The sequence below is a fragment of the Colossoma macropomum genome, unplaced genomic scaffold, assembly GCF_904425465.1.
Source record: "Colossoma macropomum unplaced genomic scaffold, Colossoma_macropomum, whole genome shotgun sequence".
NCBI classification, from domain to species: domain Eukaryota; kingdom Metazoa; phylum Chordata; class Actinopteri; order Characiformes; family Serrasalmidae; genus Colossoma; species Colossoma macropomum.
The window spans coordinates 24,832,030-24,938,724 of record NW_023494786.1 but is presented as its reverse complement, the minus strand read 5'-3'; the positions used below and the strand labels follow the sequence as shown (position 1 = coordinate 24,938,724).

The 106,695-nt window shown below is 38.3% G+C and overlaps 4 protein-coding genes across 7 annotated transcripts; 3 read left to right on the top strand and 1 right to left on the bottom strand.

The window, feature by feature from the left end:
• The first annotated feature begins 8,181 nt into the window (after positions 1-8,181).
• Positions 8,182-15,854, top strand: samsn1a (SAM domain, SH3 domain and nuclear localisation signals 1a). The gene is made up of 8 exons (XM_036564739.1): positions 8,182-8,391; positions 8,922-9,002; positions 9,223-9,351; positions 11,751-11,868; positions 11,960-12,111; positions 13,646-13,855; positions 13,969-14,119; positions 15,430-15,854. The coding sequence occupies exons 1-8, from the start codon at positions 8,335-8,337 to the stop codon at positions 15,567-15,569; spliced, it is 1,038 nt and encodes a 345-aa protein (XP_036420632.1). The 5' UTR covers positions 8,182-8,334; the 3' UTR covers positions 15,570-15,854.
• Positions 15,855-17,698: 1,844 nt separating this feature from the next.
• On the top strand, positions 17,699-23,872 carry hspa13 (heat shock protein 70 family, member 13). The gene is made up of 5 exons (XM_036564726.1): positions 17,699-17,830; positions 19,064-19,404; positions 19,542-19,755; positions 20,181-20,348; positions 21,176-23,872. Exons 1-5 carry the CDS (start codon positions 17,806-17,808, stop codon positions 21,742-21,744), a joined length of 1,317 nt encoding a protein of 438 aa, XP_036420619.1. The 5' UTR covers positions 17,699-17,805; the 3' UTR covers positions 21,745-23,872.
• gdpd5b (glycerophosphodiester phosphodiesterase domain containing 5b) lies at positions 23,805-92,050 on the bottom strand. 3 transcript variants are annotated; one of them, XM_036564701.1, is made up of 17 exons: positions 91,717-92,050; positions 65,793-65,967; positions 51,113-51,216; positions 49,326-49,419; positions 48,487-48,546; positions 48,130-48,228; positions 45,987-46,080; positions 43,371-43,516; positions 38,666-38,748; positions 36,604-36,754; positions 35,667-35,888; positions 34,771-34,928; positions 32,844-32,991; positions 32,213-32,295; positions 30,180-30,194; positions 27,746-27,858; positions 23,805-25,057 (listed from the first exon to the last, which is right to left on the bottom strand). In XM_036564701.1, the coding sequence occupies exons 2-17, from the start codon at positions 65,907-65,909 to the stop codon at positions 24,993-24,995; spliced, it is 1,752 nt and encodes a 583-aa protein (XP_036420594.1). In that variant the 5' UTR covers positions 65,910-65,967; positions 91,717-92,050; the 3' UTR covers positions 23,805-24,992. The 3 variants fall into 3 exon arrangements, with proteins under 3 accessions (XP_036420594.1, XP_036420610.1, XP_036420604.1); XM_036564717.1 differs by lacking the exon at positions 30,180-30,194 and adding an exon at positions 26,075-26,125 and having other exon boundaries at positions 91,717-92,049; XM_036564711.1 differs by lacking the exon at positions 30,180-30,194 and having other exon boundaries at positions 24,893-25,057; positions 91,717-92,049.
• Positions 92,051-102,189: 10,139 nt separating this feature from the next.
• On the top strand, positions 102,190-106,173 carry serpinh1b (serpin peptidase inhibitor, clade H (heat shock protein 47), member 1b). 2 transcript variants are annotated; one of them, XM_036564681.1, is made up of 6 exons: positions 102,205-102,296; positions 103,050-103,093; positions 103,844-104,466; positions 104,561-104,659; positions 104,870-105,102; positions 105,195-106,173. In XM_036564681.1, exons 3-6 carry the CDS (start codon positions 103,875-103,877, stop codon positions 105,495-105,497), a joined length of 1,227 nt encoding a protein of 408 aa, XP_036420574.1. In that variant the 5' UTR covers positions 102,205-102,296; positions 103,050-103,093; positions 103,844-103,874; the 3' UTR covers positions 105,498-106,173. The 2 variants fall into 2 exon arrangements, with proteins under 2 accessions (XP_036420584.1, XP_036420574.1); XM_036564691.1 differs by lacking the exon at positions 103,050-103,093 and having other exon boundaries at positions 102,190-102,296.
• The last annotated feature ends 522 nt before the right edge of the window (positions 106,174-106,695 follow it).

Sequence of the window (106,695 nt, the reverse complement as noted above, 5' to 3'; positions counted from 1 at the left end):
TCAGCTTGCAGATAACACTGAATATGCAAATAACACTTTCAGTTTGCAGCTTAACCTTGTTTCAGTGTCAGTAGAAAACAGTTATTGCTTTTTTAATATCTGAATATGATTCACCTCTGTGAAAAGAGACAAATTTGATTTTCTGATTTATTACCAGTATCTATGGATGCTTTGTAATAAGCCTCATATTTTCATTTCCCAGAGCAAATCAGATCTGTAAAACAAGCTGAAATCCACAGCAAGGACAACAGACACCACCCAATCAACTCTACGCAGACAGACAAAGAGCTTCCTGTGCAGGTCAGGTGCCATCTTGTACTCATATCACAGATATTTATAACATGACAGTGACTTTAAATTATGGTAACTTATCATGTCAGTTTAATGTTATTTTACGTGGCTCTCTGTACAATGTCAGAAAGCAGGGTCACAAAGAGTTGTGTCCTGACTGCTAATGAGCAAACTGCCAGACAACCTAAAGAACACGAACATACTGTCCATCAAAGATTTGGGGACGTCTAGCTTTTCAAAAGTTTTAATACAAATGACCACATTTTCTTTGTTGATCTTCAGTAATGTATCATATTGTAGTGTACGTCAAAGCAGAGGCCTGATGAGGAAACATTGTGAACCAATGGAAATGCTTTTTTTGGCAACTACATGCTTACAGCACAGAACTGGATGCTCGGTGGTTAGCCACAGGACTGAATGCTAGTGGAAGCCAGCAGTGGGTTTACTAAACCCGGCCGAATCCTGCTGATGGTAAACACTAAATAGCATGACAACACTTTCCTTTATACACAGCCAACATCTATGCTAATAAAATAAAGCAATAAATAATGTACTGAATACAGGCAGCTGTGGGGGCTCACAGTTAGGTATAATGCCAAAGTCAGAGGATTTTATCCCTTTATTGTGATATAGCTACAGATCAGCAATTCATTCTTGTAGGTATTTGAAAAAATCAATATGTGCTTTAAACAATTGTTTTGAAAATCACTATTAAGGCTAAACCTGCTTTTTATACCAATATATCTTTATGAATAGCTGTATTAGTAGGGTAATTTTTATTGCTGTATTAAAAAAGTAACAGTGAAAATCAAACATTCTCAAACTTTTGATGAGCTATGCTCTGTAAATAACTCCAGGAGAAATGATCTGCCCTGAATTACTTTCCCAATGCTTTTGTTACTCAATAGATTCTGTACTATGATGGCTGGAACCCACAACAGGACCAGCCTGACAGCAGGCAGCGTGACATGGTGAGTTCTGGACCTCCATTCAGCTTCCTGACTCATGCCAACATCACAACAGCAGGCAGCTTCCAGACTGTTGTCTTGCATTTCATTTACCCAGAATGCCAAGCGGTGGCAGTTGTCAGTAAATGGGGGCAATCACTTAGCATAAATGCTGATTACATTGGGAACGATGTACAGATGGTGAGAGAGGAAGGGGCGTCATTATGTCCATGTAATCCCTCTGCCCCCACAGACGGGGGGGAGGTCCGAGCGAGTGGCCATTGCCAGGTCTGCACGCCCACTCTAATGCCAGCAGCAGCCATGGTCCACAAAGATGATCCTCTAAGCCAAGGCCACACTGCAAAATATTATATCATGGAAAGTGAAATCATCTTAAATGTCAGCAGTATCTAATATTTCTCATTATGAGATTATGGTAAGAACATTATGAGATTATTCAACTTATTTCTAGACATTTTACTCATATAAAGTGATCTTATCAATTGAAATTTATCCCACTGCACTAGCTTACTTGCACTAATTTACTTCAAGAATTGTATCTTGAAAAAAGGAAAATAATCTGTCAGTACAGTACAGTATAGTATAGTATAGTATAGTATAGTACACTCAGTAACAGCATTACACTAAACTGAGGTTCGAGAGCTATTTGTTGTTTATGGCCATGGAGGATAAAAATGAAAAATTTTCTCTGTTCCTCTACATATCCACATACTGACCAGTATGACTTCAGTATGGTCACTTAAATGCCCATTTCTTACATCTGTCTTTTTATTTGTCTATTTTATTTTTCCCACTTTGGTTTTATGCACCAAAAATGGTCCGAATTCATTAATGCAAGGTCATTTTCCTCTCTTTATTTCCTAGTATTACACAGGCTGTTTTTCTTACAATGCCTTTAAGACTGATATATGTAAATTATCTCTGTTCTGATTGGCTGATCTGTATTGTGCCTCATTCAGAAAGCAATCTGAGCTGAAACACTCCTTATAACTTCAGCATGAATGACTAGGGCTAAACTGCTGTAGGCTAAACATGTGGATTTAGATTAGTTAGCTTTTCATGGTGGCGCAGTGGGTAGCGCTGTCACCTCACAGCGAGAATGGCCTGGGTTCGATTCCCGGCCGGGCGACCAGGGTCATTTCTGTGTGGAGTTTGCATGTTCTCCCCGTGTCTGCGTGGGTTTCCTCCGGGTACTCTGGTTTCCTCTCACAGTCCAAAAACATGCAGTCAGGCCAATTGGACATGCTAAAATTGCCCCTAGGTGTGAGTGTGTATGTCTGTCTGCCCTGTGATGGATTGGCGACGTGTCCAGGGTGTATCCTGCCTTCCGCCCAATGACAGCTGGGATAGGCTCCAGCACCCCACCGCGACCCAGAAGGATAAGCGGTTTAGATGATGTATGTATGTATGTATGTATGTTTTGCAGCTTAGATTGCATTCAATGGTACATTTTAAAACTTTTAAAACAATAAACTCTTTTATTTGAAAAAGGCAGGGGAAAAAAGTAAATGTTCTGAAAAAGGGTTCTTTAGGGCAATATCACCAAAGAACCACTTTTGGCTCACTAGGGCCTTTCATTGAAAGTAAGTCTTGTACCAGTTCAAGGTTTTTCCTACAGCCATACCTTTAAACCAAGAACAATTTATGAACCTTTATGTTTTGCGAATTCACAGATTATTTTCCTTGACAAAATTGCATGAATAAGTAAAACTGAAATAGTTAAATAATTTCATAATAATCATACCACAGTCTTATCTTGAAAAATGTTTGATATATTGAATGCATTTAAGATGCTTTCACTTGCCAAGATATCTTTTTTTCAGTGTTACACTGAAAACAGTTATTCTGTGAGCCGCAGTGTGATTACAGAAACAGAGTTGAAGGCTCTGACTGGCACCTCTGCAAGACTCTTTAACAACTGCACTATCAGCATTAATAAAGATGTGCAAGCTGGTTTAAAACGTAGCTGTAAATTTCTCCTCACTGTCCTGTAACAGATGGTAAGGTCTCATTCAGAGGTAGCAGATGTGAGAGGAACCATCAAGAAAGGGCAGAAATCAGGGAAGCAGGGGAGTCAAAAGAGGACTGCTGGGACTCGAACTCAAGCCAAGACAAAAGGTAAATCATAGTGCATTCACGACCAAACACTGAGAGGTAAACAAGACCTTTTCATTTCAAATGTGTATTTTTTGCAAACATATAAAATTTGTATGTTGACAAAACTATCATTATTTTAGCTGTCTACCACAGCATACTGGAGTTGATATTAAATAATGGCATTAATAACGACTTAATGATTTGCAGGCTTTAAGGCTTTCTGAGCAGTTACTTCCAAATCGGATGAACTCTGTAGGAATTAAAACCATTTCCATACAAAGGCTTCCATTTTTAGGGGCTCAAAAGTAATTGGACAATTGTTTCTTTGTCAGGTGTATGTTATTCCTTCATTATTTCACTTACAAGTAGGCATAAGAAATGCATTTCCATTGCATTTGCATTCGTAATCTCTTGTGGTTTACTCTCTATATTAAGTCCAAAGAGCTGTGACTGCCAGAGAAGAAAGCCATCATTAGGATGAAAAATCAAAACAAACTCATCAGCGCGATAGCAAAAACTTCAGATGTGGCCAAATCTTAATGTTGGACATTATTAAAAAGAACGAACGCACTGGTGAGGTCAGCAACATTAAAAGACCTGAAAGACCACAGAAAACAACTGTGGCGGATGACTGAAGAATTTGTTCCATGGTGAAGAAAAACCCCTTCAGACTAGCTAGACTGATCTACAACACCCTCTATAAGGTAGGCGTTTCTGTGTCAAAGTCAACCATCAAAAGAAGACTTCACCCGAGTAAATACCATAAGTTTACCACAAGCTTCAAACCACTGGTAAGCCTCAAAAACAGGAAGACTAAATAAGAGTTTGTCATGTTGTAGAAAGATCAACTTGTACCAGAACGATGATTAGAGTATGAGGAAGGGAAGTAACCGCTTAGGATCCAAAGCATACCACCTCATCTGCAAAGCATGGTGGAGGTAGTGTATAGCTTGTATAGCTGTCAGTGGAACTGGTTCCCTTGAATTTATTAATTATGTGACAGCTGACAAAAGCAGCATGATAAATTCTGAAGTGTGTACGGCTATATTATCTGATCAGTTTCAGCCAAATTCTTCTACACTAGTTAGAAGCAACTACTTCTAAAGCCAAACTTGTTGGCATTTTACAGTGCAGATGGACAATGACTTGATGCATACTGTGAAAACAAAAATGTTCTGCAATGGCCACATTAATCACCTGACCTCAATCTAATAGAGCATGTTTTTTGCTTACTGAAGGCAAAACTGAAATTAAGAATGCCCCAAGAACAAGCAGGAACTGAAGACAGCTGTTGCAGCATTACCAAAATAGAAACCCAGCATTTAGTGATGTCTAAGGGCTCCAGACTTCAGGCAGCCATTTGCAAAGGATTTGCAAACAAATGTTAAAAATAATAATTTAATTCATGCTTTTGTTAATTTGTCCAATTACTTTTGAATCCCTGAAAATGAGGGGACTAGGTATGAACAAAACTTTTTAATTTTTACACTTTTCATATAATTTGGATGTAAAAACCCTCAAATTAAAGCTGAAAGTCAGCACTTTCAGCTCATATTCTTTATTTAATTTCAACTGTAATACACTTTGGTAGACAGCTAAAACAACAATAACTTTGTCAATGTCTGAATATTTAGGAACCTGACTACATCTGCTGATACCAATGTTGTTACATAACACACAATGTAGAAAATGGGACTAGATCCACCTGGATTAGCATTATGGAGAAATCTAATAATTTGTAGAGGGCTACAAATACAGTACAATAAATAAAATTCAGTAACCCAGCATCATATAAATGCTTCTGGAGTACTATAAATATGCCATCAAATATCAGTTTGAAACTGTAGCCAAGTGTAATCATCTGTCTGATGCATATTTACCCATACCTTTTAACAATATGCATTTGCAGAAAACTGTCAAACCTTTATTCAGGCAAAATCTGCTCTTCATACCAAGCAGGACAATTTGATGAACATGAAGCTGAGTGTTACAAAATATACTCAAAGCATTAGCAAATACCTGTTTGTTGTTACTAAATGAACATTACCACTTGGAAAATCCCAAAAGAATGCAGTGTCCCCATACTTTTGATTTGTCAGTGTCTGCAGCAGGACAGTCTGATATGATTGTCCATTTCCCTAAAGCTAACTCCAGAAGCCCAGCGCCAGCGGCGGCTGTTGGAGATGCGGGCCCAAAGTACCACTTCCAGAACTCCACCTGTCCTGTGAGGACGAGAGGAGGAGAGACAGCTCCCTCTAGCCACCAACGCTGGAGTAACCCTGCAGATCCTGTCCAGGCCTGGCCTCCAGCCTACCACACCTGCCGCCGACCGCTCACAGAATACCACGCCCATTCCCATGACCTTGGCATGCACAGCATGCCAGGAAAAGATATGATCAACAGCCAGACCCTCAGTAGAGTCTCCTCTCCACAACGAATGGTCCACTCCATGACCAATGTGGATCTGTGTGGCACCAAGGCAGGTGGAAGCTTGAGTAGAAATCAGATTAGTTCCAGTGTAAGTAAAAACTTCTTCAGCTTCTATAGCAGATATCTGAATAATACCCTCCCTGAGAGCCAACAGAAAGTGTTTTTACTGATTAAAAAAGCTTTTATTTTATAATGGCTATGCACAAAAGCTAACCAAAACACTTCATGGTGTTACTGTACCTAATGAAGGCCTATTCCAGAACATACTGTCCATTGCTATGATGCAATAAAAGTTTTGTATTTTTGAGCCCCTTATTTGATAGCACAACATACAGTTCTGTGCAAAAGTAAGAGACTATTCTTCATGTATTTAATTTCCAGTCAAAATGGACATCAAGTTCATTTTTAGCATGATATAAAAGCAGAAAACAAATATTTAACAGAAAAGTAAACTAAAAATAATTTTTAACTTTTCAGCATAGTGTGTCCATCTTTTAACTTTATTACATCTTCCTTTCTTTTCAGTAGACTTGCTTTCAGTGTTTCAAAGAAATTGGCAAGGATATTTTTCCACTCCTCCAAAGTTCAGTCTGAGAAGCTGGTTGAATTTTATGCTTCTCACGATCCGAGTCACCCCAAACACATTAAGTGATGCTGAGGTCTGGACTCTGGGGTGGTCATTCAATTATTTTGAAAATACCAGCAGCTTCTTTGTTTCTTTTTCTGAAAACATCTTCTTGACAGCTATACATCCTTTCAGACTCACAGTGTTGAGTTGTCCTTCAAAGTGAAAGGCTGGATTGAAACCCCTGTGAATTTTTTCAGATATGAAGCAAGATGGAGCTTGATTTTCTCCTCTCTCAAAGACGAAAGCTTTAAGTACTGTTTATCTGATGGTGACAGATTTGGTGGTTTACCAGGTCTTGCATATAAACACCTCCTTAAAATGTATTTAATGGCCATTTTAACTGGGAAGTAAATAAATGAAAGGTGGTCTTTGACATATGCGCAGTACTGTACATAGTATGTGATAACCACTACAGCTTTATTAAGCTGATATTTTAAAATGCCACTTAGAGACTACAGTAGGCAGTGTAAATCACTCCAGCCATAGTGGTGGTCTGTTCATTCTTAGCGGTTTTAGAGTAAAGACCCACATATTCCACAGTGGTTATTCCACAGAGGAGGAGAAATCAAGGGTTACCCACATATAAAATACCACACAGAAGAACTATTTGACTGCATATTGATCTGATTCAAGTAAAAGACCAAGCATGTCTCTTAACTTTCAAACCATTATCTGCCTCAAACTATTATGGTGTTGTTATCAGACTGCTTGTCTATTATAATAAAGGCAGTAGGCTGCATGCTTTTCACAAAGAGCTCCAAAGAAAAGGGGGGCATGTGGTGTTTGTTTTTGTGGGCTTGCGTGAGCCTGAAGAAATAGATTATAGCTTCGTAATCCTGGATTGAGACTTTGGCATGACTGATTGCACACAGCTGGATTAGGCCATGTTATTGTCCAAAGGTTTTTCTTAAATACCATCGGTCAATTCTTTCTTGGCCTTGCAACACTGCCCCACAATTTAAAGCAGTCAATGTCATTTAAATGATGGCTCCAGTATGTACCAACCATCTGAAGAGAGGAAAAATATCAGCAAAGGTGCTGATAATCAGTAATCACAGTGTACACTAGATTTTAGCAAAGAATTAGTGGCATAAAACATGACAAAAAATGTGCAATTAACATCTTTTATATGTTCAAATAATTTTTAAAAAGCTGAGAGGATAGAAAATGTTGTAGTTATGTCTTCAGCTGGTGACTTATTGCAGATTAAGTCATGTTAGTACTATGATTCATTCAAAATGAAATGTTAAACTCATCATAACCACAGATTTCACTTCATGATACAGGTAGAGATAATAACACATACATATTCATCACTAAATAAAACAGGAATTCTGAAATAAAAGGTGAAATTCCTGAAATTCGCCTCAGTTGAGAAATTTGAGAGGAACTTTTTCAATAACGTGACTTCTCTGCTTTCACGTTTGAGTCAGCTAATACTTCCTCTATGCAGAAAGCAGATTTTGTAATTTGGGCAAAAGTCAGAAGTCAGACTCTGACATTTAACTTTTCAATTCTTTTTCAATTATTAACAATCAACCTTTGCCTGACATAGTATTCAGCTGCGATGTAGTAGGCTATTTTTATAATAACAAAAATACAAGTTTGTTAGGAAAATATTGTGCCATCCAACTGTACCCATTTGCTTTATGTAAGTTACTCGAAATGACTGGGAAGTGGTTATCAAGAAGACCACAAAATGCAAACACAAGCATTTAGTGTTTTTCCCCTCCGAAACTGCTTCGGTAATAGACAGAACACATATTGGGTCACATCCTGTCGATCTGAGGAAGTCACAAAGGCAGACTCATCAGTTGAAACACTGCAGTTAAGTCTTTAGAGTTGGACGTTAAACACATTAGCTGGGATTAAAAAAAGGAGAAAAAAAAATTAAACAAGATCTAAACAGAAAGTAAGGCAATGCTTCAAAGGGCAGCTTCAAATGTCTCAGACAAACCTAAAAACCTCAAGCCAAAGGTAAGTGTGAGCATTTTTACTAGAAATAAAGTTGTATATTATGATAATAATAATGGGGATGCTGGTGTTTAAATGGGATTCAGCTTCAAATGGACGTAAACCTTTCAGATCGGCACAAAAAAAAGGAAGAAAGCTCTTCTAAAATACAAACTGAGTGAAGTATCCTATTAAAAACTTTTAGAAAACTGAAATGCACCAGGCAATCTGAATTGCTTTATTTGGGTCAGAATCACTGATAAATGCTACACTCCCATTGTCATGAGCCATAATTTTTACGGATTACCTTTCGTTTAGTAATTCTAATAATCTAATAATGCTTTTGCAATGTAGAGGTGACAGATGAGCATTTTCTTGAGCATTATCTTTTGCTGAAGGTACTAAATTTTGCTAAATTGGAAACGTGACATTAAAATGATGAGCTGTAGGCCTGCAATGTCTTTTCAAAATGTCACAAATGCGAATACACTGGTGTTGTGGTATCTCTGGTTTCTGCTTTGCTCTATAATTGGACAAGTCTTTCTCTCATTCAGCGATCCACCAGTTTCGGAAAGTTTGACAGCTTCAGACATCACCACTCACCGACCAGGCTTGAGGAAAATGGAACAACTGTGGTAAGAAATATTAGATCTGAACTCTGATAAGTAACCCCACCTACACTTTGGGGAGAAAAAAATTCAGATACTAAATATAGGTCCAAACATACTGCGACATTCAGTTATGAATTATTAACTGAGAGCCTGCTAGCATAGCTATAAGCTTACTGAGCATTTGGCAGCAGAGCTGTTAGCCCACATAGATGTCAATACTCATTATGTTCTGTGCTTCCAATAGGCAGAGGGTGAGTCAGGGACAGAGAACAGTGACAAGCACAGTGGCTTGGGGAAGAAGATGAAGGCCATCTCCCTGACTATGCGCATAAGGATGGGCAAAAAACAGGGCAAATCCTTCTCCGAAGACATGGTGAGTCAGACGGAGAAACCAGCCTGATCTTGTCTAGAAGTACATCAGGATTACACCACCCTGACCACGCTGCACTGCCAAAACGCCATCATCCTTCCCCATTCAGTGAGAGCAGAGTTTTCAGTTCCAAGAACTTTTTTCTTAACAGTTTCACTGTCTAAATGCAAACCTTCACTCTTAATAATAAAAGAGGGTTCTTTGGAGTGATGCCAAAATCCACCACACCCTTTTCTTTACCTTTATTCGGCTAGTTCATGCTCCTTTATTGTCTGAGGTAAAACTGGTAACACAAGGGAGACAAGCTAGCAAGTGAAATGTCATCTGCTCATGTTCATTCTTCAAAATGAATGTTTCAGAAATGCCCTCCAATTTAGTTTTGTCAGAGATGTACTTGATGCACAAAAGTGATTCAGTGAAAACACTTGCTGACATTAACTCAGCAGAAAAAAAAAACAAAAAAAAACATAAGGATATGGTACAGTCTACCAAGTTTGTCCAAGCTACGGTCAAATTCATACCTTTTCAGTGGTCAGTTCATGTACTTTTGTATTTCTAATGCCATTGTTGCTTGCTGATGATAACAGGCGTCCTTTTTGCAGGCTTGTTGTCCATCAGACAATGCTGACAAGCACACCATTGACCTGTACTTTGAGCTCTGCCTTCACAAAGCGTTAGATTGCTTTAGACATTTCTCTTCCAGTTTTTAATTGACAGTTCTTTAAACCTGCATAGGGTGAAATTTTTTAATTAAAATTGAAAGTGGTATTACTGAGCCAGGAGTAAAAATAAATAAATAAACAGGCTAAAATATGGTGTCCATGTGCTGCTGCATGTTAACCCCTAAAACCTGAAATAGTAGTTTAAAAGTCAGACGAGCTGAGTCGGTTTTCTAAGGAGTTTCTCTAACTGCATCATACGCCTTCATGTGTTACCCTCATGCATGCAGCCATAGGAAGAAGATGTTTAGGCCTCAAATGCAAAATTAAAATTATACTTAAGATATAAAACAACAGCAGATAATTCACTTCCGTCTTCAGAAGACATGTCCTTTACCAAGTTTTGACTGAGTTCCCCTTAAATACTCTTTCACTGTCCTCGTAAACATCAGATTGGTCCGCTTGAGAAAGGGGTTCAAAGCACAAGTCACATCAGAAAATGTTCTTCTGCACATTGCATGCAATTACACATTTCCACCAGAGAGGTCTCCAAATCCCCAAGTCTTACATAGTGCAGCTTTAAAGAACAATTTTTGTAAATTAAATGTGCGTGTAAGAAGAACCTCTACATAACGTAAAGTATGGATGTGAATCTGAATATCAAATAATTTTTTTGAATAAAAAAACTCTCTAAATACAATCAGATAATAGAGAAGTAGCGCTACAGCAGATGGCACAAAACACAGCTTTATTACTTTGGAACAGTTGCAGTGCTGATAAAGCTCAAGATCACTTTACACTCTTCTAGTATATACTTAATGAGATTAAACTTTCAAAAACATTTAGTGAATTGTGTGTAATATCAGCTACTAACTCTTCAAACACAAACGTTTAAGGTGGAATACATTACAATGTGACTCGACTAGTAACATTAGCTGAGTGATGTAATAGATTATTATCATTTAGGTGTTTAGTTTAAAGACTTCAGCTTAAAGGCTTTTCTATGTGCAAATTTCAACCCACATACTGCCTACTCCAGCTTTTTGTGCTTTATATTTAAAAGGGAAGTTCCTATTTTTTTTTAAATGGTTAAGATGTCAGCAGAGTGGTCTGGTGAAATATTTTTAAAACTCTCTCACTGGCAGTTATAACACTAAAAGGTTATGACATGTTGCCTTATACCAAAAACTGTTTTACAATCGTTTTGAGAGAAAGTTTTATTGTAAACTAAAACTATTTTTAAATGCCATTCACGACAGAGAGCTACAGGCTGGGTGTTGTCGAGCAAAATAGTAACCAAAAAAAAACTTTTCTTTCAGAAGACGTGTAGGCTCACTGGTGGTTTTGGATAGAAAATGAAATGGATATATTTGTGCTGTAGTCTAAGTTAGACTAAGTAGTCTAAGTTTCTCTACAATTAACAATTTCACACTGAAGCACTCTAAATGATTAATGATTCATTACAATGATTGAATGATGAAGGAATTAAAAAAAATGGTGAAATTATTACTCAGAAGATCTATTATTCAGTAATTATAACTATATATTATCAAGAAATACTTGGTAACCACTAAGGAACTAATGCAGCTCTGAGCTTGAGGAGATGACGTGCGAGCCCTCATATGCAGTAACAGGAGATTTGGAAATGTCAGTTCAGTGAAAAACGGATAAACACAAACACGCACACAAATTTACACAAGCACTGTGGTTTGCGTTTCTCATTCTGTGCTCTTCTTGTTGCAGGGTGATGACACAGACAGAGAAGCAGAGGGGGAAGCAGACGGCAGCTCTCCGGCAGCCAAAGCCTCGCACAGAACCAGCAACTCATTAGAAAGCCTCCACAGTGGACAGAGCTCTTCCAGTAAGCACTCACACATCAGATCTCGTTACTGGAGACAGGAAGGCCAGACAACATGGTTGTATTCACAGTGTATTGTACCCTATTGGCTCAGGTGGAGTGACCAGCAGTTCAGACGTGTCCAGTAACAGAGACAGCCTGAGGCTGGAGGAGGAGGTGCCATTCACAGGCCAGTTCTGTGGGCGAGCCAGAGTGCATACAGACTTTGTGCCGAGTCCATATGACACAGACTCCCTCAAACTCAAGGTCAGCGTCCCATCTGCTTTTTTTAGATCAGCATTTGCCTCTGACTCGGTGAACTGTCGCAGTCTTCTCAGGAAGATGAAACAATTATATTAAAATGTACTTATATATAGAATTATTTATAAAATACATTTATTTAATAAAATAAAAAAAAATTTAATTAAAAAAAAAACTACTACAATAAAACACTGAATTTGTCAATGATGATCTAAAGCCAAGAGAATTTACCAACAAACACCAACATTATATTATTGACAGACCTAACGAGTGAATATGGAAGAACATTTTAGAACAGTGTGAAAGGGGGGGGGCATTCTAGAACAGTGTGAATGTGGGAGAACATTCAAGAACAGTGCCAATGGGGAAGAATGTTGCAGAGGACTGTGTGTAAGACGACTTTCTAGAACAGCATAAATTTTCTAGAACATTGCGAACATTCCAGAACAGTGTGAATGAGGGTATGTTCTAGAACAGTATGAATGGGAACAACAGTGAAGAACCGTGTGATTGGGGAGAACATTCTAGAATGGTATGAATGGGAAGCACTTTCTAGATCAGTGTAGACGGGTGAGAACCTTCAAGAACAGAGCCAGTGGGGAAGAAATTTGCAGAGCAGTGCGAAAAAGAGGATATTCTAGAACATTACACATGGAGGGGCATTCTAGAACAGTGTAAATGGGGGACACCATTCTAATCAGTATGAAATAGGATAACATTCAAGAACAGTGTGAATGAGGGGATGAACAGTATGAATGGGGATCAACACTGAAGAACAGTGTTCTAGAACAGTGTGCATGTTGGGGCCTTTTAGAGCAGTGTGAATGGGGGGCATTCTAAAACAATATGAATAAGGAGAACCTTCTAGAACCATGTGAACAGGGAGAATATTCTAGAACAGTATGGATGTGGAGAACATTCTAGAACAGTGCCAGTGGGGAAGAATGTTGCAGAGCAGTGCGAATGAGAGGATATTCTAGAACATTATAAAGGACAGGGGCTTTCTAGAGCAGTGTAAATGGGGGACACAATTCTAGAACAGTGTAAAATGGGATAACATTCTAGAATGAGGGGATGTTCTAGAACAGTATGAATGGACATCAACACTTAAAGAACAGTTTAAATGTGGAAAACATTCTAGAATAGTGCAACACTGAAGAACAGTGTTCTAGAACAGTGTGCATGTTGGGCCATTTTAGAGCAGTGTGAATGGGGGGGCATTCTAAAACACTATGAATGAGGAGAACATTCTAGAACCATATGAACAGGGAGAATATTCTAGAATGGTGTGAATGGGGCTTGTTCTTGAGGGGGAACAACACTATTCTAGAATGCATTTCAGAACATTATGAACATTATCTCACACTCTGCCACAGTGTGAGATGGAGAGAACATTTTAGAACAAGGTGAATGGGGGAGCGTTCTATTATTCAGTTATTAGTTATTAGCTGTGGCTGAGAATTTGTTGGATTTGTTGGTGTTTGTTAGAGAACGTTGAGTCAATGTTATGTTTCAGTGATTCTTTATGTCTTTCTTTCAGGTTGGGGACATTATCAACATCATTAGCAAACCCCCCATGGGAATATGGACCGGGATGCTGAACAATAAAGTTGGAAATTTCAAGTTTATCTATGTGGATGTACTAGCTGAGAAAGGCTCCGAGGAGGCTCCAAAGATTAGGCCTCAGAGACTGTCAAAGAGACCCCGACCCAAGACTCTGCTGGAGTTACTGGAGAGGCTGCATTTGGAGGTAAAACTACTAAACATGAACACCTTCAGAAATACAGTCCTACTCCAGAGTCTTTCTCAGTCACACAGATATGTGCTCTGCTGTTTTACAATTTTTCCAACCTGTTCCCTCAGGAATACGCTTCCACGCTGCTCCTGAATGGCTACCAGACGGTGGACGACCTAAAGCACTTGCAAGAGAAGCATTTGATTGAACTGAATGTGTCTGATCCGGAGCACAGGCGCAAGCTACTGGCTGCTTCAGAAGTCATCTACGACATGACCAGTGAGTATCAAAACTGTCATTTTCAAAATGATCCTGAACTATACGGTCTGGTTTCTAGTCTGACTGGTGTTGCATATTTGTAATGTTTTCAACATTCAAATATTTTCAATATGTATTTTCTTCACTTTTTAAAATAAATGTATATAAAGAATGAAGTGTGCAAACACTGTTAAAGTTTCAGAACTTACCATTCACTCTACAGTCTATACATACATGCATGAAAGCTAAGCTACAAAAAGTTTTTCAATTTGCTGGTTTTGTGATACAAACCAATGCATTTACATACAATCGTGTAAAATTTGGGCACCCCAATTGCATGTTTTGTTGATTTTCTAAGTTATTTCACACATCCTCTACGGAGAACACACGTCTGCACATTATTGTTTGATGGAAAAAATAAAATAATAAAATGTGGCATTAAAAGTTGTGGCAGTACATTTATATTTTATGTTTTTCCATGTTTATGTTCAATGGAGAAAATAAATAGAAATTGTGCAATTAAATTTGAATAAAATGCCAAATTTACATCTATTTCCTATGTTAAAAAAAACATGTTATTTTTACTTAGAAAATCAGCTAAGCATATAATATTACTTTCAACCCAGACTTCTTTTTGAATGAGGAACAAAACAGGGCAGCCAATCACAACAGAACTCATTTACATATACCAGTCTTGCAGGCACATAAACAGCCTGTTTAATTCTATGGGATGAAAAGAGATTGGAAAAAATATTTAGGAGTGTTTTTTGGTACATAAAACCACAAAAACATTATAAATGGACCTCAGGGAAAAACGTTAAATGTATGAATAATGTAGGAAGTGGTCCTTTTAGCTTCTGTTAGACCCACAACAAACTGCAAATCATAGAAAAGCACTAAAACTGTAACTACATCAAAAAAAAACTGATGTCTGAAAACAAAAACCTTAAAATTCTCGCTATATATTGAGTGATCTCTCAAATTCAGCATTCTTGGGCTACAATGATAACAGCAAAGCAAACAAATGTGGCAAACACATGTGTGTTAATCTCTACAGCACGAAAGTCAAACGCAGAGTGGTAGCGTGAATTCAGGTCAGGATTAATGGCTTCATGGATGTGGGTTCGTTGTGAACAGGTGGTGCATGGCTGGGCTGTTCTGGCTCTGACCTGCAACATGCAGTTAATAACCAGCAAGAGATGCAGTCATTTAATTAACATTAACTCATTAGGGCCGCACGCGTAACCCAAACCTGGTTTGCTTGCCTGAGATGTAATTAAGCAGCAGGAGGGGATATGAAAGCCCTAACCTCACTCTGCTGTGGCCCACAGGAGACGACCTGGTGGAGATGAAGGGCGAAGAGGAGGACGAGGAGGGTAACGACTGTCCTAGAGACTCAGGTTGCTTCATCCCAGCAGAGTGCGCAGACACTGGCAGAGAGGACACAGAAAATCACTCGCCCGCTGTCTAACATCTGCTTCCTGTGAAACATGTCGCAATGAGTATTGAGCAACACAGACCTACTTAGTCTGCAAAGCTCAATTAGCCAATATCAGCAAATGTTTATTATTATCAATAGCACCTAGTTGTATGCATAGAACTATAAATCTATAGTTCATAATTTCAGGATATCTGCTGTCTTACATATTTATACTTCTTTCTTCCATTCTGTGGAACGATGTGTTGTGTTTTACTACATTCCTACTGTGTGTATATAAATGCCTCCTTATCTAAGATTTAATAAATTATTTATGTATGACTGACCCCGTCATTTCTGGTTCTTTTACAGGACAGTTTTTCATTTTACACTTAAATTTTATCCTTAAAACACCTCTAGAGGAAGCAAGCATTGCCACTGAATCAAAGACAATGTATCATTATCTTAAAACGTGACAATATATTTCATAATATATAATATTTTATAACATTATGTAAGGTTTTGCTTTTATAATCTATATACTAGACTTTTAATGCTGCAGCAGTTTAAACGTGGACCAATACACACATACAAAACATCATTATGAATACAATTTTAAGAATTTAAACTTTCCTTCACTTGACTCAGTAATTAGCACTTACAGGCAACTGTGATTATTTGACATGTTATCATAACAGCAAAACCTGCCAGTAGCTACATTAACTGGAATTGTCCACACACTTCCAGTTAATATATTTTTTTATTTCTCTTTGCCAAAATATTTATAATGATTTCTCTTTATTTTACAAAGATTTATTATTTGTTTCTCACAATATCTGTAAAGTACGGGAAAATAAGTATATCTGATCAGCATCTTATACTTTTTTCAAAGTTCCCTATTCATTTTCAATTTATCAATAACTGCCTTTCTTTATTTTTTTTTTTAACCAAAAAATTAGGGCAATATCTACATAGTATTTCTGATTCAACAAACATTTAAGCAAGATTTTTCAAAGTATTTCCTTGATTGTAAATCATTTCAACCCTTAGCTCTCTTTTGGCTTAATATGTCTTTGTTGTACATTTATGTGCATCTCGGTGCACACATCAGCTCTGTATTGTTGTGTGCTACTTTGAAAAGAGGCTATTTTATAGAATAAATCTACAGAAAAACATGTAACTACATCACCACTGTTACGTGCTCTCATAGCAGTGTGTCGTTCATAAACGAGTCGACTCTTCGAGCCGGAGATGAACGCTGTGAGCCGACTCGCACCGAAGAGCTGATTTTCTTTTTTTGGAAGTTAAGACAAAACAAATGGGTAGATCTTATGACGCTGTAGCCGAGCCGCTCCTGGATCTCCTTGGAAAATATGCTCCACCGTTAAACCTGACGTTTAGCCTACGTTACTCGTTGTTGGTTTGCCTTCAGTTTTGTCTGCCTATCTTGTGATCCTCTTGAAATGTACCCAGTGAACATGTATGCATTTGACTTATTGGATTTAAAAACAAAACAAAAAAAAAACTAGTGTCAATACTATAGATTCAAATTACAAGATAGGAAATATCGCTATGCTGCCTAATTTTGGAAACGCACCAAAAACCAAACATGACAGCGCTACCGAGTTAAGAGCCGTTTGGGAGCCGAAAGAGTCGACTCTTACTGGGGGGCTGAGCCGATTGATGTGACTCACTCACTGACTCGCAGCTGTACATGTCAGTGAGGAGGGGAGTCAGCTGTCCTCTCTGATTAATGCCTGATTAACCGCCTTCTCTCTCTCTCTCTCTCTCTCTCTCCTCTCTCTCTCTCTCTCTCTCTCTCTCTCGCGCGATCTGTCAATGAGCGTCTTTCACCACAGTTACTGTCCTCACACTCCGCGGAAACGGACACACAGCTCTCAGCCACTCCTCCACCGCCGCTCCTGTTTAATGACTTTACACGTAGCGAAAGCCGTTAACGGTCCAGTCCTCGCGCACAGCGTGCAGTGACGTTGTCCAATGAAACCCATCTTCGTAGCTTCTGAAACAAACGTTATTTTCCCGGGGGCGTTGATTTGACGCAACAGCGCTGGGAAAGACCCGGCTGCACTGTTCGACGCAAAGCATTTTGGGAGATGTTGTTTAAAAAGACTAGCGCGCTGGACACTCGTATCAGCACTACTGTTGAAATGGACTACATTTCCCATACACGCAGTACACGTCTGCTAGTTGGACGTGTACATGTACACAGAAATGTCCGTCTGCCGGTTCAGTCGTAGTTGCTGAATAGTTATCACACCAAGGTGAAGAAATGGCTGGGGAAATGTCCGCAATCGGTGAGTACTTTAGTCGGCTACCGTCTGAGGTAACTCAGGTCAAACAGGTCACTTTAGTGGTGGTTGCGAATTTCCTGGTACGTTGTAGCTAACGCGGTTAGCCGGCTAGCCTGATAACAGCTGTTACTGAATATTGCAGCACAGCAGTGTTTATAAGGCACAAATACAGCTTCACGTGGTCTAAAGGTACAGTCTTTGAACAAGGATGGTTCTTCAAGGTTCTTTATTAAAGACAGTGGTTCAATATAGAGTCACGAACGCTCAAAGAACCATGGTTAAGTGGCTCTTTGCATGGTGAAACGGTTCTTCAGATTGATGGAGAAGGTCTTCTAACTTAGCTTATATAGAACCTTTTTTATTCTGTATAACGTTAGCACCAAAAAGGTTCTTCTGTTCTTACGATGTCAAGCGTGTAACAATAGAAGAACCTTTTTTGGTGGTATATAGAACGATTTTCAAAAAGGTTATAACCATATAGTTACAACACATTCTCCATCAGTCTAGAGAACCATTTGCCTATACAAAGAACCGTTTAACCATGGTCCTTTGAGTGATTGTCTTTAGTAAAGAACCCTTGAAGAACCATATTTTAGGAGTGTAGACTTCGTGAATACACAAGTGCAACAGTCACCTTTATGGTTAGGTAATAGTACAGTTCAGTCAACATCACATCTGCTACAGATGCACCAGACTTGGACTAAACCGCAGTGCCAATGCTGATTCATCATTGGAAATCCTTTTTAGTCTTTTGATCTGAATCTGGGAAGCTGGCCCTACTTTACTTGGTTCTAAGTATTTGTGAGACACCATCACATCTTCTGCATAATATGGTTTTAGTTTAGCTCCACTTCACATGTTCTACACTAATCTGTTTTAACTTTATCAGCTATGTGTTTGTTCGTCAACTGTCATCTGTCACTCTTCTTGGTTTTAGTCTAGCTCCACATTCCATCAGCATCATTACTTGGTTTTAACTTAGTTTAGCCAAGTCACCATCACGTCTTCAACTGTTTGTAATACATACATACATACATACATACATCCAAACCGCTTATCCTTCTGGGTCGCGGCGGGGTGCTGGAGCCTATCCCAGCTGTCATTGGGCAGAATGCAGGATACACCCTGGACAGGTCGCCAGTCCATCACAGGGCCTGTTTGTAATAGGTTGGAGCTAATTAAGGTACCATTTTTCAAGTCAAATTCTTCAAATTCATTGATTGGATTTCTGTGCAGGCTCCGTTATTCTGGCTTTATTCCTGGCTGGCTATCTCGGACAACAGTATCTGCCTCCTCCTAAACCCAGGGTGATTGGGCTAGATCTCGGGACCACATTTTGCTCAGTGGGAGCGTTCCAGCCGGGAACAGGAGAGGTGGAGGTCATCGCAGACGATAGGGGTCGAAAAAGCATCCCAAGCGTGGTGTCCTTCACTGCCACTGGCATTTATGCTGGACATGAAGGCCAGGAATTATCTGACATCAATCCACAAAACACGATTTACGATGCCAAGAGATTTATAGGAAAGACTTTTGACCAGGAGACTTTGGACCAAGAGAGTGCACGTTACCCATTCAAGGTAATGTTCTTTAATAACTGCATGTGTCTTAAACCTCACTCTCTACTTTCCTTGGCTTTCTGTTTTCTTTTTCAAGCACACATGAAGAGAACTCACGCAGGCCTTCTTTATTATACTTGTATTTTTTTTTTTTACAGGTAATGCTTAACAACGGAAGTGCAGAGTTTTTGGTGTCTACGAACGGTACTTTCACAGTGAGCCCAGAGTTCATCGGATCTCGCCTTCTGTTGAAATTGAAGAAGATGGCAGAGCAGCATCTGGGAGTTTCCATTGAGAAGGCGGTTATATCTGTGCCTGCAGAGTTTGATGAAATGCAGAGAAACTACACGATCAGAGCTGCCAACCTGGCTGGTCAGTCTGCCAATAAATCACTTGCTTCATTCATTTGCTATTTAAAACAATTGATTAGACCTTAATGCTTTCAATCAGGAATTGCTGTAGCTGGTAGGCTGTTTTTGTTTATGCAACATCAGGAATTTCCAGCAAAAAATAGTGCTGTAGAACCACTGGGTGCTGTGGGATCCACTAAAATCCCACACTTGCTATTTAGTGGGATCCACTAAAATCCCACACTTGCTATTATTAGGCACAAAGATTGCAGCGCTACTGTTCTGACAGATCCTGATTGTTTTTTTATGTATTTATTTTTTTCCAATTTCAACATGTAAAATCTAAATGATACATGCTGTAAGTAATGTAGAGTCATTACCAAAATGGAAGTTCAAATACCTGTGACTGTTTTTGTTTAATAGTAGTTAATCTCTGTCTTTAAACAGGGTTGGACATCTTAAGGGTTATCAATGAGCCCACAGCGGCAGCGATGGCCTATGGGCTGCATAAAGTGGATGTGTTTAATGTACTTGTGGTGGACCTGGGAGGAGGGACACTGGATGTATCTCTGCTTAACAAGCAGGGTGGCATGTTTCTTACCAGAGCCATGGCAGGTAAGAATATAGAAACAAAAATATGTATTCTGCTTATGAACCATTGTTTTTGGAGACAGATTCAGACTTTGTCGTTGTTCCCTTTAACGCGTTAAAATTTGCCCCAGAGTAGTTGGTGTGTGGGTGTGTCCATGTTGGTCATAGTAAAATGGATTAGTATGTGGAACTGGATATTTCTGTGTGCTACCATGTTTCCTATGACTACATAAAAGAAATATCATGCTGTCTTTGTTGTGGATGCTCTGTGGTGGTTTCTGAATAAGTGTGCACACACATTCAGAACAGAATTCATTTCGCCAAGAGCTTATGATTAATATCACAAACTACCAAATTAAATAAATTAAACGTCCCACATCAGGCAAAACTGAACTTTTTATGAAGATTTGAAATAAGAGCGTTTGATATAATATGCAAACTAGTTCTAAACTGTACAATTCACTCACCAGTCCATACGGTCCATATATGGAAAGTAATCTGCAAAACAGCCCTTTGAATTTTTTGTTTTAGTGATGTCAAGGTTTACATATCAAAATAAATGCAACAACAGCATGAAGAAATCAAGTTTTTTAAAGGAATAAAAGACAGAAATAGCCTTTTTTGCCTCTGAATTAAAGATAAGACAGCAGTGATTGATGCTTAGTAATGGCTCTTCTAACGCTGTCCTCTAACGCTTCTAACCCTCTTTATACAATTGACATTGATCATGAATGCAGCATATACAAATGACCACATCGTCTCTCATTGTCCTAACAGCTTCTAAAAACACTGCAACATCTTGTAAATGTTTTCTTCTACACAACTTGACCTCTCTGTCCTCGTATCTATAGGTAATAACAAGTTGGGAGGACAAGACTTCAGCCAGCGTTTGTTCCAGTACACCAGCGAGCGGGTGCGCCAGCAGTACGGAGTGGCCCCCACGCTGAAGGAGGATGTCCATCGGCTCCGACAGGCCGTGGAGACAGCCAAGCTCAGACTGACTGTGGAGCCCCACGTGTCCCTCAAAGTTCCTCTCCATCTGCAGATCACAGGAGCCGAGGGTCTGCAGGAGAAGCAGGTTATGTTCCAGGCCGAGCTGACCCGCGAACTCTTTGAAGACCTTAATGCAGACCTCTTCCAGAAGATTCTTGCTCCCATTGAGACTGTTCTGGTAGAGGGACGTCTAGATAAGGACGAGATTGATGAAATTGTTCTAGTAGGGGGCTCCACGAGGATCCCCCGCATTCGTCAGATTATCAGCCAGTACTTTGGCAAGGAGCCAAACACGTCTGTGGACCCTGACCTGGCTGTGGTGACTGGAGTGGCCCTCCAGGCGGGCATCATGGGAGGGGCCTGGCCGCTGCAGGTCAGCGCCATTGAGATTCCAAACAGGGATCTGCGTAAGACGAACTTCAGCTGAGAACAAAGTGAAGCTGTGGTTGTTACTGGATCATTGGTCAGATACCTGTGCCCACGCAACAAGCTTAGCAAATGGCTAAAATACGTTTCTTAGTTTTGCTTCCTCAAATGCATTTGTTTTGCGGTAAGTGCTCGAAAGCTGTGGCAGTATGCAGCTATAATTATAAATTATTGCGGATGTGGCAGTAGCATGTAGCAGTTTGGGCTCTTGAAACTACTACATTCTGAATTTGAGTCAAAAATACTTCCCCCATGTTTATGTGGACATTTATATTGCACTAGTCTTACAAAGTACATTGACAAAATGTTGTACTGGTTACTCAGCAAACAGTCCTCCTCTAGCAATTAAAGCATACTTAAAGTAGAACCTGGCAAGCTTTGAATCCCAGTTTATCAGATCTGTCAGATGGTCTGTTTACTTTTCGGTGCAGCTGAACATGCAAATCACATTGCAGTGACAGATTTCAGAAGTGGGGGGTGTAGTTTTGAGAGAACAAGAGCTGCACAATGTTGTTGGTAGGATTTGTACTTTTTAAAAATCTATGATTGGACCTTGACGACTCATGGAGGGCCCTGGAAGAGATGCCCAGCCTCTGGCTATAAGGACCAACTGCTTTGGTAAAAATGTGGCATTTCCTACAGGAAAAGGAGTCTGGAGACCCTCTGCAGATCACGCTTATATGCTGTGGCAAGTTGCGATGCATTTTGCTTTCAGAGCGCTGGAGCAAGGCGTAAAAGCGTCACCCGCGGTGTTGCCAAGGCTAATCTTTTTTTGTAAATTGGAAGGGGACCTGTTGATGTCCTTCTGCTAATATTAGCTGGACTGAAACTGTACAAATGAAATGTGACCAATTTGTTCTTCAGCTATTTATTTATTTATTTTTTCTGTGTTGTCTTTTTTTTTTTTATAATTTTGCTTGTGCCTTTTAGAAACTGTTGTCGTTTTATTTGTACAAAACTGACTAATAGTGATGGTACGGCTTTTTGCTAATTAGTTAAAAGGGAGTTATTGTATTTGTGGAATATTTCCACCTGCCAACTGTGCAGTGAGCGCTTGTATTCATAGAACAGACAAACTACTGATCCACTCAACTGTTGAAATACGATGAATTTTAAACCTGAAAAGAAAACTCAAACAAAAATGCGGGGAAAGTGAGTGCATTTTCAAACTATCAAAGGTTGAAACTGAACTATGTAAATTCTTGCATTCTTAAGTACTCCAGTCAGTGTAAACATACTGATACTGAGATGTAGGATAATATTTTTTATATAGATCATGTTTACTGTATTGCAATACATGCCATCCATTCCCACTTATTTGTAATGTATTTACCACTTTCAACTGAATTACACTTAGAATAATAAAGAAAATGCTCTACTTTGTTACACTGGTTAGAGGAACAGTGGGATATACGATGCTGCAAGTTTATTTAAGTTTTCAAAATCTACAGCAAATGAAAAAAAATATGGGAACATATATATATTTTTGTATAGAAACATATAAGAGCCCCATTATCCTTGATTTTGATTTGTCCCCCTGAGGCCGACTTATAGTGTTTGTTTGGGTTTTATGTACCAAAAACAGTCGGAAGTGTTGCATGACCGTTTCCTATCCTCTCTTTATCCCTAAGATTTAAACAGGCTGTTTTTGATACTGTGCCTTTAAGATATAATGTTTGTAAGTGATTCTGTTCTGATTGGATGTTCTATATTGTGCCTCATTCAAAAAGCAGTCCCTAAAACTTTAGCATTAATAGGCTTATATGTGAAAGGACTGCTGAGTGAACAGAAACTTTAACAGTATTGACATACTACAGCAATCCTTTATTTAAAAAAAAATGAAGAAAAGTTGTTTTTAAATGATATGTGCCCTTAAGAGCTTATGCATATTAATTACATGTGCCCAGGTTTGAAGGAGTATAAAATCTGTGAACCTACAATATATTCTTCTATTAAGAATACTTTCTGGGCCTAGGTCTCCTTAATGTACCATTTCCAAATAACTAAATGGGGCCTTTTCACCTTTTTCTGCAGCTTTGCACATGAAATTGTAACAACAAAAACAGTTGTCAAGATTTTTTATTGATTGACATCCGACATACAAAATAAAAACATGACGTAGCACTGTTTGTTCAGAGTCTCTTGTGTGTCATTGAAAGCATTTATATTATTAACGAACTGTTTCATATAACATTATGACCTTGGTCCTAGGGTTATGACCACTGCTCTACTGGTCAGTCCCACAGGACACCTTTCATAGTTCATAGACTCCTCAAAGCACATGAATTACAATGATCACATGACAATATTCCACACTATACAATATATAAATATCATTTTTGATTCTAGGCCAGTACATGAGTTCAAGTAGTATTGCACACAGCACTGAAACTCAACTCCAGTTTCACTGCATTCAGTGTCTAACTACTCATTAAAGCAAACACTCTTTTTACGGCAACCCTCCATTTACGATTTACAGTAAAGAGAAGATTGTATCATGCATGCTTCTCACATCCTCAGCTTTATTTTTCTTGTATATTAAAAAAAAAGCTGTTCTTTTATTTCTGAAAGGCATAAAACAGCACTATAAAAAGTCGGTTTATTCTTTAAAATGGAAAATGACAAGAGGGGCACATATGAAAACGTCCAACGAATAGTCACGTCATGTAAATAGTACACACAAAGGAGAAAGGCAGGCACTCTGTAAACACGCTTAGAGATTTGTTAGTTGCTTCAGCCCTAACAGAAGGCAGTATACTGTTAAAATCATGCCCAAGTAAAACCTACAGACACAGTTTTCTCTACAAATACTCCTCGGTTCCTGGCTATTGGACACTGTCTTTAAGGGAGAGTTCATTAAGATACCCCGTTTTATTACAGGCATGCGCTTGCGGTCAGAAGCAAACAATGGACGTTCCAGCCACCCTGAGCACTGAGGGGGGCAGAGGCCACAGATTTGGTAAAACATTTGAGGCTTACTCCTCATTTACCTAGCTACTTCATTACAAGCAATTTAACAGTTAAAAAAGAAACCTCTATACAGAATATACACAAATGTTCCTTCAGCAATACAGTAGAATCGCTAAAGCAATACATTACAATTCAGTAGCTCGCAGGATAACACCGAAAATGCAACTGGGTGCACGGAAGAGAAAGGAAAAAGCAGTAAAATCAAAAGTAAACAAGTCGGACATTTCATCCAAGTTGTGTATTGTTTTTTTAAGCAGACACTCTGGAGAGTCCATGGGGTCAGTTAATGCCTTGATTGTAGTAGTCAAACCCATTTTCCTCATTGCTGACCCCATTGCTTACCTCTGTAGATACAAATAATGAAATGGGTTGAAACATTAATATATAATTTCTGTTTTAAATATTTTTTAATGCCATATATCAGATCTGTGTGTAGTAAATCATTTTCATTTCACTATTTGCTATTTTATTTTAATGCATTTCATTAAATACACAAACCACCTATACATTTGTTGTCCATCATGGCGTGTACCTTGTATGAAGTATAAAAAAACAACACTTCTTATAAAAAAAATTCATATTAACAAACAAGATCAAACTCAGTTTAGTGATTTCAGTCTCTAATACTTAAACATTGATGACATTCTCAATATCTTAGAACTCCCCTCTGAGCTCCATATTGGAGGTTTTCAGCCCAGTCCTCAGGGACCACTGGTCAGTCCACATTTTCATTGCACTTCAGTTTTTAATCCCTTGAATCCTGGCCTTATGGTTCAGTTACAAAGTCTTATTATACAAATATAGGCCACAGTGGTACATGGGCTGTCTGATGCTAAAATGGCCAAAACTATGGAAGATACGGAATGGACGGAAAGATTTGGAGTGGATCTCGTAAAGGAGTGCTTTCGAAATTCCGTCAGTTACGTGTGTGTGTGCACATGCTTCTGTCCTCAGTTTTTAATCAGTCCGATGGGAAACTAAGTTTTTCAATTAGCTGTCTGCTCTAAGCCTTTAAGAACAAGATGCAGCCACTGAATTGTTCATGGCATTTTAAAGGTTTTTCAGTGAGATATTCTCGTGTTTACTGCTCATGATGTTTCACGTGGGTCTGTTTTTTTGACAATCGCCTGCCCCTGTGCATAATGCAAAAACTACAACCTGTGGTTGGTCATTGTGCAGGTCAGTCGAACGGCTCCTTCCTGTCAAAGTAGGCGGTTCTCGGCCACGTTGAGGGACAAAACCCACAAGACTCTCAGACTACTCATAAAAACATGATTGGCTGGAAGGTCCCTGAGAAATGGACTGAAAACCACTACCACTGTACTAAGGTACAGTATATTTACAATACTTCATATACTCACCATTAACAAGCCAGTGTTAGCATGTCTATCAAGACGAAAGCCATTTATGAGCTACGATTGAAGGTGGAGGATGCCAGCGGTGGATGGAGAGGAGGAGAGATGGAGGGCAGCAGGCAGTGAGAGGCAGGGAGAGGGAGGGATGGAATGGGATGAGATGACATGAGACAGTGGAAGGATCACACCCAGGGTTAAGCTGCTACTGCGGCTGACCTTTAGAACATGTCAGAACCACTCAGAGAATCATGCAAACATTATGAGACACACATACACACAATTCAGCCACTGAAATTGTGTGGGGGAGCAAAAATACACACGATAAATATGAATAAATAATAAAAAAATAAGACATTTTAAAGGCCAAAGCAAATCGATCCAACAAACACCAATAAACACCAACATTCTAATGTCAGAAGTTACTTCAGAATATTAAAAAGAACAGATAAACCAAATGAACCAGGGACATTGCCAACCAGTGGCCAGGGATGGTCAGTGCTACCCTCACATGAAGCCGCCATAAGTGGCCATAAGTCTGAACACCCCAGTTTAACAAGGTGAGACAGTCAGCCATCATAAAATAAAGCCGTCATGAGAGTAAAGTTCTCCTACCTACCGTGTGTGACTGGTTACACTTTACGGTGAAAATCTGCCATGAGGGCAGTCACCAACCAGCTGTAAGAGTCTGATCAAACTGCACCTGATAATTAGTGTTTCTTGGTGTGTTGGCTACTGTTTCCTGAGCAAACAGGCTAATCAACAATGGTCAAAATATTAAAAATAGTCTCGTGCTTCTTTGTTTATTGAGCTAGCTTTGGGTTCCTATGTTGGAAAATCACATAAATAAGTCTATCCATCATTTTACTTTTTTTTCTTTTGGTTCTGTTGGGGGTCACATTACTGTAACTGAAGATAAACAATGTTAATCAGGAAATAGATTTGGAATGTTATGGAATGTAATGGATCACTTTCAGTTGTTCTGGAGTAAAAACTATTTAAAATGTGGTTAACCAGTTACCCAAGTAATGGTATTATTTTTCATTACTATGCACATCAGTTCTATACAAATATCACATCAACAAAGTTTTATCTTTTTTCAGCAATAACTGGGTGCAATGGTTTATTCCTCTGCAAATTATGCACAAAATTATGTACAGTAAATTCAATTAACAACATAACAATACAATAATAACACAGGCCTAATATGCATACAGATGAACATTATTAACTGCTCTTTAAGCCCCCATAAAATCACCTGGCCACCCAAATGAAAATGTGCTGGCCACGTCCCTGGTGTGAACTGGGGAGAACATTCTAGAACCATATAAATGGCAGAGAACATTCTAGAACAAAGCAATTGAGAGAAGATTCAAGAGCTGTGTGAAGAGAATTTAGTAGACATTCTAGATGCTGTGAATGGGGCAGAACATTCTAGTACACTGGATGAAGAAGAATGCTCTAGAACAGTCTGAGTGGGGGGAGACTGTGCTAGAACAGCATGAATAGAGGATAACATTCTAAAGTCTCCCATCAATCACACACAGGCGCGGCACATCAACCAAACGTTTGGAACTGTTGGTGTTTAATTTTTTTATTTTTTTAATGCTTGTTGGTGTTCGCTGGCTCAGTGTGCTCTGGCTTTAAAATGTACTAAAAGCAGCACTGTCAGACTCTTACCGGAGAAGATGAGTTTCTCCTTCATGATGTTGACATCTCGGCTGGACCTCCTGACAGCAGCGCTTAGCATGATCTGTTCCGGGTTGTAGCTGCGCATACCACTCATCCTCCACCTACAGTGACACACACATACAAAACTGAGTAAGACTACAAAAGATAAAGTATTTTGCACAGTTAACATTATATATGCTATGTGGAGAGTTCACAGAATTAACTTCATTGTGTGCACACTTCAAAACAAATCTCTTAGAAAAAAAACATTTTTTTCAAAGCTTACAGTTCAGACTGAATGCAAAATAGCAAAGGATCTAAATGCACCTTTTCAAGCAGGTTTTGCAATGTAGATGTTCCATAGATTCTGATTAAGCTGAGTCTTGGATTAGATTGTTGCGTCGGTGGTGTTTCACCACTAAAAATCCTTTTTTTGTTAAGGTTTAGGACTAATCTTGGTCTGGCAAACCTACTGTTAGGGTTTAAACTGAGGCTAAAATTCATAATGTAGAGATCAACACAGACACTGCTCAGTAATTAGAGCTCACCTCTACATTTTGTTCACCACTGCATTTGTTCACATTAGTCCTGTTACTACAAGCAATTAACAGTTCATAATATTAAAACATCATAGCCTAATGGTTAATTAATGATCTTGCACCCATTTTGCTGTTCTGGTCAGGAAAGCACTCAGTTTAACTGAAACGTTCTGCTGATATTAACAGTAAATCATTGGTAGCATGCTGAGTCTCCATTCGTCCTTCACTGGAGAGTCAGGGCGGAGGCCAGGCAGGGCTGTGACTTGGTGCTATAAATAACTGTCTTCTACTGCAGGTTCCGCTGCTTATAATCCGCAGTCACCATTCATCTCAGACATGCCGTCTCTCTACCATGAGAAATTTACATCTCAACTGAAGCAAGAGCTACTAAAATAAAAAGCTCTCTGTATAGGAAGCTGTGAATAATCTTGTCAGTCACTATGTTAAAGGCTGTAAAGGCTCAATACCACCTTCTAGAGGACATAAGACAGGGCTGGGCAAGACTTGCTGCCAGTTCTCTTTAACAAAATTCTGCTCAAAGAATTTATTAAGCAAAGGTTTAGCGCATAGTTAATACGTCAGGTGTGATGTTGAGAGGTGATGTTAAGGCAGAGTAAATCTAAAACATAAGGGGGTCTGAATTTCCAATTACTGGTAGTGAAAGAGAGAGAGTTACAGGGTGTTACTAGAGAGTTTAGGTACTGTGCGAAAGTCAAAGACCACCATTCACTTATTTAATTTCCAGTAAGAACAGCCAGTAAGTACAAGTTATTCATTCTTCAGGAGATACTTCTGAGGAGATTAAACCTCAGATAGACCATGTGCATAATGAAGGACAAAGTCAAAGGAAAATAAATGGGGGAAAAAAAAACTGGAGTTCAAAAAATGATTGAAAGATGATGGGACTCCTTACAACTGTGCAAGACCTAGTAGACCACCAAAACAGTCCCAATCAGATAAACAGCACTCAAAGCTTTCATCTTTGAGAGAGAGGAGAAAATCACTCTTGATTCAGATCTGAAAAATCTGAAAAAGGTGTTTCTGTCCATCCTTCCACCGTGAGAAGACAACTCAACACTATGAGTCTGAAAGGATGTGTAGCTGTAAAGAAGCTCTTACTGAGAAAAGAAAACAGACAAAAAACATCTACAAATGAAACAAAGAACCTTCTGGTGTTCACTGCACAACAGAGTGACCACTCCAGAGTCCAGACCTGAACATCACTGAATGTGTTTGAGATTACTCGGATCGTGAAAAACACAAAATGCAGCCAACTACTAAGACTGAATTTGGTAGGATGGACAAACATCGCTGCAGATTTCTTTGAAAGAAGCTGTAATAAAAGAATACGGTGGACATTAAATATTGAAAAAAATGATATATTCAGTTGTTGAGGCTTCTGTGTTTTCTGTTAAATATATGTTTTCTCCTTTTTACATGACACTGAAAAATTAGTAGCTTGTACTGGAAATTAAATAAATGAAGTGGTCTTGTAGAGGAAATCAGACACAGAAAGATAGACAGATAGATAGACAGACAGACAGACGGACAGAAACAGACAATTATAAATAGACAGATAGATAGATAGATAGATAGATAGATAGACAGACAGACAGACAGACAGGCAGACAGATAGATAGACAGACAGACAGATAGACAATTATAGATAGATAGATTGACAGACAGACAGACAGACAGATAGATAGATAGATAGATAGATAGATAGATAGATAGAAAGATGGACAGATAGAAAGATGGACAGACAGACAGAGATAGACAATTATAGATAGACAGACAGACAGACAGACAGACAGATAGATAGATAGATAAACATAGGTAGGAGAACAGATGAAAAAGATGCGCACTAGCATAGCAGAATGGGTCTGTAGAAGTGACCCAGTTACCTGATCACGTGATAGCTGAGAGATGCCAGAATGCAGCAGAGAAGAGGAGCATGCACATCAGGCAGAAGGAGGAAGAAAGGTACAAAGGGTACAAAGATAACAGAGTAAAAGGGAGAGAATCAAGAGGTCAGTTCAGAAGCAGAAGCTGGTCACTATGGCAAGCGCAGCAAACTTAGCACTAACCAGAGAGCAGGTATTAAAAAAATCCCACAAGAGTACAGCCCCCACATGATGGTGGTGGTCTTCTTGAAACAGACACAGAGAAAACAATGCCACATTCCCTGCCCATTCTTTCATTTTTAAAATAAAAAAAAATGTTTGACTTCATTCCTCAGAGTGTCCCTTTCCCTTGCAAATCCTTATTGTGTTCCTTCTTCTCATTTACTTTTCTTCTTCTATGCTTTAGCAGCACTAAAAGTATTTAATTATACAGTGCACACAGAGTTAATACATTTCTGTACTGAAAATTATCAGTCAGGGCTGCAACTGTATATTACAGATCCCTTCCACAGTCCTTTTCTGGGAATTCCACAATAAAAGAGTCATCATGATTTAGCCCACAGGAAACCAGCAAAAGTATCCATCTCCACAGACAGGCATAATAACATTTTCAGTTGCTAAGGGACTACAATTCATTTGGAATGAACTCAATGTCGCCCTCAGTGGCCAAGAGGGTGTTATTTATAATATATTACTGTATCTCTAGAGTTTACATCTTAATATGTTGTAAGTTCAGTTCAGTTGTACAAGTAAATAGGACTGCTTTTCCTGTAGGTTACTAGATTTCAGTTTGTAGACAAACCTTAGTTTTCCATATAAATTATAAACAAAAAAACAACAAATTTTGCAATTTTGTAAACTTGCAATAACTGACTAGAGGGGGAATGACTGTGAATGAACTTTAATCTGGCTTGACAAAGCCTTTGGTATGAAATCCCAGGTGACTGCTAAGGTGTTATGTATATGCTATGTTATCTCAGGCAGTTGCTAAGGTGATGCTAGGTTGTTGCTACATTGTTGCTAGGTCAATGCTATCTTATCCCAGCTGGTCGCCAAGGTGTTTCTAGGGCATTGCTATGGCATCCCGGGTAGTTGCTAAGGTGTTGCTATCTTATCCTAGCTGGTCACCAAGGTGTTTCTAGGGCATTGCTATGGCATCCTGGGTAGTTGCTAAGGTGCTGCTAGGCTGTTGCTATGGTGTTGCTAGGTCAATGCTATCTTATCCTAGCTGGTCACCATGGTGTTTCTAGGGCATTGCTATGGTATCCCAGGTAGTTGCTAAGCTGATGCAATGGTGTCCCACGTGGTTTGCTAACGTGTATGTATTTATGAGCTAGTATGCATGTGAGTCTGTATGTAATGTCTATGAAGGGCAGTGTGAAAGATGTTCTATGTGACATCACTTATAGAAGTTAGACTGGAATTTTCTCAACTTTCTCATTCACTTCCTATAGAAAAAATGTGTTTGAGAGAACAATGTACAAAAACCATACATGTGATCAGTCCCAAAGGTACAAGTGCATTATTCTCGTATAGCTTCTAAGATGCCGCAAAGTTTTGTGGTTCTAGCTCAAAATTTGCATTGTACAAAAAAGCATAGAGTAATAAAATGAAAAACAGTAAGTTGGCTTTGCCAATTCAATTAGATCTAATAACTTCTCTATATATAAACATCACTCTCTGCAGCCAATCTGATTTAAATCTGTAATCTTACATTACTGTTGCTGTCACATCACTGCATCAGAGAAATTGTCTATGTGCATGTGCATACATGATGGACAAACAGACAGAGGAAGAGAGGGATACAGCAATACAACTGACTCACAACACCTAGTTCAGTAAAACTGCTGATGAGGCACACATAGGAGTTTTGGTGCAAAAGACAAGCAGATGCTCATAATTTATTTATTCTCATAGCTCAGCACAGTTCTTTGTCTCCAACCAGCGCAACCTGTATCTCTTCCTTATGGGACCATTACATAGTCCCCACAATAAAATTATAAGACAAACATTCGAGCTGAGGAAGCTCTTACTTCTGGAATATGAAAATCCCCAGCACTAAAGCGAAGGAGACAAGATCCGTGGCCACCCAAATCAGACAGTACTCATCTGGACTCTGCAACAACAAAAACAGCATTTTTAAAGACCAGACACTAGATGTCACTGTAACACAAAAGAACAATCGTGGCATGTAGATGATTTTAACATTGACAGTTAAGTACTTCTACAGTAAGAAGGAAATATTTCTCACTGGAAGATGGGACTGGTCCCGATAGTTGGATTCTTTAAAGTGATTTTTTGAGGAAGCGCACTGTTAATCATAGAGATATTTTACCAAAAGCCTGACTATAACTGTATTTTTTGTTGTCAAATTAAGCCCTTAAACCATAAGGGCACGTATGCTCCTTTGAAAACTATATAAATTTCATATTAGTATATAGAATTAACAAATAGTCATTTGTAGTTGTTACTAAATAATAAGTCTTAAGATCAATAACTAAACAATAAGCCTAGAGTTCAAGGGGTAAATAAAAAGTAATGTGTTTACTCATGTTGACAATAAAAGGCTACAAAATCTTCAGTGTGCACCTCTGAGCTTGTGCCTATTTGCTGACGCTAGCAGTGTGGAGACATGAGCTGTAGAGAGCAGATGCAGTGTCTCACCATTAGCCAAAGGGGAGACAGCACTTTTTTGAGGACCTGCGGGGCCTCAGAGGAGACGGACTGCACTCCGCTGCACCACAGCAGAGAGTACAGCCACGGCTCATTCACAGTGTACAGAGTCATGCTCACGTTACCAGCTGCGTACGTCCTGTGAAAAATACACACACACACATATGCACGCATAAACGTCTCGTTATACACAGAGAGCTCCAAGATAGTAATTCGATTTAATACGATGCTGTGGTGCCTCACTACAGTACATTTTCCATACAGAAAAAATAAGGAGTGCCTGACATTCTGCCTTATGTTATTACACTAACCTTTCCATTTTAAGTTTATTAGAGCATGTAACATTATACAAGTACAGTATTTGATAGTAATGCATCAGCAACAAGCTAATTTATTAGCCCCGAGATAATATATGCTTACAAGCAGCCTGCTTTCTCCTCAGACTCAATTATGAGGTATAGTCGAAGCCATATTTCTTAGAGAGGACATGGTCTACCCTCATTACGGGTTTGCTTGTTTAATGTCTATTATACTTCATGTCATATAAGCAGTATTAAAGTGAGAACATTGTTTGCTCTAGTCTGTTGAATGTATTGTTCAGAGCCCATGCAAACTGTGTTGAGAAGCTCATGTTGATACAATATGCTGTACTGTTACACTTCCTACAAGAATTCTACTGCATTAAAGAGGAATTACCTTGATTTTTCAACATTTCTGCCTAATTCAATTGTGGATACGTTAACAAAGGCAGAGCAGATTAATGTAAAATAGCTGATTGTAGAGAAATACAGATCCAGAAACTCAAATTCAGATTTCTCAGAGTGCTGGCGAGAGGAAGCAGGGCTCGCAATGCCTATGACACAAATGTAGTCATTTTTATTTGCTAGTCAGTGCATGTCTTCTGAGCTAAGAGTGAAATAGTGGTGAATTAGAAAACTAAGTTTTCTATTTTGCACGTACATCTCCACCATGAATTTTACATAAAATTTTGGTCAAACGCTTTTCAGAAAACAATGTCTTAAGCATCCAGCACCATATCTATGACCATTTCATGTAATAACTTTATGCATTGTAGCTTTTAGAGGCATTGAGCTCTTCAAATGTCTGGTTCCTATCACTAACTCCGTGAATAGTTTTGTCTAGGCAAGTATCTTTAAAATGGAGCACTTTACATTAAACTACTCTGAATGACTTTGCAAACATCTTATTGTTGGAATTATGCAGAGAATTTGAATCAAAAATCAATGGAAATCCCTTTTAACTTAATAAAAACATACAGGCTGTAACTAAGGCTGTCACTATTACTCAGGTAGAATCACGAGCAGCTCTCTGCTCCCTATTTGGTGCACTGCACGGGCCAGGAAACAACAGCTTCTACACTCAAATAGAGCACTAAATGTTATAAAGGGGGTTGCACAGCTTATGGCTGAATATAAATGGGTTTCTATTCTGTTCTACCATTTCCATTTAGAAAAATTACTAAAATATACCCCCTAAATGAACTGGCAATGATTGGTTTCAAACTTATACAATGACACTGCATGGTTTAGATTTTTCTATTGGTCTCCCTTACAGAAAGAAACCTTTTTTCTTGTTTATTTAAAGTTTTTTTTTGGTCTGTGAAGCTAGTCCTAGCTATAATGCATATTCATTATCAGGTTCCTACTTGGAGAGGCTTCAATATCTTCTTCCTAACAGTATGCTGCATGCAGGCAACTGTGCTGCCTAGTACAGATTCAAAATCTCTGTCATGAACCAGAAATGCGTCATTGAGTTACTCTTGTTCTGTCAGGCTGAGACAGGCATGCAGTGATATAATGTCAAAGATGTTGTGCAGTGGACAAAATATCTGATTAGCAGTGCCTAATATGGCTTCTATAACACGTTGCTATTATGTATGTAGAGGGCTGTGGCTCACTGCACATCTCGAACAGTCGCCTGGTTGTAGCGCAGCAGGAGTCTACTGATGCCTTTCTGACGGAGAGTCTCCAGTGGCTGCTTCTTTGTGGAGATTTGTTGGAAACCTGGTGCCTTCTGCCTGACCACCTCCCTATCCCAGTCCACACTCCACACCACCTGCAAATTTCTCATATTAACATGCTTTTCACCACAAGGGGGCACTGTTGTACAAAGCCAAGCTTATAAATCTGTTCCATGAACATCTCACAAACTTTTGAGAAAAAAAAAAAACACACCATTTTTTCCAAATTGCTGTGTAATTCAATTGCAGACACTTAAACAAATCAATTCAGAGTGGTTCGGTGTAAAATGGTTAATTGCAGAGAAATGTACTGACTTAGGTTTCTTTACATTGGTGGCGATGGTAACCAAGGTCACTGTCTACAGCGCAAATATAGGCATTTTTTACTATCCCAAACATCTAGCCAAACTGCGTATGTCTCCTAGTGGAAAAAAAAATCCTTGGGGACTATTTGGACTTAAAACGCCCTGCATGTATTACACTCTGTCTTGAATGTTTTGTAAACTAAGTTTTAGGTCAAAACCTTATTTTAAAAACTATTGCAAAACAATGTCTCATCATGAATCAGGCAGCATTTTCATAACCGTTTCATGCATTATCTTTCGGTGAGGGTTCATTTAGAGGCATTAAACTCTTTGCATGTCTGGTTCCCATCACCACCACTGTAAACATTTCTGACTCAGTAAGTTTCTCAAGAATGAAGCACTTCACATCAAACCAATCAGAATGACTTTCATCTTAACTATTCAATTACCAGACGTATTAAGATGGATGCCTGAAACGTCTAGCATCTAGTAACATCTAAAATGATGAGGTTTTCTATCCCCACTCACCAGGTGCTGAGGAATGCCTGAGCTCAGCACGGTGGCCAGTGTAAGGTTGACCCAGCTCAGGTGGTGGGGATGATCAGGTGGAGGTCTGCGTAAGGTGAACAGGGCTGAGAGGTTTGTGTGGGCGGCTAGCTGTAGCATCTGCTCCAGACTGCACACGGTCTGATTCCCCACCAGCCAGCGCTCCCGCTCTGACATGTACTGCACTGTCCAGTACGGGTCATCCTGCATTCAGCACAAACCAATGTCATCAAATCCAGCACCGTCAACAAGGTCAATGGACAGAGTGAAGGGACACAGCACCTCCACACTTTTTTCCCCTGGGTTCACCCCATCACCACATGTGTAATATAAATGTGTAGGGGTTGAACGGTGTGAAGTTATTGAAAATGTGTTATTTTATATGTTCTTCACAGAAAATGAGCAAAGGTCAAGGAATCTGAGGTTGAAATAATAATAAATCACATCATTTCTTATTTTGGTAAACACTGAAAATGAGTCCCACAGACCTGAACACCATAAAAGGGTTAAGTAACTTGTTTTAAGTTCAGAGAATTATTAATGCTCAATGATCAGAGTGGGGTATAAACTATGAACAGACGGTGTCTCTTCAGTGATGTACTCTGTAAAAACTATTATAAATTTTTATAAAATAATACAGAGTGTCTAAGATTTTTGGCTTTCAGCAATAAACTGTAAGCATATAGCAATATGTGTGATCATAAAACACATGTTCTGTTAATTTGAGGGAAGCTTTTACAAAAAATAAATGAAATAAAAATTTACATTTATTTCACACAGTTACTGAATAATTTGCCTTACGATTTGGTCATGTAAATTCAGATGGACATACCAAAATATACCCTGGAGAATTGTTTAAAGGCAATCAGCTTTCTTAAACTATTTGAGTTGATGTTACTCATCAGGTTTTATGCTGTACCTTCAGAAACCACAGGCCAGCATTGAGAGAACGCAGATCAGTCCAGTTGAAAAATGAGGCGTCCTCATACTGCCTCTCTGGAAAGGCTCTACTAACGTCCGTAGTCCTCCGCAGGGTGCGGTCCTTCATCAGGAAGGGCACTCCATCTAGGCTAGAGCCAATGCACAATTAAACTGACCTGCATGGTATTATGTATCTCATCCTGACATTAACATAGGAACATACACTATATTAAAAGGCCAGTGAAGAGACATTATGTGCGATATGAATGATTTCAATAAAATCAGTAATGCAGGGATTACTTTTAAAAGTTCATGTGTTAATAATGAGTTAACACAATGGCTTTTTTCTTTTTCTTCACAGTTTAACCCTTCAGCCTACTGCTAGTTCTACCATGGAGTCCAGCTGCTCTTTCCTAAAGTCCAGCTGCTCTTTTTTGTTTGGCACGCTGTTGCTGTGATTCTGTGTCTGTAATCCTCTTGTTCAAATACAGCTTTTGAATGCTAAGTTCCACTGACGGCTCTCTTGATGAAAAAAGTTATTTCCAGCTCCTGCCATGTAGTGAATTTGTTTATCAGCATCTTTGGCAGACTGCACTGCAAACTAACTAAAGCAACAGCAAAGCTGAAAGCTACAGCTTCCCTTAAAACAAGATATAGGTCACGGTTTGAGAGCAAGATGCTACAATCCCAGAGGAGTCTAGCCACTGTTCTTTTCACCGGAACGTTGATGAAAACTGAAAAATATGTTCACATGATTATCATGTTTAGCCTGTCATCAGGTTACTGAAAGTACTTTTGATAATTTAGTAACATTTTTTTTTTATCATATGAACATAATGTCACTGAGTTATTGACATTTTAATGAAGCTTATTCTGACTGTGACAAAACACTGTTTTAGGGTCACATTTGGGCAAATAAGACAAATATAATCACCCCTGATTATCTACAAAAAAGAATGTGATTAATTGCATTTAACTGTCAAACTCACTATCATTTTACAGCCCTAGAAATAACACATTGCATTATCTGAATTAACATATTATTAAAAATAGTGCAAATATGAATTAGTGTTCTCCAATATGTTCAGAAAAGCCAACCCACTGAATAACATTAATGCCTTTTGTTCACCCTTATACAGAGGCCTACAGGGTGCGTCCTGGGTCCGTACTTGCTGGCCAAAAGGGTCCTGTTTGTCATCATGCTTAATTATTCAGCCCAGAGGAGGGCATGGAGCAGTCAGGCCAACATGTCACCACCACTCTCATCTCCCCCACTCATTCATCATGGCTTAGGGCGTGTCTGCACATATGCACATAAAGGATGTGCATGATTTTGTGCATACCAGAGCTGCATAATACATTGTTTACTAATCATTACTGTGCTATACTGTGATATTGTGCCCTTGCAGTACTGCTATTGTTGAAGCTACAATAAAAGAGCAAAAAAAAACAATGAAAAAGCTTTTCAGTGCGTGCTTTGATCACCCTGACCAATCCCAGTTCTAAACGAGCATTTTTGGGATGTAACGTAATTCAACAAAAGTCAATTACAACATAAAATAATGCAGGTCTTTAACCATGTCGTGCTATTAATTCATCACTGCACATTCACTATATTTGCAAGTAGGCCTCTCATGATAAGTAACCGCTGTAAATAACTGTGATTAAAAATGTCCTTTTTTGTTGTTGTTAATTGTATGCAAACATTAAAGCATAAACCACAAGTGGCCAGATTGGCTTATTAGCTTGCAGTATGTAGCAATATAATCACAATGTTAGTTTTCTATCCATAGTCCATCGACATAAGAACAAGAACCCACACTCTCTTGGGTGCACTCATACTCTCTCTGTAGCTTCTTAAGATTCAGCTCCTCCCTCCTCATCCTCTGATCCATCATCTAGGCATGACTAACCCACCTCCCAGTGACGGACAATGAGCTCACAGACACAAACCTATGCACACCTACTCACCCCACCCCGGCGAGTCTGCATACTGTATTGATCTGTCCTTAAAGCCGGGAAGAGGGAGTGAATAAGTGAAAGAACAAATGAATAAATACCTGATGGCCACCTCAGCCTCCAGCCCGCTCACATTCATCTGCAATGCCTTCCGGAATGAGAGCAGCGTGTTCTCTGGAGCCAGCTGATGACAGGAAGCAAAAAAAGACACAGAGGAACATTAACCTTCAGTCATTCATCCAGATGAAGGAACATCACGCGCTGGGTGCACTTAGACAAAACAGAGAAAAAGAAGGAAATAAAAAGGTACAAAAAAAGTAAAAGAAAAAAGTTTCTTTTCTTGCAAGAGTGAATTTTCTGGGGTGCACAATATCAATTATATATATATATATATATATATATATGATATATTATTCGCCAATCAGTTGAAACGTAATTATTAACCCTACATTGGTCACTAGAGCTGGGTTTTCCATTGCTTTTAACTCAAATGGAGCACAAACCCACACACAAACATCAGATGTTTAATTCCCTTTCCCTAGCCCCCTACAACACACATACTGCCTGCTGCAGCCCACTTTAGCTTATGTTTTTTAGCATTAATGAAAAGTTTTTAATGAGAATCACATATTAACTAGAAAGGGGATGTGAACTTTAAGTTGGCTAATAACACTTCAAGTTAAAGCAGCTGCAGAACACTGTTGATTGTTTTTGATAACTTAATTGGGTTTATATTGTAATTCCCTCCAATTGCTGTGGTGTTGCTATGAGTTCCAGTGACAGCTTGTTGTTAGGGTGTTGCTTGGTAGTTGCTAAAGTGTTGCTAGGCTGTTGTTCTGCTATTCCAGGTGGCTACTATGGTGTTGCCAGATGACTGCTAAAATGCTGCTAGGCCATTGCTATGCTATCCCAGGTGGTTGCTAAGATATTAAATTAGTCCTCTCAAGTTCTCCATCAGTTCTTTCCTAAAACAGCCATTATCACCTTTGAAGAATCGGCATCAGGTGACTTGTCCGTCTTCTCGTTACATTGCTCTATCATACAGGCCTAGTGACACTGTGATATCACAATGCAAAAATGTGACAATGCATCATGGAGAATGTTCATTATAATAATAATGCCATCTAATGTTAATGCATTGTTTAAACACCAAAGTTTGCAAACATCACTAATCAACAACTCACTCCAGCACTCCTCCTGCCGCCCTAGCACTAAAGTCATTAGTGAGCTGAGCAACAAGAATAAAATCATATTTTTTTATTTCAAATCTCATCATGAGAACATCAAACTGTGACCCCACTATCATTAATCAAATTGAATCGTGGACTGTCTTACACTTACTTTTTAATTTTATTGTGTTTTAAAATCCATTAAAAATAAAATAATAACAATCAGTTACTTGTATCAGTATCAGCCACAGCAAAGTGTTAAGTACAGGTTATCATTATCAGCCCATATATTCTATCTTAGTGCATCCTTAGTGATATTAGGTAGAGAGAGAGGGTGAGCATGAGAGAGATCTATAGATGGATGGGGGAAGGGTTGGGCTTAGAGTTCAGTTCAGCCTTTAAGGCCTTTTCCTCCCCCGAGAGATTACCAGTGCCTAAACCTCTTTCAATTATTCTGCTTTAAATCAATAACTCAGAGCAAGGAGTTCTTTCAAAGCTGAGGCAACATAGCTATGCAACTTCATGTGCAAAACAGTTCAAGCTTATGCAACGCTATGCAAGCAACAACAGGATCAACAATAAGGCCCCTCAAGTGCTGGCGATAGAAATTATTGACTGAGCAGTAAACAACATCCTGTCTGTGACAGGTAAGAAAAGTAAGCAAGCGTGACGCAAGAGTATGGAGATTTTAAAAAGACAAAAACATATTTAGGTGCACACAGGCAGGGAGAGCCATATGATCTCAAATATTTCATACTTATCCATCTGATCTTTTCTTCAAAGTGCAAAAATTTCATAAAACATGCATTTTGTTTTTGTGCACATTTCTGAAAAGTAGGTTATAAAGTCTTGGTAGCTTGTGTAGACACAAACATCAGATCAGGACAAACACAAGTGCATGGAAAAAACAACTCCAGCACAGTCTGTAGCCTCTGCAATCTGCGGATGGGGGAAACCCATATCTGTAGTCTATTACCAGCACTTACTGGCATGGTGATCAATATAACAGAAACATGCCCTGACCTGCACCTGCATGTCAGCTTTGCCTGACTTACTGTTTCCAGCTGTAGGCAGCTAACGGACACCTACACTATATGCCTGTGCACACTGTTGTGTTATTCATAGCTATAGGAAGCTGGCATGTTAATATGTATGAAGGGGAATAAGCAGTAGAGTGGAGAGAGAAGAATGAATCTTGCGCTTCAGCTGTGTGTTACAGCAGTGTTCACTGCTTTAGTGTATTGGCTCCGATTGCTGGTTCTATGCACATTTTGTCCTTTTTCATTTACTAATAAATAATTATTAATAAATAATAATTGATTATATAATTTAAAAACATACTTAATCGAACGTAGTGACTTGAAAAAACTTTAAAAAGTGTCTCGCCAGTGACCCATTCAGAAACTCTGGGTTTGTCCCATTTAATTCATTAAAATCTGTTGGCAAAGAAGCTGAAATGAATGTTTGCTGATGCTGTGGCATAGTAAAATAGATAATTGTGGAATTGAAGCTTTTTGGATGCTACCATGTTTTCTTTCACCAGGAGCGTCATTTTGTTCTACTAAGTATGTTTTAAATCAAGGGCACCCTAACCTGCCTATTTACAATATACACTGTAGAGCCAAAAGTATTTAGATTTCGCTTCTAATTAGTGAATTCAGCTACTTTAAGTTGCACCCATTGCAAACACAAGCTGTAATTGTACACCCACAGCTTGTATAATTTCCATACAAAAGCACTGATTATAGAATGGGACACTCTGATGCATCAGCGATGCATGAGTCTAAGGTCATCAGTCCCAATGCCAAGTCACCCACAAGTGCATTTCCAAACTAGCCAAATTTGGCGGGAACATTGTGAACATTGTGGATTAGGGAATAGTCCACCATGAGAGAAAACAGAGGAGAGTGAAATTACACTGTAATATATAAACATAAAATGATAATCAGGGGATTTACACAGAATATCTATCATGTATAGGCAATGGTTATTATTATTACTGTTTATCTTTAATGTATTAATAATGTTATTTTTACTTTTTTTTCATTATAAGTTTTCTTGCCTTTTCTAGTGGGGTCCCATTATCAGTTTCATTATGTGGGTTGTAAAAACAGATTCTTCTATGGCAGTTTATGTGCTATCTCTATATTAAAAAGCACCATGCTGTCATTATTGGAATAGGTTGTTTGAGATTTTTTAATCAATTCCATTTACAGTGTATATACAGGGTTCATACAAACACAATACACAGTTCATTAGCAGCCAACTGGGATAGCATAGCAATGGCCTACCAACACCTTAGCAGCCTCCTGGACAGCATAGCTACAGCCTGGCAACACCTAAGCAACCACCTGGGATACTACAGCAATGGCCTGGCAACAACTTAGCAACCACTAGTGATAGCATAGCTAGAGCCAAGCAACACTTTAGCAACCACCTGGGATAGCCTAGCAACAACCTACAGCACCTTATCCCTATGTGGGATAGATTAGCAGCAACCCAACAATACCTTCATACCCACCTGAGACAGCATAGCAACAGCCTAGAAACACCTTAGCAACCACTTAACAACCACCAAGCAACACCCTAAAAATTAGCTGGAATACTTTCTGAACCAATGTGCCCACACTTGCAGAATGCAATTGACATTATGTAAATGCTTATTTTTAATTTTCTTCATCAGAGTAACAATAAAAGGTAAAATAAGAAATATATTCCTATTAATATATTTGCTTACTCATGAAGGTAGTTTGTGACACAAAATAGAAATCTGTGATCTGAAATCTGTGAATTTTTTCAGCTTTGATAGGCCACATTCTTTACACATCAAACTAAATAAAGAAAGATCTTTGTTGTGCACACATTAAAGGAGTAGTGTTGCAAGATGTATTGAAAGTGCAATGCTTTGTCACGTCTACAGTGTGGTGAACAACGCAAATCACCTAACTTTCAATATTTTTGATTCTTTATTTGAAGAGTCAAACGCATTGTCAGCATAGTGAAATAGACTTTCACTATGCTGACATTGCATACTGTTGCATTCTATGGATGAATCATACCGTGCATGCTAAACTGACTCAGGCAAGCAAGGGCTCATTCATCAGCATATCTAAGATATACAGCTTTTATGCATGGAGTCACTGTCAGACAAAAACCTCATCACTTTACAGGAGATGGAAAAAAACCTGTTAATTTTTAATGCAAGTTAATGTAGCATGATTTTATTGTAATATTTCAGAATTTTAGACCATTTCTATTGATTCATTCATTATTCAATTTTCACACCATGTAAAGGGCAGCTGCCATTTTTAAATTATGCAATAAATAAATAAATAAAACCACAAAAATGGAAATTTTTGTTCTGACAAGAAGGATTTGTGACTTTATGCTCCTAAAAACAATCAACATAAGGTATAGCTCACTTCCTATTTATGTGATGAATGTTAAGCTGTAGAAGCTGTATATCCCCATCACACTGTTAATCCTCCTTTTAGATGCTGAATGTTGAATGAGGCCATGTTTGAATTATTTAGTTACTTATTAAATTTAATATTTGATGAGTGTTATATGGAAAAAAAAACTGGCTTTGAAAATAAATTATGATGAAAATGTCAATCACGGGGTGCCCAAAACTTACCATAGGAGCTCCTTGGTGACCAATAACATCTGGACGTGCTTTTAGGCTGTCCCGTTCCATGATGCAGGGTGAGGAGATGGACAGAGGGGTCAGATAGAGGCTCAGGAGCACAGCAAGGTAGATCAGCAGAACTATTATCTGAAACCCTGCAGAACAGAGGACAGCCTTACACTCAGTACACCACTTACAGTAAAACAATATTAAAAACCTAAGCCACATGTACAGAGTTACATTTAAGAGCCCAACACAGGTTTAAACCTATAAACTGCTTTCAATAACATAAAAAATATAAAAACATGAAATAAAAATGCATGAATAAAATTTTTCTAACATGACGCAGGTACTCTACACTTTTTTTTTTTTTGAGCGATGCCATAGAACCTGAGAAAACATAAAAAAAAGGTTTGCAAGTGTGCAGAACCTTTTAAAGCTTTAAAGAACCTTCACACCATGTTCTGTACCAATTAAAGGTTTCTTCCTTGAACCTTTACAGTATGTGGAGGTCCATTAAACTAAACACATCGTTTACAAAAAGTGGTTCTCCAAAGAACCATCCATTTAAGGGTTCCTTAGGAAACCAAAAGTTGTGCCTCTATGGCAATGCCCAAAGAACCCTTTTGGTATCTTTATTTTTATTTATATTTTGTAAATGAGCTGTAAAAATAAGAAATTATATATTTTTATTTATTATTATTATTAAACTGACAAATTTGTATACAACTAGAAATTACTATAAGAAAGAATAATATAAAGAATTAATATAAGAAATGAACACCCAGAATGCCTTGCATTTGATAAGCAGCAATCAAATCTCAAAGCAAATAATATGACAAAAAAATGGCTACAAAAAGATAATTACAATGTACTTCTTGAAACTCTGAATAAAACACCTACCATCTGGTGTCTAGTTAAATATATTTAAATCTCCATTATTTAAGTAAATATTACATAAGACACAGACAATTACCAATATGACTCCAAACTTGTGATATCAAAGTTTGTGTATGGTATATTTCTTTAGAGGCTTCATGTCTTAAATTGGTTGAGCATCAAAAGCAGTATTTTGCAGTTTATACCAGGAATTCTACAGCTGAGACAGATGTGCTATAAATTGCCATAGAATGTCCCATTCCAGGTGCCAACAGAGATGCCTCTGAACCATAGCAGAGATGTTAGTTCTTGGTTAAAAATGAACAAGGACGACACTGGGAAAGTGTCACTGATGTAAAGAGAACATTCTAGAACATTTTACATTAACCACATCACTCATTTAGCAGGTGAAGCTACACAATGTCCCTCAGTGTGATAACAGAACACAAGAATGCCCTGGTTCAGAAAAAGGGGCTCCTCTTCTGCAAAGCCTCATTAATAATTAACACCTTGTCAGTGGAGGTTGATTAATGACAGGCAGTGCTGTACAGTAACATAGCAGAAACAATGTTACTCTTAGGGTGTTCATGGTTCTATATAGAACCATCATCTTTACTAAAGAACTCTTGTACATTTGAAAAGCAACTGACCATTTTTATTTCAATACAGTTCCTCAAACCCTTGCACTGATTTTGCAACAGCAGTAAACAAAAAAAATAAAAAATAAAATGGCAGAGCAGCACAAATGAGTCAGTTACCCATCTCTCCTACCACAGACTTTAGCTACTCCCATAACACATTTTTGTTCTGTGCAAAGAAGATGGCAGACTGGATTATTTTTGCTAAAGGGGCCACGTTTTTGTCTTGTATTTTATTTGTTTCTCTGGTACCAACTTATGCTTGTGTGAGCATTTGTACCAAAAACAATCATAATTCACATAATAATATATTTTTTGCTACTGTGCATTTAAGACTGATATGTAAATGAGCTCTGTCCTGTACTGTGTCTTGTTCAAACTTGTATCGGGCTAAAACACTCCTCACAACTTCAGTGTGAGTGGGCGGGGCTAAACTGCTGTACGCTGGATGGGTGCATATATGTAAATATATTGGTTTTTGTGACATCACAGAAACAAAGAATTCAAAATGGGCTATTTTCCAACTTAAATTCCATAACTGTATTTAAAACACAATGGTTTTAAATACACTAACAATGTTTACTTGCAGTATCAAACTCTTTCATTTAAAAGATATCATGGGTTTCCATGATACAGGCCCTTTAATAGTTTTTAAATAATGCCTATTGACTACAAATAAAAAAAAAAAAAGTCGTTTTTTTTTCAATTTTTAGTTTTCTACATTGAGCACAGAAGCTGACTTTTACATTCAGTAAAAAATTCATGATGAACTAACCAAAAGAATGTTCCAAAGTTGCTTGGAATAAAATCTCTTTATCTTAACTTACATAAAAAGTAAAGACTGTTTTTGCTCTTTCTTGTAAACTCCATTTCTGAGTTTTTCTTTGGAAAGCGACGATATACAGATATACAGATCTTACTCTTTTTTGTTATTTATGGCATTTATATTTATTTGTACGTTTGTTGCTTTAGTGCATGTGAAATACATGCAATGTACTAACTTCTACCTAAAAGTACTATTACTTTTACTGTTATATGACTGTTAGGTGCTTTATTCAACACTGGTGAGAGGTCAGTGTTCTGACTGGTGAGAAATAAACTGGCTTACTGGTCTTCTCAGCTCGAGCCACCTGTCCAGCCACCAGCCAGGCCAGAGCTGTAACTGCAGCCAGTGCGCCTATGTGCAGGAACGGTCCTGTGGCCTGAATCACACACAAACACACATACAAATGTAAAATGCAGTCTGGTGGTCATGTGAGCGCAGACCACACAATTGCCTGGAAATTGAGGTTGGCTGAATCAGATTTACAGCATTATAATTTGTTATAAAACCCCAGAAGCCCTGTGGTGAATTAAATTGAACACTAGTGGCTGGTCTTCCAGACACAGCCTAAGCTTAGACCTCTGTTATCTCCAAGGTAGAGTGCTACATACTACACTTCTGTGCATACTAATGGCTTAGACCTGTCCAGATTTACACCATACAGAGAATCGTTGGTCTCATTTTAAACACAAACTAACTTGGCAATGTTCTTCAGCTCTTTGAAGCCATCAATGCTGAGTGGAACAACACTGACTTCTTTCTGTAAAAGGCTGCCTGCAAGTTTACCCACAAAACTTTGACATTTAAAAAAAAAATAAAAAGGAAAAGCTATCCCATAATAACTCACTTTATCTATTCGTTTAATTCTTGTTAATTTACTGACTAATGATTTGTTATTAAGACCAATAAAAGTTTACTGTTTTGCCATTTTGGTCTTGGCCCATTTTTTTGCATGTGAGTGTACATATTTATTGACAGTGTTGGGCTTTGCTATGCACACACCCATATGCAAATGACTGGGATTTCTTTTTTAAGACATTTATAAGTTTTAAGGGTCGTGATTGTTGGGGCTTATTTTGTTAGAGAGCTAGAATAGCAGGCACTGAAACTTTTTGGAGATCATTAACTTATCTGAAACAGAGTAGAAACCTTTTTTTAAACACACAAAATATCAAAATCTTTACCCAAGAACCTAAAATTATATCAATCTTGAAAATATATTTATCATTACACCTGCAGTTCATTGTATTTGTCTGATTTAATTGGCATTGCTTGGAGCGTATAGCTCTGCAGACAGACTGCAAGGTCACAGCTAATCTCCTGTGAACCCTCTAAACGTTTGAAGATGGAGCGTCTAGCATTTTCAGTGTCTCATATTTTGTATGCATTTTATTTACTGGTTGACAAGTTTCAAAATCTAATATTTTCTGTTAGTAAGAATTTTTACAATTTTCTGCAGGAATTATTATGGGACTTAATTCAGTTCAGATTTTTACCAGATGTAGTAACATTACCTGGATACTTATGTATTATATTTTACGGATACCATAGTTTCAGACACACTGATCTTTCAACACTTTCTGGAGAAGGGCACTGTCTGGGTAAATTTCAGTTCCCCAAGGTCTAAATAGTGTAAATGTACCCTTAAATGTACAACATGGTCCTTATGGTCCAATCCTGTACCTTAAATAAGTTTTAAAGGCATACTACATTCAATTTTCTATAGAAGGGTGTCTGTATCTTTTAATTATTTTTTTAAATAGAGAAAAAGCCTGGAGTCAGAACAGGGTACACAGAGTCAATGCAACTTAAAAAAGTATACCTGAAATTGATTAAGGAATTATGTTCCATAAATGAAAGCAATGAAGACGTATCCTTGAGAGTATCATGCCATTGACACTGTTTGTATCTTGAAATTGTAGCATATGGTATCCCATTGATATTTAATGTAATTTAGCTAAAAACCAGGAGTAATATGTACCCAGAAAATCAATCCAATGCTTCCGATGCCTTTTAGTCAATAAAGGGCAACATATTAACCTTTCTGCACAATTAAAATGCTAAGACGCAAACAATTCACGTCAGTGTGAAATTATCACAGTGGGGTTGACAGGAACAAGACATCCAAAGAATGTAATGCCTCTAAAAGCTCCTTCATAGAAAGATATTACAGATAAAAACTCAGAAAACACATAGATTCACTGGATGTTTTGGATAATAAAGAAGTCGTTGACTGGTTCCTATCATCACTAATGTAAAGAAAACAGAGTTGGTCAGTTTCACTATAATGAACCGTTTCACATAAAAAAAAATTCTGAACAACTTTGTTTTCATCTCAACAACTGAATTATGCAGAAATTATGAAAAATCAGTGGAATTCCCTTTTATGGATAATGCTGAACTAAAGGGCTTAAGATATAGTACATACTTGGAGAGAAATTGAGATGACATCCCATTCCTCTCCCCACATCTGACTGACTGATATCACTCCGATGATTGTAGTCAACAGAGCTGCAGTCACTCCAATCTAAGACATCAAAGTGATAGAGAGAGCAGTCAGGTCACAAAATCAAAGGGATCAGTATAATAATTTAAACGACAGCAATACAAAGAAAAAAAGACAACTGTCTGTCTTATCTATGATTTGACAGGACATGTCAAGTCATTGAGCCTCTGGGAAAAGACCTTGTGTGTGCTAGTGTGTGAAGGCTGACTGGTCTTGGTCTGTGTGCACGCCCTGACAGGGCTATGTTTGGCTGAACACAGCGAAGAGGCTGACAGGTACCTTATGGAGCCAGTGCAAGTTCAGCTGCTGTCCAACCGCTATGTGACACAGTGCTAAAACCTGCAACACACATAAAAAAGCAAAGGCAAACAAGTGAACCACCAACTACTAGAACTCATGGTGTTAGCACATATTCACATGTGTAAATAAACATATTGTGACGGCACAAAGCTAATTTAACACATTCTGAACTACAGATATTCTAACAGGCCCGTGTCCTACATTTCTCTTTTATTTTATTTTGTTCCCCAAGGTCAATTTTTGATGTTTGTGTGTTTTTATTTACAAAAATTCATTTTTACATGACCATTTTCTGACCTCTCTTTATCCCTTAGAATTCCGCAGGCTGTTTTGGTACCAGGCCTTCGAGACTGATATATGTAAATGATATCTGTTCTGATCGATCTCTGTTCTGCCCTGTATTGAATGGGCTGTTCTGCAGCTTAGTTACCCTACAACTTTAATGTGAATGGGAGGGGCTAAACTGCCATGAATAAGCAGAAACATGCAAATGGGTAGGTTTTTGTGACATCACAAAAACAGTGAGTTCAAAACAGGCTGTTTTGCAGGTTTGCTTCCATACATGGACTGTATGGACTGGGGACTGAACAGTACATGTTGAAACTTTAAAAACATGTACATCAAACACATACATGTGCATCAAACTCACATTAAAAAAAGCAAGGAAAGTTTGTTTTTCCATGATATGTTCCTTTTAACATGCGAATGGATGTCTATATGTTACATCTAGCTTATAGAAAAGCAGCCCCACCCTACCAAAGCCATGGCACAGTATCAGTGCCTCAGAGGTGTGAATATTAGATGACATGACAACTCACCATTAAAAATGCAATATATGTAAACCCTGCAGCTGTTGTGGCAAGTATCGGAACCGTTCCGTCACTCCACTCCCCTGACCGGTTATATAAAAACCTGTAAGAGCACAAGAGAGTTACCTAAACAGCATTTGTTTGATGATTATACACTCTGGTGGGAACTGAAAAGCTGAGTCATCACTGCACTCTGAGAAACGCAAAAAGTGAAACAAGTCTCTAAGTATCTCTGGGCCTTGAGCAGCCCAGCTGTAACCCAGCAGGAGAAGGCCATACTGAGGCCCTGCCTGCTAATTGCATTCTTTTACATTATCACTTATTCCATGGCACGGTCTTGCAGGCATTAACTGTAGGTCAAGACTCCCTTTAAGACACAGTCACATACCAAATGTAGTGTGAGTGAGTGAGTGAGTGAGTGAGCGAGCGAGCGAGCGAGCGAGAGGGAGGGTGAGAGAGAGAGAGAGAGAGAGAGAGAGAGAGAGAGAGAGAGAGAGAGAGAGAGAGAGAGAGGGGTGACCCTGAAGAGGAGACCTTGGCGTAAAGAAGGAGGGCACATTTTATTGCTGGTGTATCAGGGTTGTTCTTTATGTATGTGAATGTGAGCCAACATCTGTAATTTAAATGAAGAAACAACAAATAAATATAATATTTTACTCATTTTGTCTTATAAGCTCATGAGCTTTAAAACTATGTATGGTCACTGTCCAAAGAAAAAACAAGTATCTCCAAAATGGAAACTTTACAGGAGAGGGCAAAAACATTCTTCACTTTTATTGTACATGAATGTAAAGATATTTTATTCCAAGTAATTTTAGAGCACTGCTATTGGTCTATTCTTCATGAAATTTTCACACAATGTAAAGGATAGCCACCATACTCAAATGATGCAGAAAACTAACAAAAATGGAGATACATGTTCTTCTTTGGACAGCGACAACATACATAATACAAGTCATAAGTTCGGACACACCTCATCAAAAACGTTTTATTTATTTATTTATTTATTATTTTATAATAGTTTTTTTTATTATTTTCGGCATTTTAGAATTATAATGAAATCAGCAAAACTATGAAATACTTCATATGGAAACACTACAGTCACAAAATGTTTAGATGTTTAGACACTGCCCTGCCTCATTATAATGCAACTGACTGGCTGAAATGCATTAATGATGACAGACATTCCACTTCAATTAACTTTTAATGAGAAACATATAGTAATCATGATGATATGCTGACAGTAAGTCCAACACTACATTTTTCCATAAATGTGTCCTAAAGGAAAACTAGTTGTTTATATAGTTAAATATAGTAGTTTATGTAGTTACATTTTTTAGACATATTGGTCATATTGGACATCAATTTGAATATTTATGTTAGTTTTAGAAACAACTTTGAATCATAAACCTTCAGATCAAAATTGTATATATACATACATATGTGCTTATGATTTGCAGACAGTCTGCAGAGACAGAGAGAAAAAACAACTCAGCATGTCTTGAAATAGAGTTGCACGTAATCCCCTCTGACAGAGGCCCATCCATGTCCAGATTAAGGCAAAAGAAGGATTATCTGAATTCTGTTTGGGGAACCATGCGCAGTGTGCCAAAATATCTGTTCACCCATGAAAGCCACTAAAAGGCCATTAATATTTTCTAAAAAAAGAAGAGAATAGTGTTGTATACAACATAATTCCATAGACAATACTCAACCTACCATGTTGCTTTTACATCACAAAAATGTAATATTTAAATAATTAAGGCCAAATAATGACATAATGACCTTGTACTCACCAATTGAATTCATTATAGTCATTGTGTGCTTCCCACCAAAAGTAAAACCACACCAACAGCAGAAAAAACGTCCCAAAGAGAATGAAGGACCACAAACACTCCCACTGCAATTGAAAACAGAGAAAAACACATACGCAGTCAGTGAATTTGGAAAATAGCAACCTTTTGTTGTACATCGCATGTTCATCTTCTCACCATAACTACACTATGTTGCCCAAAAGCATCTAATTAATGAAATAACTTGCTATGATGCAGCCCCACATGAGCCTAACTAATCACCAGTACCTGAGCTCACTAATTCTCTTGTGGTTGAGCGCAATCAAATCCTCACAGCAATGTTTCAACATCTTGTGTAAAGCCTTCCCAGAATAGTAGAGGCTGTTACTGCAGCAAAAAGGGGACAAACTCCCTATTAATGCCTTTGTTTTCACAAAAACATTGGTGTCTACAGAGGTTTGGACATATTTTGCAACAATTATGCTGGCTTAACATTCAGCTGCATTATCAGTGAATGAGAAACAGACTGATCCACCCTGTGGCTATGAACCAAACTAGGTTTACACCTTCAAAATGATCAGTCGAGTTTAGAGATCTTCTGAAAACAGAAAAGAAAAATCAACACAAAAAGGTTTCTAAGATATATTCACTATGAAACTATGAAATACAATAAGTCTGGTTCCATCAAGCTCCTCCAGAAACGAGATTTCCCTTTCATCACTCTCCCATTATGAAGATTAATTTGATTTAATCCGTTCTGTCGGACACAGGAGAGTAGGAGGCCCCCGATGAGCAATCAGCTGTGCTATTTCATATCATTTCATACTTCTTCATCAGCCATGCAGACAGCTCTGAACAAGACCATAGCTGTTAACTAATGTAACAGTGAGCTTCTGTTTGACACAGGTGTGAAAGAAGGTGTCACAGCACATTAGAACGAGTGATGAACATCTGAAAGCAATGCTGTTTAGATTAATCAACTGAAGAGACAACAATGCTTACAGAATGAGTCATTTTTTTCTCCTTTTAAACCCTGATTTGATTAAACTACTGTCACGCTTTCAGTGACAGAGAGCAGAAAGCAGCTCCCTTTAGACCACATTTCCCTTCTAGCTGTTAACACAGCTGGATCCAGGTGTTCAGCTCTCTGTAGTTGGCTCAGGTGTGACTGGCACTGGAACAGTACAATACTGGACTGGGTGGGGGACCCCAAGGACTCGTTTGGACCCCCTCTCCTCTTCCACGACCTCACTGAATCTCTGTTTTTCTTTCTTGTGAAAAGCTGATAGGATTGCATGCCATTAGTGCCGCCTCTCTCCTTTCTAAATATCGCCACCCCTAGGGATTGAACCACTTCCTCAAACTATACCTGAGTGCACTAATGTTATAGCCGACCTGTTTAAAATGAAATGCAATACAATGAGACTGTGTTCTTCACCAATCCTAATATTACAGTGATCACTGATACAGGTACATTTCTTTAGTATTTCTTTACTATTACTTACTACGTCAACGTTTCTCTACTATGCTATTCCATAACGCTAGTTGAGTAATTTAGTAATAGTATCAGACTGATATCAGCAGTAAATGCTGGATCGGATATCTTTGCTTTCATTAATTACAGAATCTATCCTGAAATAAGACTCACTCACTCTGTGTGATGTAACGTTGCTGTGCATTTCTTCCTGTAGGGTAGTAAAGTGTTTGAGTTCTTATTTGTTTATTTTTATTTCTTTATTTTTAAAATTTATTAAATTATCAAAAATGCTGTCCCAAGTTTTCATGTCACTACCAAAACACAATGACTTTTAGTCCATGGGCAGAGCCCTATTTTAGCCACACCCCTGCATTTTAGAGCAGGAAGTGAGGCTGCATCCCTGTCCCTCATTGCCACATGGTGAGCAGTTAGATCCCACTGTTTTGAAGTAATGTATCTCAAAGTCTGAAAATCAGAGCGGAACATTAATAATGTCACTACTGAAACATATTTTCTGCAATTATGTCACCTTTTTTGTGTTTTGTTGAAAAATATAATTATTTTATTTGTGAGCAACTGTTTTGGCAAGGTGCTAGTCATGTGCTGGCTGCTGTTTTTGAGTTATGATACAAATAAGCTAAAATTGTAAATACCAAAACAGTCACTACTGAAACATTTGATAGTGTTACTATTGTTTTTGTAGTGATAAACTGGAATGTTCAATAATTTCTTTTAATAAAATAAACATAAGCTACAGAGTCGCAAAAAGTCTGCTACATATATATATATATATATATATATATATATATATATATATATCACTCACACTATCATATAATATCACACTAGATATAGTCACACACACAGAGAGAGAGAGAGGGTCAGATGGAAAACATTAATTTGTCAGTAATTAAATGCTGTCAGTGCTGACAGTTCAACTAATCAGAAGCAGGTACATTTCCCTCCTGTATTCAGTTTACATCCTCTTACACAGACACACACCTAATGAAGCAGTATATTGTATTCTCCTGTATATCTTACTGGCTTTTTTCAACAGGCAGTACAATTTGAGTAACATTTTACCGTTTGTATTGACCATCCAACAGGCTCAGTATAGCCACAGATTGATATGTAATAGCTCATATTTATAGATTTTAAAAAGCTACCGCATAAACTGAACTAATCTCAATGTGTACAAAGTTTATATCAACCATTTACATTTGAACACAATTTCTGTAGATGTGGAGGTTAGTTCTACCACCATTAAAACATATTTCAGGTCAGATGTATGCGCAAAGGATTACACTGATACTCTGATAGCATTCTTAAACATGGTCCAAGTGGAGACTGCACATCTCTGAGGCATTTGAAGAATCCTTGTGATTGGAGCAGCCAGTTACATAGCAGTCTAGAAATGCAGCTCACTTAGCACATAGCTACACATTCCAGAGAGTAAAGCTCTGCAACATGACTAAAAAGAATGCTAAAAAGAAATGCTGAGTACTTCTTGTGTGTGTTTATCCATTTATGACTCTGGTCTCCCAAGCAGGAGAAAATAAAGAGTTAATCACTACAGTGCACAATAATCATGCACTTGCATAGGGGCAAGCACAACCCTAAAGAAAACTATGAAGAAAACATCAATAGGCTACATATTTCATACATACAGGCCACTTCATCTGCCTTTGAAAAGAAGGTCCATACTGCTATTTATTCAGAATGTACTTTAATCTCGCATTTCAAATATGCATATAAAAATACTCCAGTTTAAAGGTGATCAATATTGCAATATTGTATCACTGTCATGATAAATCGTGTTGTCGTGGTAACACACTCCTCATATGTGGATACTGCGCATGATTAAAGAACACAGACCACTGTTTCATTAAAAAAAAGTGCAATTAATGCTGTTTAGTTGGATTTACTGTAGTACAATGTGTGAAATGTTGAACAGAAATTGTACACAAGAATGTTTTCAAATGTAGCACTACTAGTGCACTGTGCCTGTAAGTCGAAATGTCGTGACACGTATTGCGTATGATGAATAAGTTGATAAGTACTGTGATATGATTTTTTTGCTATTTTGTGCAGCCCTGCGCTACACACATTCAGAAAGAGAGCAGTTAGAGTATAGGGGGCACCTCTCTTTTCCTAGAGCAGGCAGAGGTGCATGCCTTGCTCAAGAGCATTAAGGTCAAACGTAGACCAAGAGAAATGTCAATGTCCAGTCAAAATGGCTTAAAGTACAAACGATTCATTTTTCAGATAGAGACAGAGATCCTCAGGAGATATTTCTGAGGAGATTAAATATAAAACAATCCATTTGAATTAGGGAGGGGAAAGTAGGTAAAAAGGATAGTAGACAGGATAATTCCAAAACTGGAATTTAAAAAAATCTTAACTTTCATCTTTGAGAGAGAGGAGAAAATCAAGCTCCACTGTTGCTTCAGATCTGAAAAAATCCACAGGTCTTTCTGTCCATCCTTCCACTGTGAGAAGACAACTCAACACTATGAGTCTGAAAGGATGTGTAGCTGTCAAGAAGTCATTAAAAAAGAAGTGTTCTGGTGCTCTCTGGACTGACCATTCCAGAGTCCAGAACTTATCATTCAATGTGGGATTATTTGAATCATTAGAATTTGGAGGTGTGAAAACATATCCCTGCAGATTTCTTCAAAAAAGCTGAAGGCAAGACTCCTGAAAAGCATGGGAGCTGTAATAAAGGTTAAGGATGGAAACACTAAATACTGGAAAAAATTGTTGTTGGGACTTCTGTGTAATTACATTACAGATATGGTGCTGTAAAACACCATATAACATCAAAATAAACACACATAAATACAGTATAAGTAAAATGTAACAATTTTTGTTAAATTATGTTTAATTTTGTTAAATTATGTTTAAAATATGTTTAATTAAAAACATATTATCTTGTGAGCTGGCTATAAGAACACACGTTTGATTCCAGATTTACCATTATCTCGGTAAAGATATATATATATATATATCAACAAAGCCACTGCATGGATTTGTTGAATTCCATGAGCAGCACACTGATTAAATTTAATGAAGGACTGATTAGTCAAACTAGGTATAAATAACTACAAATAATACTAAACTGCCATGAGAAGAGGTATGGAAATAGTCAAATGAACACACTGACATATATAAAATCACTACATACTGTATTAATATTGTTTGTATTTATTCTAATATTAGAAGCTTTTGCAAAGTACTGTATGTTTTCTACTTTTTTTCTGATGCTGAAAAATGAAGAACGTGTACTTAATGGCCACTTGGACTGAAAATTAAGTAAATGAAGGGTGGTCTCAGTACTGTAAAGCACTGTAAACATGAATTCAGTCTTTTAGTGAAAGCTAATAGAAGTGCTAACTTTGCATATTACTGCAGTAAATGAGCCAGATTCAGAAGAAAACAGCCCACAGTTGCAGTATGTAAACATGCTCCTCCTGCAGAGGGAGTGCATGCACACCGTATAATTATTGTGGTGACAGACGGAGGGGATTAAGTCTGACAGGGCACATTCAGCTCCCCTTGCAAAAAGAAAGGTGCTGATACTGGAAGTTTGCCCTTAAAGAGGCTTCCATATTCACCAGGCTGCATTCATTTATCTCACGTCTTCATCAATGTCTTCAATTTTACACTCTGGAATGTTTGGGATGTGTTAAGCTGACCTTGGACAACACATTCTCCTTTTAATAACTAAAAAGCTCAAATGGCACTGATCTATAAATGAAGAATCGGATTTCCAATGAAAAAAAACAACAAATCTGATGACATTCCATATCATAAAATATCACAGAATTGCTTGTAATGCAACATAACTAATTAGCTAACCTGTATACAATTAAAATAGCTGAATACTGCACACACGTGCACTGTAGGTATGCACTGTATACTCTTAAAAAGATGGTTCTTCAAAGGTTCTTTAGTAAAGAAAATGGTTTTATATATAACCATGAACACTCAAAAGAACGCTTTGCATGATTTAAGGGTTCTTTGCATCATTAAAAGTTCATCAGATCGATGGAGAATGTGCTGTAGATGGTTTTATATAGAACCTTTTTGAAAAGGGTTCTTTATAGCACCAAAAAGGGTTCCACTATTGTTAAAAGCCAAAGAACCCTGTTTTGGTACTATGTAGAACCCTTATTGCTAAGAGTGTAAGTAAACTGCTCCAAATAAAACAAGATAGATATTTGCTTTAAAAAAAACAAAACCAAAAAAAAAAACAAAACAAAACAACACAACATCAGCAGTGGACAGACGTTTAGATTTGACCATTATTTCAAATCGATATTTGATGATGTATTCTTTGCACTCTGGCTAAAGAGCTAAATCCAAAGAGCTAAATCTCATTTTATTTATTTTACTGCATTTGTTACCCTCTGCAAATACATGTTACATTTGTCCATAATTCTAATTTGAGTAGATGTGCTCCCAATTTCTATTTTTCTATTTTATAAATATTTATGTATCAGCACTGGAATTGGCAGATATATACATGAAAAAATGTTGAATACGGGCACCCACAATTCTTACATTGACGCATCCATGTTAAAAATAGATAATATTGCCTAGCACTTAAAAATAGCTTATATGGGCTTGGTGTCTGTATCCGCTGATACTCGCAGTTTCTCCTAGACCTCTATGAGGAAAAAAAAAGAAAGGACAGTTGGGCAATTTCAGTTATAGATCTTGGCTTCCTGCATTCTTGAGAAATGTGATATGATCAAAGTTATCATATTTCAGTCTTTATTTATAGTCAAAATATCTTAGAAAACATACACACGCATTCCTTGTTAGTACACACAATGTCTGCAAGCACTTCAACATCACCCTGTATTGACTGGCTGAGCAGATCTGTTCCCTTTGGCTCAGTCTGAAGCTCTGCAGATGGACCAGAGGGCACCGTTACCACCTGTCATTCCACATTACTTCTGAGAAGACACTCTGCCCTTAACCTTCACTGAATACAACACGAAATCATAAAGTGATGACATAATATACTGTATATGCATCCGCAGCAAGGAAAACGAGAGAAGAATTGACCTTTATGTCAGCTAGAGACGCTGAAAGGTTATGAAGGCTACATGTTGCGAACACCCACATAAAGTCTACTACCACCATATACTATTACTGTTCCGGTATCCTGGCTTTTACGGTCCGTAGGCCCCAGGAAAACAGTGCAGTCCTATTTACAGGCCCTTTGTGCTCATGGTAAAGGACTAGGTAAATGGAAAATCTCTCAATTATTACTGAGGAAGGATCAGTTTTCAGTGGAGCAGGACAGAGATGCCCACACAAAAGCAGGCCTCATAGAGGCAAGCTCAATAGTTAGCATAAAAAAAAAGGCCACAGCAAAAGCCGATCTTTATCTGCAGTGCATTTGTAAAGCCATATACCAGGTGAATATGTGAAAAATGCCATCCCGTATGTCTATCCCAGTTTCCGATTGCTGCTACAGATTGTGCCTTGGATGCTTAAAAATGGATGGTCATTGCATCACCAACGGTCTCACAGACAGGGCCACACAAGGCCAGAGTTTAAGGAGGCCCTAGGGGCAGGACCCCAGTTCTCAGGCTTACAAATCTAGATCTGATCACATGCACACGCACATACAAGCACACATACATATATATGGTCGCTATCAGAAAAAAAAACAAACATAGAACATTCCCAGAACGGCCAGCACTTTCTTAATGTTTAATATAAGTTAAAGCTGCACTGTGTCATTTTTTTGTTGTAAGAATTGAAAGAAACAGCATTACTAAGACAGGAGGACTAAAACATGCTAAAATATGGCATGCATGAGCTGCTAAGAGTCACCCTGTAAAGCCTGAAATAATCATTTAAAAGTCTGAGATGTTGGGTTGGATTTCGTAGGAGTTTTACAGACCACATCAAACGTCTTTCACCAAGTTTTAATAGAGTTCTCTTTGAATACTCTTTCAATGCACGCATGAACATCAGAATCGACCACTCGTAGAGGTCCAAAGCACAGCCACAACTACAAAACATTCTTCTGCGTTCAATTACACATTTACATCAGAGCGGTCACAAAATCCCTTAAGCATTGGGTTCACTACATGACTTTTAAAGTCTTAACAGATTACAAAAAGACTGAGCATCTCACAATATCCGACTGGTTTTATTTATTGAGTTTTGAATGCAATGCTGTTAAAAAGCCCTTGAACAAGAGCAACTACTCAATTTGTGCACATTGTTTTGTAATCAGATTTAACTTATTTGTAAACTTTACTGTAATAGTTGCTGTAAGTTACTTTGTCTGTACATGCCTTACATGAATGAAATAATGATGGTACATTTTTACTGTACAGATTTTTTGGGAAACTATAATATTGGGATCAGACACTAAACGATTAGAGATCACACACTGCTCAAATTTTAAGCTGCTGCTGAAACGAATGAAACTTGCGTAAAGTCATGCAAACTCACACTAACTCTCGCGTTCTCCCATTACTAGGAGACGCAAATAAACAAACGTGGAGCGACTTGCTGCTGCTGCTGTTTTCTCTGCTGTTTACGCTGACACAGTAAAAAAGCAGTAGGTAAACATGCTTAAGTGAGGCTCACTGATTTAAAAATGTGACCACTTTTTGAGTTTTAAATGTACATAAACTCGATTGTGCTCGTGCCTTAAACTCAGCTCATTAAAAAGCTGCGCTCCACACGAGTGACATTTTTCACAATTTTTCTTTGTTTATTTGCTGTATTTTTTCTTTCACATTTTCTGTTTTCATTGGCTGTTAAAGGAGTCTTTCAGATTGAGTCTTTGACCGGTTTACACTACTAGACCACACACAGTCGGGTCGAAAAAAATCAAACGTTTTTATATACTCCGACTGGTCTGAAACGTGATTGGGAGGCCAAAAATCTGAGTCTGCGCCCCTCACACACTACTCGATTTTCTCGCCAACTGTCGACTTCGACTGACCCAAAAATCTGCAGACTAACACAGACTGAGAATCGGGGCTAAAAGTTGTGTAGCGTAACCCTGGCTTAAATGTTACATAGTGCAGCTTTAATGTAACAAGATTTTATTCCAAGTAATTTTAGACCATCTGTTGTGGTCCATTCATTATGAAAGTTTACATTTGGGTCAGCAGGAATCAAAACTGTGTTACAAGGTTTTCATTTTACAGTGATTTTTCAGGGGTGGCACGGGCTTGCCACTGATTTCAGAGGCAATGGCTGCATTTTTCTTTATTAACTGCCTATAAACATAAACCTTTTCAGTACATAAATTTCATTTACAGTGTGGATTGAAAAGATCTTAAGAATCAAAATTCCAATTACAGGAAAGCTTACAGTAAGCAAAAAAAGAAAGCTAAAGCTAAATATAAATTAAGTTTAGTTAAATGCTTTTACTAAAACTGCTTTTACTAAAAAAAAGTGTACAGTACATATAAAAATGTGTTTGTTTGAAAAGCTTCGCTGTCACAGTGTTAAAAACTGGCTGACTAGAAACAAAGATCATTACATGTGACTTAAAATGCGATTTGAATTTCAGAGAAAGTTTACTAAATTCATTCTACATCACTGCTTTGTGTAATTCTCTCTTTTCTTTCTTTGAACAACAGTGTATTCAGGACATAAAGCAGAGCGTGTCTCTCAGACAGCTGAACTGGTCGTTTCTGCGGGCTGGGGCTGAGGTGGACTTGCCAGTCAGTGACCCACGTGGAGCTGAAATCGCTGACGACACTATATCAGCAGCAGAGAGCCAGAGCACAACAGGAAACCTGGACACTGCTTCTTTTTCCTTCTGTGGAATTTGAATGGAAACCATAGCCATAACTTTCTCCTTTTAGCTTAACGCATTTCCTCATTCACTGATCTAGTCAGATGCTGCTAGAACAGGTCTCCTACACTTTGGAGGACGCGACTGCTTAGTCTTTGAAATGCTGATCATTAGGAAAAAGTAAAATCATCAGTAAAAAGCACAAACAGTACAACATACTTAAGGTTAGCTAAACTTTAAATTTATCATACATCTCTGGTGTAAGAGTATCTAATATTTCTTATTAAGAAAAGATTATTACTCAAGATTATTCAACCTTTTTTTTTAGATATTCTTTGCAAGTTTTAAGTAATTTTATCTTATAAAATGATCAAAAACTACTAAATATTTTTGCCATATCGCTCACCCCTAGTTGCTGCCCCTCCAAAATTCACATACTTAGTATGAATTAGGCTCAGTCACATCCACTCAACACTGCCGCTGCTGTTCTAAACCATGGCTGCTCTCATGGCTACTGCACCATCTTTCCAGTTGGTGTTTTTAGAGACAATTCTGCCCAGCCACTCTCACCCAGGAGGGATATTATAACCTCCCTCCTTAAATATCCACAATAATGCTACTTCATGCAAAGCACTACTGAACAAAACTAATCATCCACTGAAAGAGCCTCTAGGGAGTTTTCACTGAATGTTATTAAATGACCAAAATGTAAATGCATTGCTATACAGAGCCTGAGAGGTTTCAAATCACCACTGACTGAACAAAGTCAGTCCAAGGTTAGCGCATAAAAACAGGAGCACCACTACAGGCTAGAGACAAGGCCGAGACACCCACTCATGTCAGGCCAAGGAAGAGCCTTTTTGAAAACCTGGCTCATGATGTGCATTTATCTGACACGAGGTCGCCTAACAGAGCGAAGCTTGTTGAGATTTTTCCATGCAAAAGTGTGGGCAAGAGACATTCTTTAGAAAGACAGGGGTGTATGACTCTACTCCTTATTGTAGCAGAGCGGATTCTAAATAAAACCATTCAAATAGTTGTGAATGTTACAAAAAATAAATGCCATCTACTAACTTAAGTGTGAACCAGTTGCCTTACACCAATTTTCTCTCTATGGGGTCTTTGATTTATCATCTTTCGTAATATCATCTTGAGTAGTGGAAGGATGGGGGAGGGGCTCATACTATGCAGGCACCCTCGCTCAAATCAATTTTTCGTTAAAGGAATGGTTCCATGAAAAATCAGATTTACAAAAACTTTCTACTTACCCCAGATGTGGTCGCCCCCCCAAGACATGTTTGGTGTCCAAATTTGCTTCTTTGCACTGTAAAAAGTGGCTCATCAGATCTACCTAAAAAAGATTACTCCATGTGGTACCAAGCAACTGACCTAGTTTTATTCAACTTAAAAAAACTATGTTGATTGAAAGAATCGTTCATTCAAAATATTTATTTAGGTTGAATAAAACTAGTTCATTTACTTGTTACTACATGAAGTCTTTTTTTAGGCAGATCTGATGAGCCATTTTTAGTGTAGTTTATCACTGGAGATTTGAGGCTAATTTTGCTAACAAACACTAGAAGTCTACAGACACCTTAATATTTTACATAAATACACCCCCACAACTTCTTTCAACCCATTTAAACATCATCCAAGTCTATATTAAGGTGGTGTTAATGTGGTTTAGGACACAGTATCTCTTACTGTGAACTATAACAATGGAAAAACTTCACAGTGTAGCTGATCTGTCAGCCATTATAGACAATGGTGTTGCACTAAATTCTGACGCCTCTAAAGAATCTGGCTCTTTTCACACATGCACATGGATGCTGGATTAACACAAACACTATCTGTAGCGTCCATATGCCTGTACAACGTCTGTGTACGCAATGGGCAGTCGAATTTAACACTTTTTTAATTTAACAACTCTTGCTGTCTGAAGTGGCTATACGGTAAAGTTTTGTCCATTTTAGCTCTCAGTAAGTCATACTGTATCCTTAACCAGATCAGCAAGTCAGCACAACCTTAATTAAGACATGGGTAAGGTCTGAGTGGGTTAAGAGACGTTTTGGGGATGTTTTCAAAGAAAAGATTTGAGTGACAATTGACCTCTAATGTTCATTAGCAGCATTAGCCTTAGAGCTCCAGTGTTAAACTAAAGCCAAATTTGGATGCCAGACATTTTTTGGTTGGTTGACTACATAAGAGTTGGTGGAGACATTATAAAGGAGGAGGAGACAGTTCACTGGTTGAAAAATGAATGGGAGAGAACCTAAAAACACCCAACATGTTTACAGGGAAAGTCCTGCTAAACAGCAAGCCAACCAGCAAGCCAGACCAACATTGGCCTTGTTGCTCAAACACTAAAGTTTATACACCAAACCTGTTTTGGCAGACTGACCACATTTGGAAGACTGTGTAAATTAAATTTTTCACCAATATTTCACTGATAAAGACTAGGGCTTTGGGGCTTGTTTTGAGTGCTGGCACACGCATGATCCAAGCATCAACAATATTTGAGAGCTTAATTATCAGAGCCAAAACAATCTGTGTAACAAATAGTTAGAGCTCAGTCAATTTTAATTGGATTATTGTGAATCAAATCTTGACCTCAGAATTGAAAACTGTATCGTTTCCTAAAATATCTATATCGTTCCACTCAACAACAGAGCTCTTCAGCAATGAAATAGTGAATATCTGTAACAATATATGCAATATGTAATAGCATTGCAAGTTTACAGATTAACAGCTCAGCATGTTTCACACTTCATGCCTACTGAACTGACAGTGGGGGAGGAAAATAAATGGTGTGACAGTTCATGTTGTTTACACAACAAACACCAAGGGACACACCACTTGGGTCCCCAACAAATTCCTTTCAGTGAGATTCCTTTTTATGAGAGAAATATACAAGTGTTTATTGTGATGGCTGGGGAAAAAAAAGAAAAAAAAAAGACTGAAAAAATACTCCCAACAGTATTTTAATACTAAGCCTTCTGACCAAAAGTAGAACATCCTCTGGTGGACTCTTGGCCTCTCCTACTACATTAGGTAATGAGGATAATACCATTTGTTGGCAGTCTCTTAGCACAGCTCGAAATCTCTTTCTCACATAAATAATGCAGGAACTCATCACACTAGAACTGCACGTGCTTTAATTAACTCCATGAAAGCTTCATTGTGGGTAAAAATGCATTTTGACATCAAAGCCAATTAAATTAGTCACTTGACTTTGAAGTTTTCACTAAGGATGCCAGCAACATTAAACGCATTAAGCCAAATCGAGATAAAGGTGACTCATTAGTTTCCTAGAGTAGGAAATGTAACTCTAATGTATGCTACAAAAATTCAGCTAAAAAAAAGCCATCACAGATGCTTTTGCTTATCTGACACAACAGATAAACAAGAAGAGAAGCAGTACAAACATGATACGCAGGAAAGGCTGCTTTTTTTTCCTAATGCAATCTGAGACAGATGTCCATGTGGTGATTACGGGCAACTGGAGTGGATTTTTGTAAGACAGGCTACAGTCTCTTTAAAGGGGCATTCCAGCCTAAAACTGGCATTTAATATATTATTTGATATGTTATGTAACATTCTGTGGTGCAGCACAGCATCTCAGCCTGACTTAATACACAGTTTTGTTTCCTTTATTGTGTTTCCGTCTATCACTGTTCTCCCACTACAGTTATCAGCATGCATTATGTAAATACATATAAATAGTCTTACAACCACTGGGCATCCCCAGTGCAGCGATAAAGATATCCTGACTGCTAGTGTAGCCAATGAGGTAGAGGCTAATAAATACAGACGTCATATTCAGCTTCCTAGCTGTAAGATAGCTATTTGGCTTCTGCATTAGCCAGCCAGTCAACATTTCACACAGACCACCTTAAGTATCCACTCCAAAGTGCTTGTAGTTTTCCAAAAGTTTGTCCCACATTCAAGATACATCATCAGAACAGAGTTTTTTAGTCTCACTCTAAAATCTCACTCTGGAGACTACTGTGGCTTCGTACAAGGCAAGAAAGTATTTTAGCAATAGATGCAGAGATGGTTACATTTTTCATTTTGGCCCATTTAATTTGCTTGGCCAGGAAAACAGATATTGAGCTCACATAAACAAAAACCCTGCTAAAGGCAACATGAAGATTTAATTACCTTAACAACCGACATACATTGGAGGAGGTTAAAGAGGTGCTATCAAGGGACAAACATAAAGGGCTTTCATGAGAACATGCAATCTCACACACAGTCCAGGCTTTGATGGACTAAGTATGACCTCTAGCCTGACTTCTGTACATCCACTGCAGGTCCAGTGCACTCTGAGTGACGCTCTTGTATAAAAGATCTGACAAATATCTATGACTTGGTGAATTTGTATCCTGTGCCCTGTGAACCAGATACATTTCCATATATGACTAATATCACATTACCTTTCAAAGGTTTGGAAACACAGGCTATGTTAACAATTTTGTTATAGTTTATATGCAATAATAATAATAATGTGAATTTAAATATTACAAATGGTTTGCTAAAATGTCTCTTAGGACAAGAACATGATTAAATGGTTACAGGTATATTAGATGTTTTATTCAATTTTATTCAATATTATATTTCAAGAATACTATGGACAAGAAGTGAATGAAATGATAAATAATATAATAATAGTAACTGTGGGTTGTAATATATTTACACTTACCCTGTCAAGGTTTCTGCTTTGAGATTTGATCTCCACTTTTGAAATATGATCAATTCTAGATATTATTTTATTATAACTTCATTCCTGATGTTCCGCTACTTTCTTCATTTTAGAATCTTCAACAGCTTTGCTCAGACAACTAAAGCTTCTATAAGTATTTATTTTTTTAGTGCCCTACTAATAATGTAAGACATTTGAAGTTGTATAGGACTCACATATTAGTATCACATAGGTATCATTTGATACATTCATCTGGAACCAAACTGGTTTTATATGACTGAAAAATGTGAATGGTAGTGTATGTGTTCATAAAAACTCACATTAGCAAACACTGTTCCTGAAATAGCAAAGATTATGCCTAGTTCTTTCCTGTTTTTCCCCCAGTTACAGAATCCTCACTGCAATTTATGGAGTAGTTTAATCCTTGTCTAAGATTAATCCATAATCTATGTCTGGAAAACTGTCTCTAGCTGCCCTAGCTGTCATTTATGTATATGAATGATTATAATTTACTCTTTTTGCCACTCTATTCATAATGTGCAGCACAAAAACAATCCAATGTAATCATTTTAAAAACTGACCTGCATTCTCTTATCAAATGACTGGGAATATATTTTCCACATATAGCAGATATTTTCCAGAGATACTGTACTGAAGCACAAGTAATAATCAGCAAACCACTGAACAGCATGTTAAATACTATATAATTGGCGAGGCTCACCTTTGTGGTGTCATCATGTGACCGCTGGTAGCGTTTCCAGCGGCAGCCGTAGATCCCTGTCAGACATGACAAACACAGCTGTCTCTCATAGACCTGCAAGGGTTGGTGCTTCACCATGCTCCTTCAAACTGGACTCCACCCCACCCTTCTACCATCCCACTGACAGCACAGGACCCTGGAGGGAGAGAGAGAGAAAGAGAGAGACAGAGAGAGAGAGAGACAGAGCGAGAAAGAGAGAGGCAGTGTTAGGGAACAGAAAACTGAAGCAATTGCATATATTGTGCTGCATCAGTGTCCTTGGAATAGTAACACTCATCTAGCTTTCATAAACTTCTATGATATTGTGGGCAGGCTGCCTCTCAGAAGCTCTCAGGTATGACCATACAAAGGGCCATATGAAAAGGCTAATGGGAGGGACATACTCCTTTAAAAAGGAACTGTTTATTGTTGTGTTGTTCATTAGTTTGTGTTATCCGCCTTGTTTATGTGTTATTGTGTTGGGGCCTGGGGCCAGTTTCTGGGGTGGAGCGGACAAGAGGACAAGGCTGTGGCTAATGGTGATCCCTGCCCCTGTGAGTTCCACGTGATGTATGTGCCTTTTCTGACTGCTTTAAATAAAAAGAGGAGAATCATGGCGTCATCTGATTCTTCTTCCTCGCCAAGATGCTACAGTATTCTAAACATTACAGATCAATCAAACTTTACTTGTCCTAGAAAGGCAACCACATCAACAGACATTCACTATACGTCCAAAAGTATCCAAAGGTCAACATGCCCAATGCCAAACATCAGCTTTAAGGGTATAAAGCTTGAGCACTGGGCTGTTGAGCAGTTGCACTGCGCTCTCTGGAGTGATGGAGCTCCAGTTGGAGTAGAGGTTGTGATCCAGAACTAATCATCTAACATTAGAACCTGAACTCACTAATGCTCTAGTGGCTGAATGCAATCAAATCATCACGGCAATGTTCCAACATCTAGTGAAAGACCTTTCTAGAACACTAGAGGCTGTTACTGCAGCAAAAGAGGGAAAAAGCTCCCCAATAATCCCTTGATTCCAGATGAAATAATGGATAGAAAGGTGTCTATTTTTGCAAATACAGTGTAATTTAACATTAACAATATTAACCACAAACCCAAACACCAAAGCTCTAAACTGGGTGCCAGTCAAACTGGAGAGGATGTTTATTTGTTTACTGAAGTATTTTTGGCCTTTGAATTAAACAGCTACAAAAGTGGACATCCAGCAATTTGTTTTCACTTTCGGACACCTCAAACGCTGGCCCAAGGGCAGTCATTCAAAGTAATAAACAAAACATGAGAAGAAACGTGAGAAGAAGCCCACATAACACATTGAACCTTCTAATCTGTTGATTATAAAGAGAAGAAAGTGACCTCAGAGGAAGAGCTATTTTTAAGGATGTGCTTACAATCAGGAGAAACAGCTCATGTCTGTGGTTCATTATAGTCTAGCAAAGACTTACTGGTGCTGCTGCAATGAGTCCATTTCCCAAGAACACTGACACTGGTGCCTAAAAACCACAGCAACTAGACATATCCATCATCCTGTCTATGAAGTGAATTCTGAGCTCTGCTCCCACTAAATGCCCAACAGCAATCAGATTTCCCCCCAGCCCTGGCAAATCACAAGTAAATTCACACAAAATATACTCAAATTCTCATTTCTGCAGCTGCTGTCTCAGCAAACTGACTTCCATTGCTTATCAGCCAACACAAGAGGAGCACTAAGCCTCTGGGCTTCTTATCAGAGGAGCTGAGACTATGCTGGAATCAACCAGCCCAGAACATCTTCATATTTACAGTGGTGTGAAAAAGTGCCTGCCCCCTTCCTGATTTCTTATTCTTTTGCAAGTTTGTCCCACTTAAATGTTTCAGATCACCAAACAAATGTAAATATTAGACAAAGATAACACAAGTAAAAACACAAAATGCAGTTTATAAATGAAGGTCTTTATTATTAAGGGAAAAAGAAATTCAAACCTACAGGGCCCTGTGTGAAAAAGTTCCCTAGTCACACCCAGGCTTGATTACTGCCACATCTGTTCTCAATCAAGAAATCACTTAAGTAGGACCTGCCTGACAAAGTGAAGTAGACCAAGCGATCCTCAAAAGCTAGACATCATGCTGCGATGCAACGACATTCAGGAACAAATGAGAAACAAAGTAATTGAGATCTATCAGTCTGGAAAAGGTTATAAAGCCATTTCTAAAGCTTTGGGATACCAGCGAACCACAGTGAGAGCCATTATCCACAAATGGCGAAAACATGGAACAGTGGTGAACCTTCCCAGGAGTGGCCGGCCGACCAAAATTACCCCAAGAGCGCAGCGATGGCTCATCCAAGAGGTCACAAAAGACCCCACAACAACATCCAAAGAACTGCAGGCCTCACTTGCCTCAGTTAAGGTCAGTGTTCATGACTCCACCATAAGAAAGAGACTGGGCAAAAATGGCCTGCATGGCAGAGTTCCAAGATGAAAACTACTGCTGAGCAAAAAGAACATAAAGGCTCGTCTCAGTTTTGCCTTGATGTTTTGATGATCCCCAAGACTTTTGGGAGAATATTCTGTGGACTGACGAGACAAAAGTTGAACTTTTTGGAAGGTGTATGTCCCTTTACATTTGGCGTAGAAGTAACACAGCATTTCAGAAAAGGAACATCATACCATGGTGGTAGTGTGATGGTCTGGGGCTGTTTTGCTGCTTCAGGACCTGGAAGACTTGCTGTGGTAAACGGAACCATGAATTCTCCTGTCTACCAAAAAATCCTGAAAGAGAATGTCCGGCCATCTGTTCGTGACCTCAAGCTGAAGCGCACTTGGGTTCTGCAGCAGGACAATGATCCAAAACACACCAGCAAGTCCACCTCTGAATGGCTTAAGAAAAACAAAATTAAGACTTTGGAGTGGCCTAGTCAAAGACCTGACCTGAATCCGACTGAGATGCTGTGGCATGACCTTAAAAAGGCGGTTCATGCTTGGAAACCCTCCAATGTGGCTGAATTACATCAATTCTGCAAAGATGAGTGGGCCAAAATTCCTCCACAGCGCTGTAAAAGACTCATTGCCAGTTATCGAAAACGCTTAATTGCAGTTGTTGCTGCTAAGGGTGGCCCAACCAGTTATTAGGTTTAGGGGGCAATCACTTTTTCACACAGAGACCTGTAGGTTTGGATTTCTTTTTCCCTTAATAATAAAGACCTTCATTTATAAACTGCATTTTGTGTTTACTTGTTATCTTTGTCTAATATTTAAATTTGTTTGGTGATCTGAAACATTTAAGTGGGACAAACATGCAAAAGAATAAGAAATCAGGAAGGGGGCAAACACTTTTTCATACCACTGTATATTCAAACACAGGCATTTGAAGTTACATTCTGATCATGTAATTTTAACGAATGTGCTAGCTTCCAACATAGGTCAGTAACATGACGATATGTTATCATTTTCGCTATAAATCGATAATTAGCAACACTTTTCTAAGTATACTGCAGGTATTATCAACACTTCTATAAATATGAATACTAATAGACAACCTGTCAACAACAACAGTTATTTTTCATTCTTAAATAGTTGAAGATAGTTAACTTACAGATAATTGAAAAAAATGTAACTGCATGCACAATTTCATAGCCGTTTTAAATGAGACATAGAAGTTACAATACAAACACAGAAATATATAAAATGGAAAAAAAAACTTAGTAAAAGAGTAAGAAAAACATCTATAAATTAAGAAAGACTACACAGTCTGTGTGCATTTGTAACTACGACAACTAACATACCTGTTGTTTTATGTAGTATTCTGTAGCACAGAACAGTATCTCTCAGCCTGAACAGTTAGACAAAATTCACATTTTAATCAGGAATGTGCAGCACTTCAAATCAGAACACTAGCCTACTAGAAAAATTAGTAAGCTGTGTCACTGGCACAGACAAACAATTACACAGCCAGAAAAAAGAGAAATCAATAAGCCTGCCCCCAAAAATCCACCCCAAAGCAGTTGTAGTTTTCAAGACAACATCATCAGAAGGAGGTTTCCCTAGTCTTTAAACCAGAAAACGTCACTCTAGACACTACTGCAGCACCACTGCAGGAGGCAAGTAGGCATGTTTGCCACAGGTGTAGCGATGGTTGCATTTATTTTTATTATATTTTGAGTGTCCATTTAAAATGTATGGCTCTTAACAAAATCAAGAGACAATCAGTTAGGCAGTAACATCCAAAGCACCCTACCCCCTCCAATGGTCCGCATTTTTGCGCCAACCTGACTCACAGCACATAGGAACGGAGGAAAAATGTGGACCGTCTGGGAGGCCCTGAGGACCAGGTTGGGAAACACTGCTATAAACAATACCAAGTCTGGAGGTTAGCAATTTCTCATTGCATGACACTATAGCAATATAGAGATATTGAGTTCCGTGTTCTTTTATTAGACCTGCTGAAAGTGGCAGAAAAGTAATACCTGGCCAATGAATACAAAAGTGCATGGTGAATATGATGCTTTGCATGTGACCCTTTCAAGTACAAAATTTTCAGAGACCCTTTTTACTCAGTGCAATAGGGTCGACACTAACTAACCAATGCAAATCACCTATTATAGCCATTACAGTCAAACGGGCTCAGTCTTCTCTAAAGAGCTAGTCAAAACATCAACTGCACTTAAAAGCATACTCCATCTTATCTGTTAGTACTACATCTACATATCTGCTTAATGTAGCGTTTCTAAGTGGGCCTGAAATGGTTATCAAATCCATCAGAGGCATTTGAGTAGCAGGAGGCAGAGACCACCCGGAGCCCTTCATTTGAACTGCACTGGAGGAAACTGCTGTATCTCCAGTAATTAGCATGTGTACCATTTGGGCTGGTTTAATTCACAAAATGCTGAGGGCCATAATGCAGAGTACGCAAGACTAACTTCACCTCTTCCAAAGTGAACCCTCTATGAAAAAATGCAATAGGATATAGAATCAAATACTGTGTAAGCTATAGATCTCTTACCAGCGCTACATTTGAACAGCAGTCTACCAACCCTTCATCTTCACCTCAAAAGTCAGACAGCACTGTTGTAAAAGCAGCAACTAAACCAATTTAGTGAAAAAAAAGTTCTTCTAGTCTTTTGCGTCCAAAAAAGACAGCTGTATAAAAATTCAAAGTTTTCTGGAATGATAGAATTATGGATCTGAGTCCTCAAGGTTATGTTACATAATCAAATTGTGCTTCCTGTCTTTCATATGAAAGGACACTGTTGCAAGGTCAGATGGAAATTTGCTTAACAATGCGATTAAGCAGTGCACAGTCTATTATGCAGCTCTATGGTGAAGATATTTAGAAAGTAATTATACTTGCACCCTCATGCTGTGGAACAGATTCATAGAGGAGGCCTGCTGAATAATTAAGCATTTCCTGTTTCTATTTCTGGCTGGCTAAAGAGTCAGGAAGAGATGAGGTTAATCCATGGATATGATCATTTCATGACTAGGCTACATGACTGATTTTGCTATACAGGAGCTAAGCATCTCATTTGACAAGTAAATATATATATATATATGTATATGAGTGAACACATTTTTCTAATACAATACAGAGTGATAGCAGCTTATACATTGGTAGAAAATAATGTACAAATGGCCTTCAACGTGGTAGCTTTCATGACAGTTTGAGCAGTAGCATCGCTGTAACTACTATCTAGCGTGATGGCAGCCTCAGCCTCAGATGCTCCACCCACACGAAAATGGAGCAACTTATATTTTGCTCACAAAGTTGGCCACAAATATCAGAATTGTGTCTGTTAGATTGTGATTGGCTATGAGCACGACAATGTACACGCACTTCCACATAGTGATTTTTATCGTTCACATGGTAAATAAAGTTTTGTTTTTTCAGTTCTGGTCAGGAATAGCAAACAGCTGCTTGCAACGGGCACTGTGACAAAACATGAACCTCGGAACCACGGAAATGTATGTCAGTGGGATTTTCATAATCGTCTCTCCCTACATGTGGTGCCAAAATAGTAGGCTGTGATTAGTGGTTTGGCATGTCAGTCAAGCAGCCTCTTCCTGTCAGAGTAGGCGGTACTTGGCAGAAGCCTGGCTAACAAGACTAGCATGAGGGTAACATCACTATTTTCAAATATAAGTGGTTTTTTAGTAGTGAAGCTGTGTTACTGAATACATGTAGCAGGATAACGTACTCAAGTCATGCACTGTGCATTTATCTTAAAATGACCCAAGTCTTGCCTCTCTTGGTTATTGTTGCTTTGTCTGACAAGCTTTTTACTATAGAGTTTTCAATGGCAATTTCAGATGCGTTTTCTGTGTAAATTTCATTGCAATATCAGATGAAGTTTTCCAGTTTCCATATGAAGACTGCACATATAGCACAGATCAGAGGCTAAATCAGAGGATAAACCCAACAAATCACAGTCAAGAAGTGAGATATGGTGATAAACAAGGAGAACTGTTCCCGTACAGTAGGCTAGGTACTTTTTTTTTAATGATTTTATGGATTTTAATAATAACATTTAGAATAATATGACATGCTGACCATACTAGAACAACATTCATCTCTGTATTCTGCTGGTCAGCCTGCACAGTTGACAGAAGCAGGTCAACCAATGCTTAGGATTAGCTGCTGTTGATATGATCTTGTGATGAAACGCTGTTATCATCTCCTTATCTGACTATGTACACATAACCCTGAGCAAGTGAAAACAAGAGATTATCTAATATCAAACCAAAATAACTTCAGTGTTCTGCTGGGTGAAAAAGCATTCGTCTTAAGACCTTCCTCAGCCGTAATGATACAGACCCACAACTGTCAGGGTGTTTTACTTGTCACCACTTTCAGCAGTTTTCATGTCACAGGGAAGCCTTTTTAAATTAGCCCAGCATGCAGGAAACTAAGGATAATCAAAGTGACAATCTGAGCATTATGCAGCTATACCTGCCCATGTTTTCACATACAAATGTCTCAAGTGGGGATGAGCACTATGATGACATTTTATCATCATCGTGATAAATTACACCACAATGCAGTTTTCTGAGTACATCATGGGGAATTGTCAGAACAACATTTTTGTGTGCATATTATAAAAAGAGAGACTCAATTCTAGATCTAGTTATAGACAGCCTGTAAAAACCACCCAAAACAACAACCACCAGTGTAGTACCTACTTAAGATGCATAGTAACAAGTAGCTGACTGGATTAAAAACCATTACAGCATTATCTTATTTTATCTAATTTTATTTTCACTAGTTGGTATATTTTAGTTTGTCAAAGCATTTCTGAAATATGTTACTACTATAATACTGTTTTGCTGGCATATTGTTACTGTTTGTTTGATCTTTTTTTACAAATCTAAACAAAAAATAATTAATTACATAATATAAAATATTGTGTTACACATTGTGTATTATGAAAATATCTTCAAGTATTGTGATGTCTTATTTTTGCCATGTCATCCACCTTTCGCCCAAAGCCTTCTTAAAAGTTTGGATCAACTTTAAGTACCTTAATAAAAGAGGGGTCGAACTAATTATGACTGAGATGAAAAAAAATCTTTATCTTAATGAGCTCCAGGCTTAACATATTCTCTGGACAGTTTAACAAACTTGTTGACCCCTTGCTCCAAAATACCCCAAGGAAGAGTGCAACATGTGTGAGGAGGGGTCTAAAGGAGCAGTCTCTTTTTCCGCTGCCTCATTTCCTATCACCAGAAAAAGGAGAATAACAGTCTCCAGTCAGGGAAATGGTTCAGCACTTTGGACTATGCTGTGCAGGACATTTAGACAAAAATTAAGTGAAAGGCTGACACACAGGCACTTGCTATGTAGCCAGAGACCACAGACACCAGGCAAGCAGCTCCATGTGAAAATTGCACATAATCTCAGGTCCTCTCTACTAAAATACTCAACCTTAAAGGAATATTCTGACATTTTCAACCTAATCTCCATTTCTTCCTCTATATTGCATTATTGATTGCTATAGGTCATCGATATAATTAGAAAAGAATTTAAAACCTGTTGATCTATAATAGAAGCCATGAGCAGTTGCTGAAATCCACCAAAATGTTTGAAATACATGAGTATATAACATTTGTAATATACAATACAAATTCAAAAAACATTCAAACTCTAATACAGGGCACTGAGTGAGACAGACATGAGAGAATGTCTTGTTAAAACTTGTGATGTTTTACAAGAGAAACTTCAGAACAGTGGACCAACAAAGAGCCTTCCCTAAACTGTTACCACAAAGCTGGAAGCATATAATTAACTAAAATGTCTTTGTATGCTGCAGCATTAACATTACCCTTCACTGGGCATTCTGGGCCAGTTACTGTAAGCTCATGTATGAACTCATACACATAAGCTCATGATTGCTCTAAATATAAATGTTAGTTCCAAGTGTATATCTGTAGTATTTTAGGGGTTAAATCAGCAGCGCCTGTCTCAGGTGATACGGCACCGGTTTGTTAACTGTAACTGAGGCTTGTACAGTGGACAGTGATAAGATGAAGCTGAAGCTTCTTATTCTTATTTCCCATTCCACCTTAAATGATGCAGCAGTTACATTCAGATGCATGTATGGGCGCTTGAGTGCAACTGCTGCAATATTTAAGGTGGAGTAGAAATTTGAATAAGAAGCTTCAGTTTAGAGAGATTATCATTTCTAATTCAGCATGACTCTGTCAATCTAGCCACAATATCATCATATCTGGAACTGGTTGACATGACAGGCATTGCTCTACAGATTTTATTACATTTTTTACATTACTGCAGGGATGTAGGCACAGGTTGATCACAAACCTACCCAATCAAATGGAGGAAGAATATTTATTAAGCGGAATATTTAATGAGGATAAAATTTGTTTTCTGCATGTGCTGTTGTTGAATTATGGCCAGTCAAATCATTATGTTCTCCGCCAAGCTCCACCTTACTTTCTCAGCCCTCAACCCTGCTTAGCAACTGTTGCTGTCCACCATTGCTTCAAGCCATCAGTTCGTTATCATTCGCCAGGTTTTGAATTTGAAACTCCTGCTGCGGTTAAAAGATGTAACTGGGGACGTTTGAAAGGCTCGCTGTCCCTTAAAACAAACAAAAAAAACAAATGTAAATAAAAACATTGTCATTGGTTTTCTGCTCTCTCAAAATACTGTTTTCCTACAAAATCTGGCATGGGCTTTGAGAAAATGTCAAAGCAAAGGTCTAATGTTACTTCAGTGCATCAAATCATTACAGGTAAGATATAAATGGACCATAAGAAATTTTTTGCTTTGATGATTGGGTTTAGGTTTTTAAGTTTTGTTGTGTTTTTTCCTCGTCTTTATACATCTTTGCTGTCTAATTTGTTGTCTTCTCTGGGCAGAAGTGTCTCATGCTTTATAGTGGTGCTGCAGAGTTTGTTGTGTTTATGGGACTCCAGCTTTCTAACTGATTTCTGTTGTTTTGTACCAGAGTGAATGTGTTGGAATATATAGGGTTATGACTGCACTGCTGTTAGGAACAGCCAACAGTCTTATAGGGTTTGGAAATTGTATCTATGAGGTTGGTAAATGCACTTTTTTTTTGTGTGTGTGTGTGTGTGTGTGTGTGTGTGTGTGTGTATAGAGTTTGGTGTGGGCTGGTCTACATCATGTAACTCCCGGCCTAAAAACAAGCCCCACTCCGGCCTGGGCATATAGTGTATGTACGATCAGGCAGAGTCTGTGAAACTCCACCCACACAACGACTAAAGTTACATGTTACCAGAAATCCCTCTCTGGAAAAGTAGCTGCATCTGTATAAGAACAAATTTTATAATTTACAAAATCTTAATTTATAAAAATCCTCAACTCGGGATTTTATAAAGGTGTTTGAAAAAGCATTTACTAGTTTAATGGCTCCTTTTATAAACGCGCTGGTTAGTCATTGAGTCAAGTACAGGGAAATGCGTCCAAATTATTAACCTTGGCAATCAATCTTACGCTACACATGAGCCAGACAGTAATTAATTTGAAAACACTGGAGTTCACATTTAACTACTCTTAAAGCAGCTGAATAACTGCTCTCAGGTTTTCTCACAAGGACAGCGCTTATCAACACTGCAAAAGTCCTTGAAAAGTTTCATTGCTGAGTCACATGTTAACAAAGAGAAGTCAGCCTGCTGCGTCACACATTGGAGCAAAACCTCTTCAACCTGTCAGTATGGCATGGGGATGCAATAAAACAAACCACATGACATAATCTATCTTGGGACCACTGTCATTTGGGGAATCATCTGTATGAACAACAAAGGGTTGTACATATTGAACTGTTGTTTGCTCTGTTGCAACCATACCAATATCTGCTGTCTGTTGAAGAAAATGAGGCCAATCTTGGATAGATTCTCCTGTAATCAATGCAGTGTGGAACAGAAAGGACACTGCCATTACTTTCTGATTTGTCAGGATGATGTCAAACCTGAAAATCTGGAGCAGTTGATGGGTCATGTATTATTACTGGGAAAAGAAATGCTTGTTCTTGTTTGTCCTGAGAGTGATTAGTGCTCTGATAAGAGTGCAGCTTCCTCAGTAAACAAACATAAAAATACACACAGTACTGCAAAAAAGTCAGAGATCACCTTCATTTATTTCATTTCCCATTAAAACATCCATTAAGCACAAATTATTCATTTCAGTATCAGGAAAAAAACAGAAAACTACAAAAAAGCCTCAACAATTTAATACTACATTGAATCTTCAGCATTGAGTGTGGCCACTCTTTGCCTTTATTACAGCTTCTATGCTTTTTGAAGACTTGTTTTCAGTTTATCAAAGAAATCTGCAGAGATATTTTTCCACACCTCCAAAGTTCAGTCTTAGAAGTTGGTTGCATTTTCTGCCTCTCACAATCTAAGTAATCCCAAAAATACTCAGTGATGTTGAGGTCTGGACTCTAGGGTGGTCAGTCCACTGTTCTGAGAACATCAGAAGCTTCTTTGTTTGGTTTTCTTTTCTCAGTAAGAGCTTCTTGACAGCTACACATCCTTTCAGATTCATAGCGTTGAAGGATGGACAGAAATACCTGTGGATTTTTTCAGATCTGAAGCAAGAGTGGAGCTTGACTTTCTCCTCAGTCTTGAAGATAAAAGCTTTAAGTACCATTTATCTGACAATGACAGTTTTGGTGGTCTACCAGATGTCTCATTTTCTCCTATGTTGGAAACCCCAGTTGTTTCACTTATTTTCTTGACTGGTAAAACTAAATTTTTGTCTTGCTGTCCAAAGAAAACAAGCATCTCCAAAACAGTAATTTTACAGGAGAAAGCAAAAAACACCCTTACCTTTCAATGTAAGTCAATGTAAAGAGGTGATTTTAAAGCATTTCTATTGGTCTATTCAACATGAAATTTTAAAAGAATGTAAAGGACAGCCGGTGTGTTAAAATGATGTAGAAAAATACAAATCAACAAAAATGGACAGCGACGATATACCAATGCAGTTAAATGGAATAAACTTCCTGATTCAAGTTGAGAGGAGCTTTAAATATGTTTTGAAGAAATAGCTGCTTAACATATGATATTGTGAATCCGGCAATTTTCATTCATCGTTTTCATCTATTACAGTCTGTCATCTTGCTATCTTTTATGAGGATGAGAAATTAAATAAATGATGGTGGTCTCTGACTTTTAAACAGTCTTGTAGATATAATATTTTCAATTATAAATGTTTTTGTTCAATTAAAATGAAATATCCTAACACTTACGACTCAATGATTAGCCTGATGATCATGTTAAGAATGATGTTACTGAGGGCAGGGAGTTCAGAAATACCTATGCACTGGCTCATAAGCAACAGAATTTCATTAACAGGTTGTTTGTGTTCGACTCCCTTTTTACTGAACGTCCTCCAGCACTGACTCAGCCAGCCTCCCACTCACCCTCCCCACGCCAGCAAGGAATACAGTTTTCAAGTGACCATCTGTTTGCTCAACACCACCTTGCACAACGCCCAAGCTAAAATACTCCCCATCGGAGCAAGTGTGAGTGCAACCTCAATTTTAGAGTGTCTGGAAAGTCTGTTATTTGAAAACTACCAATCTGAGACCAACAGTCATTTTGAACATTATTGTAGGCTTGCCCTCTTTTTACACCGGAACACACTAAATCAGAGGTTTAAGGATGGGTGAGCTGGCAAGATCAGGTGTTCTGCAGCTGACACTGAATAAATATTTGGGGTGGCTGACATTTTCAGTGAGAACCTTCTCATTCTAACTGTGTGCATGTGTCTTGGGTGTGGTGGCAGATTTGGCTTTGGTTGAATTTGAAAATGTACACTTAGCAATGGCTTAACACCTATGACAGACAAACAGACAATGGCCCAGATGAAAAAAAAACAAATTCAGACAAACCCCCCCGCCCCACCCCCCGCCCCCCCCTACTACACAAAAAAGTGAACACTTTTTTGAAACTGTGCATCTCTTGGCCTCTTCTGGGGATCTCCCATATGCCTTCCTATTTTTGTTTTGATCTGATCTTTCTAATTTGATGATTCACATTTGCATGGGTAAGTGACTCAAATCTGTCATTAATGTGAATGCATCTTAATTAATAACATCACATGATCATATAAATGATCATATCAGTGATCATATAAATCGGAAATCAACTAATTAGCAGAATAAGCTGTATCATACAAAAGAGATTTTTAACAGCTCTCTGTTGTTCATTAGAGCAAGACAAGGGCAAAAAAATGGTCAGATGCATTGCCTTCACAGTGTTTACTGCTGTGTCAAGTTGAGCAGATTTATTACTCAGTTAAATTGGCACAAATTTGGCACTGAATTTTTGGCTTAACATCAAACAGATCTGATGTTTTCAGAGCTATGTGGACATCCAAAATCTGACCTTTTCAAACCAGATCTAGGTAACTTTCATATGCGGTCCTAGATGTCTGTTTCATGGCCATGCAACCAGATCGGAATTCATTTTTATTTTTCTTTACCACTGCACATGCACATACCAACATCATCTTCCCGTGTTCGCAGCACTGCAGTAGCAAAGATCAGGTCTGAGCAAGAAATCGAAATTGAGCAAAAAGGCTTCTAATGTGAACTTGGCCAAAGTGTCTCAGATTTGATCAGAAAAAAATCAGATGCGTGTCCACACAGCTCTGAAAATATCTGACACTACAAGGCCAAAAATCAGATTTGTGCCATTTGTCTGGTAATGGGAATACAGCTTAAGTGCATCCTAACTCCTAGCAGAGTAGTGAGGGACAGGCTTATGCTACGCACGCACCCATGCTTAAATAACTGTCTTTTTTTTCTGAAGTCGCTTATAAATTATAGGTATCATGGTTTGTGGGGTTTATTTTAGAAGACAGCTGGAGCAGCAAGCATCAAATAGTTCTGGTTGAGAACTTTTCTTTATCAACACCAAACCAATCTGCTTAGTATATCATTAAAGCTCTAAGGAATCACATACAGTAATGTAGAAAATCTGGAAAATCAAACCGAATCTTAACCCTGGAATCGAAAACTGTATCAAACCTGAAAAACTGTCATAACAAGTTTCTATTTCAACAGCACTAGCATATGCTTACACGGAAGTGAAAGTACTACATAACGCTCTTTCTCTGAGTAACCCCAAAGCAGTGCGTGTTGAGCATATTGCTACTAATACACTTGAGAGCTTTTTTATGGGGTGAATCCTAACATGAGCACTCTGCTGAATGCTAAATAACCTCCATTTAGAAAACATGTTACTTCAGTGAGCGTTCAGTACAGAACTGCGTAGAGTCAGAGTCAGCAGTGAGTTTATCTGTGTCTCTGAGTCTGGCACTAAATCATAGGGAGTAGTCTGGCACAGCGCAGAAGAATTCCGGGTAGTTATCTTCCTTCAAGTGAAAATTCCAGGGAGATTTAAAAACCTTTGCTGTGCAAACAGTCACGTAAGGTATGCAAGTTCAGAGGTCTCCTAGACTGAATGAGAATTAGCTAGTCTTAAAAATGCAGCTGTAAGAAACGTTTCCCACTTCACAGACAGCTCTTTGATATAATGAGGAAACCCAAGATTTAAGACAGGGATAAAAGCCAAACAAATCTGCTGACAACACATTAAAGCAGTGTTAATAGAACTTCAAAGCCAATCACCGTGGGTGGTGTGGGCCCATCTTACAAGAAAAACCTGCTGAAAAAGGAAAACTATGCACAACTTCAAGCCAAATTACGCCTCCTCTCGGCTCAACAGTTTAGAAAGCCTAATTGAATTTTGACATGATCGATACAGCTTGTTAAAGGAATCAATGGCAATGAGGTAAAAAACAAATCTTTCAAACCAAGTTCAGATATAATATTATGAATGTGGAAGTGAAAAACTACATCTGTGCAAAGATTTCTAGTTTGCTCTCTCAGACTGTTATGAAGTTAACTCAGCAAAATTTGACCCCAACTCACCTTTTTCTTTAGTGTCTATATGTTGATTGATTACAATGACATTTAGTGTAACTGATGGGAGGCACTGCTTCTATTAAAGAAGTGAAATTAAGAGTGCTCCCCCTTGTGGAGGATGCTTACCCTGCTAAACATGAGAGAGTAAGGCCCAATCCCCTTTCACCCCTTGCCGCTACCACTTAGCCCTTAGCCCTCTGTTTTGTGCGTTCATGTCTAGGGTTGGGGTGTCCCAATTTTTGTTGAGACAGAGGGGGAGAGTGAAGTGTTAGGGCTACATGGCCCTCCAAACGGAGAAAAAGAAAAACTGACAAGACGGCTGCGCGAGCGACCAAAGAAACTGACAAATGTGAGCATTTTCTCCATTAAAAAATTACAATAACTATCGAGTTCTCTTAGTTTAATGTCGTTTCAATGTATTATGGTTGTTTTCTTCATAACAAGCATAAAAAAAAAAATCACTAATAGCATGCTAATGTTTCGGTAGCTAGCTAGCTAACTTTCCCGTTCCACCTTAAATAGTCCAGCAGTACTGATGCCTGAAGCGCCAGAATGTAACTGCTGCACGATTTAAGGTGGAATGGGAAAATTTGAGCAAGAAGCAAGTGCTTAACTGACTTCAGCTTCATATCACCAAAGAATTAGTGGTGGGCGATAATATATTATTGTCTTATACCCCTCTTTGACAGCATATGATGCCCTAAATGTAACTAAAGCCCAGCAGCGAGGTTGCTGAACTTTTCCCTTCTCTGCCATCACTGAAGACGCGCCAGGTCGCCTACAGAGCACCGCTAGTAGCCTGTTAATAAAGCAATGTTTTTTTCGTTTTTTTTTGTTTTTTTTTAGGGTTGTCCCATTTCGTAGGGCAAGAATTCAACCACTGAGTTCCAAGGGGTAGTGGGGTAAAAAGGGGTAGGGGTAAAAAGAAGAAATGGGATTGGGCCTAAGTGAGTAAGTGAGTTACAACCCATTTCCAGTACACAAAATCATTTTTTTTTCAGATATTGTTTGAAGTTTACTAATTGTTGTAGACTGTTGGTAATGATACAGATGTGGAAGCGGGAACTAAGATGATCTAAGAGATGCATGTATGAATGTTTATCACTGACTAGCTTTTCTAGTTTAACAACATGGTGCCACCTCAAAATTAATAACCAGTTAGCTCCAAATGCTAAGGACTCTGAAGTAGTACACTTCGTTATACATCTTGACATTATTATTTTCAAGAAGCTTAACAGTGATTCATATACTAACAGTTCATGTGTGACTGAATGTGTGACTACAGTTCATTAAAGAATAATCTAAATATATTTCTGTAGAAATGTATAAGGACAGTGTCTTAAAAACAGTTTAACCTGTTTTTGTATCAACACTAAACACTGTTTGGACTGTCAGATCAATAAGAAAGCCCAAACAGATCTGTCTTTGATTATAGGGCCTTGAGAAGAATGCTACAGGAAGCTGATTTGCTTTTGTCCACAAATATCCTTCAAGGTTAAACATCACACTTTAGTTCCATTTCTTTTATTATTCCCAAAACCACCACAAACTAATCTCTCAGATTGCAGAAAAAAAATTAATAAAATTTTGTGATTGAGGCCTGCTGTAACTAAATGGTAGAAGACTATGCTGCTCCTTCGGCACAAACCAGTTCGCCTCTGCTACACACTGAACAGATCCGCGCTGTATGTGGGATCTGAATTTTTTTGCATCCTAAATTTTGAAAATAGCTTATTCTAAACAATTTGCAAATCGATTATTTGTCCAAAATTAAGTGAATACCATATAAAAATAGAATGCTAGGAATAGCAAATGTTAGCATGACAGTTACATCCTAATGTCTGTATCTCAACCAAGTTGGGCGGTATGTGAATTAGGGAAAACGCCACATGATTATCCACACAATAAAAACTATATTCATTCAATGCTACACAAGGCATATACACCCCATATATAGGGCTGGGCAATATGATTATACTGATCATTATTGTGATAAATTATGTAACAATCTTCTGAGCATATCATATATACTGTCAGTACTTCTTAAAAAAAAAGATCAACTGCATGTTTCATTAAAAAAGGAGCATAATCAGTCCTGTTTAACTGTAATTCAGTGCAGTACGTATAACACAGAATAAAAACATTGGTACTCATAGTTTTTGACAGTATGACATCAATGGGTTTGTTTGCTTATTTGTTTTTGTCCATTCCAACTTGATAGATGTCCCAAAAAAATAAACATTGTGACACAGTGTGCCATGGAAATTTCTTGAAACAGCTTGATATATTATATTTTTGTATTAATATTAATCTGACAACTCTGTAATGATTAAAGCAGTGCACACGGCATGCCTCATAAATATTGTTGGTTCATTAAATGATTAGAGGTCAAGTGTCAAGCTTTAAGTGATTAGTGTTTTGATGATTTGATTCTTTAATCTATCAAGATACTGCAAAGATTTCAGACTTTACAAAGCAGCTTTTATTGCTCTTTACGTTTGATACACAGTGAGTTGTGCTCTGTATTTTTATGAGGAATAAGTGAAAGATTTTAAAGATTGCTTTCATTGCTAAAAATCTCTGAGCCTGCATGGAGACCAACTGTTAGAAATGGTCAGATTTATTTTCATTACAGTATTTCAATTGTCTTCTTTTGTAGAGACACAAATTCTGTAGTCTAACACACAGGAGAAGAGTGTATTTACATAAAAAAAAGAGAAGAACATAAATCAGCCTTTTACAGTGATGTCAGGCCTTTAGAAGAAAACACGAGTGATATGATCCACTTAATGATATAAACTGGATGGAAAATGTCCTCAGAAGAGAAGCGAGGACCTTAAGTATCAGTGAAAAAGGGGTTTCAGTCTCTAGCTGCATTTGTTCTTTTCTCTGAGTTACATAAGGTGTGGAAGGCACTGACTTTTCAACAGCTACTTGTGAAGAAATATGAGTGCAAAGAAAATTTTAGGCTTTCCGTTGAGGAGAGCTCTACAAAAACTTTACATAACAGCCCTTTTATAACAGCCACACTAGTGCCACATGAATGACTGCCAATGATAATTTTACTGACACAAGTAGTCTTACTGTCATTATAACTGACACCAACACATCACCAGAGGCAGAAGGAGTGCAGATGAATGTGAAGTGTATAGCTCACAGTTCAAGCTGAAGCTTTGTTTGCTGTTGCTTTGACTTCAATACAGTATTTTGAAAGAACACAGATGGTTCGCACCACAGCTAAAGGGGACAAAGCAAGCTTTAATACATACAGAAATGGAGGAACATCAAGGAGCTAACAAAAAGATAGTGACATATGATTACAGGAAAATAACACCACAGAACAGTGGCAACATAAATGCTTTCCATAAATAAATTTACATCATTGCAAAGGTCCTTGATGAATGATCTTCGCATTTTTCTCCTCAATAAAAATTACACAGCCAAAGCAAACTGCCAAGAGATCACTGCTCATAGTAACTGTGATGCCTGGAGAACCGGTCGGAGAATAAACTGGGTCAAGCTTTCAGTTCTCCATTTTTCATCCACAGAGGGTCTGGTTCTCTCTACAGTGCTAAGGAAAGGCCAAGAAGAGGACATCTCAAGAGGGGCAAAAAGTGGAGGAGTCAGCAGAACGTCCGAGAGGGCTGAGTTGCGAGCATCTGGAGGCAGACCTTGGAGTGATTGATCACTCTCAGCTGGTGTAATAGATTTTAGCTAAATATAGGCTTTCCTTTAGAGATATGGAGGTATCATCTGCTACTGCATGAAGCTGAAGTCCATTTAGCTCATATTTATTTATATATTTACAAACACTGTAAGCATACAGAAATCAGTGTTTCTAATGCTAAATGCTAATCCACATAGTAGTAGTCACAATTTCTACATTTCATAAACGTTTATGTATCAGCATCGCCTCATTATGTACATGAAAAATATGGGAATTGTGGGTCCATGCAGATATCAAATATCAGTGACCATGCAGATATCCAATAATTTTCATGTACATTATAAGTCGATGCGGATGCTGATACATAAACGTTTATAAAATGTAGAAACTGGGACTACTATTGCATGGATTAGCATTAGAAATACAACACTGATTTTACTCAAAAAACAAGTTAGTAACTTACTTCTGTCAAAATGTAATGGAATAATATTACTTATTACCTGTTGGGAAAAAGTGATCTCATTACTCATTACCTTAATATTATTCTGTAAAACTGACTTGTACCAACTATACAATGGAAAACTCAATAGATCTTTTCAGTAATTTATTCATAAGGATAAAGTTGATTAGCTGTTCAGGTGCATTTGGGGGATCTCTGTTCTTCAGCACAGGGATTTTTATCTAACAATTTCATACTAGCATGATTAGATGGCCCGGAGAATATATATATATATATATATAGAGAGAGAGAGAGAGAGAGAGAGAGAGTTTATGATTATGTTACTTACTATGTTACTTCGTACCATGTTAATCTCAACACTGTTTGCAAATGCAGTTCAGCAAAGTAGCCCACCCTAACATTCTCCTCTTCTGGAGCACAAAAAATACGTCATCAAATATCTGAAATAACAATCAAATCTAAATGTCTGTCCAATACCATATATTTTTTAAGCAATTATCCGCCCACACCAATGTGATTCCAACATGATTGTGCATCCCTACCTGCTAGTACACCAGCTGTATGTTTATTAGATTTATTAGATTGCCTGAAGCAGGCAGATATTCAGCTTTATCTCTCTGAACAGGAACCAGTTAAAAAAAAGCTGTAAATTAACAGCCTTAAGACAAGAGGTTACCTCCTCTAAAGACACACTACTTAGAGATTGGGCGCAACAGTGCTGAACAGTCCTCACTGTAATTGTAAGGGGCTGATGAGCAGTTAGAGACACCTCCTCCTTCTGTGGAGCAGTGACAGTAGTGTGCGATTTAAGATGCCACAGACACGCAGCCGAGACGAGTAGGGTGGTGTGGGAGCACTGGGTGGAAAGTTTAACTGTTCTTTGGTGCTAATTAAAAGCAGCGGGGAGTGACAGAAGAAAAAGCGAGAGACAGTAAGAACTCCAGAGACTAATGCGTGCTCCATGTGCCTCCCACACAATGCAGCATCTCAAGATAAGTCCAGCATAATATAAATGCTCATGCAGACACTGGACATTAGGTCAAACAGTGTGGCAATAAATGTATCACATTACACAATAGGCTTATGGGGCAGGGTGAGTTATAGTAAGAATGTATATATAAAACTATGATTTTATGATGCTCATTTAAAGGGTCCATATCATGACTTTGATGTGCCATGTAAACATTATTGATGTTTAAAGGTGTACCGTTCAATCCACAGTCCACACAGTCCATATACAGAAACAGCCTATTTTAAATTCATCAGTTTTGTGACATATACATCCACGTATTCAGCCCCCAACAGTTTAGCTCCTCCCACTCATGCTGAAGTTAGAATAGAATAGAGATAAAGGCCATTATACATATATAGTGACAAAAAATCCAAACAAACATAAGTTTCTCAGGGAAAAAAACAACAAGAAATATAGAGAATATGGGCCCTCTAAGATTCACAATTACTTAGGGTTCAGTGCGCTGGACGCAGAGGTCTGCTCTCAGGTGAGAGGAGGATAGCAGTCTGAACTTTCTGCATGGGTGACAAAGGAAAGTTTTAATTTGTCTGTTAACTGAGGATGAGCAGACGATTTCCACGACCCAGGAAACAGATATTCTGTTATAGTGAAACTATGTGCAATTGTAACTACAGTTGATGCACACCAAAAAAGTCAAAGGGCCTATATCCTCTGTTTTTCTTGTATTTTGTTTTCCCTAAGGTCCATTTATGTTCATGTACTCAGTGCTTAAATTAAAATGACCATATTCCAGGCCCTCTTTATCCCTTAGATTGTTTATGTTACTATACCTTTAAGACTGAGGCATGTAAATTAGCTCTTTTCTGATTTACTGACCTGTATTGTGCTTCATTCCCAGAGCAGTCCAGGCTGAAACAGTCCGTCTAACTTCAATGTGAATGGGTGGGGCTAAACTGCTGTAAGGTATATGCATAGGCGCTGGTTTCTGTGACATCACAAAACCAATGAATTCATATCAGGCTTTTTGCAGCAAAGTTTCCATCAATGGACTGTGGATAACCGGTTTTGAAATTTTATCAATGTTTATACTACAGCAAAGTCTTTGATTTCAACAAAGCAAGGAAAATTCAGTTTTCCATGATATGGGTCCTTTAAGACATGGTATGTGTACTTGAGACCTGTTTATTCATATGATTGAACTTTTTTGCACTAATGGTAGGGTTAGTAATTGACCAACCTACTGATTATTGATATTTAATGGTAATTAAGTGATTAATTGATAATCAAGTGATTCATTAAATGTCTATTTTAAACATATGTTTAAAGAAGTATCTCTATCGGGATGTTTCTTACTGTACATCAATTAATTGCAGCAGCCCCAATTAATGGTTTTGGAAAAGTTACATGAAAAATTTCTTTAAAACAGACTTTTCTAGGTTTTACTCAAGTGCTTCCTGTGGAAACAGGCCACTCATTCTCAGTTAACTGAGACAAATGGAAACCTTGCTTTGTCACCCATGCACGAATATGTCCAAATCTATTCAGCCGGCTCTCCTCGCTCTGAGAGCAGACATCTGCGCCCAGCACACTACCTGAACCCAAACTGAACCCGATGCCCTGTCTGGGTCCTGATGTGAAAGTGCATTAGAACAATGGCCAGAGAGAGAAGTCTGGTTCTCACAGTTAACGTGCCTGGCTTGCTGTGGAGGAGAAGGTAATTCTGGCTCAGCCCTTAATCATACAGTAGGTGCTGATATGGTTGCCTGGAAAGCCTGCAGATGACAAAGGCATGCAAGGCATGCAGTCACAGGGGGAACATTGTTCTGGTGAAAAAGGAGGACATCAAACTTTTTAAAGGGGCCACATTTATGTGGGTTTTGTGTACCCAAATGACCAGTCAGTCATTCATTTTCTAACCTCTCTTTATCCTTTAGGATTAAACATGCTGTGTTTTTAAGACTGATATGTAAACAAGCTCTGTTCTAATTGGCTCCCTGTATTGTACCTCATTCCAAAACCGTTTTGGGGTGAAACACTATATAACTTTGTATAGTGAATAGGTGGGGCTAAACCTTTGTAGACTGAAGAGGCACATAGATGTAAATGCATTGGTTTTTGTGACACCATAAAAAAACAATGAATTTTAAACCGCTTAATGTTTTGCAGCTTAATTTCCATATATGGACTGGGGAAATAATGGTAGGTTTGGAATCCTTAATGTTTATGAACTACGTCAAACTCCAAAAATTCTGATTTCTCTATAACTCTGTCTAAGCTTCTAATTATCCCAGAGCAAATAGCACATCAGTGCCATCTGTCAGAAGGAGCAAGATATCAGGTAGCCATCTGTATTGGCTGCTACTCAGTAGGGTTCTGCCCAACATGCTCCGCAGAACAAGCTGCCCTAAATTCAACTCTAATTAAGGTTGCAAGAGTGCATAATGCACAAACCTACTAGTTTCTTACATCATTTTTATCAAGCCCACCATTCAACATAATTAAGGTTGTGCTGATTTATACTGTTAAATTATATAATTTATATATACATTATTTTCAGAATGGACAGGAAAGGAGATGAGCACAACTGTGTGAAGGGTACTAGTGGGTAGCAATTCTGTGCCCCATGAAAAATCTCATGCCTAGGCCTCTTGCCTCACCTTGTTTAACTTGGCACAACCTGTCAAAATGTTAAAATGTGCCAAATTTGTATAATAACCCATTTTTGTTATAGCTCCAAAATCCCAGCTCTTAGTTGTGCTGTCACCTCTAGCATGCAGCAAACTGTGAATATGAATAAGTAACCCGCCTGCTATCAATATTCTCAAAAGCACTGCATCCTGACTGCTGAAGCAAAAGAGAAACATTATTGAAAACCCCCTAAACTCTCAACAATCATACTCATTTATCATGATCATTTAATTTAGTCATGGAATAGTGGAGATATACCAGTTTTAACTTATACTTTTCCCCAGGCTGAACGATAAGACACTGATGCTAGAGAGTGTCCTTAGCATTCTTAGTGAACACTAGACCACATTCTACTTTGTCTTCACCTTCTGGTTAAACCTTCCATTTCAGTGATTGAGAAAACATAAAACGAGAAGGGATGTTTGTTTTATGAGGGAAAAACCCAGAAATGCTGTAAATTTGCAGCAGAACATGGGGTTTTGTTTAGGCCGCTCTGTTGGATTTGACACCTGCAGTTACTATAGCATAAACTTTCTTTTCTTTAAGTGTGATTGGGCTAAAACACTGAGTGCTTAGATGTATAGAAGGACAACAATAAGCCTGTGTCTTCATGCACTTCAATCTTATCAAACTTAAGACAATACAGATAAGATGCCGATGCCAGTGGGGGATCATAATTGCTTTAATTTCTGCCAATTACTGAAGAAAATTCTTACTGATCTAATCATCTGAGACTCTCTCGCAAACTCAGCAGCTAAAAACAGACTTCGTCTAGGAATGATAGGAAGAAAAGTCCTCCAGTTTCATTATAACTCAATCTCACATTTTAAATATGTAACTGGATGTAGGTGAAGCTCCCTGTCGATTTCTTTTTTTTTTCGGTATATAGTCAGTGGGCTCTGAGACAAAACGCACAGTACGTAATTACTGGACACGTGCGTGGGGGGTACTACCTAATCAAAGACAGAGCAAATCTACACTCCCTCTAGGACTGACAGTAATAGCAGGCAATTTCCCAGTATCACCCATCACACGTATGCTAACAGAGACAATACCATGCTGTGTTTTCCGTGCCAGATAAATGAACACTCTCAGTTTCCTTAGTGATAGATAGTGATTCTTTTTATAGGCACTAAAAATGGGAGTATGCCTTTTTCTCAGTGAGCATCACCAGAAACAGCAATGATGTTGATAAGAAGCACCAGCATTAATAATAATAATAATAATAATAATAATAATAATAATAATAATAATAATAATAATAATGGTTTTGTTGGTGCAGAACTAAAACCTAAACAGACAGTGACAAATGTGTTATATCTGAAATGGGCAGAGCAATTTAGACTTACATACACTCAGTGGTAACTTTATTACAAACCCCTACTTTGTAAATGCTATACTTTATTGAAACCACAGGAGAAATGTGTAATTTTGCTGCCTAATTATGCCTGAAAGCAGCACAGCATCACCAGCACAGCACCGCCCAGGCACCACTGGCAACCCTACTGCTTGTCTTTTTCAATGCACAATTTGTGTTAGTCAACCTGCAGCTTCTCATCAGTGGTCAATTTCGGACCACAGAGCTGCTCTTGGCTGGATATTTTTGGGTAGTGATCCATTCTCAGCCAAGCAGTTGTGTTAGCATCTGTGTTAGTCAACCTGTAACTCTTCACCAGTGGTCACTTTCTGACCACAGAGCTGCTCTTGGCTGGATATTTTTGGGTGATGATCTCTCTCAGCCTAGCAGATTTCCTGAGATGTGTAAAAACCCCAACAACGCTGTTGTGCCTGACACACTTATACCTGCACCAAACACACTACCATACCACTAACATGTCAATGCCTACATAAAATCTGGTCAGTGGTAAATGAGGTTTGCTAAATTGTGCATTACAACAGAAGGGCTTCAGTCTGTAATAATACAACCCATACAGTGGACTTCATAAAGTGGCTAGTGGGTGAAAGTACACAGTAGGAGGGTATTTCTAATAAAGTGTAGAGGGAACGTGGGTTTGAGTTGCTAACAGCTGAGAGCTTTCCATTGTTATCAACAGAGAAAAACTGATTTAGCGTTGTTTTTCCCCCTTATCGGTAAATGTCAATGAATAATGACTGAGTTATTTGAAGAGAATGATAAGCAATGGGTTTGATCTTCAGATTAATCATATGGAAATCTATCAGGTCAAAGTGTATACGTGCCTTGCAAAACGAGACACTCCAAGGCTGATTAACCCATGTAAGAGGAGATGGAACAGGGTGAATAAGCACCAGTAACCCTGGCTGTACGGAGTCTGTCCTTGAACGACACGTGTAATCAGAATGCCAGTTTATGGCTGCTGTAAGTTGTGCCATTTAATCTGTGATCTGTAATCGAGTATTTGGACTCCAGAGTCATCGAGACAAGGTGAGGAGTCTGCTACAGTGTGCCATTATGTGTTACACTGTGCAGACAGACAGGTTGAAAGAATACATACGGACGGAACAATGGAACAATGGTGTCTTGTAGGAGCACTTAATGTTTCCTTATCCAGTACTTCAGAGAATAAATCTCAAGGAAAAAAAGGTTTACGTCAGTATCAGCTAGTACTGTTAGAAATATCACCTACACTGCTATACAATTATATGGAGGTGGGTAATATTATGATATTTTATGGTTACTGTAATGCTTTTATGAGCATTGTCCATATATAAAGAACACTGCCCAACTGTATTATTCATTAAAAGATAGCATAGACCTGTTTAATTGGCTTTAGTGCAGAACAGGATGTGAAAAGCTGAATAAACACTATTGTACCCCGAACTTTGGATGGCTGTTTTTAAATGTGGCACCACCTGTGCATTGTGTATGTGTGACAAAATATTGCGATGCATAACATATATCGTATATGAAAAAGTCTTTAAGTATTGCAATGTGACATTTATGGCATAGCGCCCATCCCTACCATGAAAAGGCCTTTTAGTTTTAGCGATATTTTTAGTAATATGACAGATAATGAGCATGTAACATAGGACATAACAACCATAAAATAACAGGGCTTCTGTTGCCAAGCAGTTTATTTTTCTTATTTTTATATTTTCATGGTATCCAGGACCGAACTGCGCCGTCATTTTCTGAGTGCTTCAAAGTGTTTTGAAAGAACAGCATAAAATACAATCAAAATATTTTTAAAATATCATGTATCTTTTCCTTTCTAAATGTTCATAATACTTTATAAAGCTCCCTTTTGAATTAGTTTTAAGGAAAAAGGACCAAAACAGCACACACTGACAGCTGGCTACTAAGGAAACATGACTTCATTGAAACTTCAGCAATCCTAACTAAAATACCGTCTGCTACCGTGATATACTGAGGAAATATCGCGATACTAAAGGTTCTCCTCTTCGTCCAACACTTGCAGCCTTTACAAGCCTATAGACTGTCACCACTAGAACATCCCAAAGAGTCCAAATAGTGATACAGCGGTCGGTTTTATTCAGAAACTTTCAGTCAAAAGAAGCAGAAGAAACTGATTAATGGAGCAACCCAACCCAGAGGTTCGTCAAAAACAGAATTAAAGCCATATGTATTGACAGTCAAGCTTACAACGCTAAAGACTAGATTAGCCCTAGCCTGCCTGAGAGAGCCTAATCAATTAAACATTAAACCGCCCTGTTTCCCCAACACTTAAAATTCAGTGAAAAGTTGAGAGCGTGCTTAAATTTTCTTACCTTTTCCAGACTCGGTTGCTTTCCGTCCCTAAACCAGGTGAACCGCCGTGTTTCCTCAATGAACTCTTTACACGCCTGAAGGAGACACCGCTGCTCTGCCAAAGAAAACCTCCCCAAACGCTCCACACACGCAGGAAAGCTGGAGCAGACCTAGTCTTTTGTTCGTGAGGGTATTTCGTGTGTGAACTATCTCGGGTTTAATCTAAAACTACGCTGTTTTTCTTCTTCTCCTGCGTCCCGGTTTCACCTTGTTTGCCTTGCTTTCGTGCTGTCAGTAGTGTTGGGCTAGTAAAGGCACCACAGCCCGGAGCGTCTCCGTGGAGTAACCTGTGATAGTAGAGCAGAGATGAGTGGGCGGAGCCGAACACTGTGCTGTCCAATGGTGCTCTCTGCCGTTCATTTACATGGAGCATCAGTACAGCTGTAGGCTCACATACATTACTGTAATGAGGACGAGTGGAGTGATCTGGAATCATGCTGAAGTAAAAGCATTGCTGCTTTAATCAAATAACGACCTAAAGGGCCCAGATCCTACATTTTGCTTTGATTTTTTTTCCACAGAGGTCCACTAACAACATTTGTTTCCATAATTAGAATGAAGTAATTTAATTTTTCATGACCATTTTCCAACCTCGCTGTGTCTATTAGAATTAAACAGGCTTTTTCTATCACTGTGTCATTAAGACTGATTTATGTAAATGAGCAATGTTCTGATTGGCCTACCCTGGACTGTGCCTCATTCAGAAAGGAGTCTGGGCTGAAACATTCCTTATAGCAGCAACATGAATGTACAGAAGTAATTCAATTTTTCATGACCATTTTCCAACCACTTTGTATCCATTTAAAACTTTAACACTGTTTACATAGTACATCACAATATCAAAAAAAGAGGACCATTTGGTTTTCCATTATATGGGTCCTTTCAGTTGAAATAAAATATATTTGCCGCAACAATTTGAATAGGAGGAATGAAATTAAAGAAAACATTAAATTTTTATTGTAAGAAACTACTCCAAAATGTGCATTATTCCAAAATTGGTCTTAAGTAAATGTAATCTTAAAAAATGTGGTTCTTTGCATGGTGACACAGTTCTTTGGATTGATGGAGAATGTGCTGTACATGGTTCTATATAGATCCTTTTTGAAAATAGCTCTAAATACCACCAAAAAGGGTCCTTCTATTGTTACAAGCTTGACATCACAACCATAGCAGAACCTAGAACTCATGGTTCTAAATAGCACTATTCCCTTAAAGAACCATGTTTTTTAAGAGTGTAGGAGACAGAGGGGTTGGCTGGCCCAGTTTTCGCTCTCTGCCATATATCCCAGGCACACAATATGTTACAATAACCCAACTAGCAGGAAATTAAATCTAGCTAAAAACAGGCACTTTCAGCATTAGAAAATACTTCCCGGAATTAGTGCATTCATGACTAAATTCATCATGGAGATGATTAGCACAATGTTAAAGGGCTAAGAATGAAGCAACAAATGGAAATATCAGAAATAATGTTACTTGGATGACATTCAGTGACAACTAAATGAACCAATCAAACATGAATGTTTTTATTTATCATTGACTTATATTAAAGAAAAATAAGAACAACAATGATGACAATGATAAGAAAAATAAGCTTGGGCAACTTCACCAATTTAAAACTTATTGTTTTTTTGTTAGCCTATATTAAAACAATCTTATTTTCTTTATTTAGTGAATCAAACGTCTAAAATATCAGTGACAATAAAAGTTAAATATTTCCAAATAAAAAGTAATACATACATAGTTTGGGTTGAAAGTTATGTCATTTTAAATGTTGGACAAGAGGGCAGTCATTTTTTTATTTTACATTTTTGTGGGAGGTCCCCCTGCCTGACCAGAACTCATGTGCCAGCCAACCCCATTCTCCCCTAGCTACATAACGAGCTACTACCCACCTCTGGGCCTATGAACTGTACTGACATTACTGAAACTAAACCAGAGTAAACCAGGGTAGAGTGGGCCTAGCCTACCCAAACAAAAGCCATTTGAAAATATTCAAAAATTTACAAATCTATCAACCTCTTAAAGGGAAATTCCACTAATTTTGTGAAATATGCATAATTAATTATTTACTATGTACACAAAGTCATTCAGAGTGGTTTGATGAGAATGTGCAGTTCTAGAGAAACTTACCAAGTTAAAATGTTTCAGAGTGGTAGTGATGGGAACCAGATGTCTGAAGTGTTTAATGGTTCTACATCACAGAAGGGTATGATATCAAATGGATATGAATAAACAGCCTGATGTCTGAGACATTGTTTTATAAATGTTTTGAGATAAAGTTTTGGCCTAAGACTTACTTTTTAAAATATAAACATAAGCAGTACCCAAAGAAAACATATTTCTTATAGATTTATCTTTATTTTACCATCATCAACGTTATATAAAACATATAAGGACTCAGAGGACATGTGTTCACTTATAGAAATAAAGGTTCTGTGCAGGTACATTTTTCACTCATCAAGGTACAAGCAATGTAAATGTTTCCTCAAAGGTACAACAGTGGTTTTATCGTCCAGTTGTGTACCTTAAATGTGTTTTTCCAGGTGTAAAGCATGTATTTGTACCTTTTCATAACCTAATGTTTTAAAACAATGAGTTCAATGGATTATAGTAGAAATATGTATCATGACTAAAGATACTAAGATGTAGCCTTAAGGGGACCACCCCAGTGACAAGAGGGGTACTGCCCCAGTGACAGTTTCATACCTTTATTTCTGAGAGTGTAGGCTGACTTGTGCTTTTGGATTGTAAATAAAATGGTGATATCACGACCCTTGGTCCTGTCACTACACCTGTAAAGAAATCTAAGTAAATAATGCACCATTTCATATCAAATCACTCTGGACGAGTTGAATAACACTGATGTCCACAGAAATGCTGGTGAAAATCTGTGGAATTCCCCATTTTAGTACCTGCAACTATGACAAGTCACTTCCTACGTCTGAACTTTTACTTTACTTACTGTACTGTTTTACTTGCAGTACTGTAAATTAATTTAGCTAGAATCAGAATTAACAGTGATGCTCATTAGATGTATAAAAAGAATGCAAGCAAGTTACAACACCCCCCCCCGAAAAAAAAAAACAGAAAACAATAAATTACATTCTGCAAAGGCTTCACACTTGAGGTGAACCATATAGGCTACATTTATGTTCATGATAATTCATTTAATGTTGAATGAAATCAAATAATAAATGGATATTGCACCCCCTTTCAGCAGCTATCCTCTGACATTTCAGCTTCTGTTGAGATAAAGAGGACCCCTACCTCCACAGTCAGTGCTTAATATCAGCACAAAGCTGCTCTGTCAACTCTGAACTTCCCCTCTGAGTAATGATTAACAGTAGGGGGACCCCAGAGGGGTGTCACTGTGGCTGATAGAACATTTGGGGTTGGGGGAGGTGGGGGACAGGACTTCCACACAGTTATGTAACATTCAGAAGCGCTGTCAGTGTGGCATTATGAGTGTAGCTTGACTTAGCCCAAGGGATAGAGCACAGAAACAATGTCTGTCTGACATTTACATGCAAAACGAGGCTGCTCTGAATCCTTCACTGCTTTACTCATAAACAGCAAGTGACACCAGCATACTGTTTTAGAGATGCAAATGGATGAAATATGAAAAGTAAAGTACAGCCTCAATCCATTCTGGGCTCTCCTGGTAATTTGTGCTGACATTTACATGACAAAACTATTTTAATGTTTTTTATGTCTAGTTTACAATTTAAATCATGATGACATGTTCCAGTGTCGCCATCTAGTGGCAGGAAAACACAGAAAAAAAGTTCTAGGACTCCGAATTGTGCTGATAAACCTAGTATTAGAGGTTATCTAAATAAATTACTTTGAAATTAAAAGTGATCTTTCAGCCTGACACCAGAGACCTCAATTAACAGGTTTATAACTCTAGGTCAACTCAAATAGGTCTTAGGTACTCTGCAGAAGATCTCAGCCAAGCAATTTTGCCCGAAACACCAGACCACTGGAGGGCATTGTGCTCCACTAACTAAATGATGAGCTGTCCTCAAATCTTTCATTCACTTATCAGAAATATATGCAGTTATATGCAGCTTATTTTAACTGAAATGGACTAACAAAGGCACAAGCCTACATTAACAGCATCCTGAACTTCTTCATTATCATTAACTTTCATTTTCTATTTCCTATAAAGGAACACATGAATATGAGTATCTATGTTGGTTAACTTGACTCAGAATGTTTATATACAGTTTGTATGCCAAAGTTTGAACACCTCCTGGTCAAATTACACTTTGTTGATTTTCTAAGTGAAAGTCCTTTACAGAGAACAAAATTAAATATGATATTTTTATGCAAATTTTAGTGCACAATCTTTGTGCCAATCATATTGGAGTTTACAGTATTGGAAGCTAACTTTGCACAGGGCACATTTAGTGCTTTATTATTTTTTTCCAAATATGTAATTTCAGCAAACAGTTATTGTGCATTAAAATGTGCAGAAGTGTGTTCTCTGTGGAGGATATGTTATGTTAACAGGATATGGTTGCATCCTTAAGACCTTCTACACCTGCACTGTGGAAAGCATCCTGACGGGCAGCATCACCACCTGGTACGGGAACTGTACTGTTCGTGAGAGGAAATCTCTGCAGAGGGTGGTGCGGACAGCACAGTCCATCACCGGGGTTCAGCTCCCTAACCTATTGGATTTATACACCAGTCGCTGCCTGAGGAAATCCAGAAGGATTATGAAGGACCCCTCCCATCCTAGTCACTGTCTGTTCTCTCAGCTGCCGAGTGGTAGGAGGCTCAGAAGCTTAAAAGCCAGAACCAGTCGGCTCAAAGACAGCTTCTTCCCCCATGCAACCAGGCTATTGAACAGCCAGTAATCACTGCTCTGCCCAGCCCAACCCTTCCCATTACACGTACGTGCACCCACTGTACTCCCGCACTTTACTTGCATAGCTGGACTTTGAATACCTATCCAAAGACAATACTCTCCCCCTGCGCTTCCACTTAACTTCCTGTACCTTGCACTTTACTAAATACTCTGCCACCTACTGTACCATCTTCTACCTCCACACCTAGTGTGATTACTTGCACATCTACATAGCATTGTAATATCCATTACTATATATAGTATATAGTTGATTACACTCACTCTACATTCCCAGTGCAATATTATATGTCTCGGTGCAATATTATTATTTTTAAGTTATTGTGTAAGATTATATGTATATATTTTAGTTAAATTGGTTTTATCTATTCTTCTATCCTATCTATAGTTTTGTTTATCTATGTGTAAATACTGTTCTCTGCATAATTTGTGGAACTCGCACTCAAGTTTTTCACTCACCTGTGTCCCTGTACTCTTGTGATGTGACAATAAATCTGATTTGATTTGATTTGGTAACTTATTTTCACTTAGAAAATCAACAGAATATGTGTTTTGACTATGGGTGCAGGGCATTGCATACCAACGTAACTCTTTGTGGCTGTTGGTTCGAGCACATATTTTCAAATAACATTTTTTACTAAATACTGCAAAAATAAAAGAAACTGTCAGATTGTAGCTACAATAAACTATCACAGTATTTAGAGATGCAGAAATAAAGAGACTTATGTAGATTAAAGTTGTTTGCATTTACAAATAAATGTGGGTAATATTCACTCTAGCTATATTAACTCTGTCATATGCACTCAAGAACAGTTTTGAAGGATTTCTGCTTTACTGAGTATTTTTAAAGTATAATATTTTTAAGTACTGTACTGCGCAAAAGTCAGAGACCACCCTTCACTTATTTAATATTCAGTCAAAACAGCCACTAACTCCATGTTATTCACTTTTAAGGAGATATTTTTGAGAAGATTAGATACCCAGTGCTGTGGAAAAAACGTATTCACCCCTCACCTGATCTCTTCCACGTTTAGTGATTTGTGACATCTAAATGTTTCAGTTGATCCAACCAATTTTAATGTAAGATAAAGACAACATTCCTTCATTCCATCAATTGAAGATGAAGATTTATTCAAAACCTATATCACCCATGTATAAAAGTAATTGCCCCCTAAATCTACTGGTTGTGCAGTAACAACTGCAATCAAACGTTTGCACTAACTTGCGATGAGTGTTTTGCTGTGGAGGAATTTTGGTCCACTCTTCTTTGCAGAATTGTTTTAATATGGCTTCATTGAAGTGTTTCAGGCATGAACTGCCTGTAAAAGGTCTTGCCACAGCATTTCAGTGGCATTCAAGTCAAGACTTGGACTTGGCCACCTCAAAACCTTAATTTTGTTTCTTTTGAGCCATTCAGGGGTAGACCTGCTTGTGTGCTTTGGATCACTGTTCTGCTGCATAACTCAACTGTGCTTGAGCTTTAGGTCACAAACTAATGAGCAGAGAGTCTCCATCAGGATTTTCTGATAGAAAGCAGAATTCATGGTTCCATCAGTTATGATAAGTCATAATAGATCCTACAGAAGCAAAGCAGCCCCAGACCATCATACTACCCCCACCATGTTTGACTGTTGGTATGATGTTCTTATGATGGAATGCCAGATGTCTCGAGACTCTTCCAAAATGTTGTTTTGACTTATCAGTCCAAAGAATATTATCCCAGAGGTCTTGGGGGTCATCTCGATGTTCATCTAGATGTGAGATGAGCCTTTGTACTTTTTTTTTTAATCTTATTGGTCTGTGCCTTGCAGCTTTCCCAGGAATATCATTTTTGCCCGGTGTCTTTCTTATTGTGGAATCATGTACACTGACCTTAACTGAGGCAAGTGAGGCCTGCAGTTCTTTAGATGTTCATCTTGGTTCTTTTGTGACCCTTTGGATGAGTCGTTGATGCGCTCTTGGGGAAATTTTGGTAGGCTTTTGGTGGGATGGTTCACCACTGTTCTAAGTTTTCTCCATTTGTGGATAATGGCGGTCACTGTGGTTCGCTGGAGTTCCAGAGCTTTAGCAATGGCTTTGTAACCCTTTCCAGACTGATAGACTTTGTTTTACATCTGTATTTGAATCTCTTTAGAATTTGGCATCATGTGCTGCTTTTTGAGGCCTTCTAGCCTGCTGCACATCGCCAGACAGGTTCTATTTAAGTGATGTTTAGATTCAACAGGTCTGGCAGTAATCATGCCTGGGTGTGGCTAGTAAAAATGGTTAACTGGTTGATTTGGTAGCTAAGATCGCACCTACTTTTTCACATAGGGGCACAGCCCCTGAAATGCTGAACAGCATTTTTCCTTCAATGAATTAAATCATAATTTTAAAAGCATTTTATGTTTACTTGGGTTATTTTAATATTAAAAGTTTGATCATCAGAAACATTGAAGTGTGGCAAATATGCAAAAATAGAAAAATTTGGGGAGGGGCAAATACTTTTTCACAGCACTGTAAGATAATACACTTGTATAAAGAAACGAAATTAGTAAGGAAAACAAAGTTAAAGAAAAACAAGTGAAAAAATGTAAGTCTCCAAAACAGGAGTTAAAATATTCCTGCAGATTTCTTAAAAAAAATGAAAGTGAGTCTGAATATGCTTTAATCATACTTGAGTACTACAGATACTTGTGAAGTACATAATCTACTTTTTATTTAGTTACACTTTAGTCATTAAAATGTAGTTCTAATTCCTTTTTGTGTGTTCACATTTATTCTGTTACATTGGTTCAGCATTTATACAGCTTTGGTCAGACATCTGACCTTTGAAGTTTCCTATCAGCAGGGCTTCCTGTGCTGATAGATGCTGTATGTACTAAGACGTTCCACTGCAGTTCTATACATTTCTCAGTACTTAAGCAGTTTTAAAGCTGCTACTCTTGTCCTACTCAACTTGTTTTTTTTTTGGAAAGATACTTCTACTTGAGTTATTATTAAATAAAAGTAACAACACATTTACATAAATATAGACTTAAGCCTATCTGTGTTTATAGAAACGTACATGATCATACACAATTATAATGTATGCACAATAATTAACACAACCAAGCCTTAATGTTTTCAGTGGCACTATCCATGTGAGACGTTTGGCCTTATAAGTCTTTCCAAAAAATATGTAATCTAGCAGAAAGTTTCATCATCACATCGGTCAGTGTAACTTTGCTTGTGTCTTACATCATGTTCTCTGCACAGCCCCTCTAGTCTTGCAACTCCCCCTTCACTGAAAGAGGTTTTTGTCCTATCGCCTGTGCAGCTCATACGTGTACGTGAACAAGGACCTTATAGAATCATACAGACTGTGTTAAATAGAGCATTACTGCAGGGCAACGCTGCCTTAGAGAAGTACACTCTCATAAAGACAGTTTCATGAAATAATCTCAGTAAAAGATCAGAGCAGCAGAGTTTTTCACCAGCGGTAGCTGGAGAGAGCTTATCAAGGAGAAACAAAGAGAGACTCCGGAGGACGGATGTTGTTTGGAAAGCTTTTTTTTAGTGAGATTCGTCAACAGCACTGCCACATGTTTATACAGCACATACCACACACAGGTGGTGTTTTAGAAGAACACTCCACAGACAGTGATCAGAATGGCAGGCTGATAGAACGAGCTAGAAAAAACAGTGAGATTTCTGCTTGTAAGAATGAAAAAACATAAACATAAAATGTTGGTATAAAACACTTGTTATAAAACCCTTGTCATTGTCAGATAGTTTCTGGAATTGTTCCACAAAGAAAAGGAGAAGATCTTGACATCAACCATCTTCTTCAGTTAATCGTCTGTCAGCTATTTTTCACTCTCTGCTGGGGCAGAGCTGGAACTCTTGCCTCAAGGCTACGTTTCTCTGAAAGCTTCAGTGGTGGGTGTGGCTAACTGATGAAATTCAGCAAGAATTTCTGACTGCACGTGTTTTTCTAGTGTTTTCTCTCGCGGTCCACTACATCTGCATCAAGGAGACCTAAAATGCCTAGACCTCTAGCTTTGAGGGGGTTTGCTAGAAGGCCACGTGGCACTGTTGTAGGGAAGATGTGGAATTTCAATGTTTAACTCATCCACTGGAAATTAACACTACAATGAGGGTGAGATTCACTACTGTTTATGTAGAAGTGGGGGTTGTGATTAGCCCACTGTTTGGTCACTGTTTGTTTAAGCCTCAGGGGCTCAGGCAACTGGAACCAAGAGAAGGCAAAGTTACCCATTTTATTGTAGGGCATTTATGACTGTGCTATAAAGTCACTCCATTTAGTGCAATGTAGACTTGTGCTTTATGTCATCAAATTTGACAGTGTCATATTAATCACCAATATTTAATAACACTTGGTAACAGTACAGATTAACATCAGCAGCGCTTTCATTATTTTAGCATTTATAGTCAAGTACAGTCACAACATGCCTCAACAAACTGCAGGACGCTGCTTGTTTTGTTGTTGGATAATGTTCTTCTTGCAAAGATCTCTTCCCTAGAACAGACTGATTTGTCTACCATCATGTAAGAACATGATGTCTTAGATAACAGCTGAAGTCTAACTGTACAAAAAAAGAACAGTAAAAAAGTAACCAGGCTGACTTTAAATTCTGAGTGTATTGAACTTTAAATAATAAGATAACAGAATGTAAAACACTGATTATTGTCCCTTTAACTTAGTATTGAGTTCAGTTAGCTCAAATCTGAAGGCAGACTGGTTACTTACTTTTTTAGGTTGCAGTATAGAATATCCATACTGGTGACTTTACAGGAGAAGAAAAAACCATGCATAACTTGTAATAGAAGTTTTTTTCCAAGTAATTATGGGCTATTTTGATTGGTCCATTCATCGTGAAATTTCAACACAAGACAAAGGATATCAGGAGTCAAATTATGCAAAAGTGTATAAAAAAAGTTTTCTTATGACAGTGATGGTTTGATTACAGAGCACTAAAATCTATCCACTGTACTACTGCAAAAAAGCTGTGCCTGCACAGTTTTCAATAGTAATTGCTCCTGCACCCCGCACCCGCAAGCTGTGAGAGCCTGCAATCAGCCATGAGACGTGGCAGTGGGAGTGGGAGGACTCACGTGTCTGGACATGCGAAAAGAAACATCAAAAGTTACATAAGAGACAGTCTAAAACCCCTGAAACCTGAATCCTACAATTTTGACATTTTAACAAAAACATATTCTCCATGTTTTATAGGATGTAAAATGCACAGTAATTTACACTTCTGCCCCCACAAAAGCTTTAAAAAGACAACATTTGTCAGGATTTTGTTTTCTAGTGTATATGATACATTAATACAGAGCATTGCTTTTTTTGCAAAGGTAATATGTGACATTTGTTGACAGTTTTACTGATAGAATAAACAGTGTCATTCTAATTCTCAGTACTCTGTTAAATGTGTTGTGAATTGAAAGAGGCTTTAGGACCTTGCAGAGACAGGATCTCTTCCGAACCGTTGTCACTTGATCCAGTGGGAGGGCTCTGGCCCTGCTTTCCAAGGAGAACCAGACATCCTCATTTGAATATTCCTCTTCCAACTTCCAGAACTTTCTTTCCTGCACTATATAGACCTCCAGGATCTACCAGTCTGCAGCAGGTCAGCAGCAAAGACGAGAAGAGCAGAGCATCAAGAGCAGCTGTACAAGGTAAGACCCATCAGAATCTTTGCATTAAATTGGCTCAGAAAGGATAGAAAAGACTTCTTTTGGTTTAGTTTTGCTTTGTTTTGCATGCCTTAACTGCTTCTGCATGCAGGACCTTTCTTTTTTCATGCATAGTTGAACTTTCTTTTTTCATGCATAGTTGGTAGAAGATAATATCTAAGCAGCAGAGAGAAAAATCTGAGAAACAAGCCGTCTACAGTGTTCTTCTTGATGATAACAGTCCATTGAAGAAAAAAGCAGTTTGTTTCTTTCTGGTGCATGTTTACATCAATGGACAGCACAGATTTGTTCAGCTACAACAAAACTGTTAAATAGGTAAAGTCTTGTACTTTAGAGATGATCTGTGTTCTTAAAAACCTCTGAACTAAAGTGCAAAAGTGGTTTTTAAAGGCATTTCTAGGGAGGGATTGCCATTGAAATCACAGTGCTTCCTCTGGAATCCTGTAACTGTTCCTCTATGTCCACTATGGCATCTCTGATTGGTCAGAAGGTTTTCCCCTGAGACTCTCTAGCCAATAAGAAAAGTCTGCGTGTCCTTGCCTGTGTGTGCATGCAGAGCCAATGTATTTAAGTTTATAAGACTTAAATCATCTTTATTTAGAAATCAAACTCGCATAGCAAGTAAAAATGGGAAGTCACTGATTTAATGGCAATTTAGCATCTGAAGAAAAGAAAATAACTACTTGTTTAACTTTTTGCTCTGTAGATCACCCAAATGCACCTCTTGTCTTTCAGAATGAAAATCGCAATCGTTGACAACACTATGAAAACCTTTGAAGGTATTCCAGATGATGGAGAAAAAAAAAGCAACATACAGAAAAAGCCGTAGCAGATGAAAATGGAAAATCACAGTCTTCTAACTTGGCTCCAGCTGTAGCCCCAGGCAGCTCCTTTTGTTTTCTAGAACATGCGGGCTCATGCCGCTAAAGGGCTTTAACATTTTAAGACTGCCTCAGTGATTTGACATACTTTCCTGGCCTGAGAAGTTAACCTGTTAACAAACAAAAGGCCTTTCTTATTTGGAGTTGCTGAGGTTTTTCATGTAACACAGCTGGCCTAGAAACAAATGGTCTAGAAAGAAAGGCTCAAGAAAGGCTTCTTTACAAAACACTGATAATAGTGTGTAAAGTTACTCTTGCACAAGTTACTCTATTTTTTCAAATACAAAAGGAGCACTGAAAAATTGTATCTTAGCAATTGAAAACATCTTAAATCTAGTCAATTTATATCTAGTATTTCTCAGTTTAAGCTTGTTGGAAATTATAAGATCACAACTTTCAAGTTAAATAATCCTATAATATTCTTACAAGCTTAAAATGAAGTTTTTCTTCACATTGATTAGATTGTAGAAGACTTCACTTGCCAAGATTTCATTTTTTGCATTGAGATTACATCAAACCAAGACAAAAAAAGGCAAACAACACTCAAACACATTCTCCACTCTCAGCACAGATGTATAGATGTTATTCTTTCTGTTTTTACTATAAATGGCATGTTATAAAACTTCCTGTCACCTTCTGTTCCTCCAGTCTTCCATTGTTGCCCAAACACAAAGCAAGGATGTGGGTGACCAACCTCGTTACTCTGTGCCTTTTGGCTGTGGCCTCATGTGCTGAGGTGAAGGAGGCGAAGAAGTTGAGCAGCCATGCGACGTCACTGGCAGACACTAGCACCAACCTCGCTTTCAACCTCTATCACACTTTGGCTAAAGAGAAGAACCAGGAGAACATCCTGGTTTCTCCAGTGGTGGTGGCCTCCTCCTTGGGTCTGGTGGCCCTTGGTGGAAAGTCTTCTACCGCCTCCCAGGTCAAAACCGTCCTGAAGGCCGACGCCCTGAAAGACGAGCACCTGCACACAGGCCTGTCTGAGCTCCTGAACGAGGTCAGTGACCCAAATGCCCGCAACGTCACCTGGAAGATCAGCAACAGGCTGTACGGCCCCAGCTCTGTCAGCTTTGCTGATGATTTTGTGAAGTCCAGCAAGAAGCACTACAACTATGAGCATTCCAAGATCAACTTCCGCGACAAGAGAAGCGCCATCAACTCCATCAACGAGTGGGCCGCCAAGTCCACCGATGGCAAGCTGCCAGAGGTCACAAAGGACGTGAAGAACACCGATGGTGCCATGATCATCAATGCCATGTTCTTCAAACGTAAGTGTACCCCTAAGAGAGGGATTTTTTTTTTCATTAAGCTTTCAGTATCACTCACTTTTCTAACTTCTTTTACTAAATTATGTTTTCACAGCTCACTGGCATGAGAAGTTCCATCACAAGATGGTTGATGACCGTGGATTCCTTGTGACCCGGTCTTACACCGTGTCAGTGCCAATGATGCATCGTACAGGTGAGATCAACAACCTATGAAGAACTTGTGTACAACTATTTGAATAAGCCTTTGATAAATGTTAATGTAGGTTTATGTGATTTGTCACGACAAGCATATGTAGATTTCATGTAGTCTTATAAACACTGCCTTACAGCAAAGTTTGTTACCCTTTTTCCATTATAATGCCAACCCAATTTGTTCATGTCTCTACTAAACTAATCTCCACAGGTCTCTATGGCTTCTATGAGGACACAGAGAACAGGCTTTTTGTGCTCGACATGCCCCTGGCCCACAAAAAGTCCAGTGTGATCTTCATCATGCCCTACCACGTGGAGCCCCTGGAAAGGCTAGAGAAGCTTCTAACCCGCAAGCAGCTGGACACCTGGTTGAGCAAACTGGAGGAGAGAGCGGTGGCCATTTCTCTGCCTAAAGTCAGCATAGAAGTCAGCCATGACCTCCAGGTAGATACAACCTAAACTTGCATTGATCTTATTGTGGTTTAATTGAGTAATTGCTGTATGTGATGTAAAATACTCTCTTTTTCTTTTCCTAGAAACATCTTGCAGAGCTCGGTCTCACTGAGGCAGTGGACAAGTCCAAGGCAGATTTGTCAAACATCTCTGGCAAGAAAGATCTCTACCTCTCCAGTGTCTTCCATGCATCTGCCTGGGAATGGGACACAGAGGGCAACCCCTTTGATACCAGCATCTTTGGCTCAGAGAAGCTCCGGAACCCCAAGCTCTTCTACGCTGACCATCCATTTATCTTCCTGGTGAAGGACAACCAGACCAACTCCATCCTTTACATTGGTAGAATGGTTAGGCCCAAGGGTGACAAAATGAGAGATGAATTGTAGTTTTTAGCTGTAGATAAGACTTGCCTTATACATTTTTTGGTGATTTCTTATTTTCTGTGGTGTGACTGTTACCTCATGAGCACATTCCATAAACCAGCAATTTCCTCACAGATATACCAAAACTCCATAGGACCACAATATGTGTTTAAGAATTGTTAAATGCTGTTTCTACACAACCCTTGCTGATCTACACAATGCACAAGGAGCAAAGGATTTCCATTTGGGAAAGCTTAGATACCTACATTATCTATCCAAAGCTTTGACATCAATTGACCATGTGCCCTATTAAGATATTAGAGAGATCGTGAGAATAGATGCTATACTTATATTAAGTATGGTGTTATTGATGTTGGCCTGTGGCATTGTGGTGTTAGTATGCTTGGCATTCCCTCTCATTTCCTGAGTTTGTGTGACGTCTGTGTGGGATTCTTGCCCTTATCTTTAATGTTTAAAGACAAAAGGATGTTTGCACAAATGTTCTTCAGACTTTCATGGTTCTGTCATTTACTCCACCTGTAACAAGCATTCAGTTTCCCAGTTTTCACTGCCTTCTCTTCTGCACTGATTTGTTCCCCTGACCTCTTAGACATTGGTGCAAGTTCTACCACACAGAATCTGTTTAATTGTTGTGCTCAATGTTTTTTCTTCCTTTTTTTAAATAAAATTGAATAAAATAGTCCTTGTGTCATTTTCCTTTTTCCATGAAAGCTTTATCAACAAATTAGAGAAGCACTTATATTGTATGAAAATTTCATGATGATCAGACCAATAGAAATGCTCCAAAATTGCTTAGAATAAAATCTCTTTCCATCAACTTACATTGAAAGTAAAGAACATTTTTGCCCTCTCCTGTGAATTTACTATTTTATAAATAAATGTGCCTTAAAGCAATACAATAGAAGATTTACCTTTGTTTCCCCATAAAACCTTTCAATTAAGTTGTTTTTAAATAACTACTGAACTGAAAGGAACCAAAAGTGGTGCTTCTATCACAAAACTGCGAAGAGTCCTTTCCTTGATTTTTAAGAGTGTAGGGAAAATCTATGGTCTACATCAGTGTAGACTGAACAAGAGATCTGAACCAATGCCCTTCATAAACATCAGTATCATCATATCTTGGCAGGGTGCAATGTCTGGAAAAAAGTATTCACCACCATTGCATTCTATCCAGTCATCCCAGGCGTGTTGATCTCTATCT

Coding starts and splice junctions, on each gene's coding strand:
- samsn1a (XM_036564739.1), top strand. CDS start 8,335: ATGCTTCAAAGGGCAGCTTCAAATGTCTCAGACAAACCTAAAAACCTC. Junction 8,392..8,921: donor CTAAAAACCTCAAGCCAAAG/GTAAGTGTGAGC, acceptor TCTCTCATTCAG/CGATCCACCAGTTTCGGAAA. Junction 9,352..11,750: donor AATCCTTCTCCGAAGACATG/GTGAGTCAGACG, acceptor TTCTTGTTGCAG/GGTGATGACACAGACAGAGA.
- hspa13 (XM_036564726.1), top strand. CDS start 17,806: ATGGCTGGGGAAATGTCCGCAATCG. Junction 19,405..19,541: donor GTGCACGTTACCCATTCAAG/GTAATGTTCTTT, acceptor TTTTTTTTACAG/GTAATGCTTAACAACGGAAG. Junction 19,756..20,180: donor CAGAGCTGCCAACCTGGCTG/GTCAGTCTGCCA, acceptor GTCTTTAAACAG/GGTTGGACATCTTAAGGGTT.
- gdpd5b (XM_036564701.1), bottom strand. CDS start 65,909: ATGGTGAAGCACCAACCCTTGCAGGTCTATGAGAGACAGCTGTGTTTG. Junction 38,749..43,370: donor GTCACCAAGGAGCTCCTATG/GTAAGTTTTGGG, acceptor TCCTGTCATCAG/CTGGCTCCAGAGAACACGCT. Junction 36,755..38,665: donor GAGGCTGAGGTGGCCATCAG/GTATTTATTCAT, acceptor CATTGGCTCTAG/CCTAGATGGAGTGCCCTTCC.
- serpinh1b (XM_036564691.1), top strand. CDS start 103,875: ATGTGGGTGACCAACCTCGTTACTCTGTGCCTTTTGGCTGTGGCCTCA. Junction 104,467..104,560: donor CAATGCCATGTTCTTCAAAC/GTAAGTGTACCC, acceptor ATGTTTTCACAG/CTCACTGGCATGAGAAGTTC. Junction 105,103..105,194: donor AAGTCAGCCATGACCTCCAG/GTAGATACAACC, acceptor TTCTTTTCCTAG/AAACATCTTGCAGAGCTCGG.